The sequence below is a fragment of the Sebastes fasciatus genome, chromosome 22 (genome assembly GCF_043250625.1).
Source record: "Sebastes fasciatus isolate fSebFas1 chromosome 22, fSebFas1.pri, whole genome shotgun sequence".
NCBI classification, from domain to species: domain Eukaryota; kingdom Metazoa; phylum Chordata; class Actinopteri; order Perciformes; family Sebastidae; genus Sebastes; species Sebastes fasciatus.
Window position 1 is genome coordinate 9,444,331 of NC_133816.1, and position 142,591 is coordinate 9,586,921.

The 142,591-nt window shown below is 41.1% G+C and overlaps 10 protein-coding genes across 15 annotated transcripts in view; 7 read left to right on the plus strand and 3 right to left on the minus strand.

Moving 5' to 3' along the window:
* Window positions 1-6,323, plus strand: part of agfg2 (ArfGAP with FG repeats 2) — a 16,085-nt gene extending 9,762 nt beyond the window's left edge. For all 3 annotated transcript variants that reach the window (XM_074623244.1, XM_074623243.1, XM_074623245.1), the window contains 6 exons: window positions 1,572-1,644; window positions 1,759-1,802; window positions 2,019-2,105; window positions 3,384-3,503; window positions 5,095-5,165; window positions 5,327-6,323. In XM_074623244.1, coding sequence (XP_074479345.1) covers window positions 1,572-1,644; window positions 1,759-1,802; window positions 2,019-2,105; window positions 3,384-3,503; window positions 5,095-5,165; window positions 5,327-5,374 — 443 coding nt within the window. In that variant the 3' untranslated portion in view covers window positions 5,375-6,323. The remainder of the gene's footprint in view (window positions 1-1,571; window positions 1,645-1,758; window positions 1,803-2,018; window positions 2,106-3,383; window positions 3,504-5,094; window positions 5,166-5,326) is intronic.
* A 3,034-nt stretch (window positions 6,324-9,357) lies between these two features.
* LOC141760762 (insulin receptor substrate 1-B) lies at window positions 9,358-58,898 on the plus strand. Its single transcript, XM_074623826.1, has 4 exons — window positions 9,358-10,397; window positions 24,930-25,231; window positions 25,813-29,008; window positions 55,077-58,898. The coding sequence occupies exons 1-4, from the start codon at window positions 10,007-10,009 to the stop codon at window positions 55,082-55,084; spliced, it is 3,897 nt and encodes a 1,298-aa protein (XP_074479927.1). The 5' UTR covers window positions 9,358-10,006; the 3' UTR covers window positions 55,085-58,898.
* Window positions 58,899-64,712: 5,814 nt separating this feature from the next.
* LOC141760704 (uncharacterized) lies at window positions 64,713-67,937 on the minus strand. Its single transcript, XM_074623743.1, has 3 exons — window positions 67,756-67,937; window positions 67,540-67,610; window positions 64,713-67,178 (listed from the first exon to the last, which is right to left on the minus strand). Exons 1-3 carry the CDS (start codon window positions 67,782-67,784, stop codon window positions 64,795-64,797), a joined length of 2,484 nt encoding a protein of 827 aa, XP_074479844.1. The 5' UTR covers window positions 67,785-67,937; the 3' UTR covers window positions 64,713-64,794.
* A 292-nt stretch (window positions 67,938-68,229) lies between these two features.
* On the minus strand, window positions 68,230-70,112 carry LOC141760705 (uncharacterized). The gene is made up of 2 exons (XM_074623744.1): window positions 69,543-70,112; window positions 68,230-68,565 (listed from the first exon to the last, which is right to left on the minus strand). The coding sequence occupies exons 1-2, from the start codon at window positions 69,997-69,999 to the stop codon at window positions 68,507-68,509; spliced, it is 516 nt and encodes a 171-aa protein (XP_074479845.1). The 5' UTR covers window positions 70,000-70,112; the 3' UTR covers window positions 68,230-68,506.
* Window positions 70,113-72,045: 1,933 nt separating this feature from the next.
* LOC141760994 (uncharacterized) lies at window positions 72,046-77,884 on the plus strand. Of its 2 annotated transcripts, none has more exons than XM_074624170.1 (2): window positions 72,046-74,269; window positions 76,329-77,884. In XM_074624170.1, exon 2 carries the CDS (start codon window positions 76,421-76,423, stop codon window positions 77,048-77,050), a length of 630 nt encoding a protein of 209 aa, XP_074480271.1. In that variant the 5' UTR covers window positions 72,046-74,269; window positions 76,329-76,420; the 3' UTR covers window positions 77,051-77,884. The 2 variants fall into 2 exon arrangements, with proteins under 2 accessions (XP_074480271.1, XP_074480272.1); XM_074624171.1 differs by having other exon boundaries at window positions 72,046-74,265.
* A 2,888-nt stretch (window positions 77,885-80,772) lies between these two features.
* On the plus strand, window positions 80,773-101,673 carry dvl2 (dishevelled segment polarity protein 2). The gene is made up of 15 exons (XM_074623308.1): window positions 80,773-81,246; window positions 88,505-88,574; window positions 90,687-90,841; window positions 93,920-94,029; window positions 94,243-94,372; window positions 95,791-95,881; window positions 96,031-96,100; window positions 96,223-96,362; window positions 96,863-96,939; window positions 97,032-97,099; window positions 97,186-97,320; window positions 97,662-97,793; window positions 98,135-98,311; window positions 98,590-98,814; window positions 99,949-101,673. Exons 1-15 carry the CDS (start codon window positions 81,086-81,088, stop codon window positions 100,509-100,511), a joined length of 2,304 nt encoding a protein of 767 aa, XP_074479409.1. The 5' UTR covers window positions 80,773-81,085; the 3' UTR covers window positions 100,512-101,673.
* Window positions 101,674-103,355: 1,682 nt separating this feature from the next.
* Window positions 103,356-120,370, plus strand: acadvl (acyl-CoA dehydrogenase very long chain). The gene is made up of 21 exons (XM_074624135.1): window positions 103,356-103,603; window positions 103,836-103,920; window positions 104,028-104,097; window positions 106,589-106,660; window positions 107,152-107,224; window positions 107,305-107,369; window positions 107,459-107,593; window positions 107,706-107,850; window positions 108,666-108,795; window positions 108,913-109,038; window positions 109,614-109,812; window positions 111,866-111,970; window positions 112,365-112,451; window positions 112,802-112,864; window positions 115,451-115,552; window positions 116,373-116,470; window positions 116,895-116,967; window positions 117,294-117,366; window positions 117,534-117,606; window positions 117,801-117,876; window positions 118,857-120,370. The coding sequence occupies exons 2-21, from the start codon at window positions 103,844-103,846 to the stop codon at window positions 118,992-118,994; spliced, it is 1,980 nt and encodes a 659-aa protein (XP_074480236.1). The 5' UTR covers window positions 103,356-103,603; window positions 103,836-103,843; the 3' UTR covers window positions 118,995-120,370.
* A 2,508-nt stretch (window positions 120,371-122,878) lies between these two features.
* On the minus strand, window positions 122,879-127,081 carry LOC141760989 (olfactory receptor 2A25). Of its 2 annotated transcripts, XM_074624136.1 has the most exons (3): window positions 126,963-127,081; window positions 125,810-126,723; window positions 122,879-123,464 (listed from the first exon to the last, which is right to left on the minus strand). In XM_074624136.1, exons 1-3 carry the CDS (start codon window positions 127,005-127,007, stop codon window positions 123,323-123,325), a joined length of 1,101 nt encoding a protein of 366 aa, XP_074480237.1. In that variant the 5' UTR covers window positions 127,008-127,081; the 3' UTR covers window positions 122,879-123,322. The 2 variants fall into 2 exon arrangements, with proteins under 2 accessions (XP_074480237.1, XP_074480238.1); XM_074624137.1 differs by lacking the exon at window positions 126,963-127,081 and having other exon boundaries at window positions 125,810-126,903.
* An 11,330-nt stretch (window positions 127,082-138,411) lies between these two features.
* Window positions 138,412-142,591, plus strand: part of ponzr1 (plac8 onzin related protein 1) — a 9,155-nt gene continuing 4,975 nt past the window's right edge. Inside the window, exon 1 of one of the 2 annotated variants that reach the window (XM_074624183.1) lies at window positions 138,412-138,563. The gene's annotated coding sequence lies outside the window, so the exon portion shown is untranslated. Of the gene's footprint in view, window positions 138,564-140,790; window positions 140,945-142,591 lie in introns of those variants that run through there. The other variant, XM_074624184.1, reaches the window with a different exon arrangement.
* The window catches only part of LOC141760999 (placenta-specific gene 8 protein-like), a 32,879-nt gene continuing 28,871 nt past the window's right edge, over window positions 138,584-142,591 (plus strand). The window contains exon 1 of the mRNA XM_074624180.1: window positions 138,584-139,009. The gene's annotated coding sequence lies outside the window, so the exon portion shown is untranslated. The remainder of the gene's footprint in view (window positions 139,010-142,591) is intronic.

Here is a 142,591-nt window from a genome sequence, read left to right on the forward strand (position 1 = left end):
TGTGAGCGAGCATCCGTCAAAACAGTGAGGCGACACACGTCAGCTAAAACCACAATATCACTCTATATTTCACCTGCTTGGCAGTAATGTTAGCTGACCAGACGAATGTCTCTCTATGAATTAATGCTGATCCTAGTGTTGGCTTTTCCTGCTTCAGCCCCCCGACTGCGGCCGGAGGGCGAGCTGAGCGAGCGAGAACGAGCGCACTGTGTAAGCGAAGGCAAGCAGGCAGGCAGGGGAGCAGAGTACAGCAGAGACTCCGGCCCTGGAGACCAAAGCTACGATCTCCTCCGCGTCCTCCGACCGCGGCCAACACTGTTTAACAGACGGGCTTCACTAGATAGAACTTTGTGGTTTTGGTGCTTCACTGTAGTTTGTGTTGGAGTCTTGAGTCTGAACAGCGTAGCCACACGCGAGCGCGCATGGGACACCGACCAGGATTGATTTATACGTGTAAGAAGTTACAAACAGTCCCTTTGATGTTCATGTTAAGGTTCTGTTACGGGTGGGAATCACCAGAGGCCCCACTTAAGTCACGCTACAATCTTATTACGATTTAAACATAATGCAATATGCATATTGTTATGTGGTTAATAGTTTATGTAATAAAAGATCGATGCTTGACGTCCGTGTATCGATATAATATTGCTGCGCAAAATACCGATTGATACTATACTATGCTGTTTTGATTTTTTACCCCACCCCTAGTTTCTGTTATAAGTTGATTTGTTGGTAATTCCTTATAAAGGCAGAAGCCACTTTATACTTGTACTCCAATACAGGGCCACTCTACATTTATTTGACAGGTTACTTTTGAGATTAAGATTGAAGATACAAAAACACATGATAAGCTTATAAAATACAACACATTGTTAAAGATTAAACCAGTTAAAAAGTTTCCAATATTCTTTTCTGAGTACTTTAAAGCACATTTTGCTGCTAATACTTTTGCTTTAACTCAGTTTGGAAAGGAATTGTACTTGTAATGCAGTGTGTTTTTACATTGTTTCACCGCAGTAAAGGGCCTGAGTACTTCTTCCAGCACTAGGTAATAATAGATAGAGAGGCAGAGGGAGAGTTAGAGTGTGCGTGTGATGCAGATTGTCACGGCCAGCTCAACAAGGTTGCATAACATCCTTACTCCAAATGCCAAGGCTTTCAGCAGCTGAATTATACTCTTTGTGTTTGCTCCAGATCGTTTTAAAGACCTCGTTGATACGTCTTAAAATCAGCTGTATTTGTTTAATATAAATAACCAAGGTGGCGGTTTCTTAATGCATAGGATTCATGTGCGGAGCCCTTCCTACAAGAAGCTCTGTTGTTTTCCGTCTTAATCACAGCCTCCCTCCCGGCTGAGTAAGGAGGTTATTGATTTTCTGCCCCCGCTCGCTTTGATTCATATCAAGCTGAACACAGAGACGCTGTTTTATTCAGGGGGATTTGTAATGCTTTTGTTTCATCTGATGACGCCCATGCAACTGTTTGAACTCAGAGATTTTTACTCACATTTCAAGATAATAGATCTCATTAGAGCCCTGAGGTTGTGGTCTGTGTGAAACGCTTGTTCGCAGCTCCACCTGGTGGTCCTCCGCAGTACAACGCCATCTTCGGCAGCAGGCTCTCGTCCAGCTCCACTCCTGCCAGGTAGAGGAAAAGAAAAACAAGTTTTGTCAAATCTTTTTGTTTAACGTGACAGATTTTTTTAAATCTCCTGCCCTTTTTAAAGGTCATATTCTGATCGTTTTGTTCCTCTTTCAGTTCCCCCGGTGTCGATACAGTCTCCGGCTCCCAAACCTTTGCAAGTAAGTACCGAGCACGGACGGCATTGATCCCTCCTGCTAACCTGCATTGTATTTACAATCAGCTCCTTCACCTTTTAAAGCTGTCCAACACCCCCTGATTAGGATGCAAAGAGCAGTGTTGGTCTGAATAGACAGGAATGCACCCTGTTAACCCCACACTCTGTGAATTATCTCCCCGTCTCCTCTGCCCCCCCCTCCTCTGTCTCTGTGTCTCAGATTTCCCCAACCCATTCAGCTCCAGCTCGGCCTCCCAGCAGCCCGTTGCCCTCTCCCCCAGTAACCCCTTCAGCAACGCATCAGGAGGTGAGACTCATGTTCGGGGGTCCTTTCAGACCTAACTCTGCTGCTCACTCTTTTACATGGGGAAAGGTCACTACACGTGTTCTCTTCAGGGCCTCTAACAATGTTATACGTTCATTTTTATTTTGAAAAGATGATGATGAATATGGTGACTTTGTCGTCAAAGGTTTTAGAGAAAGGGTTTTGTGTTTCTGGGGGTTATTTTGCAGAATGACACAATCCAGATTCTGTATGTAGAAAGTCTTATTATTCTTAAAGCTATCCAGAAAAAAGTGTTAAGATCTCATAGTAAGATTTTGCTTTTTCAACGGTTTGGAGGTTAAAGGGGACATATCATGCTCATTTTCAGGTTCATACTTGTATTTTGGGTTTCTACTAGTACATGTTTATATGCTTTAATGTTCAAACAACACATTATTTTTCTCATACTGTCTGTCTGAATATACCTGTATACACACCTCTATCAGAAACGCTCCGTTTTAGTGCATTTCAACGGAATGGCAATGGAATTGCGTTGCTAGGAAACAGCTTGGGCCCATGTTTACTTCCTGTCAGCTGATGTCATTCACATACACTAAAACAGGAAATAAACTGGGACATATTAAGAATGTTTACGTTTAAAACTGTGAAATTGTCTAAATATTGTAGATTTGTGACATCACAAATGTACAGAAATCCTGACGGCTTGTTTCAAACGCACACTTTCTGAATACGGGCTGTGTGTATTTATCTGTGGATTGAGCGTTTTGATACTTTCACAGTATTTATACAGCACTTAACCCTACTTTATGATATAAAAGACATGAAACGACGATCAAGTTGCATCAGAGAACCATGAAGAACTAACGTTACGTTACTGAGAAACGATAGCAAGGATAATTTTGTTTGTGTACAAAAACTATGCGGTGGTCAACAAAAAACAAATTGCAGTATGCAGGTTGAAAGTTGCAGAAGAGACGCAAATGGGATTACATTTGGTGAAGAGCGCACTATGCCTTGTTTAGGACTCAAGTTTAGGACTTGGGACTTGAGTGCAAAGACTTGAGACACAAAATTTTGATTTATTCACCAATTTATTGATGTATTCAGTTTACATTTGACCAGTCAGATAGCTCATTACTGCTTATGTTGCCTGTCTGTGGGGTTACATATGAAATACAGAAGTTAATAGTGAATCAATTATCTGTGATTATTTGACTGTAAAGCAGCTAACAATCCTTCTCACATGGACCACTGAGCTGTTATCTGATCTCACTGTGTGTGGGTGCATCTCTTCTCCAGGTGACTCCAGTGCGTTTGTCACCTCGCCCACCTCCGTCTTTCCTCCGTCCGCCTCCTTCCCAGCGCCCAACACCCAGAATGCATTTCATCATGAGTCAGCCACCAACCAGGAAGCCAACGGTAAATATTTATTATTTTGTGTGCAGAGGTGGTGTCTTTAGTGAAAGCTCTCTTCTCATCTGCAGAGAAGCTTGTGTCCATTTGGTTTCTTACATGGGTAATAAGAATATGGTGAGGTTTTGTATATTAATCATAGTTATAGCGAATTATAGCATATTATAAAACATTAAACAGACTTCAGCCACACCTAAATCACATGACAAACAAAGCCTTTCCTCCTCAGGGAGACTATTAAGCCCGCTTTCTACAGCTTAGAGTACACTATATGTTTGTAATTTAGACTCTGATGAAGACACAGTGGTGTTGAAACATTAGTCTGTTTGCACAAGTAGAGGCTGCAAAGTAATCAGTGTGCTCCAATCCCTTCTTCTCCTTTGGATGTTTCGTAATTTAGGTTTGTGTCATACATCAACAAACCATCTTTCTTTATATGTTTGCACTGAACGTCATGAAAATTATCCACCGTAGCGACAAGACTGAGAGTCTACAGTCCTGCTGTGAGGCTGTACGTAGGCACAGCTTTGAGCTAAATGCTTAACATGCTGATGTTTAGCAGTTATCATGTTTGGCCTGTTTCGCCATCCACCAGTCACCACACAACCGTAGTTTACATTTCCTAATCTGCATTAAACGCAAAGTACAGCTGAGGCTGATGATGATGATGATGTAACTTTATTGTCCGCTCAAGTCAGAAAACTTTTCTCGCATCTCAGCAGCAGCTCCGTTTGCAACATCAACACAGACAACTGAAGACAGGAAACAAAGATACATTCACCACAACATTACAATCACCGCAGACAACATATTCAAAACCCTTCAACGTACATTTGATCTGCGATTAGGCTCCGTATTTAATTTTAGGATTGACTGGAGTTTCTCAAGGGGTTGAAATACAATCTTTGAGCAGATTTTCATTTAGTGGAGCAGTTTTGACTTCAAAGTGGAGGACGGATACTTGTAAAATGTAGCGTTACAATATTGTAGAACACTAATAATTATAGAAGTAAAGAACAGAAGAAGAATCTGTCCTGAACTCGCCCCAAAAAGACCTGAGGCGGTGGAGAAAATTAATTATTTTTGTCCTTTTGAAGACAGATTCAATCTCTCAAGTCTTTCCAGGATAGCATATGGTCTATTATTACACCCAAGTACTTATATGTACTTATACTGGTGGGAATGTCACTACAGCAGAGGATCAGATCACCAAAATGATCACAATCCATCCTAAAGGGGGGCAGGAATGTATGTATGCACAACATTTCATGGCAATCCTTCCAATAGTTGTTGAGATATTTCAGTCTGGACCAAAGTGGTGGACCTCCCCTCCCTGGAGCCATAAATAGATTAGAATACAATTTGATCTCTGTTGCTACAGTATGCTCGGCTAAATGACAGCCTCTCATGCATATATTTAACATTAAATGAAAATCCCTGCACACATACTGTAGCTGTGGCTGCAGATCAAACACAGAGAAGCTGCGAGGCACCAACCACGCCTCAGATGTTTCATTATTTCAACCAGCAGCAGCTCAGGAATACCAATTCACACACATTCACACCACTGACACACGTCATGTGTGTGTGTTTTCAGGTTTTGCCTCCTTCCCTGCGCCCGACTCTCAGCCCAAAGTCCCCCGGCCGATGTCGGTGAACCCGTTCACGGTGAGTTCACCGCCTCGCAAAAACAAAGTGGGATACTTCATGGGGGGGGATAAAAGAGGGGCTAATTGGTAGTTTTTGCAAGCTCTTCTTTTCTGCAAACAGGAAGTGTAGTAAAAGTCCTCTCTCTGCTCGTTCTCACCCTGCCTCTCTTGTCTTTTCAGGGGAATGTTTACCCCAGTCGAGGGACGTCGCGAAACCCTTTCATCTGAACCCCCCACCCCACTCGCCACCCCATTCATCTCTGGGAACTGAGGGAGAAGTGAACTTGAGGAGTCGCTGCCATTTCAATGCCTCTGGAGTATTCTCACCCTCTGAGGGAGGGTTTCTCTCTCTCTCTCTCTCTCTCTCCCTCCTCTCTGTCTGTGTTTACGTGTTTGTAGAGGAAAAAAAAAGGTGTGAATGTAATTATGAAATTCATGTATGTGTGAGATCGGTCGCCTGCTGTGTTTGTATGTCAAAAAAGGTGTTTGTGTGCCAGTAAGACGCCACCTCAGGGCTCTGTGGGGAGTCACGAGTAAACTCTGATTTTGTTGCAGAACACACACACACATATGACACACACACACATACATGTCGCTGCTGCTGCTGCTTTCATCTCCTGCTTAGAAGTGCAAAAAAAACAACAGCCCAATAGCGTCAGCGTCGTCTCCTGGTTTTTAAAAACACTCAGTCGTCCAAAGGAAGAGCCAGTTGAGACTCTCGATCCCGAGTTTTTCTACAGATGGTCATAACAGCCTTAACAGCCTCCTGATGCATGTGAATTAGCGTCGAAAAGATAAGACGGGCTTCTCTCTCTGTGACGGGTACGTGGAACATGTTTGCATTCGTCACCGTTACATTTTTTTCACGTCATCCTTTTTGAAGGATAATCTTATGTTTTCCACTTCCTAGGCTGCATGCGCTTAGAGGGCTAAAAGGAGATAACTACTGAATGTAAAAGCAATTTCAGAATAACTTTAATGTGTATAAAAAAAAAACGGCATCGCTTCATGTTCCGGACCAAAATGTTTTCTCACTTGTTTTTTTTTAGATTTGTTTTTTTGACATGGAGGCGAAGTTCATTTCTCTTTATTTTGCCAAAAAGAAAAAAGAGAGATTCATGTGTCTTTGTAATGACAAAAGTATTCATGTTCATAAAATCAGTTTGTTGCTTCTTAACGCCGTCTTTTTGTGTGTTTATTTATAATCTAAACAAAAATACAAGCATGAAATGAGACCTCAAATAGAAGCTTATAATTTAAAGGCTGTTGTTGGATTCTTCAAACAGCAGAGGGCGCCTGATATCCACTTTTCTCTGACCTCGTGCACAAGGTTACTTTTGGATGCATATTGCATAACAACATACATACTGCATAAGCATGCGGTGCAAAGATAGAAACCCTTTATAGCTTTCAGGAGGACTATTAATAGAACCTTTTAAAAGATTTATTGTCATTTTAAATTCACATTATATGTGTTATTTGGTGGGGTTTCTTACAGACCAACAGAGAGAGATGGAGGTTTTACTGCTCAGCCAGACAGTCGAAAAAAAAAAACAGATCTAAATCTTTGTACTCAGACAGTCTGAGTGGCAGAAATATGGCGTCTACAAATGCCCCATTTATTCCATTACTGCAGCTTCATCTGCTGTTTATGGTGCATTTAAGAGACAATAACAATAACGACTGTATTCCCACAGGATTTAATGCTTTCTCTGTTAACCTAGATTCAAAAATATGTTTATGCGACCTCCTCCTGCTGCATTTTGATGTCGTAAATGCTTTGATTTAAAAATCTGCAGGGTACTTTAAAAGTTCAGTTGATATATAATACATATGTTATGAATACAGGACAGAAGGGGATTTTTACAATAAATAGAACAGGATGGACTCATGGCAGAGCCAACACTGAAATCTTACTCCACACATACTGGAAAGTGTTGCTGCCTTCACGTGCTGTGGGAAATATGGTTTAGCTGGTTGAGTGAGCCTCAGATAAACTCCCAAGATGCAGTAAAAATGCAATAAATGAGAGAATGCACCCAAGAAACAGTGAAAATAGAAAAAGAGGAAATAAAGAAATTAAGTATATAAAATGAGAAGTATATGAAATTCAAACGCTGCATTATATATGACATTATCTAACAAGATATTAGAGCGTGTACATGACTTGTGAAATATACATGTTAAAAAATAATAAAAATAAATAATGATTCAGTAGTTTCCCTCTGAATGCAATAAGCTATTGAGAGGATTAAAAAAATGATAAAGCTAATTTATTATTGGATATTAAATTGTGCTCACATGGTGCATATTCATAAAAATAAAGCTGCGTTTCACCAGATCACCTCAAATTGAGTGAAAAAAACTATTTGGTGAAAGGTGGTATTTTAGATCTCATGCAAATAATGAAACATCCAGTATAGTCTGCTGTGTATGTGTAATTTAATCTACGTGTTGGGGATATTTTCCAATAGTCTATCAGTCGTAACAATTTTAAAACCATTATAATATACATATGGGTGTCCATGTTATTATTTTAATAAAGTGAACACCCATACACTGTAAAAAGTTACTTACAAATGTGTAAGTAAGAGATGAGTATCTTATTTTAGTGGTGTGAATAAAGCAGACTTCCCCCCCCCTTTTACTAGTACTTTAAGTAGATAGTGAATGTGTTAGACAGTCAATCACATTCACTATATACTTATTTATTCATCTTTGTTCATTCAATAATATTCATCTTTTCATTCAGTAATGTTTATTACATGTGTTTATTTATCATCATTATCTTACTGTTGATTTCTATAGTACTGTAGTTACCTGTCCACTACATAACTGTACATAAATTCATTATTTTTACATAGGCATATTTGTAACTGTGTGTCTGTATGGATTCATTGTATAGTTATTCAAGATTCAAGATTCAAGATTCCTTTATTTGTCATTTTTATGCTCCACATAATAACAAAATTGTGTTTCTTGCATCCGCCACTCAGAAATTCAGTGCAAAACAATTGGTGAAAACTATAAAGTAATTAACTAATAATTAAGAGCACTAATAAATAAGATAAAAATAGCGCTAAAAATAGAATTTCATTATATTATTCCATTATCTATACAATATAATCTATATTATTACATACAAATAATCTGCTAGACAGGCATTATCATTGTATGAGTGGTGTAAAGTCCTGATTTTTTAGTTTTAGTTCAGTTTCTAGGTATGTTTTTATTATGTTTTTTCTGGTTTGCTACAATCTCCTCTTTGTATTAATAAAGTATTCTCTATATATCATTAAATCTGGTTATAGAAAAGGAAAGTTTTTGTATTATTTTGTGTTTCTGCTGCTTAGAAAGCCATTTACATCTGCCCCAATAACAGAATTCAATGCGAAGTTCTGACATTCTATCAGATACAAACTGCACAAAGTTACGTTTATTCTCATAAGAAATGTTGTTATTGTTGTTAGTCTTGTAATATATCATTTTAAAGCTCTCTCTGTGCTCTTTATGTTGGAACTCTCCATAGGCACATAAGATCAATATGAAGTTAGTTATAAGGGCATTTGGAGTGGCATTCAGAAGTTGCCCAATTGCAGCAATTAGAGGTCAAAGGTCAAATTCTCTTGACCTCAGTGTCATGACAATGTGACCGATGGATAGATTATAGTCTAGGATTTACAACGATACATAACTTCATGATATTGTGTGTTGGTTACCCTCTTTTATATTGAATCTATGTGTAAAATAAAAATTGTAATGATTTCTCAGAAGCTCGTTCAGTGAGCGACTAGTGATGCCTCAGTGTTCTACTGAATGATTCAGGAGGTCTTTTGTTCCAGCAGCGGTCCGATTTTTTTAATGAACAGATATATCTTAGATATGGCCTAGATCCATGGTACCTCTCAGCTGTTGATTATGTCTCAAAGGGCTTCTTATGATGATATTTATTTATTGGTGTATTGTGAATACTGTGTTTTTGTTGTTTGTTTGTTGTTGTCTGACTTGGTGGCAATCAAATTTCCCCAAGGGGATCAATAAGCTATCTATCTGCTGCAATGCTGCAATGCTATCATGCATTTCCCAACACTAGGTACATAGAACCTTTAAAAAAATCACTATGAGACTTGGTCCCTCCAAAGTGGCACGACCAACCCCTTGACTATTAGAGAGAACACTGGAATGCACTGAAAAAATGTTGATTGTGGTAGTTTGGGAAGCTCTTGTGTCGGAGCTCTGGCTGTGGTCCGTGAACGCAGCAGTTGTTCCAGAGTACTCGCAGAGCGGTGAGTGACAGTCCTGCTGCTCCGCTAGCGGCACCGCTCCTCTCCACACCGCTCCTCTCCTCTCCTCTGCTCTCCAAACTCTCTACAGCCGAGCAGGGCAGGCTGGAGGGGACACAGACGGGACAGAGAGACACAGAGACTGCAGCAGGACATACTCTGTGCTGTGTGAGGTGCAGTAAATGGGATTAGACAGCGCTTGGAGACACTACTAGTAGTAGTAGTAGTAGTAGTAGTAGTGGGAGCTCCAAGCTGTGCCGCGCTGCACCGCATGTGCTCGTGTGGACAAACTTGCTTTTCGACTCGACAGAGAAAAACAACAAAAAGAAGGAAGAGGAAGAAGAAGGAAAACTAGCTTGAGTTGTCAACAAACCCCTGTTTTCACCACCACCACCAGGACTATCTGCAAAACCCTGTTTTCACCACCACAACCGGGACTATCTGCAACCCTGCCTCCTCCATCTCACATGCCTGTGTTGCTGTGTGAGAGAGGAGAGGAGAGGGAGGATGTTTGACTTATTATCTCTCTAAACTTGTAATACAACTATAAAAGAGTTTGGTGCATATAAAAGGAGATATGTCGGGTGTCATGGAGAGCCAAGCGTGTGAGCTGCAGCAGCTCCAGCAGCTCCAGCTCCAGCAGAGTTGCTGCGAGGACGTGCGTAAAAGCGGCTACCTCCGCAAGCAGAAGTCGATGCACCGGCGCTACTTCGTGCTGCGCGCCGCCTCGGAGCGCGGCCCGGCCCGCCTGGAGTACTACGAGAGCGAGAAGAAGTACCGCGGAAAGGCCCCGGTGCCGAAGAAAGCGGTGGCTCTGGAGACCTGCTTCAACATCAACAAGCGGGCCGACGCAAAGAACAAGCACATGATCGTGCTGTACACGCGGGCAGAGAGCTTCGCCGTCGCCGCGGACAACGAGGCGGACCAGGACGAGTGGTACCAGGCCATGGTGGAGCTGCATTGCAAAAGTAAGTCAAAGAAGAAGATCCTGCACACATGCACGCTCCCAATGCATGCACACTCCCATGCATGCACACTGGGCTTGAGAGGAGAAACGTGGCAATGCCTGCAGAGCTGGGAGTAGCTGCACACTGCAGATCTGGACATGTTTCATTCCAGTGTTTTGGGATAGGGGATGTGGTTAAAATAATAATAACTAGAAAATCAATTTCTGAAGAAATTGCAGTGTGAATGCTGGATGCTGAAGAGCTGACGCTGAGCTGTAATGCAGGCTTAAATGTTGTGAGAAGAAGATGAAGAAGTAGGAGTAGTAGTTGGAAAAGTGGGAATGAGTTTAATTTGTATGAATATCATTGAAAAGTTGAATAATACCAACAGTGTATAAAAGAATATTTGAAGGTGTTTGAATAGCTGATGCTAAACTGCACTGCTGGCTTTATGTATGAAGAAGGATACAGAATCGGAATCAAAAGATTATGAATCAGTAAATAAAAGTTGCAATTGCATGAAAAGCAGATGAAGCATTATAAATAGTTAGTTCCCTGTTAAGAAAGTTACCTCCTTGGGCTTTTATTTTGGAAAAAAATAGGTGAATCCCTAGATTTCCTGTTCTAAGCTGTGGAACATTTTACAGTTTGAATGGAGTTTCTAGGTGAAAGTATGAATGAGCAGTGAAGAGTTGAAAATGCTTGAAAATGTTTCAATTCTGAACATTTCTCCCATTCATTTCAATGGAGAATTTTTGATGAATTATGGTTAATAATTCTGAAAATCTGAAAGTTATGAATGAGAAAAGTAATAGCCATCATGTCCTAATTGAGCTGCACGTTTTGATGTTTGAATGGAGTTTCTATGTTGAAAAATGTGGAACGAGTAGCGATGCGAAAAAAGTGGTCTGACGAAAAATAAAAATAAACTCGGTAGAATGACATATGTTGTGAATGCTTCCAGCATTCACACCAATAATACATTTATTTATATAGCACTTCTCAAAACAGATGCTACAAAGTGCTTCACAAGACAATAAAAGCAGATAAATAAAGTTAAAAGATATGGTAACTGTTAAAACAGAACATCAGACAATAAAAGCAATTTCCCAGTAAAATAACAGAAAGAAACTGGCAGCAGGGTTGCCTTTATGTTACTGTGAAATTAACATTATTATACTGTTATGCTGAAATTTACAGCTTTGTACTGTTAATGAAAAATACTGTTTTTTTTATTAATTTCACAGTATTTTACAGTTAATTTACTGTTTAAAGATACATTATATAGCTGTTTTTCCACCTTTCTTTTACATACTGATTTGTTTTAATGCACTATTTAGGTTGTATTTTTTACATACATTTTAATAAACATATTTTTTTTGCCTAGATGAATAGACTTAGCAGGTTACAGACATAGGAATAGTCACACTAAATACAATTAAAGGCACTTGTTAGGAAAAAGGCTATAATAGACGTGTTGACACTTTTCCCAAAATGTCTGTCTCTAGCTGGCTACAAGCACAGAATGCAAACCATAACAACATGTGAGTGAAGAACAATAAAGCTAATTCACTGATTTTATAATCATGTAGAATGTACAAGCCTCACATGTGCAGATCAGGTCCCAGAATTAAACAAATACTGCATGAAACTGTTACTGATGATACTTTAGACAGTTGATCAGCAGTAAAGTGCTGTTTTTTAAGAATGCATTATAGTTCAGTTAAAAAACAGCCTATGAGCGTACTTTAACAGGTTTTCTTTTGTATTAACAGTAAAGCACTGTTTTTAGCAATAACAGGTTAATACTGTTGAAATCCTGCTGTAAATTAACAGCAATTGTTTACAGTGTAGCTGCACACTGCAGATCTGGACATGTTTCATTCCAGTGTTTTTGGATAGGGGATGTGGTTAAAATAATAATAATAATACATTTATTTATATAGCACTTCTCAAAACAGATGTTACAAAGTGCTTCACAAGACAAGAAAAGCATGGTAGAGTAAAACAAATATGGTATAACTGCTAAAACAGAACATCACAGAACATATCAATAATAATAATAGAGGTGGTAAAATGGTAGGACAAGTTCATAAAACAAATATACAGTATATATACATAAATGCATTAGTTTACATAGTTTGTGTCAAAGGTGCAATCCTTTTGCTTTGTGCATTTAAAAGACTTTAAAACAGGTTCTCCAAATGGCCTCTGAGGGGTGTGTGTGTGTGTGTGTGTGTGTGTGTGTGTGTGTGTGTGTGTGTGTGTGTGTGTGTGTGTGTGTGTGTGTGTGTGTGTGTGTGTGTGTGTGTGTGTGTGTGTGTGTGTGTGTGTGTGTGTGTGTGTGTGTGTGTGTGTGTGTGTGTGTGTGTGTGTGTGTGTGTGTGTGTGTAAACATGCACCTTTTTAAGCTTCAACTGTGGAGCTTATCCTCCCCACCACCACCAGTCCTTATCATACTGGTGTCAGGCTAGATATTTACCCCCAGTTTGTCCTCCAGACTCTTTGGGTTTTCTCTCTCTCTTGTGGGCCTCCTCAGCTGAGTGCAAGCTCAACTCAAACACACCCTGCCCTCCCTCTTGTTTACTTTTCCTGCTCTGCTTTTTTCTGCTGACACTGCAATATTGCATCAGGCATTGATCCCAGAGGAGGAGGAGGAGGAGAAAAGTGTTCCAAAGTTTGCACCTGACAGTCATTCATTAAACATTCACGTTTATTTCCTGATTCACGAGTAATAAAAGCAGCTTATGCTGTCCCATTTAAATATCTCCTGCAGTGGATTTGCTGCAAATGTGTGCAAATAGACCCAACTTCCCTCCCTAAAAAAAAGTCACCCATGTAGATTTTTCTTGTCCGTCAGCCGCTTGTGTCAACACAGCTGTCGGAGCAAAAAAAGTGGTGAGCAGGGCAACTTCAAATCACCTGTTCAAACCCTCCAGACAGGCCACAAGGCACACATGACGCAACCTTTGGCAAAGACACGGGTTCAAGGTGCACTTGACCTCCTGCCACTGTTACATAAAGCAGCTGAGCAGAGAAAACGATATGTTCTGATGTTGTTTGATAATCATGTTTAGTGATTTATAATCACAGGAGAGAAAGTTGTTTCAAGGTGGTTTGATTTAGGAGCTCCGGAAATTTGCATTAAGGGAGAAACTCGGGTACAACCGATGCAAATTTTGTGCTTTAAAGCTGGTGACGCGGATATGAAGGCGACCAGCTGCGTCGCCTCACGTCGCCTCACGTCGCCTTTGTTTTGGCCGACAAGTTGCACTCGAACACGCCGCAAAGACTACAGCCGATGGCCAGTTAGCACGGATGTTCTGCGGTAGTCTGTATTCATTGTTAAAAAAAGGGAAACTGGAAGACCGAGGACGGCGGATATACAAGCCGTTGTTAGGATGTGTACATGAAACAAAGCGGCGTTTGTCGACCATTTTCACACCACTCTTGCTCACCGCTTCGCTTCATTCCAGACGGCCATGTCGTTGTGAAAATATCCGTGTATTTATTTGACTGATCAGATGAGATCGACTTTACTCGTTCGCTTGCTTTCCTCACGTCCGTTTCTCTTCTCGTGCACTAATTTGTTTAAGCTCAACAGCCAATGAGAGTGATTTCTCTCATCGACGGGCGCCACCGCCGATTCAACATGCTGAATCAGCAAAAAAAACTCTGGCAGACTAGAGCCGACGGTGCGGGACACACCGCAAACACTGGGCTCAAACTGTCCGACGGCCAACCCGTGGGTGTGTCAGGGCCTTAACACAACTGTGCGTCTGTGTGTGCACAGCCCACCTTTCCCAAATATTTGACGAGTTGCTGCGAGACTGAGAAGTAAATAGACAGATGTTGAAGCCTTGGGGAATCACCAGAACAACATCTCCAAAGTGTAAGCAAACCTTATCTACAGTTACTAAGTGTTTTGTGCGTAAAGGTCATGATGTAAAGCTCAGCAGGTGAGCGCGCTCGGCCTCTCCAAGGAACCCAGACAACCGGCCTGGCTTGAGCGTCGTCATCTCTCGTCGTCTTTGAAATAACAGGTCTGATGTGCCGCCGCCGCCGCCGCGCTGTGACGATGGATACTCGTCTCCCTCTTTTGTTGCTCCAAGTGTTGGGTTTCTCGTGTTAAATCACCCTCCCTGACAGTGACAAAAGGGCTGTGGCTGAGCTGCTGTGTAAACCAGCACGTTGGCAGGCGTTTCTTGTGGTATGTGCTGCACACAGTTTCTGCACACAGGGAGAGTTTTGTAAGAGAGGTGTGAGGGGGGGTCATTGCTGCCTTAAAACCTGCATGTGCGAAAATAGCTTAAATGCGCACACACACACTGAGCACGGTGAGGATTCCTCCCTGTAATAACCCTCCTCTGGTATGTGCAGCTCATACACAGTTTCAAGTCTTCGGTGTCTGTGTGTTGATTGAGCGTCCGCTACTGTCAGTACAAGTATTTGTCCTCCACTTGTCCCGGCGGGGGAGACGGAAGAATTCACAGCCTGCAGATCGAGAACAGGGCGAAGCTGAGCGGCAAAGAGCCAAGAGATGCTGCACCCTAACGCAGAGGACCACTCCCTCAATCTGATACCTGCTCATATATAAAAGTCGACAGCTGCTACAGGAGGGGAAGTTCTCAGCAGCGCGCCTCAGCTGGATTTGAAATCAAAAGTTTGGAATAATGGGGGTTGCTTTGAGTCTGCACAGCAGCGAGCATGCATACAGTGGAAGCACAATAAATACACGCTGCCATATAGCGCTTTCTTCGGGCCTGGGAAGCTCGCCTAAAGCAGCCCAGGAACCGTCCAATATCACTCAGCCCTCCCCTCGAGCCGGCGGTAATTACACAAACACGAGCCAGCTGCCGTGCAGGGCGATATTAGGATCCCAGTTATTTATTCAGCTGAGTCCAGTAAGACCCTTTCGGGCAGCGAGTACAGTATCAGGCTCGAGGGCGGCTATTTGCTCAACTATTAGGAGTCAGTCGAGTGTGTAAAGGCTTAACCTCGAAAGAACGGGGCGGAGGTGTGCGGCCCACAAGGCGACGTTTGCCAGGAAAAGTGTCCCGTGGCTCAGGCACCACCTCAGGAATTGTTGTTGATCTCAACGAAACAACATGACGGAGACAAACTTTGGACGCGAGAGAGAAACACCCGCACGTGCAGAAAGGCTGCAGAAAAATAAAGGCCAAAGAAGAAGCAGATAAAGTCTCTGATTTAGTGCTGAAACAATCAATTGAGAGAAAATTCATCTTTTAATTTAATCTCTTAATTGCATGATTGTCCATGATTAATCGCAAATTAATCGCACATTTTTTATCTGTTCAAAATGTACCTTAAAGAGAGATTTCTCAAGTATTTAATACTATTCTCAGCATGGGAGTGGGCAAATATGCTTGCTTTATGCAAATGTATGTATATATTTATTATTGGAAATAAATTAACAACACAAAACAATGACAAATATTGTCCAGAAACCCTCACAGGTACTGCATTTAGCATAGAAAATATGCTCAAATCATAACATGGCAAACTGCAGCTCAACAGGCAACAACAGCTGTCAGAGTGTCAGTGTGCTGACTTGACTATGACTTGCCCCAAACTGCATGTGATTATCATAAAGTGGGCATGTCTGTAAAGGGGAGACTCGTGGGTACCCATAGAACCCATTTACATTCACAGATCTGGAGGTCAGAGGTCAAGGGACCCCTTTGAAAATGGCCATGACAGTTTTTCCTCACCAAAATTTTGTGTAAGTTTGGAGGGTTATTTAACCTCCTTCATCATACTAGCGCAATTAGTGGCTTTGAAACGAATTTGCATTATCGCATTATCGCATTTGCATTATTGCATTAACTTTGACAGCCCTAATTGATACATACCACTATCTTGAAGATATGCCTTTATTTTGAAATTCCCACTTTAAGTTTATTCTTTTTATTAAAAAGAATAGATTATTTTTTCATTTAAATGTCTGGTAGAGCTCCGTAATAAAATTGTCAAATCATATTTCAGTTGCTCTTTGTGAGTTAACTGATGTGTTAAATGGGCATATGATATCATCTCATATCGATCGCAGACCCCTGAATTGAATTAAAATTGTATCGTGTGCAGACCAAAGAATCAATATAACGTTATATTGTGATGAAACTAGTGATTTACACCCCTAGTAAATAGTGATTGGCTTTTATTCACAGACAACAGATGAAACAATAATGCAAATAATTGGTTGCACTTCTCTGATTCAAATGAACCCCAACAAGACTGTTCACTCAAAAACATAAAACTTGTATTATGACAAAAACATTTCAACTCAAGGTTGGCTTTTCCTGAGCGACCTCAATGTGTTGATCTCCAATTGAGATGCATGAAATGAAAATGAATAATTGACTATTCGAGGAAAACGATCATCGGATTAAACGATAATGCGGCTAATCTTAAATCGGAGCCTCGACCAATAGCTGTTGACGTCGCTGCAGTACAGTAAATCTCTGTGGAATTTAGTTTTCCGTGTTCAAGGCTCGTAATGATACGGTTATTATTCATGCTACTCCACAAAACCTCAATGTGAGCACTTTTTCCTCCGCTGTAAAAATCTGTTTTCAGTTAGGTCTGGGGATTATCACGATGTAGTTTTTGACACTTTTAAGCACCACAGAACAAACGCAGTTGATGGCAGCGTGTCAGAGTGAGCTACAGATCTCAGCAAAACACACCAACACTCTTGAAAGTAGTGTTTTGGAGTGAACTGTGGAGTGGTTTTATCTGGGAGTGTCGTTTCGTTTGGCCACTCCGACAGATGAGATCTGGAAATCACCACCAGTGGCTCGCCGATTAAACGTTAAGCCACGCTTAAGCACTGCTCATCTCCCTAATTAGGCAGTAATTATTGTCTCGAGGGTCAGCCGCTGGTGGCACACAGCAGAGACTGTGTGCTGACAGAGTCGGAGAGGAGAGAGTCACAGGGGGAAACCATAAAATGTAGAGTTTCGAAAATGATCAGTGGCCTTTTTTCTCATTTAGGCTCAAGAGCGGTGAGCAGCCACAAGTTATTTCCTCTGCATAAATAGTTTGCGCGCACGTTAACACCCTGCAATTTCATTTAACACGACAAGCTACCCGGCCAGGCTTCGGCTTGTTTGTGAAGCAGCAGCTCCTTCACGATCACAGTGAAACATTGTGTGTGAAACAGCCTTGAGCACTCCTCTTCCGTTGTGCATCGGCTCACCGCCGAGGCAGCCCGTCAATTAGGTGCTCCGGTTTGATCGACAGCAAAGCGAGGCCCGAGGCAGCGAGACCCATTTAGTCGATGAGCGTCCATATGTTGAGCAGGATAGAGCCGTGGGGCTTTAAATGCATAGTAACCTTTTATAGTGAGCTGTATTGATTTGCTGTTGGTTGATACGAGCCCATTACCGCCGTCATAGTCGAGGTCAGGAAGTCCATGAGGTGGGATTTATCAGCCTTACAGTGAATGCATTAGAAAGAGACGTGAGTGAAAGCCTCCCTCATTAGCTGGTGTGCTCTTCCTCTGGGAGATATACTATACAAGATACTGCATTAATTGGATGTACTGTTACATCGGTGCCTATATAGGATGAATCCCGCCTTATCTTTGCAGTAGATGTCATCAACATTTTGACTTTAGTTGCTTGGTTGTCTTTCAAAAAAATGCCAAACGTAAAAGCGTACTCATAAATGAAAGGAAGGAAACGTGTGTTTTTTGGAATGAAATCCAGAAGTTGTCGAGTAAATGAGGTGAAGGTGGTTTCAAACATTTGTTTTCTACATTTTAGCACAAAGGAATGTATACAGGGTATTGAAGAGTTGGAGAGTTTCCTATTTCCTTTGGACGCACACACTCTCCAAATGCTTCCATACAGGGCTTAGAGATTGTTATAACTTAAATCGTATGAAGTCTCTACAGCACTAAGAAACAAGCCCGCTTTATTAAAGGAACAGTGTGTAACATTTTAAATTAAATATAATATTTGTAACTATGTTTTCATTAGTGTATAATCAACTGAAACTAAGAATTGCTTTGTTTTCGTTAGCTTAGAATGAACTGTTTATATCTAGGGAGCAGGTCCTCTTCACGGAGTCCGGCATGTTGCTCCGCCATGTTTCTATAGTAGCCCAGAACAGACAAACCAAACACTGTCTCCAGAGAGAGCTTTTCATGTTTTTACGTTACCTGAAGGTCACCGTAGTTCTCCGACACGCTTGTGAAACTGCGGTAACGTGAGCCGTAAAGTGCAAAACTGTGGTACCGCCAGCCGCCGTCTGACTTCCGTTGCTCCTTAAGTAGTGTTATTATGGTACAGATGGCGTCTGAGCGAGGCAAACGGCGTTACCACGGTTTTGCACTTGGCGGCTCCCGTTACCACTGTCTAGAAAAGGGAGGAGTGAGCGGAGGAGTACTCATTTGGTTGCAATCTGCAACCAAACAACTAGATGCCTCCAAATCCTACACACTGCACCTTTAACTGGGCAGATAGTGACTCTATGTATGGCTGCATACTGGTACATGGCTTGTTTCTGCCTCTAAGTATGTGTACAAGTATAGGTGTATCTACACCATGTATCTACAACTGCAACTGTTTAATGTACTTTATAATATGTAGATGTTAAATTCCCAAACTGATACTATATGTTTAAACGTAGGGTTGGGGATCAACCCAGTTCCAAATTTCTCAAAGCCTGAAAATCAATAAGGTCCGAGCTTATCGATATCGAGACTAGCAGGTCCTATAAGGTAACGTTACATCTCGAGAGATGAGTCATGTCACTTAAATCAAATCGCTGCTATGCAAACATACATCGATTGTCTATTAGAAGTTTTTGAATTCAATGAATTACCTGCCAACCGCCGTTAAACTAAACAAAGAAGAATCGAATTGCCTCACGCCCTCGTTCTCTTCATTTCTCATCCGGTCAATTGGTTGCTGTCATAGTTATATACATAATACATTATGTTGAAGAGGCCCCGTGTATTCCTTGCCAAGCATCAACAGTGTTTATTGAAGGCTCGGCAAATATAATTCTGTTGTTCAGAAATCAAACAGTCACAGACTCACAGATAAGCAATAAAAGCACCACCAGTTCTGTTAAGAATTCATTGTCGTCTCGTCTTTCCACCAAATAATAGATCAATGGTGGTATCGATAAAGACTCGGATCGTTAAGCAGTCTCGAAAATGATATCCATATCAATGAACCCCTATTTAAACCTTAATTGAATTCTCTGCACTTTTAATATGTACTTACATCTGGATGTTTTTGTGAAAAAGAAACTTGGAGCGGCCACTCACCCAGAAGACCAGAACGAATTCCTGAACGATTTAATCCCAAAATTCAATTTATCCGCTTCGGAAAATTTGTGCAAGACGGAATTTATTGGAGAGTTTTTCAAAGCCAAATATTAGTTTGGAAGGTAAGGCCCTAAAATGATGCCGGACCGCAACCGTAAGCGTGGTATTGTTCACATTTACAGTTATCTCTTGGGACTCTTTGCCTGTTCTGATCTGATATTACTGAGACATTAGGTTTTCAAGCAAAGTTAAAGATGGCTGCCGGTTTGGTGCGAGCCTCTGAGCTGATTTCGCTTCAGATTACATTCGTGGAGCTTTTTCATGTGTCTTGTCGAGGGACAGCAAACCTTGGATGCGTCACCGATAATTTCATGCACTTATGTGTGTGTGTCTGTGTGTGCTCCTCCGGCTAACACAAACCACATGTGAAAGGAACCTCAGGCAGATGCTGGTGTAGTGGAGGCATTGTGTCCCAGAGTGTGGGCCCAGATAGGGGGATTACAGATGGTAGAGATATGGATGAAGAGATGGGAAGTGGAGGAGTTGAAAAAGAGGAAAACGGGCACATGTGGGAGCAAGAGATTAGACCAACTGTTTTCACTGCTGGGTGGCTCACTCTCTTCTCTCTCTCAGATACATGCCAGGACAAAAAGCACACAGCTGTCTCCTATCTGGTAACCTGGTACGGCGGTGGGGGTGGTATCGGGGGGCACAGAGGCTGAGATAGGGGTAGAAAATGGGGTTTAGCCCTCAGAAGTTTCAGTGCGGTGTTATGGCGCAGCGCAGCATGCTAGGGCAATGAGGTCAGAGACTTGAAACAGAACCTAGCAAGAGCCAGCCGCTTCACTGCCAGAGTAGTTTTCCCTGATTTACAGGCTGCATTAGCAAACTAAGAAGAGGGATTTTATTATGAATCTTGCAATAAATTTCTTTTTTTCCCCTCCGAATATGAATGGTTTTCACAGAAATGCCTTAAATAAAGTTTGTTGCTTGGCTGTAATTTAAAGGTGGAAATGGAAGGCGGGGGAGACACTATACTTATTGTTTTAGTGCCTAAACATAGATTTTAAAACTTAAAGGGACAATGTGAAGGATCTGGCGGTATCTAACAGTGAGGTTGCAGATTACAACTCCTGTGTGCCGAGCGCGTAGGATTGCTACGGTGGCCGACACAAAAATGCGAATTGCCCTCTCTACAGCCAGTACTTGTTAGAGTAGAGTGTGTGTACGTGGGAAGTGAGTGGTGAAGCAAGAGAGAGAGAGAGAGCGGCAGCGAGTAACGTTATCGACTCCGGCCCAAGCAGGAAAAGTAAACAGTGTTTGGTTTGTCCGTTCTGGGCTACTGTAGAAATATGGCGGTGCAACATGGCCGACTCCGTGAAGAGGACCCGCTCCCTATGTAGATATGAATGGCTCATTCTAAGGTAACGAAAACATGCCGATTAAAATAATTAAATGATTGTTATTTTCAGGTGATTATACACTAAAGGAAACATACTTATTAATATTCATTTTTGCCAATAGATCCCCTTTAATGCTACACACTGTTCCTTTAAAATCAACTAGAATCCCACCCAGTGCTTCAATAACAATACCCCCATCCTGTTCCTGCTGTGGGTGACCTGATACGATCCACAGACCCTCAAGACCCCTATGGAAGACCTACTTCTTTAGCATTTGTGTGATAATCATAACAGTAATCAGCCTGTCACTCAGGGGAGGAGCTGTCGATATCCCAGCAGGCATCTGGCAGCCCCGGGGCTAAATATCGCAGCCCTATATCCTCGTTAATCACACACACACACACACACTCCCTTATAGCACCATAGAAAGCAAGGGCGACACAGAGACGCCTCAACGCCAATAACTTATACTAAAAATCCCAGTTTGAGAAAATTAGGTTAGAATATGGCCTCTTTATATACAGTTCTCAAGGGAGGCATCTCGAGCATAGCAAATACATGGCATGAATAGACGGCAGTGTTGGCCACGGCGTAGGTTGCCGTTCTTGAGCCCGCACGTAAACGAATGAAAGTTTCATGTGTGGTCGGCGGCGAAAGCGGAGTAAACAAGTGATGCGTGAATAAACCAGTGTAAGTTGTTTTCAGGTTGCTAAAACGGGAAACAAGATGCTGAAACTTTGAAATAAGTTACAGTTACCTTGCATGAAGTCTTTGACTGGATGCACACCCTCTCTGAAGGTTGCATCAAGGTTGGCTGAATGTTTTCCTGCACGCATTCTGCCTACGCAGATGCTTTATTACCTCCAGGTGTGTTTTGCTTTCATGTGCATCCGCCTTTTAGTCAGTAGATTCATCTCCTGCTAAGGGCCATTATGTGTGCGTGTTTTTGTGAGGGTTCATTATGTCGTATAGGGGTGGCAGAAGTTGACCGGCTTATAACCTCTGGGGGACAATGTACAGCGTTCTCGAAAGCCATCTCCGCTGAGCACCACACTGCCGCGCAGGTCCCCCCAGAGGGACGCCAGGGGCGATCTATAATTCATACGGCTCCGTGTAGGATCAACTCCAGTTTTATGTAACCGTGAGGAAAGGCCTGTGATGTTGGATAGGGGTAAATCAGTCTGCATCCCTGTTGGAGTCTGGGAAAACCTCTTAAAGGCTTTCAGTGCTTTCGAGAGTCGTCGATAAGTGAGTGGCCCTGAGATCAAGGGTGTGTGGATGTGATGTCGAGGGCACAGCTGAGGTTTAAGGCTGCACTGTACTCGAAACAAACAACACACTTGTGCTCTCCTAAAGACGCGTTAAATAGGCTCTTGAAAAGGAAATTCAAGGAATATGCTTCACTGCAGTTTCAAGAAGCTAGTTTAATTTTAGAGTAAATACAGCCTGTGATTAGATTTCTTTTAATCCAAGCCGTACCAAAATAAACTTTTTCCTCATTAAAGGCCATTCTTTCTCCTCTGATATCTCTTTGCAATCTCCTGCAGTCCCTAATTCCCTCGGTCCCTGCTGAAAAAAAATCCCCAAACCATCCCTTCCTGTTGTAAATCTAAATCGAGGAGGGCTTTTTCTTGCACACAGAGAAAAGCAGTGCATGAAACAGCCATGCCTGGCCTTGAGTGAGTCATCTAATGTAGGGGGGGGAGTGCCACCACACACACACACACAGCCACGAAGCCACAGCCTCCACGGCTTTCAACAAAACATCTATTCTAAGTCTCTTTCAAGTTGCCAGCGATCTTCCAATTTTGGGGAAGAAGACACGTCAGACTTCCCCCCTTTTCTTTTACAATTGCAAGTTTTGGGAAGAGGATCTTGGGGGGAAATGTTTGTCATAACGGAAGCTCGGGCAATATGGCGTCCACCGTGCATGCTGAGGCTTCTTGTCTACATATGGTTGTCATTGTAGGATTTGCAGCGGAGGCATGGGAAAGGAAGAACAAACGCATGCAGACGTACAATCATATATTTGTAATTCTGTGGTCGGGGCGCACTGTGATTAGCCGGATTGGGCCAAAAATCATTGCTTAAAGTAGAATACCACACAAACTTTGAGTAAATAGGATCACTCAGTGAGGTGGAAATGAAAAGCGGTGGAGACACTACACTTTGGCATTGTTTTAGTGCTGAAACATGAGCCCTTAAAATGTAGTCTTAAAGGTGCAGTATGTAGAATCTCGCAACATCTAGTGGCAAGGTTGCAACCAACGAAACTTCTCCCGTGTGCCAAGCGTGTAGGAGAGCTTCGGTGGCATAGTGGACTGAGTTTTAAAGCTAGAACGAAGATACTGGCATCATATGAAACTAGAAAACCTCAGGAATCCATTGGTACCAACATAATACTAGCTTGTTGTGAAGAAGGTTAAATAACGCTCCAAACTTCCACTAAATTTTGGCAAGGAAAAATTGTCATGGCCATTTACAAAGGGGTCCGTTTACCTCAAGATATGTGACTTTGTGAAAATATGATCACTCAGTAACTTGTCAAAAAAAATCTTGAATACTCCAGATGTGATCGTCTAATAAGGCAGGTGCTCATTATTGCACAAAGAAAATCCTGTTCCCATGACAGGAACAGGTGAGCCTCCATGTGGAGGTTTGTTTCTTCATTCTTGTCATGACGTTGATTGATTTTCTGTTGTGAATTTGTAGTTGTAGCATGCTCAGGCATACCCAACTTGGCAATTCAACAGAGAGAAAATATGTTACATGGGAAGAAAAGGTCCATGTTTAAGCAACTTTTTAGGTTGGTTCCCTAAAGAACAATAAGCATCCGCCCTAAAACCTGAGTTACGTCATGGTGTTCCTATAATCTTGGGCTTTTTTAGCCAACAGATGTGAGGTCCCTTGCGTCTGCTAGTTAAAGAGCTTAGAGGTAAATCTACGATGTATTCAGAGGTCGTGTCAATACCTGATCACAATGAGTTGCACAGCGTGATAGAATGCTTCAGATCTATGAACAATAAGGTGACTTAAACCACCAAACAGGCTAAATGTTGTAAATCCCAGGCCTTTGTTTGGCCCCGAGGATCAAATCTCACCAAGAGCTTTCTCTCCTGTGTTTCCTCGCCTCAGTAATTCACTACTGTCTGAATACAGAAACACAGAGGGTGAATGGACTGCTTGTACTCCCGCTAAAAGACACTAGATTTTATTAGTTTACAAAGCCAGTTTATTGTCAGTAGAGCTGCTCCAGGAAATGGCTCTTGAGGAGCTTATTGAGTGCTTTGCTCATAGGTTTCTGGCCATCTATTGGCATTGTAGATTCACTTGTTAAGCATTTTCCAAGTTGCTTCACTTACGTTTTTCCACAACGGTTGCTTTTCTTTCATAGTCATCAGTCTTGTGCAGGGCTTCAGTTGTCAACAGTTTCATTTTTCCACACTGGTACGAGTGCTTGTGTGTGTATGTATGTGTGTGTGTGTGTGTGCGGTTGACAAACGAGACCCCAGGTATGGAGCCTGCAGGTACAGCGAGCAGGTCTCACAAGCTCCTGCATGCTCAGATCTGGTTTAAAAATCAGTGAAAAGCTCAATATCAGCAGAGCTTACATAACAAAGGCACCTTGCTTACCACCGCTTACAGGTAAATAGTGGTGGTTTCACCTGGTGTTCCCTTTGTTCACAGATGCATGAAGGTCATGTCAGTGCTTTGTTGCAGCCGGTGTTCCTCATAAATCTTCCCCTATAACACTTTTATTAGTTCTCTGTTTTTCCCCATCCAGTCATATCCTCCTCTTTTTCACTACAACAACCTTTTTAATCTTCTGTCTCTGTTCTGTCCCTGTAGGTAAGAACCCCATTGACAGCGAGGAAGGGGGCGACTACGGGGTGCCCAATCCCGGGCCTGCATTCAAAGAGGTGTGGCAGGTGAAGGTGTGGCCCAAAGGCCTGGGTCAAGCCAAGAATTTGGTGGGCGTCTACCGCCTTTGCCTGACCGACAAGACGGTCAACTTTGTCAAGCTCAACTCTGACGCCGCCGCCGTGGTGCTGCAGCTGATGAATGTCCGGCGCTGCGGTCATTCAGAAAACTTCTTCTTTGTCGAGGTTGGGCGCTCTGCCGTGACGGGCCCAGGCGAGTTCTGGATGCAGGTGAGCCTGTAACCTGCAGAGTCCCCTTTATGTTGAGAGTTGCACCCTCTAATCCCACATATACGTAAAGAACCTATAGTCAGTCAGAGAAACTGTGAAGAAAAATGTCTGAAAAAAGGCTGAAAAATTGAAAAAAGGCTGAAAAATGTCTGAAAAAAGTCAGAAAAAGAGTGAAAAATGTCCAAAAAAAGTCTGAACCTAACGTTATGGTTAAAGTTCATATAACCCTACGTTATGGTCCAATTCATAAAGGTTGTTGCTTATACTTAAGTATTGTTTTGGTGCGTAATGAGGCCTTTAGATTTTAAAACTCAAACCGACTTAACTACACTAAATTGTAGTCAAATGAATCCCAGAAGGCATTCAAATTAAAGAAAAAGAGCAGGCAACCAGTATTTGAGCTCTCATGATTTAAAGATACCAAACGTGGTTTTCCATGAGAATGAGAAATTTAAATGTCCAAAGAATATTCAGTTTAAATTCTTGCAGTGGTTTGATTTGTAACTTCAATTCACAAATAAATTAACCAGAATTATGATTTGAGTTCACTGTTTGAGAGGTTTTTTTGCGTTATGTCTTAGGTGGATGATTCGGTGGTGGCCCAGAACATGCATGAAACCTTGCTCGAGGCCATGAAGGCTCTGAGCGAGGAGTTCCGCCAACGCAGCAAGTCTCAGTCGAACTCCGGTCCCGGAGGAGGTGCTACTGCTTCGAACCCCATCAGTGTTCCGTCACGCCGCCATCACCCGAACCCTCCTCCCAGCCAGGTGGGCTTCACCCGCCGGCCCCGAACGGAGCCCCCTGGAGGAGCTAACGGTGGAGGAGTAGGGGTCAGCAGCGCCAATGCATCTCCCACCCCGCGGCATACCTTTCCGAGGTCTCGCACTGCTAGTGATGGGGGGAAAGGTGAGGATGCGACCACACCGCTCCAAGGGTCGTGCTCCAGCCCCTCCACCAATGGCTCCTGCACCACCACCCCGATCCTCAGGTCAAAGTCAGCCCGTTCAGCCCCCACCAGCGCTGCTAAAACTCCTCTTGGGTTGATGCGTTCCATCTCCACCCCAGCGCCCTCCCCAGCTCCAAGCCTCTCCTCTAGCTCTGGGCATGGCTCTGAGTTTGGAGTCGTGACATCTGCTAGTGCTGGTCCGGGGTCTGGGGCCTACAGTCGTGTCCCCTCCCATCGCGCCTCTGTCTCGGGCTCACCCAGTGACTATGGCTCTTCAGACGAGTATGGCTCTAGTCCTGGGGATCACACTCTCCTCCCGTCCCCGAGCCTCCCCGGAAGCTCTATTGGTAGCACCGGAAGCCAGTCCCTTGGCGATGAGGGAGCCAATTATATCCTGATGGGCCAACGTAGTGGTGGTGGTGGTGGTGGTGGTAGCAACAGTAACCAAGGGAGTTTGACATCCAGCTCCCTGCCAGCACCAGCAGCACCAGCCTGTGGCTCCCAGCCCCAGACCAGGAGGGTGCTGCGCCGCTCCTCCAGCCGTGAATGTGAAGCTGAACGTCGTTTGCTGAGCAAGCGGGCCTCATTACCTCCCATGGCCCTGGAGAGGCTGGCCCCACGTCAGCGCAGAGCTGAGGAGCCAGCAGATGAAGATTCGGCCGATTACGCCATCATGTCCAGGAGCACCAGCCGCGAGTCTTTCGCTTCCACCTCCTCCTCCACACAGAGGGAATCTGTCATGGGTGCTGGGTCAGTTGGGGGAGGAGGAGGAGGGTACATGGATGTGGTGGGTGAGTTCAAAAGTGAAGTGGGTGGAGTAGCAAGTGGCAGTGTAGATATAGGTGTGGACAATGGGTACATGTCCATGCTGCCTGGTGTAACTCAGCCTCCAGAGTCCCTGTCCCAATCGTTGGCCGTCTCTGTCCCAGACTCAGATTCCAAACCCGCTGATGACTACATGGCCATGACCCCTAACAACAGTGTGTCCCCACCGCAGCAGATCCGGCCTCCACCAGCTTCTGATGGCTATATGATAATGTCCCCCAATAGCAGCTGCTCCCCTGACCAGCGTGGAGGTCTCTCTGGAGGGGCTTGGATGGGCAGTGGTAGCGCAGACAGCAGGGCAGGCAGTGACTATATGAACATGTCTCCAATCAGCGCACGTTCTGTAAATGGCAGCCCCCCACCTCCTGAGCACACTGGCCATTTGGAGACCAGTTCTCAACAGCAAGCCCCCAAGATGGTGTATTCTTACTATTCCCTTCCCCGCTCATACAAACATAACCCCTCTGCTGGACACTTTGACGACGGGCCCGGGCGAGGCAGAAGGCCCAATGGGACTTGTAGTAGGGGAATGGGTGGAGGTCGGACTGTGGGAGGGCGTCAGGAGCAAACAGCAGCAGGCAATTCAGTGGTTGGACGCCACCTGTCAATCTCCTCTTCCTCGTACTCCTCCAGCTCAGCCAGCAGCGAGAGCCTCGGGGAGAGCGAGGAGCGAGCTGCCCAGGCAGTGAGCGCCATGGCAGGGGGAGCTCAGTCCAAAGATGGGAGTAAGCTCCAGCAGAGACGGGGCTCTGCTGGGTTGTCCAAGCAGGGTAGCCATAGTAGGAGCAGACCAGTGAGCTTGTTTGTTGATGTATCTAAGGCTAACACCCTTCCTAGGGTCCGTGAGAACCCCCTGCCCCCAGAACCTAAGAGCCCCGGGGAGTATGTAAGCATTGAGTTTAAGGGGGAGAAGAGCAGCCAGGGTGGGGTTAGAGGAGGGTGCGGCAGGGTTCTCAGGCATGGCTTATCACTGCCTCATGGCTCAAGCAGCAAGCATCCTCAACACAGGCCGACTTCTTGCTTAGGGAACTTTATCCCCCTCTCCCGTAGCCCCTCTGCCCCCATCACTCCCCCATCTGCCTCTGAGTATGTCAACATGGACTTGGGCCCTTCTCCGTCCCCCTCACCCCTATCCCTTACTCCAATAGTTTTCCCCTCTTTCCACACCCCTCCCACGCCACCAACTCTTGCTCATGCCCCCAAAACCTGTGATCAGGGTTCTGCTGGCCCTCACGAAGAGGGGGCCAAAGTGGCTGAGGCCCCACTTAGGAAAAGAAGAGAAAGTGTCCCATCAGTGTCCGGACCTGAGTCCCCGACATCCTGCGGAGACTACACGGAGATGGCCTTCAGCTTGAATAGCAACACCGTCCCTAGGTCATCATCCAGTGTCTCCCCCAAAGCCCCTTCCCCCACCAGGACTGATCCCTCTGTTGCAGTGCTATCACGGGGTTTGGACTTCCCTCTAGCCAAACCCGGACCCAACCCAGACCACGGGGCTAAAGTTATCCGTGCCGACCCCCAAGGACGCAGACGGCACTGCTCAGAGACCTTCCTTGCCGCGCCTTCCCTCCCCACCTCTACCTCTACTTCCTCTTCCTCCACCGCCTCCCTCTTTCCAGAACACGCCCAAGCCGTGGCCCGCCGGCTGGGCTTTGAAAGCATGCTGTGGGGGAACGGTGCTGTGACTGATAACGCCGCTCAGTTCGCCCTCCCTGGACAGCAGTCCCTCTCCACGAACACTTCGTCCACAGAGCAAGGCCTTAACTACATAGACTTGGACTTGGCCAACAAAGAGGGCCCCCTTTTGGGCCTGGATGGACCCTCAGGTAGCCAGGCCCCCTCTCGCCTCTTCTCCGTACTGGCTGGAGGTTCTGGGGTCGGGGGAGTGGGTGCAGCAGTCGGCGTCGGCAGCAGCAGCAGCTCAACACTCAACACATACGCCAGCATCGACTTCTACAAATCAGAGGAGCTGCGGACGCATCAGAATGGAAACAAGGAGGGAACAGGTAAGAGTCATTTGTTAGACTGTGTATAGCATCGCGTCTCTTTAGTTTTCTCTGTGATCTCTGTCACTTTCTCTTCCTACTTGGGCTCTGTGACATTATTCAGATGGGAAAGAATACGCTTTCCAGATAATCCATTGGAGCTCGGCCTCCCTTTCCATCTATGTAATCAAACGTCCCCTGGCGCCAGATTAGAATATAGACACCAGTCTGATTTGTACGCCTGTCTGCGTAATCCACAATATGAGATATAGATCCTCTCCTCTGACAAATCATAAATACATTTCCGTCTTGGTGTACCTCTAAAGGCATATGCACACTTTTTTACCATATGTGATTATGTAAGGCCAGACTATCTATTGGAATATCGATATTCTGGAAATGACTATTGATCCCCTTGAGGCTTCCTTACGACAAGCGACAGAATCCTTCTGCTCCAGATGAGGCATTATTTTCCAATGAGCAGAGCTGTTGCAAACAACTCGCCATACTCTTAGCAAAGGAAACCATTCAGACTTACCATTTGAGCATTCTCCTCCAAGTTCAATAAAGTTGAACTTTGGCCCCGTTTTCCGTTGACCTGACAACCCTCCAATGTGACACGAGTGGAGTATAAGCAATGGAGGGGAAAATGATTCTTCCATGAATCGCATTTTACTGTTTCCTGAACCCTACAGCTTTAAAATGATGTTATGCAGGAAAGTATGCAAGCATTCAAGTGGGGTTGCCAGGTTTGCAGATGTGGCTATAAGAATATTGTTTACTATGAGTTCTACATCGCTTAATCCAAGCAGAAAGCTGTGGTTGTTCAGTTTGGCCGACCACAGGGCTTTTTTTCCCCTTAAAATAAATCCACCAGATCTACTTTTTTTTTAGGACGGGAGGTCAATAAGGCCAGAAGATGAATTTTCATTGTATTTAAATTTTCTTTCCTACTGTGTGGGGTAATTCTCTCTAACTGTGGGGGACCACCGCAGCCAAACAATGCCTCAACTAGGTCACCATGAGACGCTTTCCTCATAGAAAAACACTCTCTTTGAGCTACCGTCTGCACTAAATTGCCCCCGTTAAGAGACAGACGCCTGCAGACAGAGAAAAGGAGATTTACATGCATCAGTAAAACACTCCGTAGTCTTACTTAACCCTCCACAGTGGGGCTCTTGTGACGGATGCATCCTGCCAAGCCTTGTTGTTTATGTAGCCACTGCTAGCTTCCACATGATGGTTGTGTCAGATTTAAACCTCATGGGTTTCTGCGGTAAACATCTCATACCCCGGCCCCAGAGTTGGATTTAATGAAGAATTTGAGGCATTAGCGAAAATTCATCACGGGATCTTGCGGTGAGTGAGCTCAACAGTTGGTTTTTTATACTCCGCGTATGGAAATGAATCATCAGTGTGCATCCATACGTCGTCATTGGGAAGTTGAGGCTATGTTGAGGTTGTTGGTTGTACTTTAAATCTTAAAGCTATCAGGCTACCACAGTGGGACCATATGGGCTCTGTGGCTGCGGAGTATGTCAGCGGGGCAGCGTCGGGGGGGAGAATGTTACACATTGGCTGTGAATGTTGAGATGGGGCCAGTGTTTCACTCACTCAGCTCTCAAATGCCTCTGTACAGTGTTCCCCCTCCTTTCATCCCTCCACTCCACTCCCCCCTCTTTCCTCCTCCAATAAATGATCCTTTTGTTCGAGTGTTTTTGCCGCGGCGGGGCTGGCGGGCCTCAGCAGGGCCGAGCCCCAAGACTAGTGGACTCTCCTGAAACACTTCTCTCTCGCAAGCCATAATTTGTGGCCTTTTCTACCTCTTCTTTTCTTACCTTGTTTTCCTTTCTTTTCCGCACACTTACTCATTCTTCTCCAATCTGCGTCCTCATCCGACATCCAGTCTGACAGATTTTTGAAATTCCTTCCCTCCCTTCTGTTCACTGCGCACACTGTTCAACATTTTTTTTTCACCAAAAACGCCTTTCGTCCTCCTTCCCCCTCACATTGTGTTTCACTCCATCCTTGCAGAGACACTTAAAAATAGATTTTTTAGTGTTGCACTTTCCTTTTGCTGCAGAGCAGACAGCAACCAGAGACAAAACCAAAAAAGCGAAAATACAGAGATGGCACATGGCAACCAGTCTAATCTGTTACTACAAACAAAATACAGTTTAGAAACGATTCATTATCTTGTCTGCGTGGATCCTGTGTGTGTTTTTCTAAAGGTTCTGCTCTACTGTAATTACAGGGACGTTTCCCCCCCAACAGGAACCAGCTTGTATAGGAAAAGAGTGTGTGCACGTCTCAGGGCTGCATACTTCTGGCACCGAGGACCAAAGGCTAAATTTGAACATCAGTAGTGGGACATGTGCCAAAAACAACCCTATTTGACGCTGGTTATGTAATATGTGTAAAAATAACCTCATGATGTGGATAACGAGGAAAAGCAGGGCGATCCATTTCAATCCAAATATCGTCTTTTAGGAAATCAAAATAACAAATGTGACGCGTGCGTGCTTCGTCGCCTTGCAGCGAACATTTTAAAGCAGCGTGTCTTTGTGTTGAAAATACGAGCGTCTGTGTTGATGTGTCTGTTTTTCACAAAGTTCAGCCAAAGTGTGACAGACGGTGACTGTGACGGGGGTATTTCACATTGCGTGCTTGTCGGTGTTTCCCATAATAATGTGCGAGTGTCGTCGTGACCTTCATCAGAACGGAGTGAAACATTAAGTTTATGAGGTGGAGAGAGGATTTTTTCGGGACAAAATGTTTATTAGCTTAAAAGCCCCACAATCTCCTCCAGAGAAATCATGTGAGGGAGTTTTATTATCCACGCTTCCAGCTGTCCCTTAACTTTACGTCGTTACCATCTGGAGGAGGATGTGTGTGTGCCAGCTTCAAAATAACCTGTAGCTCTTTTAAAACTCCTTCCCTGTTGGGACACACTACATCGAGGTTTCCAATGGGGAGATTTGGCATTTCTTCATAGTGAAAATGTACCCTTTGGACACATTGTTGTTGTTCACAGAAGCGGGGCTGTTTACATTTGTTTACTGTTGGCTAATTGGGCAAAGGTCACGCATAACTGACCAGATGGATCAGTATCTACAGTGTGCGTGCTCAGTATTTGCAAATGGTGCATCTTTGTTATCATCACATGTCAAGATGTTACACAGATAAATGTCAAATAGATTATTTCTTGCAGCGTATTTTTAGGAAAACTGCCAAACACTGTGAGGAATTTTAGTCCAGGTAGGGATTTGTTTGAGTGTCAACAGCGCTTTATGAAAAGGCCTTTTTGATGTCTGTCGAAATGAGGCAAATAGTAATAGTATGGAGGCAAATATGCAGGAGTGATGGTAAATATTACGCACATACCCAACCTGCAAAGAGAGAAACATTTCCATCAAATCTCCTATCACTGTATATAGTTTATATCGGGATATGTTGTGATATAAGTAGTCTGGAAATTCATTTAAAAAGCTGTAAAACTGAGTTTCTCACACAAAAGCACCACTTTAAATCTTGTGTTTACCAGAGATGTGCTCAAAAGTTTCTTGGAAATAAGTCAAATAGACAAAAAAACGACTAATCGACTAAAGAAATCTTAGCCGACCAAGACCAAAACGACCAGAGCATCCCTTTAACCGATAGAAATGATGCCCAAGGCTTCAAAAAAAGTCATCACTTTTATCCATATAGGGAAAATAAGACCCGATATGTCATAAATCAGAACCATCCTTTAATTATTACGTGTTTTTATATTAAAGTCCACGTTGTCACAAACCACACATTCATTCCTCTGCACAGTTTTCCTTCTGCAGCTGACAGACGTCTCTCTCTGGGTGTGTAATCTGGGGCAACACTAGGTTAGACTAACAACACTAGTAGTGTTATGTAAAACACAACCACGTGGACGGGACATTACACCCGATAGGGTGAGGCTCAGGCCACAGTGTGTAGTGCTTTTTTTTTTAACCTGGTTTGTGCCATGATGTGAAGGAGGCAGACTGAGCTCCAGCATTTCCTCTAATTCAGCATTTATTTATGAAGTGTGACCCCTTTTGAGGTCAAGGGAGACGAAGCTAAGAGACCAACAGTTCAATCCCAGGCTGTTGTATAATCAGATGTATGGATATGAAAAACAGGACGAGATGGGAGGTACCCCCCTGCTTCCTTTGATGATTATATAATCCGTGTTCAAATGGAAATTAGCTCAAATTTCTCCGCATTGCAACTTTCCTTCATTAGCCTCATTACAGCATTACACAACTGATTTGCCCTCGCAGGAAGATGCAGGACGAGCTGCGCAGTTGCATGAGGACAGCAGAGAGGCCTGAATCCATTTCCTTGCCAGTTTGAGTAAACAAAAGCCGTATTCCTGTGTTTATCTAATATTTTCCACACACATTTAGATTCGGAGAACAACACAAAACGGCAGGAGGATCTTTGTTTTTGGAGGGTTTGTTTCTTTTAAAGTCGAGGACGTTTAGGTTGGTTTGGGTGGTCTGTTCAGGGAGTCACCGAACTCACACCGCACATAGCAACAACTCTCCTCTGTTTGGGTTTTTAGGCCGTGTTGAAGGTTGTGTGTGTGTCACACATGTTTATTAGAGGACTCGGAAGGCTGAGACGTTTTTTCCCACTGACTTCAAGCACTGACCATGTGATGAGGTCATCTGCGTGCGCCGCGGCGGCAGCATCAACTCATTACAGGCCCTCGCCCTCTGTCCAATGAGACGAAACCGAGGGCTAGAGGAGTAATCTGAGTTGAACGCTAACACACACACACATACACACAGCTTCGTGACGGATGATCGAGCTGTCGCACACACCGCTACGGGACCGCACATGGAGCAGAGAAATCCTGGCGAACTCAAAAGGGGTTTTCCGCTTTGCTATCAGCTGAATGCAGCGTTTTCCAAACCTGTATGAGCCTATAGACGTCTGTAGCGTCGGTATAGAGGTCAGAGGGCGCCGCAAATCTCTTTGCAGCCACATCTGGCGTCATCATGGAGATCCACCGGAGAGTGTTGCTGTGTGAAAACAATGTGCTAAATATATAACAGGTGCTGTGGAGTGATACAGGTCAAAATTGTAGTTTCTTTTATGCAACCGTTAAATTTGAGTGATTTAAATTTGAGTATTTGCTTCTATTGCATGACTATTTTGAGAGTGCACGGCGCCTATAAAGTGCACAAAAGCCTCTCCTCTAACTTTCATTTTGCATGGGGGTGTATCAGGACACTTTTTGGTGCATTCTGGTCTCGCCGCATGTCAAAGAAACTGAACAAATGGTCGAATTTCGACATGGATGTTCATCTAAAAGGCCATGACTGTTGCTGATCAAGTAGTTGCGTTGGTGTGGGCATGTTACTTCAGGTAGTAGTGAAATGAATGACTGACTTAAGTTAATATGTCAAGGAATTTAGAGACTTATCAGAAATCACCAGAGGCCCCATGATACGATTTTATCCCGATTTTAAACGTTTTGCGATATGATATATTGCAATTTATCACCTTTTTTCAACTGCAAATGATGCAGTTTATCAACATCTGTTTTATCTAATAAGATACAGTTTTCATTCTGTTCATCTCAGAGTTTTCATTCACCTATCTTGAGGTCAGAGGTCAAGGGACCCCTTTGAAAATGGCGCTACTATTCCCCCCTAGATCCCTCTGTATCACTACCCCCGCATCATTGAAGTGAATGAGAAAGGTTGCGTTGATTAATGCGGCCTGAACGCGGCCTGCACCAACTATCAGTTTACATTCAGTAATGGATGACACAACTTCAACCTGTAACACAAAATCAATCGGACGTGTCTTCGGGGGTTATCACTATCCTGACATAAACTGCAGATTTTAAGAAGGACCAGAGTTATATTTAGTTATCACTTCTCTGTTCTGGGAAGTCCAAACAGCACTAAAACATGTAATGTATACTCTTGATAAGTGGGGTCAATGGTGTCATTGGTGTCATTTACAGGAGAAGTAGTAACTCACTTGTGCCTTATGGGGAATGATGTTGGGACTTGCCTTTGCTTGTATGTGTGTGTATTGCCTGAGGTCCACCCTGCCACATCTTCCATTGACTAGGGGAGAAGAGGAAATGGGCCGTTTGGGTTTTGCACAATGAATAGAGACTAAATCTGTAGGATGTGTGTGTCATCATGCAGTCTTGTGCACTTGTTGAACCTTCATCATCTGTAATCAGTATTGAACTGTAACACTGAGCGGTCTAAATCTCTCTGTCTTCCGTCTTTGGATGGAAATTTTCCTCTCTTTGCAGATTGCGTATACGTGCGTGCGTCATATTTAACGTCGCTCCATCATATTTGCCTCCATACTATTACTATTTGCCTCATTTCGACAGACATCAAAAGGCCTTTTCATAGAACGTTGTTGACTCTCAAACACTGAAGCTGGACACGCCGGAAAGCGTGGAGAATGGATGATGGTGATGACATTTCACGGCTTTTTATAGAGCAAAGGGAGGATTCAGAGGGGGGAGAGAGCCGAGGGAGGAGGTGAGGTAAGTCTGAGGTAAAGAGGAGATGATAACTCATGTAGGAATGAATTAAGATGGTATAAGAAAAGCAACATTTTACTGTGGAATTAGGGGGTAAACGCTGAGGTTTGAATGTAGATAGAAAAGAAGATACAAGCAGCGTAAAAGTGAAGATATTCCCAAACCAAATCCATTTTCTGCATACATAATGATAGGTGACTGACAGTTGGAGCACTTCCACAGCCCGTAACACATTTGTGCACAAAGACTATATTTAATATGATCAGGAAAAAATGCCACAACATTTCTTCTGATTGGTCAAAAGTCAAAGTCTTGAGTTTTGGAAAAATGAGGAAAAACACTAACATCCTGTTTATCAAATGTTTTCCATATGAAATATTGTTTTAACACTGAATATGTGTGCACATCTTTGATGTTCAACTTGTTATGACTTCATAGATACCAAATACTTGTTTGTGCTCTTTGTAGTTTCTGAGATACAGCCATTTACTAAAACCCAAATACTAGATATACTATGATACGAAAAACTCACGTTTGACCATTTTTTAAAATTTCTTCAGGAAATTAAAAATGTCAGTTGCCGGCACAAACGGGTTAAACTCTCTTTATTGAATCATCAGTACAAAAGATAGGTAACTGCGTTAAAAAATATAAATTTCTTTGATTTAAAATGTTCAAGTCCCAAGAGTTTACATAAAAAAACAAGTTAACAGTGACTCTCAAAGAGCTTTTGGAGATGAAACATCGAATCACTGAGCTTAAGATACTGTCTTATAGTCGCCACTGAAGATCTTCAAAACATTAATCATCCTAAATCAGTTCACTTTCATATTCGGGGACAGTTTTGGATGAATTCAGCGGAGCGTGGCGCCGTGTTTTGTTCCCAGTCGCAACAACAAGACTGAGCTCAGACTGGCTTCTTCTCCATAGCAACGGTAGTCGTCCCCCAACCCAAACAAAGAAAATACATTGAAATAACTCAAACAAATTATACAGAAGTTTCCTGTTTTGTTTTTTTTATCACTGAAAGAAAAACGTTGAAATGAAAATTTACATTGTGAAATATATCTCCAAAACCGGCAACTTCTTTTGATTTTATCTAATTCTTTCGTTATTGTCGTGAAAAATCATCAAAAAATGGTGTTTGATGCCATGTGCTTGTTGCCTTGGCGATTACCAGTGAAGAAAACTCATGAATTCGTTGCCTCTGACGTCTCCTCCTCTCTTATCACCCGCCTGTTTTTGTTTTCGGCCACTCATCTTCCCAAGACCTTGACCAGGCTTCAGTACCAATCTCCCACCATATGCACATTTTTTTAAAAGCGCACACACACACACACACACACACACTTGGATCTTTCTGCTCGGTGTGTTCTTGCTGATAGTTGAAGCAAAATTATGTGTGACGTTGACCGCATATTCACGAGGTCAGGGCGACGGCAGCAGACCTGAGTGGCTTCATTCTTGAGCTCATCACGTGAAGCCTGAAGAGGGATAGATTAGCTGATAGCACAAGGCGTGTGTGTGTGTGACATGTGTATTTGTGTATAATACCAGTAATTCCACGCAGCCAACGGGGGGGGTCAGATCTTGTTTCCGTTAATGTAACAGACACATGCTCTTCTCAACAGTATCGCTTTACGTACCAGCGCACACACACGCACACGCTTACCTTATCTATTAATGTTTTATCACTAGACGTGTTCAAACAAGTTACAGACAGATGGATGCAACAAAGGGAGCTATTTGACAGTGAGGCATTCAGGAAGTCTTCCTGAAAACTGAAGTTACGGTACTTGGAAGGAGGCAACCACAAGGCTAAAGATAACCCATAGAGCCCAACCGATACTGGGTTTTTGAGGCTGATAATAACAATAACAATATATGGGAGTTTAAGAAGTTAATCTGCTAACTATTTTTGTGGTGGTTATTCCGATTAGTTGTTTGGTCTGTAAAGGTGGCGTCTTCGGATTGCTTGTTTTGTCCTAAACCCAAATATACAATCTGAAACGAGGAAATGTTTGGCACCTTGTATCGTCTGCCGATGTTATTTTTTCACATAAACACATTCCTGATAAGGATCCCTTAGATTTGAATATGAGAGAGTTGTGACCAAGACGTGTACTGAGCATAGGGGGGACTAGATGTCCTGGGAAATATAGGACAGTCCCGAATTAAGAGCAGCTGTCCTGAGTCCAGAATCCTGTCCTGTTTGTCCCCTAAATTAGACTAAACCTGAGTTTTGATGCGTTATAGCATAATAAAACATTAAATACTGATTGTTGTGAAACATAAATGAACGCGAAATGTCACTGGAAAGTACATTAGTATCAATACCAAGTACAAACAACGAAAATATACTTGTGATAATGAAAAATGAGACTCGGATATGTAAAAATGCACCCTTTAAAACTTTCATTAGTATTCCCCTTCTGTATTTTGAATGTTGTAGGACCAAAACTAGACTTGCATTTATAACAAAGATTTGATATATTGAGCAGCATTTTCTGGAGGTGAACTGGAATAAGATATGTTATTGTTATTTCGAAGACATTTTGACTTCACAATAACAGAGCATTTGACAAAATGATAAAATTCCTGTGAGCTATAGACGTATTTCACTCTTCTTTGGCTTTATAAGATGTCTTAATTGGAGTAGTTTGCTATGCGTTTTGGTTTATTTGTTCATGGATTAACTGCTCTTTATCAGCAATAAATCCCTCGCTTACCCTTATGCCTATTTGAGGTTTAAGCGCCTTGCTCAAGGGCTCCTCAACAGGAGCTCAACAGAACCGTGATCCTTTTCCTTTTGTGTGTGTGTGTGTGTGTGTGTGTGTGTGTGTTTCTGGTGAGCTGCCCGGCTGAGCGAATGGTAATTAGATAGTAAAACCTCAGCTAATGACTCAGTACTCTAGTCATGTTTTGACTGACTAGTGCCTTATTTACATGCACACACACGCACACACACACACACAGCGGCAATGGAATGAATTGTATTGGCAGCTTGGTCAGTCAAAGAGGCGCCGCCGGACAGAATAAATGTGAGTGTGTGAGCGCCTGGAGGACTTTAGCCATTGGACTTGTCATTGGATGTGACAGAAAATCACTTGATTACCTGTGCATGTTTGCTTTTCAGTTCAGAGCTCTTTAGTTACATTACAAAGTCTTGATTTATATACATGTAAACACACACATAAGTAGCAAACACACACACACATGTCTCAGGGCTGTGTTGCTCTAAATAAGAAAAGCTCAGACAGGTCATCCAAGCCAATCACCTTTCAGGAAGCAGGGATCAGCCAAAAGCTCCTCAACTAATTGCCAAAGTTACCTTCACTGACCTGGCTCTGGCTCTGACTCTGACTCTGACTCTGACTCTGACTCTGGCCTACCTCGACTACACGCACACACACACACACACACACACACACACACACACACACACACACACACACCTCCTGTCTCTTTTGTCAATACTGTTTTGCTCATTCTGCTTTGAACAAAGCCCCTCTGCCCCGCCGTGCCTCTCTACTCCGCTCTCCAAACCTCTCCTTCCTGTCTTTTCTCTCTCTCTCTCTCGGTGAAATTTTTGTTCGCTCTTTTTTTTTTTATACTTTCACAACAGTCTTTTTCTTTCTTATAATCACTTTCCACAAATTAAGAAGCTTTCAGTTGGGCGTGTCTGAGCCGAGTTTGCGTACAAGGTGTTTTTTCTCCTTGAATGAATGAACTGTAATACACAGATGTGATTTAGTAAGATCACAGGAAAGATAATGTATGTGTGCATTAAGAGAATCACTGCCAAACCGCATTTTTTCACCGCCCAAGTTAAGGTTACCTGATAAAATCCTGAATGCAGCGCTCATTACTGCATTGCATAATTCATGCTGTACATGACAGTTTGAATGCTTGATCTCTTGCCATGTTTTGTAAACTTGTGGCAGTGCTTTTGTGTCACTTTGAAGTAGTTCTCAAAGGAACGTAAAAGACATTTTTTTGGCAAACTTTCATGGAGAAACTGAAAAGATTGATAGTAGGCTCCAGGCGATATGGAGAGAATCAAATACCTCGATATCTGTATTGCGTCAATATTGCAGGGTTGACAAATAGTGCTTTCACTAAATACACAATGAGATTTTTGATAAATAATCATCAGTAATGTGGATATGATGATTAAGTGGGCAAATAATAGAACAGCTGGAACAGTTTGGTTCAGAAAATTACATCACTTTACTGTAATGCAGCCCTTAAACCAGGGAAAGACAACACTTAAGCCACATTACGTTATCCAAAATCCAAGACAATATCTAGTCTGATATCACGATATCAATATGATATCGATATATTGTCCAGCCCTAATATATACCACTCTCATGTCTGTCCATTAAAGAGAAATAATCCCATGCATTAACCCCCCATACGTTTTTACAATTCATCCTGAAGGGGAATATCTTTCTTTAAACAAGTTTGTTTATTTAGTTTTCCATATAACTCCTCCAGTAATCCAACAAGCAAACAAACAATTGTACAAACAAACAAGTAAGGTGCACTTAAGAACATTCACATCAACGCGCTATACCTAATTATACTATGTTTTGACAGAGCTATACATACATCACTAAGTACAAAACTGAAAGGGGAATATTAATGTGCGTACCAAATTTCATTGGAATTCATTCAACATTTCTCGAGATATTCCACTCAAAAATCACAAAGGATTAACGTCTTGGTGTTGCAAGAGGAAAAGTGAGGGGATCACCAAAATTTGTAGGATTCATCCTCTGGTTACCATGGATACATGTGCCAAATGTCATGGCAATCCAGTCAACGGTTGTTAAGATATTTCAGTCTGGATCAAAGCGGCGGACCGACAGGTTACACTGACATGAACTCCCTTCACTGTATCTTCTATATGTGTGTCTATATGTTCATGCCTCTGAGTGTGTGTGTGTGTTAGTCTGGCAGCGTGCCAGCTCCCTGTATGAATGTGATCCTGGTTACAGAGCGCTGATTGTGCGCTGTGGTATGGGATGTATGCGGGGCTCGGAGAGCGTCGGGCGCTGCCTGAAAGAACTGAGCAGTCACCCACCGAACTACTGGGGTTACTGAGGGCAGAGGAGGAGGAAGAGGAGGAGGAAGAGGAGGAGGAAGAGGAGGAGGAGGGAGTGTTTCACACCCACTCCTTCTTATTTGTCTGCTTTCCCCCCCTCCTCCTCCTCCCTCACACCCTCTCCCTGGAAAACTTTTTGCTTTATTTGAGTTTTTTGTGTGCCGTTCTTCTCCCTCCGTGTTTGTTTCCCGGCCTCTTTTCTTCTCCGTCTGTCGCCCATATAAATCTCTCTGCTCCGTCTCAGGTGATTGTCTTGATGTCAACAGCGCCACAGTGTTTCCCCCCACGTCTCCACCATGATCTGTGTGTGTGTGTGTGTGTGTGTGTGTTTCTCATTGGATTCGGGGCCATGGCATCGCTCAGCTGCTACTTCTCTAACTGGGTTTGTCTGTAAAGAGCTTAGCGCCGGTGGGCGTAGGAGAGCACTAAGCTGATTACCGTCTACTAACGAGCCACTTCTCACATGGAGACTGTATATGTGTGTGTGTGTGTGTGTGTGTGTGTGTGTGTGTGTGTGTACTACTCTCGGGGTTTGATATTGTTTGTTTACGCGTCTGCATGCGACTTTCAGTGCATATTTGTGCGGGGTGTGTCGCGTAGCTGTGCCGAGGCCGGATGGATCAGGTGGAGGAGGTTAAGGGGATGAGAGGAGGTCAGAGTTGATCTCGGGGTTAGGCCGCAGTGCTGACGGTGACAACAGGGTGAGACTCCAGCTAAGACTCCTGCAGAGAGGTCAAGTTATTCTCAGCGGAGCGGCCATGAAATCTCTTTTTTTCCCACTGGGGCTTTGCCTGTAAAGCCTTGATCCGACTAGACTGTTTGAATTGTGCCCAATTAAGCCATTTTAGACCAGACGACTGTTGTTTAATAACCATTTGGGAAGACGGTGACACTTTTGCAGTGAAACAAAGGAAGGTCCACTGTATAAATACAGTTACAAAATACCAGGGCTGTACCAGTGGGCTCTGAAAAGTGAAACCAATGCTGATGTGCCTTAGACTTGCATTCTTTCTAATAGCCAGCAGGGGGCGACTCCTCTGGTTGCAAAAATAAGTCTGATTGTATAGAAGTCTATGAGAAAATGAGCCTACTTCTCACTTGATTTATTACCTCAGTAAACATTGTAAACATGAGTTTATGGTCTCAATCGGTAGTTTTTCAAGTCTTCTTCAATACAGCATGATGTTCATTTAGTAAATTATGGTCCCATTTAGAGTCAAATAGACCATAAAGCAGGGGATGCTTTAGGGCGTGGCTGCCTTGTGATTGACAGGTCGCTACCACGGCGTTGTCACAACTGACTACATCCACTTCTTATATACATTCTTTTGGCTGTATGCTAAAGTCAAACTCAAGGCAAATATTGTAACAAAGTGCTGCTTTACTTTATTTGGTTTTGTACTATTATTACTGGTGTTTTTATTTATGCATTATTAGTATATTATCCATGGCCTTTCGCCCAATTACACTACAGCCCAGCGCGCTGCAGAGCAGCCAAACCTCCCACACTAAACTCTCTCAACAGCCTACATGTCAAGTTTCCCCTTTTACCTACAGAACACTTTAGTATGCACTTCTGTTCTTCTTTCACATCTGTTTACTGCTTCAAATTATTCCTTGAGAGTAAACAATACAGCTTGCAGACTTTTTAATTTACTTTTATATCATTTTAATGAGCCACAGGTGATTAAATTTGCCAGTGACAGTTAGTAGGTCGCAGCTCGCAGAGTCGGCTCTTCGGCCTCTTAAAACTTATTCAGAGGACAGTAAAAATGTTATTATGACCAATAGGAATGCTGAGCAATCAGACCAGATTTTGAAACAGCTGACTTTTACTGCAAGTAAAACTAGGAGTAGTTCTCTTTCAGATGTTCATAATTACTAGCCATGATGGTTGAAGGCCAGACGAGTCAAAGGTTGTGAGTTTATGACAGCAATAATCTGGAGTCAACATGCAGTGCCTTTTATTTATTTTTTTAAAGTGTAAAGTAACTTTAGCTAACGGATCCTGCAACATGGGGCTCTGTGGACTTTCTGCAACTTGAGTTTGGAAATTGGGTGTTTCAAATTAGAGACAAAAAAAAGCTGAGGATCATGGAACGATCTTTTAACATCATACAGGTTGCTCAACTCTGACTGCCCAGAGGGGAAACTATAGACTAAACACACACAGCGTACATTTCAGTTACCTAATCCTGACACGCTGACCAGGGTCCACGTTCTCTGCAGCTCTGTTCAATGTGATCAGGAAGCCAGATTGACAACGAATCAAGAATTTCGTTTCAGAAAAAAAACAACTACAGAACATTTTCCAATCTGGACACGTGGACAGAGAGTTTTAGATTAACCCCCGACTGTTCTCCTCTCACACACACACACACACACACACCGAACACTTTCCATAGTTAAGGTCATTGAAATCTTCTATGTGGTAATTGAGAGAAAGAACAAACAGTCCCTCGACCCGCCTTATGTAACTCATCAGTGCGGATCGAATGAAGGAGCCGTGATGTTTGCTCACCGCTGCCATTATTGGCCGGAGAACGGTCGTTAACCTTTAGAGTGCTGCCTCACCTCTACGTCACCTCGGCGTCAGCACCGCTAACCGGGCCTCAGTGGGAGAACTAACAGCTTCCTGTGCCTAACAGGGTTTTCTTTATTAAATTGCCCACATTGCTGTTGGGCACAGGATGTGTATGTAGAGTCAATTACTTGTAAGAACATGGGTTTTTTGACTGGAAATAGTTTTCTTGGGATTAAATTGATTTCTTGCATTAGGAGACAAATCTCTACCTTGTAGTGCAGAACAATTAGCCCATTTAATCAATAGTTAATTTACCAAGAAAAAATGTTGTGTACGCTCATTCAAATATGAGAATTTAAATTGTTAATTAAAGGGTTCATCTGTGTTTTTTTTGTAAATTTTTTTTCTAATGGAAATGCCCACTCAGCCGTTGCAAAAAGCAGTGAAGTTGGTTACCAAAGTAAGTTAATCAAAGCTAATCAATTAGGTTATGAATAATGTGAACCCTAGCACTAGCTGGGTCAAAGTTGCAACCCTAAAGCATAACCTGTTTTATGGTCTATTTGACTCTAAATGGGACCATATTTTACTAAATGAACATCATGCTCACGATTGAGACCATAAACTCATGTTTACAATGTCTACTGAGGTAATAAATCATCTTCTATACAATCAGACTTCTTTTTTTGCAACCAGAGGAATCGCCCCCTTCCACTTCCACATTGGCTTCACTTTTCAGACCCGGAGGTTGCCCCACTGGTTTCTGTAAGGCTAAAAACACCGCCCTCTAAGCCTAGCATCACTTTTACTAGAGACACATGTGGACCGTTTACATATAGTAACAGTTAAACTGCTTAAACTGAGTGCCGGCAGCAGGGATTAACACGGTCAGGTAGTGCGGCTGAACCTGAGGGCGTCCCTGCTTGTGGAGCATGAGTTGTGGTAGGAATGCACAAGACAAATACATGTATTTATGTTTATATTTCTCTACACATGCGTTTGAATGAGCATCGTGTTTTTCAGGCGTGTTTTGCAACTCTGTGTGTTTGCCTGCAGTGTAGACTCATGTATGTGCTGCTGGCTGTATGTTTGTAAGAGCACATCTTAAATGTTTGGTGTTCTGTTTGTGTTGCCCAGACGGAGACCATGTCTAGAATATACAATTATAACCGCCGACACTACACCTCTCCACAGCCGTTAACACAATGTTCTCCTCCGCTGCAGGCGTCACAGCGCCTAACCAGAGCATTAAAAGCCTCGTCTCGGCAGAGGAGAGGAAATGAAATGCGCGCTACTCTCCTGTCTACTTATTAGTCATACGTGGTCAAGAACAAACAAGTAGAAAATAGCAAGCGGAAGGGATGGAGAGGGGTGTTGGGGTGGCACATGCTACATGTGTGCATGCACACTCTGTGTTCACTGTTTATTTCTTTTGCCGTTAATGAAATTGTTTGTATTCATGACCAGTTGTCATCCAGAGGAGCTGAAAGAAACGTGACATGAGTTTGTGTTTGCACGTGTTCCCCAGTCGCACTCGAGTGCGTTTGTAGGTGCGAGCGAGTGTCCGTCATGACCCATGTGTGCGATCGCCGCTTCCGAGCCGAGTGGTGACGGCATAGTCCTTTCCGCTTTGAGCTGCGCTTTTTTGGAGTCTGGCAGAATCTGAATATGAATCATCGCCTCCTGTCCAAAACAACACACACGTGCGTCATCATGCTGCTCACTTTCATTCCGTGTGGACTTCATGTCCACGGGGATCTTACTTGATACACCTGTGTGACAGCGGGAGTACGGTTACAGGGAAAAAATACCGAGTTGCTGCACTTCATGTCTCTTTGCGTGTGTGTTCGTTCGCCTGCTTTGTGTATGTGTGTTTCTTGTCCAGTCATAAGCTCTAGTAATGTGCTTGTGCAGCCATGACCAGCTACCACTGTCACCTCGCTCTACTCCACACACACACACTCATTTCCCAAGCGCTTGCGGTGCATTGACTCCTACATTACGCACACGACCAGCGTGTCTTGTTATTGTGCCATCTGACACTTGCATCCATGTCTCCATTTAGGCCACTTTAACTGCTGTCCTTGTTTCAAGCCGTTTCCATTCATGTCCGACTCTGTCAGAAAACCACCCACACATACTGAGCGGCCCTTAAAGGAGCCTATTTGTAACCAAACTTCAAACTAAATCTCCTAAAATGTCGAGGACAGAGGAGAGATAGAGCTTGGCGAGCAGGCTAAAAACAGGATTGAGATGAGGAGCAGACGGAGAGGACTCTTTAATAAATGTTTTTTTTCCTCCTGTGGAGACAAGGAGAGGGCGAGAAGCGTCGCCAGCGGAGCCTCCAGAAGGTCCGTAGATAAATATTTGCGGTGCCTGTTGGCCAAGTCTGGCTGTCTCACCACAGTCAGCCACACACTGACTTATGCACACACACATCCACATTTACACTCATATGTTGCATGCCTGCAGTCAGTTAGCACATGCATACAGTCACACTCCTGGTTACTGCTTTAATAAAGCAACATGTAGAAAGTTAAAACGAATGGGGCAGCTTCTGTGATGTATGTGTGTGTTTGAGCTGTTGCAGAATGAGGGGGTAGGGGTGTCTCTATTAATAATTACACAATTCATCATCAGACTGGAGCAGAGGCCAGAAGCTGGCACGTGGACACACAGGCACAGGCACTGCGAAACACAGATTGGCATCAGTTTCTAAACACACGGGACAGGATTTCCAAACCAGATTCCCCCACCCCCTTGTCATTTTAATGATCCAAAGGTTCTTTACCTTCTGACTCTGCGAAAAACACTCGCAGAGGGTGAATTTGGTTTAAAGCGAGGACCACATTTATTATTTACAGTCACGTCTTAGCAGAAGAAGGAAGCTTTAAATTAATTTTGTGAAAGAGTTGGATGAAGAAGAACCACAACTGAGCCGATATAAGCATGAAGCAGGTCTGACTGTATCCAGAGTTTTGAATTAGTAATGACCCTGGAACAACAACGGGACCTACAAGACCATTAAAGAGGACCTGTTATTCTTATTTTCAGGTGCATACTTGTATTTTGGGTTTCTACTAGAACATTTTTACATGTTTTAATGTTCAAAAAACGCTTTATTTTTCTCATACCGGCTGTGCTGCAGCACCTCTTTTTGCCCTCCGTCTGAAACGCTCAGCTGCCTTTCTTAGAGATGGTGCAACAGCTTCTTGTGTTTCATTTTGATTCACGTAAGAGAGCTGGAGAGAGCTGGCATTCTGGAAAAAGCCTTACTCAGAACTGAGGAGCCCACCTGCTTATGCTATTACTCTATATATCACTTCACTCAAGACGCCGCCTACGTGTGCGTGTGCGTGTGCGTGTGTGTGTGTGTGTGTGTGTGTGCGTGTTCAGGAGGGCCATCCACATTGGCAGAAAGTGGCAGAACTGGTGGAGCGACACAACAGAGACAGAGAGAAATTGGTGGTCTGAGTCAGCAAACAATGAAAATGTGTGTGTGTGTGTGTGTGTGTGTGTGACAGAGAGTGAATGAGATAACATTCCCCAAACCCCTTTAGTCCTCCTGGCGTTAGCTGTGTGTGTCCTGTCCAGGGACAGGACGTCCCATGTCAGATTTCAGTACAGTAGCCAGTTTCTCTTACACAAGGACACCCACGTTTCCATCGCTATATTTACAGCCACTCAATGAAGTTTCAACTTTTATACAAATCCAATGTGTTTTAAAGTAGTTCGCTCCAAAATGATTATATATCTTTTCACCCTTCAGGTGCATATTTGACTTTTGGACCTACAGTGGAATCATTTGCCTACAAAACACTTAAAGGACATTTTATGTCTTTATTGGCACTTAAAAAACAGTTGCTTTCTTATCTCAGGTAGGTTATGATGGTTGTGATGCAACTTCAGGCCACTAACTCAGTAAATGAATAGAAACTCAGTTCACTGTATGGACATGAAAAGTACGGCTGTGGCTAAGGATTATTTTCATTATCAGTTAATTTGAAGATTATTTTTTTAAAGAGGACCTATTATGCTCATTCTCAGGTGCATACTTGTGTTTTGGGTTTCTACTACAACATGTTAACATGCTTTAATGTTCAAAAAATGCTTTATTTTTCTCATACCAGCTGTGCTGCAGCACCTCTTTTCACTCTCTGTCTAAAACGCTCTGTTTGAGCTCCTGCCCCACCATCCCAAAAAGCTCACTCTCTGATTGGTCAGCAGGCCCACTCTGTTGTGATTGGTCAACCGAGCCAAACTCTTCGGATTTCGCTCCAACTCCGCTCTAACTAGCTTAGTTTGAGGACGTGCAAAACTTGCCGCTAGGCAGGTATTATGCAAATATGTTACTTGGTGACATCACCATGTTACGTAAGATAAGGTGGGAACTCCTTTTGATATCGACTTTGGGCTTTGTAACTTTGCAGACCTTTTTATATGCACAAAAAACTATACAGTTTAACACACTAGAGGAAAGGGGGAAAAGCACAAAAGCATAAGTCTCTCAAATGAAAAAAAAGAAAAGTCACAATTTCCCATAGTCATCAAAAGTCTGTTGTTTTGTCCAGCCAACAGTTCAAAACCCAAAGATATTTAATTTACAATGATATAAAACAGAATATTTGGTGTTTTTGGCAATACATTTTCTGACGTTTGACTAATCGTTTCAGCCCTAATAAAAAGTGTTGTAGTCATACCTGCAGACAGCATGGAGAGTTGAATTTTGCTCAGTTGCACTCTTTAAACCACCCACACACCATTGGGAACATTTAAAAAGCTTCCAGGTGCACACACACACACACACACACACACACACACACACACACACAGGGGCCAATGTAAAGTTCAGCTAACCCGTTCCCAGCTTCTATTTATATTTCTTAAAATTACAAAAAGTCTTCTGCCGTTTACAACCTGTCAACGGGCGAGTATGTGAAGGCGGACGTGCTTTGCCCACCGTTCTGACAGGACAACGAATGCAAACTGGTTCACATTGTGTCCAAGGATGGTCTAAAAATACTCCGATGTGAAGCTGCACGTGGGCAGTGAATGTGGTTCTCCCACAAATGTGCTTATTTCCCCCCGTTTTGCCCCACTCAGCACTGCTGCTCTGTCTCTGTCTGTCTCTTCCTGTCCCCACACATTCCAGCTCCTCTGTGCGCCGCAAACACACCCACTCAGTCGCTGCATAATGAAACCTGCCTGCAGCCTCTTGTCCTTTTTTTTTTACTTGAATCGTTATAAAATCGCGTCAAAAAATATCTGATAAAACACAGAACATTTAATTAGTTAAAGCTTTTAATATGTCATGTAAAAAATGGCCTTTTCACACTCACTTTCTCCACCTCTCTCTTGAGATTTCACAACACTTTGTCCCATGCAACCTTTGCAACAGTACACCCCTGCACACGTCCTCGTATGTATATATACGTTACATACGCACACACACCTTGATAATAGGTTGTTATGTGGCTGTTGTAGTCGCAGCAAGTGTGATTGACAGCAGCAGCCCAGACAGAGTGTGTGTGAAAGTGCAATAAGCACACACAGCACTCGTCTTTCAACGCCACACTACCTGCTCTCCACTGCCAACTGCATAGTGTATAATGTATGGAGCATAAAGGGGAAATGTGCTGCGTTCACTGTTCTCATAATGGGGGGGCGTTTGAAACAATAAAAAGCTTCCTGTCGGATGGTTCATTAGTGCTATTAAGGTACTGTTATCAGCTTAATTGTCTGTAAAAGACAACATTATCAAAGTGGTTGTGTTCACTTCCCAGAAATCATTTGTCAGTGAAGCATGGCGGACAACGCCTCCTCCTTTGATTATCTGTTGATGCTTTCAGCCTTGCCGATGATCGATGGCGATGCTCACCCACCGGCCAGCTCTTCTTGTATTTATTCCAAACAAACTGCTGCTGGTGTTTTTGCGAACACAAAAAAAGAAAGGCCTCCTGTGTCCCAGAAGAAGGAAAGAAATATAAATAGAACATGCCTTTGTTTTTTTTTTTGAATCATGCTTTCCTTAAGAAAAATGATGACAACAACCTAAATCACAACAATTAAAATAATATGTACATATTACAGCAACAGATAGTAATGGCAAATTGAAAAACAAAGTATTCAAAAACAAAGGAAAAAAATAGAAGTGGTGGTAATAATAATAATAATAATGATAATAATAATAATAAAATGGAAAAATATAAATAAATAACTACATAAAAAATGAAAATAAAAATTATAATTAAAAAAAATATATGAATGAAAATGAATGAATGAATAAAAACAGAAATATAGAAATAGAAATAGAACATGTATTCTTGATGTGGGAAGGCCGACTTAGTTGCAATGTTTTCCTGCTGCATTTTTTTTGTTACAACCGTCTTCAGATCTTTCATATTATCATCAGTGGAATTCCTTCAAACTGGTTGGATGTATTCTCTCTGCGTCGGCGTCCTTGACAGCCAAAAGGAGTGAATGTGAAAGCTTTTGCACTCCACCCAAAGTCTGTCGTCTGAGTATCAAACACTCGTTCCCTGCGGACTTTAAAGGGGTTGCAGCTTGCTGTTTTTTGCGGACGGCTGCGGATTCATGCATAATCTTCACTGACTATTTTCTCCATTAAAGCTGCAGTTGGTAACAAATATGTTAAAAAGTTATCTTTATAAAACTGTCACTATATCCTGAGAGTAGTGCATGAGTCAGATATGTGAAAAAATGATGTTCTTCTGTGTCCTCCTAGTGCTCCTAATGGCATTTGCAAGATTTCGTGTTTAAAGGAGAACAACCAATCAGAGCCGAGGAGTCTCTAAAGCAGCTGTCTATCACTGCTCGCAAAACTTGAGAACTCCAATCAAACATTGTTTATTTTTGGCAGCTATTTTAGCCGAAAATGCTTATTAGTTTAGTCCCATTTTAGTCATTTTTATCCTTCATAATTTTAGTCCAGTTTTAGTCACCGAAAAGTCATTTGATTTTAGTCAAAATGTTTTCTCTCTTCATTTTGTCAACAATTTTTTTTATTTAATCTTAGTCCTGTTTAGTCATCAGATTATATTGAACATTTCTCTCATTTTAGTCAAATTTATTTCACATAAAATTTTATCTTATCATTATCTGATAAAAAAAACAGGTTGAATGATTAAGAATGTAGCTTTGCAGTTAGTTTGAATCCTCCTGACTGCGCTCATCAGTATGAGAGCCAATCCGCACCACCCAACACGTAAAAATATGCGTTATTCAAACACCTGAACCCGACCCGACCAGCAAACCGCCAACTTTATGCATTATAGAAGCACAACTGTCAGGATTGAGGTGTGAGACAAGAAGGACAGAGACAAACTGAGCGCCGCCGCCGCCGCAGTGCAATGTGTGTGTGTTTGAGAAAGAGAGAGAGAGTGATAGAGAAAGCGGAAGAGAAGGTAGAAGGTGTAAAAAAAAAAAGAGAGATTTTGTTAAAGGTTTTATGTTTTTAAACTACCTTTTAGTCTTGTCTTTTTTTGCCAACGATATTGCATGTTTGATATCTGATGTTAATGACGTCGGTGCCGTCTTGTCATTGTCTGATCTTAGTCATGGAAAAAAGTCGCTGACGTAACTTATTTTGTCACGAAACTAATGAAATTATCACTGCGATCAAACTGTCAAACTAGGCAATGCTGAGTTGCAGCTGCCTAGTCTGTAAAATATAGTCATAAAAGCCGTTATAATTTCCCACAGCCCAAGGTGACAACCTTGGTCGACCCAAGGTTGTCACCTTGGGCTGTCACCTTGCTCAGTGACTTTGTTTTGAGCTGGTCCGACCAGTGGAAGAGTGCGAAGTGGGTGCTGATTTGCGTGCAAACTACAGAACAACCTCTATATGGTCCTGCATGAGGATTGAAACGAAAGTATTTCGCAATTTCACAGTGTAAACGCGACTATTTGGAGCATGATGAGTGTTGCGCATGGACTACAGAGGAATGAATGGGTTCGGCTGCACTGGTTGTTTTTACATGTTACTATGGATGTTCTGGTACTTTTGTTTCACCGTGAAGCTGCAACCCCGTTGTAACTGTTCTTAATACAAACAGAGTACAGCCGCCGCCCTGCATGTAGAAGCAATTTTCTTTACAACCTCCTTTGAAGCCCACAGGAGGCGAGCGTTTGATACTCACAGATAGATTTTTGGGTGGAGTAATCGTCATTCACACAGGTGCCAGATTCATGACTAACTAAACAAGCACTGTGAAATCACACACATGCACTGTGGTCACGCTGAGAACATTATCTCTTCATAACTGACAGACTTTCTGGCGTCATTGAGAGAAATGAAACGAGGTGACACGGGAGCTTCAGTCTGCCGGCGTTCGTTCAGCGGATCTGCAGCTGTCTCCACGTACCTCTTACCCGCTGCATGATTTAATGGAATCACATATAATAACAGTGCTGGAGGATTGCTGGCACCAGAAAATGCTGCCACTGTGGAAAAGCAGCTTGAGAGTGGGATTTTTACGTCCTTATAATGATGTAATACCTTCATTATTTCCTGGAGAAAGTTCCTTGCATCCCTCAACATGTAGAGATCAAAGGTCAGAGCTGGAAGGTTTCTTGCACAACAACATCTCTGCAGGTTGCTCACATGGCGCTTAAACCTGGTGGTTGAGGAGAAATCTCTTAAACCACACATTTCAGCCTGGATGCAAAGCGCAGATTGATGCTTCCGAGCAAGGAGTAGCACATTTCCCGGCTCGGGGAAATGAGGTGAAAAGATGAGATCTAGCAATAAACACCGTGGGGATTTCCAGTTTCCCATGTGAAGTCTGTAGAGCCACGCAGGTCGGTTGAGTATATTGCTGTTCCCATTTATTGTAACCGTATGTTGAGGTCTAATAAATCTAACATAGGTTTCTCCCTTTTAAAATAAAATATGATTTAACTCCGAGTGACCGTTGGACTCTGTGACTCACATCACGTTGCTTAGCTCCGTGTCTTGTGGGGAGCCGGGGCGGCACGAAAATGACAGACTGACACACTCGATTTACAACCGGAGAACAGGGTGGCTTTCAATTTTAGACTGGCCTCGATTGAGACATCACATAGACCCAGACTCTCCTAATTACACACACACACACAGGCAGCTAGAGAACAGTTATTGGCTAGACGCAGACTTGCGGAGGCAGATAGCCTCGTCTAACCTCTTGATTTAAAACAGTCTGGCAGAGAAAGGGGGAAGAGAAAGCACACACAGTCCTCACTGCGCTCGTTATTACGTCGATTTGATGGAGAAACGAGGCAATGAGATCGATGGACAAACCACCAAGGGAGGGTCAGACTCGTGGAAGGGAAAATAAGAAAGCAATATTTGATTAGAGCGGACAATATCCTGCATGTAAGAGGGCGCATGTGCATTAGGATGAGGCATTGGAGAGTTGTTTCCCTGTATAATTTACAGTGTCTGTTTGGGGAAAGGTCATCATTAAGTGAATGTCACCCGCATAATTATAGCATCTTCCTCTGTGTCTCTTTATGTGTGTGGTTTTCATGTGTGTGTGTGTGTCTGTGGCGGCGCACCAGTGCGCGTCCAGCCCGTCTCCTCCGCTACCCTCTGGTTGGCTGTGTTGCTGTTTTCGAGCTGGTCGACTGAACGAAGGAGGGAGCTGCTCCCGCTCGGCTTTAGGCCGTCACGGCTTGGCCGGCTGGCGGGAACCGTCTGTGCTGCTGAGGGGGGCTAAATATAGCTCTCTGCACCAGGAAGAGAGAGCGAGAGAGAGATAGAGGGAGGGGCATAAATATAGAGAACCCTCATGCAATTAGAGAGTCAAAGCGCTGCTGGGAAATTTTAGGGAAAAGAGGCACAGGGAACTCTCTCTCTCTCTCTCTCTTGCTCTCTCTCCCTCTCTCTCTGCCTGTTCTCTTTACTAGCTTTGTGCATTTGTTATTTTGGCTGACGGCAGCCTGAGTGCCTTTGGTGTGAGTCATCACATCTGACAGAAAGTAACCCAGTTTAAAGGGCATCGACTAATCTTTATAGTCCTGCGTTCGTTGCAAACTCTAAAAGAACTCCACTATTTAGCATTTTTGCACTCACTCTTTTACAAAAACATTTTAAAATGCATGAAAAGACCTTTACTTGTGTGACCGAATGCACTAATCAAACAATGCTGTAATCAGAGCAATAGCATAACATTGGTTTAAAGGGCCGTGCACGCCGCGTGCTATCTTGCAGGTTAATTGCATGTCACACTGGGTAAAAATGGGTCAGATAAAAAGTGTGTCGCGCTATCAGCTTTGACTTTGCACAGGGTCGGGTCAGCCAGTGTGTTCTGCATAATTTCATTACGTATTCTGATTGGTCGGTGGGGTCGTAGCAACATGGAATCATAAATTCTCGCCGTGACTCGGCCTGGAGACATGATGGCATCCTGCACGACAGTCCAATCATGGCCTGTCTTCCTTCATAGGTGATTGGGGTGGAGGTGTCAACATCAACAATCCGTCTTGGGCTTTTGGCATGTTCACAGTTGTGTGTGGGAGTAGTGCACTGAGCTCTTGTAGGTTAACAGCACTGAAGGTGTCGTAGATGTTGTCAAACTCGTGCAAGTGTTTTGTCCTCCAATATGATGTCAAACTACATGATATAAAATGAGCAATTGTTTTTTTTCTGATCAACAGTTTTATTGTGCATTTTAAGACATGATACAAAATAGACATTTGACACAGACACCCTAAGTTTTCCTTTTGTTCATAGGCTGTAAATTCTACTATCTTCACAGTCAACCAATCGTTGAGGTGATTTTTCATGCAGAAATGGCAGAAAATAATGTTTGTAGCCTCTCACATACGGATATTTACCGCTTTTCTGTTTTATATCATTTTAAACTGAATATCTTTGGATTTTGGACTGACAGAACAAGACATTTTTAGACATCGCCTTGGACTTTGTGGGCCTGGGATGAACATTTTTCTTCTAATTTATTTATTATCGTAGTAATATTATGTAGTTTGATACGTCGGTGGATGTTTCTCACAATGCAATCTAGGACCAATATTTTGATTTGACGACCAAAGATTCCACAGTGTTTCTCTAACGATTGTGAACTTTCTTTGCCCAAAATTGCACAGTTGATGTCGGCTTTAATGGCTGGGTAAAATAGCTGATGCAGGCCCCTCTGATTCCAGCACTGGAAAGGTGTTCAGACACCATTAAAAGCACGCTGATCCCTTAAATCAGCTGTCGGTGGTCGTGTCTCACAGTGCCACCATTAGAACCAGATTGATCGCCAAAGATTTCACTAGGTTTCTCTCACAATTGTCAACTTTCGCCTGGGACAGCCCCAAATCACACCGTGCACAAGGGCCGTAAAACAAGCAGATGGCTGTTTGACGCCATGTGGTTCGTCTGCTGTCTCTACTCCGAAGCAGAATTACCATTATGTCTGCATTCCCGCTAATCCTATCAACTGTGCAAACAAGGCCGGGAAAGAACTGGTGAGACTCAACCTTTTAGAATTATTACAGTTGTGACATTTTACTGCCGATGCACACCTGTGCTCACACGTCCGATTTGATGTGATGAGCTGAAATTGCCAGAAAAACCTGACCATGATTCCTGGATCTGTTTGCCCTCGCTGTGCCTGCAGCAATAGGTGTCCTCGCTTTCTCATTCTTCCCCGCTGTTCCCTTTATCGCTTTCTTCCCGTCTCAGTCTTTTTCCAGCTTATGTGGCTTCATTGTTTCTTCCTGTTGTTCCTTTTAGGGTCACCGTGTTCCCTTGCCGATAAGCAGACACTGATAACTTACACTAGATATTATAATTAACCTGATAAGCAAGAGACGCTGTATATACATGTCATAATATTTATTTCTTCTTCATATCTGGGTTATTGTTTATTCTGCATCTAACCAAACAATTTCCTCTTTTTTTTTCTTCCAGAGTGCTGATGTCAGTGTGTCGTCGTTTGGGAAACAATCTGGTGCCACTCGGAGAGCTTCAGTGCTGCGCCTGTTCCTTTTGTGACGACCAATCACATCGAGAGAGCAGCCGGATGGGACACGCCCCCGAAGCACTTTGACAGACGGATGGAAAACTTTATTTTTTTTCCCCTCGCTTTCATCTTGTTGGTTGTGGAAACCAACGGGGATATGTGCCAAATGACATTCTTGAAAAAGCTATTTGCTGCTCTCATTCCTTGAGTGAAAGCCAATCAGAGAAGGGTGCAAAAAAAACAATGGAGATTGGTGTTTTAGTTTTATTTTTTTCCAAGAGAAAAATTCGAATCATTAAGAGTATAATGGTGGCTATTTAGTGTATAAAAAAGATAATGAATAGAATTATATATCTGCTCAAAAAGTGCCTCATTTTCAGATTGTAGCCATTTTACAAAGAACTTCAACTTAGCCTCGACTAACTGAAGCTTTGGGTTTTTGGGGTTTTTTTTGTGCTTGAGTTGATGTAGTTACAAAAAAAATGCAGCAGAAGATATAAATAAAGGGTGGGTAGCACCGGTGTGAGCTTTTGCTGCGTTCATGTCATATGGGATGATTCCGGTGTTTACAACTTGCAAGCAACATGATTACAGAGTCGGTCATGTGAGGGTTAAGAATAGTATGCATGGTCAATATAACACTATATACGTAAAATTAACCCCTTACTGAGCTGAGAGTTTAATGCTACGTTCCATTTACATCGGAAGTCGGAGCTGGGAATGACGACACGCCTGAGTTGACCGCGTTCAAGTTCAACAAGTCAGAAAACTTAATGGGGTTTGCTCCAGCCAGGTTAGCCATTGTTAGCCATTGTTAGCAATACCAGTTGATACCCAGCCAACATGGTTATGTGGGCCCCACATGGGTTATGCTGGGGGTACCTGGGTACCAAGTGGGTATTGGCCCAAAATGGGCATCTTATCTGGGGCCCACTTGGGTCAACTAATGTGGGTTCTAGGTGGGTCACTAATGGGAAATTACTGTATGGGCAGCACAAATGTGGCCCAGTTGAGTCAACTAAATAGGTCCCACATGGGCTCCCCCAAGTGGGCTACCCATGTAGGTCCTATGTGGGTCACTAATTGGAAATTAGAGACACCTAGTGTACTCCTGCATTAAACCCACAAGGGTAACTGGAATGGGGCCAACATGGAAACTGTGGACAAACCCACTTACAACCCATATTTCAGCCCATGGAGTCTCCATGGAGTCCCCACATAGAACTTAGGACTAAGATGGGTCTTGGGTATGTTGCCCAGTTGGGGCCCACATAACACCCATTGTAATCCTGCATGGAATCCATGTGGGCAATTGACATTGGGCCATTATGGAACCCGCGGACAATCCCATATAGGGCCCATTTTTCAGCCCATTTAATACCCACACGGGCCCCACATACAAATGTTGGCTGGGTAACAACGCATTATGTTGGTATTTTGCGCATATAAACACCGTAGCAACATGTCCGAAGATAGAAGTTGGACAATAATATGTGTACGACTTATTTAACGAGACACAAATAAGACAGAAGGGCTAATAAACAGTATGTCACTACAGCTTTTTTTTACAGACATCTTGGATTTTGAGGTTGCTAAGTTTCCGAGTCACAAATCCAAATTCAGGGGGGTGTTCAAGTTGGAAAATTACGACTTCCCGGTTCAAATGAACACAGTGTAACATTCAAGTCTGAAACTGGAAATCACAATAAATATCTGATATGACATGAATGCAGCATTTTCACTAACATAAATAACGCTAATGGTACTAGCCAATCTGCTGGCCTTCCTGTCTACTGTGAGAAATATTAGCCTGTGTTAGCATTCAGCTCATTATAACTTGTGCTGCTTTTATTCTGTCTTTTTTCTCTTTCTGTTTAACAAAGCCATACACCTAAAGTATTAAAAAAACATACACAGGCTTGAAAGAAAAAGGCACTTGTAGCAGGGGGATAGAGTAGCTAAAGCCAGCTATAGGTCAGATTAACATATTAGCATCGTCATGCCAGGACGTAAATTCCGCGTCCTGCTGACCACAGCTCAGGGTGAGACCCCTGATACAGAGCCAAGCAATCCCATTAGTGCTATTAGCTCCAGACACTTGTGTCTCATTTAATCCACTCCGTCTCAGGATGCTAAATAACATTAGGTACGTTACAGCTGAGGATAGAGACCCTATCAATAGCCATGCTAATGCTAGCTTTGTAGCGGTCAGCACACTGCTTTTAGCACCAGAAAGGGGGTCAGATCTTCAATTCTGTCAGTACGAAATAATAAAAATGAAATTTGTTCTCAGTTATTTTATACATTAAAGGTACCAAACATTTTACACTTTTAAATTTTTAAACTGAATTGAAAGTGTTTCTGCCTCCCTCCTTCCTTTCCGTCTCTATGCTTAGCTCTTCCTTTAATCTCCGCTATGCATCAGCACTGAAGTGCCTGTCTGTCCTTTTTATCTGTCTGCCCCCGTCTTAGCAGCTAGCACTAATAGGGCTGTCCTAGCAGAATATATTATGTCTATTTTTGTGTCTATTTTTGTCTCTTTTTGGCTGTACAGTTCTCATGAAATAACGTGTTTATGTTTGTTCGGTGTGACACAATGAGCTGTCAGATGACGTGACCTGACAGCCGTGGCGCTAATCGGAGGAGTTTTGGACTGTTTCTCTTTGCCGGGAATGGAGGACTTAATTGTCACAGTGCCAAAACATCAACACCAACACCAACACCAACAACAAAAAGACTAAGCACCTCAAGAAGCAACCTTCAGCTCTCTCAAGCCTGGACGTATTGCTTTTGTTTTAAACATGTAACCGTTTGTGTTCCCTCCCGTTGTTTTCTTTTTGCAGCAGGGAGGAAGAACCGTGACATATCTGGCCTCGCCGTCTTGCTTATGTGACACTTGGAGATAAAGGTCATTGCGAGGACTTGCATACGCTTTAACCTTGAATTTGCCAAGACTTTGACCGGGAGGATTAAAAAGAAAACGCATGAAGAGAAAGAAAAAAGGCCACCCACGGAAAAAACATTGTGCATCTATGTAGCTCCAAATTGTACTCATGTGTTTGTCTGCCAGTCTTGGGGAAGTTCATGAACTCGCTCACTGTGGTCACATGACTCTCTGAGGCCTGGAGCATAACAATGCAGCTTTATTATGAGCAGATTGGGATCTGTGGTTTGAATTGCCTCTAATAGCGGTTACTAATGCAGAAAAACAATTGGACTTCAAACCAGATTCAGCACATAAATCCAAGACTTCGCAGGCAAACTCATGATGAAATGTTTCTAATGTCTTTTGGAGATGTTCTCGTATTGAAACTCAGCAGTTTTCAGCCAAATGGTGTAGTTTAGAAAGAAAGCGCACAAACAGACATTATCATCCTGCCATTTAGAGGGAGCTCTGAGCATCTCATGGACTTTTGAATGAACGTTTTTTTTTTTTACTCGCTGCAGAAATCTTGTTTTTCCTTTGGCTGCCCGTGGCGAACTCAATGGCCACAGCCACGTATCATGACTAAAGTTCCTTTGGGAGAGCTCAGACGAACAGGGTTAAAGAGTATAAGTGGCTATATGATTTGCGTTGGTTGGCGAGATGTTCATAAAAATGTGCAGGAAATGTGCTGCTGCTGTTCTAAATTGTTTTCCTCCTGTTTCCCCCCAGAGGGATGGTACTGAATGGGAATATTGTGAGATTTGCCATTGATGTAGACAGTTCTGTTGCTTTAGAGAAAAAAAAAAAAACTGACTAAAAGGAGAAAAAAAAGTCAAAACAACAAAAGGACTTGTGGTTTCTTTTGTTTCTGTTTCCTTTCGAGTGATGTAATGGGGATGATTGTTAAGGCTTAAGACAGGAAAACAACAGTGCTACTGATTTAAAGGGGGGGAAAAGAAGAAGAGCGGAAGACGCTACAATTTACGGGCTGAGGCCAAGTGTGAACATCTGCACAAAATGCCACAGACGCTGGCGGGCTCATGCCCCTCGCACACTGACTCGCCACTGTCTTTTAACTCACACAGACCGCAGCAGATGTCACACTGTAATGTGGAAAAGAAAACAGCTCGATTGTTATCCACTGCGTTACTCACATCTACCACTCCCATTGATAAGATCGTTTGCACTCAAGGTTGGCGGGCTGCCAGCGGAGTTAATCACTCTTCTTACTGGTAATTTGACCAACCTGGTGTTTGCTGGGTGAGCCCCCTCTCACTCAGCACTCAGTTTAATTAAATAAGCTGTTTTTAGGCATGATAAATCAGTTTCTTTCTCTTCTTGTTAACATGTATGGGATCTTGTGTCGTCCACAGATGGCCAAGTAAATGAACCCACACAGAGGCACCGTAGGAATTAATAGAAATGAGAACACACACGCAGATCAGCACCTGCAGATCCTCTCACTTCCCTTACTGAGTGTCAATAAGGTCAGAGAGCTTGGTAGCACCTGCATGAGTAAAGAAATAGCCCCCACACACCCACACCTGAAGGGTTAGCGAAACCTACACTCTTTACGTTCCCGTATATCTTAAACAAAGTGAGTCCTGAGGGGATTTCTCGCCCTACTTCAGTATTAGTAGCGAGAATGTTCCTCATGATTCTCATGAAAGTCAGTTTTCTGAATGAATGAAAGAGTCTTTTCCTTGTGATGCAATGGACCAGTTAATTCCTTGGTTGACGTGAGAAGTCAAGATAAACTCAATTCTCATCCCCAGTGATATAAGGAGAGAATGGAGGAGCAGAGGCGGGCGCAGCTGCCATCTGGTTGTCGTGGCGACAGGCAGCGACAATGCCTGCCTCGGTTTGGCTGTGGTGGCAACATCTCCGGTCAAGATGAGGCAGTGAAAGAGAGAGAGGAGGAGTAGGAGGAGGAGGAGGAGGGGATACTGGATGGGGGCCAAGGCGAGAGGACACAGAGTTCAGTTCCAGAGAGAGAGAGGTGCGCTGGATGGAGGCCAACAGGTGAACCTGTTGTGTCTGAGCGGGCGGGTGTATCATCTCCTCATTGTGAGTGTGTGAAACTGTATCTTTGTAAACACACCTACATGCACCCATTGGCACAGCGCAGCAGAAATGAACTCAATAACCTCACTGCAGGAATACTTGTACAGCCTCATAAAAATCCTTCTTGCCTCTAAAAATCCTTCAAATGAAACGATCTGAGAAGTAAAAATCACCCGCTCGAAACTTCCACACTAAAGGTTGTACACATTTCTCCCAGGACGTTGTTAAGCCGAGATGGTAGGCCACTCAGATCCTGATGCATCATCTTTGTTAGTAGATAACGACCATAGCAGTAGTCACACTTAAATTTATAGCATTTGTTGTGTGAAATAGTCTCTTTTTACTGAACAGTGTTTTATTTCAGTGTATAAATGAAAATAACTGGGGTGGTGAGGGGAGACTGAAGGAGGCGTTATCAGCTGTAATGGTACGTGTCCGCAGGGATGACCTCACTTTCCAGCATTTGACACTTGATGGGCTGCTACTACGCACCTTATTGGACAAACCCTTTCCTCCGTGGGCTGCTGCTCCCAGCTTTCAAACCGGAAACCCACATGGCAGCTTCTTTGGAAACTTTTTTCACGTACATTACAAAAATAATTCACCGAAAAGTGTTTCTGAAAACATTTCATGCGAGAAATAATCCATGCAGTTGCTGGATCCGTCTTCATTTTAGATCGACAATGATTAGTTTAAAAGTTTTTCCAGAGGCCGCGAGTCGCGTCAGACTCCCCTGATTTGCATAAAGTAGCCTAGATCTCAACTTTATGCAAATGTGGAGCCCCTAACGTGATGGTCCGTCTCTCGAAAACGATGGCTTTTCGCTGCGGCGTGCAAGCACTGTGATGTGCGCTGAACCCAGCAGCGAGCGCAGCGCAAACGGTGTGAAAGGCCCATAACCGCCGCATGATAACAGTGCAGAGTGGCTATGTAAAGAAAGACTTAATTCTCTGCTCAGGTAGACATTACTCCTCTATATCTTTACATAGCAAATAGTTGTTTGCTGCTATATTAATGCTCTGAATATCATATAGAGCACCTTTAATGTTTTCTTTAAACACTGCTCTTGACTTAGAAAAAACCTGCAACACCGTCCCCACAACGTGTCAAAATAAAAGCACAGTGTTAAACTAGTACAACTTGATTAATCGTGTACAATACAAAAGATTATATAGACTGCATAGATAACACTTGTTGTCATGACGTAATTTATTTTCAAGAGAGATCCTTTAACACGACTGCTGAGCCCAGTGAAAACGCATCTCAAGCCTGTGAAAAGATCTAGTATAACGGAGTGATATATAAATCTGCGGTCAGACGTACGTCTCAAGCCTCTTTGATGGGCCTGAGAGTGCTTCATTTTATGGTGTTTACATCATCGGTCCGCGGGCCTTATGGCCTCATGTACATGTCCGCGCCGCTACATGGCTGGCAAACAATACAGGAAGTCTTCCTGCCTTTATGACTTCCTCCACGGCGCAGACCACAGGAAAGTCGCTGGATGTAGGACACGGAAATGGCTCTTGCTCCCAAAGCACATGTGGGAATGTTAATGTAGGCGCTATTCCATGCTGCTAAATTGCTTCCTTCCCATCATTCATACTTATTCGAGGTTGGGCGTGATTTAAGATTACAGAAAGTGTACGTTTTTCTCACCATTTTCCCCCTTCAAGTTGCCATTATAAACAACATAGTACAGGTGTTTGAGCTTAAGTAAACCTACTGTATGTTGATTGAGCCAATAAAGCTCTGGATTATAGTCAGTACTCTGCAAACTGCCTGTGCTAATCCTCCCAACTTTCCCTCTTCCCCCCCTCCGCAGTCCATACATATAGCTTTTAGGGCAAAGTTAATCACTGCAGACTCAATAAAAGTTAGTTTACGCACACAGTCACGGTCAAACCGAGTGGGTCCATCCGCTGGCATGGCATGTGAGGTAATCTGAGCCACAAATACCACAGCAGATGCGACCATTTTCTAATGTATTTCCAGTTCCCTTTTCCTCACCGCCCCCTCTTTCACATAGTGTACTTAGCCAAACAAAAAGCCTTTCTCTGTCTTCCCCTCCCTCCCTTTTCCTCCCCCCCGACATCCCTCCAACTGACGCTCACCCTCTCTCGCCTCATAATGTTTGCCGTGATTATAGATGTCTCTCTATTACAGGCTGCATGTGAAATTAGCTCACCCCATATAGCTGCAGGCTGAGAAAAAGGGAGGTTTAAAGTGTAAAAAAAGTGCCACATGGAGTGAGTGAGTGAGTGAGTGAGTGAGGGAGGGAGGGAAAACGAGAAGGGGAGGTGAGGAGGGCGTTTGGGGGGGAGTGGTGGGACTGTGAGGCCTCTGTGCTTTTTTTTCCTTGAAAGCTCCCTGAAAACCGCAGACACATGGTACAGAATTCCCCTCACAGTAGGAGAAAGAGGGGGCGGGGGGCCGGCTTTGCAAGAGAACACCACACTGTCTGTGATAAACACACACACACACACACACACACACACAGGGAATATTATAACACACACACTTGGAAAGGAAGGGAACCAGACGCACTCGGCTACACAAAAGGCAGCACAGAAAGAAGGAGGAACTTTGAGGACGCCTTGACGCGCCAAAACATCATATCACCTTAATACCTCTATGGGAAAGTGGACGGCCTCACTTTCCACGGGTATTGGTATGGTGGTGGTGGTGGTGGGGGGGAGGTGTTAATCCAATGTACAATGTGTTTAAGTTTGACTGACAGATCCCTCGAACCCTCCCACCCTCTCCTCTCTCTGTTTGGGGCCCCTTTGAGCTCGAGGACGAGCGTAGAACTGGTATTTAGGTGGTGGTAGCTGACTGGGGAAAAAAGGTGAAGGGTCAGGTGGTGTGAATGGACCTGTTGGGGTCTGTGATGTGAGCTTAGTGTGGACCCAGTGCCCTTGAAACCGAACGCTCGGTTTGGCTGATTGGCGAGGAAGCAAAAACAGCAATTTCGCTCTTCATTGTAAGCTCTTTTTTTTTTTAAAGCGTCGAAAGACCTGCAATTTATCTTATCCTCTTTAAATTCCTTGTGCTTCAAAGTAGCCTAAAAAGCATGAGAACTACATCATAGAAGTACTTGAGGTCACACGTGGGGCAATAAAATAGACGAGTAGCGCCATCTACTGGAATATATGGCGTCTGTTCTTGCTGTAAATACAGATCAGGCCACTGTAGGTGTAATCCATTTGCCTCTAACAATATAGATAAGAGTATAGCATAACATAATGACATGCATATTCTTGTGAGAAAACTAACAAATTCCATTATGATGAGTCTGTTTTTCCTTTATGGCTGAAATCAATAGGAACAAAGCACACAATTACTTGTTTTCTTCATTATAAATGGCTTGGCAAAGTCACCAAAAGACCTTCAAACAAAAGGGGAAAATCAGGTTTTTCCATCCCATAGCGTGTTAACCCAGAGACCAGCATGCTCAAACCCTCCTTGTAAGCTGGAAAAGAGGAGGTGGAAAATCTGTGTCAGCACACTGAATAGCCGCTGCCTGCCTGGGAACGAGGACACAAGGAATGGGAATACAATCACTTTATAAAAAGCCTCAAGTATATGACCTTCTTCTGCTTTCCGTCTTCATACTCGACTTTACATTATGCAAATGCCAAATGAAGCAAAAGTTATGCTCGGAAATTTGACCTCTATAGATGTTTACGCTCATCGTAAGGTTTCTCCCTCCCACGAGAGGAAGAGGTCAGAGTTAGCAGTCATGATTTACGGAACATTGTATTTTCAAATAATTCCCAGCATTTGCTCATCATGCCAGATGAGTGTTTTTTTACCACAATGAATGAAACAATGGGAAAATCTGAGGCAATCGCTGGGAAAATAGGGGAGAGCGGGGTCGGTTGCGACACTTTTGTATCAACACTAAATAACCTTATATTACTCACAGGCTACTTGAACAGTAATGGAAATAATTTGATCCCTGAAGAGATGCAGGTGTCTGCTAACAATTTATCAAGTTTTTTTAGAGCCAAACCCAAACGTAAAAGGCACAATTTCCCCAAATTTAGGTTTCCCCAAATTCTTGTTCTGGGCTAAAAAAATATCATTTAAATTGAAAAAGAATTACGTAAATTCAGAAAAGCCTTTGTCTTATTTGTGTCTGCTTTTTGTTGATTTGATTTAAGATTGTGAATTGCATAGGCATAGTTGCTTTCTAATTTACTAAAAAAGCATTGTCCCTACCGTCCCAACCGACCCCACTCTCCCCTATTTGAAAAGCCAATTAATTTAGTCCGAGGTGTCTTCGGATGTCTTGTGTTGTCCAACAAACAGTCCAAACCTCAAAAGATATTAAGTTTTCTATCATATAAAATTAATAAAAGCAGAATATTTTCACATTCAAGAAGCAGGCCCCAGTCGCTATAGTTTCCCTTTAATCGTCTCCTTATCGAATAATTGACTAATTGTTTGAGCTCTAATAAACCAGCAGAGACTCCAGGAAGTTACCAGTCCCAAAATGTCAAACTATTCCTGTTTATTAACACAATGTTTTTGAGACACATTTGAATAATTATGAAATTTGTTACCAAACACTAAGAACACACAAAATCAAAAGTACTTTTCAAACTTTTATTGGGATTGTTCCAACAACGTGTCAATTCACACAACTTTCTCTCATGTCTCAGTGTGGGACAGTTTCATTGACTTGAAGGAGACGTTGATATTCGTAGATATTCCAGCTCTGAGGAATCCTCGCTAAGACTCTCTGTGGTATCGGTTGACAAAACATCAAACATATTAAAAGCCCCACTTCCACTTCCTTCATTATCCAGGAATAAATCGGATGTTTTCATGCCACTGTCTTCACTTCTAACACTAAACTTGCTTTCCTCAACATCTTCTGCCTCATCAGGACCTCTGCTTGTGTTGTCTCTACTAAGCACAGCATCCTTTATGGTCCAATGACCGGCCTCTTCTTTTAGCTCGGTTGTAGCTGCAGTGTTATCGGTGGGTGTGATTGAGGTCTGGGTCGTAGCTGTGACGCCACTGAACGAGGCACTTCCAAGTATGTCGGCGTACGTGACGGTTATGACCCTGGCAGGCCGCTTAGACAGCCTGACGATGGGTGCATTTACGTAGGTGGGAGTGGATGCATTGAGCTTCTCGCCGTTTCCTCTCACGCGTTTGCCTCTCACTGTGCTGCTGGTGGAACGGTTGAACAGGCTTGCCTTTCTTTCAACAGGTTTGGTTTCCTTGGGCGTTCTTGGCTCAGATTTTGGGCGGGATTCAAGTTTCTCTGCTGATCTGACATAAGATGTGTTTTGTTTGTGTGTTTTGTTGTCATTATGAGCATTTACAATTCCGGTTTGAATAGGCAGAAATCCTGGGAACGAGTAGATTTTGCGTCTCTTTTGGTATTCATCAGGTGTAAAGCTGGTGACCGATTCAGTCTGTAAAAGTGGTTTAAGGTCTTCGCTGCTTTGCTCATTTTGGCTGCTTCTTGGTTGCCAGGTCTGTGAGCTTCTAACTTTAAAACCTTCAAAACCCTGTTTGACTGTGGCAGACTTATCTGGCTCACTAGCTAAAGTTTTAGCTCCCTCGAGTGGTCGAGTGCTAAATCCTTTGAGACCATATATCCTTCTGTGGATTCTCAACTGTCTGAGATCTGGGCTCCGGTCCACCACACTGGCATCGCTGGCAAATCCTGATGTGAAATCCTGATGTGTGCCAGGAGATGGAGTGGGTGTCCTCTCAGGTTTTGCTCCTCTCTGACCAAAGCTGTACTTTGGTGACAAAGAAGGGTACATATTTGTGATTTTATAGCCCTTTCCTTTGTCGAAGCTGTATCCTCTAGCATTGGTCCTTTCATTGGAGGAGAGAATAGGCGTCCGTGTAGGATTTTCAAATCCTCTGAAGCCATAGATGCTTTTTACGTCTCGTCCAGGTGTGTGAGCATGCATTGATCCTCTTGTGTTTGTATTAACGGAGCCACTTACTACAGATTTACTGCTGCCAGTAGCCCGGAAATCTGCATGAGGTGTAGGGACAAAACTTCCCATGGTGGCGTCTTTCCCTAGAGCAGGATATACTGAGATTTGAGTGGTGTGTTTAGTATTAACGCCTGTCTGAGCGCCATACTGGGCCACATTAGCATTATGATACAGTGGATTGGCATTATCAGAGAGATGTTGTACTGCCTCGATTGGGTCTTTTCTTTGTAATTGTTTAACATTTGAAGAAAACCTGCTGTAATGTCCTGAATCAGAGGCCCTTTGCTTATGTGCTGTTGTGGGTCCACTACCATGAACTGTCTCGTGTCCACCGAGAGACGTCTGGGGGTCCTTGAACAGATACGACTGGACCTTTTTGTGTCTCGGTGTGTCGCCGCTACTCACCGAATGCCACCCCTGAGAGAAATCCGTCAGTTTTTCTGGGCTGGGGATGCTTTTAATAACAGAGGCGTCTAAGCCGTTCCTGATTGATGGTGCATGAGGGGCAGTTTGACTCGCGAAGCCGAAATATTTGTTTGATTGAATCCCACTAGATGTACTCCGCGCCCCGGCTGCAGCGAGCTCATTTGTGTCTTTATAGCTTCTGTAAAGCCCTCTTGAAGTTGGCAGTGGAGTGCTCCAATATCTATCAGTCTGGGATGAAAAAAGAGAAGGAACTTTTTCATTCATGTAGGATTTCTGAGCATCTTCAGAGCTCTGATGAGAGAGACCGGCAGCTTTATTGAGAGATGACTTTCTAATGATCACTGAGTTATAAGAGAGAGGGCGGTAGCTGCTGCTGCTGCCGGCCGGCCTCACTCCTGCTCGATACTGTCTGTTATCTGGGCTGTTTTGATTGTAACTATAGCTGCCTTCTGTAAACCATACAGGGTTTGATCGGCGGTCAATGATTGACGAGGCTCCTCTGTAATTCCCGCTGGTCTCAATTTCACCATTAGTTCCAGTTTGGAGTCCAGTTTCGGTTGATGGAAGACCAGTAAAGAGGGGACGGTGTTGACTGTGTGGAGGGTACAGTCGTCTCAGGACATTGTGTCTCACTCCATAGTCCACTTGGGTTGTTATGGGACTGGCTGAAGGTGGAAAAAGAATGAGCAAGTTATTCTTTCTAATGCTGTTATACAGGCAAATCATTTGTTAAATGCATACCCTAATTTTAGTGAAATATAAAATGAAATTACCATGACTCAACATCAAATACATTTCCAAATTTGTTTACATTAACTGCTATAAATCTCTCTATAAAAATCTCTATAAAATAAAGTCCTTATCTCTCTACATTTTTGTTAGATTGCCAAGTGAAAGCTCCATCAGCCAACACATGCCTCATGACATTTTTTTATTAGAGAGCATTTAAGATGAGCCTTAGTTCACCGAAACTGCAGACGCTGCAGTTTTGTCCTGGCAGTATACCAGCCTGTTTGTGCTGCTCACCTCTTGCAGCATCTGAACACATGATGAACGACATGACAGCTGCACAGACCGGCACAAAGACAAACAAGAGTCTGCAAGAAAAGAAGAAAAAAACACCCCGCGGGAGTATTGTTGTAATTTATGGTCATCGTAATGCTGTCAATCAGAAATAATCACCAATCCTTTTTCAAATTTTTATGATGACATGTTCACAAAGCTTGTAAGATGTATATTTACCTTGAGTAAAGAACAGGATTTCCTATCATGATGGACAGCGTTCTCCCAGGGTTTGTCAAAAAAAGACCTTAAATTAAGTCGTAGTTGTCAATCCATGTGTTTTACTTGTCAAACAAGTGAGTCATTGAGGTGCTGCTGCTGGTTGTGACACTGATTGGATGCAATGCTGTTCACCTGGCCTCAAGTAACTCACTCCCAGGAGCTGTCTGTGAAGGTTAGCTCCCATTTTGGCCCATTTCATGTATAATACTTTATAATTTCTTTAATTTCCTTTCCCCAGTTTTATGTAGTTAGCTTTAATTTTCTTTGAACACAAGGATACTTTTGCCCCCTTCCATGAATTTTACTTTGATAAGTCTGCTTAGGCCTGGAGACTTGATGTAATGTGTTATTTTAACTGTATTTTTGCACACACATAGGCCAAAGCTAGGCCATTGTTTACATTTTTTTAAATAATGCACACACTGAAAAAAGTGAGTTGAAACCAGTGCTCATTTATTTTTCCTTAAATATGTAACAATATTTCAAAATAAAATACATTAATAAAAAGAATAAATATCATATACATTAGTGCATTAATAGGCCTACAAAGGGGCCACTTTTCCTCATTTGAGTGCTACATAGTGGTCATCACGTCATCATCATCATCGTCGTCATCATCATCATCACAAGTCTATGTTGCAACGGAGAACCATTGAGAATAAATACAGTATCACATTATCCAGGGTATTTGACATTTCAGACAGATGTCTTAAAACATGTAGCAGGACATCATGGCGAAGTTCCTCAGGTCTTCATTGGTCATATAATCTGTAAAAAGGAAAACAAGACACATTAGAAAACAAAGTATTAATCCACTATTTTCAAAATAACGGTGTCTGTTAAGTATCCAAAATAATTGCCAACACTTAACAGTTAAAATTACACATAATAGCTAGTTGTACTCTGCTCTAGACTATTTCAGGACTACTTCTGTGAACAAAAATCAACAAAAAAAGTATACATTATTGATGACTTTATGAAAAGCTAAACCTGAAACTAAAACCCTAAATGTATTCAGTCAACTTTATAGCCTTAAATTACCAACAAAAGCATATATAAATAGCCTACTGTTACCAGTGGTGGAATGTAACTAAGTACATTTACTCAAGGACTGTACTTAAGTACAATTTTGATACAATTAATATCAATTTTATGCTACTTTATACTTCTACCCCACTACATTTCAGAGGGAAATATTGCACTTGTTTTACTCCATTATATTTATTTAACTGCTACAGTTACTAGTTACTTTGATTTTACAAACAAAACATATGATAAACTTATGAAATGTGAGTTTTTAGTTATGCTGCTGATGAAACCTCCTCAGGTTAGAGTTGTGCAAAACATTATTTTTGATCACTTTGCACACAATAACAATGTGTGTATAAATCATTATCTTGTGTGCATACGATTTAAAAAATACAGATTATATGCCTATATCATAATTAATCATCTGAAGGGGCTATTTTGCATAGGTAGTACTTTCACTTTTGATAGTACATTTTGCTGGTAATATTTAGGCTATATACTTTTACTCTAGTAGAATTTCAAATGCAGGACTTTTATTTGTTCTTACACTGTGGTACTGTCACTTTAAGGATCTGAGTTGTTTATTTCTTCCACTACTGACTACTGTTGCCACCAAACCCCATTCACAAACTGTTCATTTCAACAACTACCTTTGTCTCTTTCGTATTATTTAGCCTACTTAGCCAATTACGAATCACAATCCTCATTTTACTTACTTTCTCCAACTCTCGGCTGTTCGCTCTTCCCACTTATCAACCGGCAAACTTTCCTCCAGGACCGCCGGACCCTCCCACCTCTGGACGCCGGGGAGAAGTCGCTCTCCTCGGCTGGAGTCACAGGAATCTCCCGGGTGGTGTCACACAGAACGTCTTCCTCTGGGTCCTCCTCCTCTTCTTGGTCGAGGACTCCTGAAGTTATGAGCCGCTCCAGGATGCTCTCATCCACCCTGAGCTCGGCTCTCACCTTCTCCTCTCCGGAGATGGAGGTGGTGTGTCGGCACAGCGGGCAGATGATGAGTCTGTCGCCCTCCAGACGGAGCTCCTCGGCGGGTCCCCGAGAGAGAGCCCGGAGGCAGCTCTCACAGAAGCTGTGTTTACACTGGAGCTGCCGGGGACACCGACGACCTGCGTTGTAGGTCCTGTAACAAATGCCACACTCTTGCTCTGAGTACATCCTGATGCTGTCTGATCCTGCTGATGTTTATCAGTGAGTAACCAGTGAGGTCTGAATGAATCAGAGGGTGAGCTGTCCAGATTTATAACCCAGGGTGTGAGGAAGTTTGTGGGAGGAGGAGAGACTGTAGTGGATCTGAGCCAAACAAATGAGTCATCAAGCTCCAAATACTATGATGCCACGAAACTTAAAGTACATACACACACTTCCTCATGTTTATCTTGGACATGGGACAAAAAAGCCTGTAGGCTTTCAGACAGACTCACAAGTCACACAATGAGTAACCCTGATCGTTTATAGGGCAGAATAACAGCTGCAAGCTGATGCAAGACATATCCTATTGATTAGAATCACTTTATTATGTGAGGGTGGGGAAATTATTGTTTTATTTCGGAGATCCTTATTAGGCTCAAAAGCTATATATAAAGGTCAGTAAATAATAAATGTGAAAGAAAAAAGTGTCTTAAAGGGACTATTTGTAACTTTCAGAAATGCTAGTTAACAGCGACACCTTTGGCCATTAAGTCAATGAAAGTCAGCATTGGGCTTGTGCTCGCTCTAAATAGACATGAATGAGCATCGCTCAGAACAGTGAGGCGACACACGTCAGCTAAAACCACAATATCACTCTATATTTCACCTGCTTGGCAGTAATGTTAGCTGACCAGACGAAGGTCTCTCCATGAATCACTGCTGATCCTAGTGTTGGCTTTTCCTGCTTCAGCCTCCCGACCGAAGAGAAACGTTATCATCTCCGACCGGGCCGGAGGAAACAGGGAAGACACCGGCACCCGGTCGGAGTCGATAACGTTACACGCTGCGGAGCCCCGTCACTTCACAAGACACGGGAAACCTCTGTTGGTCTGGAGGAGCTGCAGCAGTTATTTCTGCACAAACGTCCACTGTACATTCGTATGCGAGCGCGCGTGGGATACAGCCCTGGTAGATTTATACCTGTAAAAAGTTACAAACAGTCCCTTTAAGATATAAGTAACCCTGATTGTATACAGGGCAGAATCCCAGGTGATGCAAGACATTGCAGCATATTCTATTGATTATAATCACGATATGTGAGGGTGGAAAATTGATTGTTTTATTTCAGAGATCCTTATTAGGTTCAAAAGCTATATATAAAGTTCAGAAAATAATAAATGTTAAAGAAAAAAGTTTCTTAAGATCCCCCCTACTACTTGAATTTGTTTCAGAAGTGCTACCCTCCTTGACCTCACTGACGCTCCAGGGTGTTTGTATATAGGGCAGAATCACAGGTGCAAGCTGATGCAAGACATATTCTATTGATTATAATCATTATATGTAAAGGGTGGAAATTGATTGTTTTATTTCAGAAATCCTTATTAGGCTCAAAAGCATTATATAAAGTTCAGTAAATAATAAATGTTAAAGAAAAAAGTGCCCTACTTGAATTTGTTTCAGAAGCGCTACCCTCCTTGAACTCAGTGACGCTCCAGGGTGTGTTGTGTGTGTGATGTGACGTCACCTCTTCCCCATGGTAATCCCCAAACAACCCTCCTCCTCCTCCTCCTCCTCCTCCTCCTATCAGTTGTTCCAGCATGAACTCCTTTCATGGTGATTTCCGGGGGAATCTCGGGCCAACAATCACAAGCTCTCTCCTAGTGAGTGTGTATGTGTGAGAGTGTGCAGTCCTTTGTTACTGTTTTATTGGCTTTCCCGCTTTTTGCCAGCACTGAACTTACTGTAAAGGTGCTTTTTTTACCTTAATGACAGTAAAAGAAAGCCTTTCCCAAAAACTTTGAATATTCAAAGGGCAATTGTCTCTTTGGTTACAAAAAAAAAAACTTTAAGAAACTATTAACTCGACTCTTAAGCAAGACCATCTGTGATTTAAAAAAAAAAAAAAAGTATAGTTATTCAGGATATTTGTTTTCTCTGAGTGCTCTGAAGTTCAAATCGGTGTGATGAAGGTGATCTTTGGTGGGGTACACAAAGGTTAAAAAAAGGGGGATTCCAAGACACTCTTCTAGCAAAAAATAAAACGCCTTTATTCAAAAGAATATTTCATGATGTAATGCTAAAAACAATGCTGGTACATGTTCAGATTGAGCTGAGTAACAACCCACGCGTACACTCAGCCTTCTTCAGGGTGTAACCCTTCAACGCCAACGCGTGGGTTGTTAATCAGCTCAATCTGAACATGTACCAACATTGTTTTTAGCATTTCAGCAGAAATAGACATTTGGATTTTGCCAGAAGAGTGCCTTGGACTTCCCCTTTTTAGATTTCTGACTTTATTGTGTGTGTCTCATAGGGTGAGACACACACAAACAATATAGCGCAACATGTCACCTTCAGCTTTTCAGTTTCAATTTTAGAGTACTAAGGCAGGATAAAATCCAAATATAGATTTTGATATGGATCATCAATTTTAAGGGCTTTAATGACCTTAATGGTATAACTGTTGTAATTGTTCCCTAAAGCGATTCCAATGGAAGTGATCGGGGACCAAATTCAGTCACCGTTTCAGGAAAAAATGCATTTTAAAGTTAATCTGAAGACAATATTATACAGTATTCTACTATACAGTCTGAGTTAGACCATTCAAGTGGGTATCTTCAAAGGTTTTGGTCTTTTAGTATAAAATGAATTCTTTGTGCTAGGGCTGCAACTAACGATTATTTTCATTGTTGATTAATCTGTCAATTATTTTCTCGATTAATCGATTAGTTGTTTGGTTTATAAAATGTCAAAAAATGGTGAAAAATGTCGATCAGTGTGTTTTCAAAAGCCCAAGATGACGTCCTAAAATGTCTTGTTTTGTCCACAACTCAAAGATAGTCAGTTTACTGTCATAGAGGAGTAAAGAAACCAGAAAATATTCACATTTAAGAAGCTGGAATCATGGCTGGCTCATTCTAAAGTAACGAAAACACAGCGATTCTTATTTTCAGCTGGTTATACACTAAAGAAAACATACTTATTAATATTATATTCCATTTCTGGCAATAGATCCCCCTAAATGCTACACACTGCTCCTTTAAGGAAAAGGGGAATTCTCTCAACCAAAGGGAAACTTAAAGCTAGGGTTGGTAATCTTCAAAAACATTTTTTGTTATATTTGTTGAAATTCTCATTACATCCTGACATCAATCAATAAATCAAATGCTCTGACAAAAAATAAATACAAAAATCTGGTATCCCTGGCTTTCGCAAGACTGTAAACTTGTGGACTGCAAATCACTGTTGTGGTGAAAACTCCCAAATGTTTGCTCTCAGTGACATTTTTTTTTTATTTAAACAATTGAAAAATATATGTGTTGTTAAGTCTGGTGGTTGTAAAAGTTTCCCAACCCATATGAACATTGAATTGTCATTTCACCCTGTGTCTGGTCTCTTTATAGTGCCTTTGCTGACGGCTTAAAGATCTGTCTCAAAGTTTTCATCTGACCACACAGTATCAGGCTTAGGAGTAAAGTAACCACAGAGAAACACAAGCTTCTGTTTACCAGAAGTATCCCAGTAATCATTTGAAATCTCGTAGTGAAAGTCCACTTTATAACTATGTTTTGATCACAGAGTTTAGTGGCACTGTAAATAGCAGAGTGGGCGTTAAACACGTCCTGTACAGGACGAGCTGGTTTTAGATACAACAGATACCGTACGTCAGGTTATGACTCAATTTATCCGTCAATAATTCACCTGTTTACACTATCGACCTACTCTGTTCTGTCCCTGCAACCTTATTTACCCTCACTATTTTTTCTGTACTAGAATGTGAGATGATTTTCATTTTTTTTTTTTATGGTATCAAAACAACTGAATTAAATTTAGAAACTTGTAAGGATGTTAATAATTACACCCTAAATCAACACTGCTATTTAAAAAAAAAACTCCTACATGCTGACTGTGTGGAAGCATAATAACATAATATGCAGGTAGAGTTGAGTAAGTAGACTCTGAATCTGTCATTTTCTGTCTTGTGTGTCCTGGTTACTTTCACATCACCAAGGGTTTAATTACTGCTGAGGGAAACCACAGAGATGCCTCATGGGGGACCAGACAGAGAGACGAGGACGAGTAAAATCAAGGAGAAAAGAGGAGGGTTGCCAGTAAGCCGAGCTTCAGCCACGTATCTGCAGGATGTTAAGGTAGAAACTTGAGTGGTTAATGTGCACAAAGAGGGAAGGAGGAAGACACTCTGCCGGGATGAGATCTGTACCAACATGAGAGGAAGAGGAGTGAGTGGTGAGACGTGGGCGTCACAGTGTGCTCTGATCAAAGGGGTGTATGGTGGGTAAGTGGCTCCTTTATCTGCTTGTGAGGTGTGAAGATGGATCGGTGCCAGTTTCGCTCAATATAATCTCACTGAGCCCTTTGGCCTCGATACAAGAGGGCTCATCTCCCTTTCACAACTCGTTTCTCATTATATTGTGTTTTTTTGGAGCAAAGCAAAATTCTTATTGTTGGTGTAAATTATATGTTTTTGATGAATGTGTAGTAGACTTATGAAAGAAAAAGGTTTCAGGCTATGTGTTGCCATGGATCAATTCAAAGGAGACCCCATCTGCTAAGCAACAATCCCCCCATGAGTGAACTTGAGTTGCCTGGTAGTCGTCCCATGTGAGCAACAAACAAAAGCAAATCTAATGCTTTGTTCCATAAAAGAGCCAGCAGCAAGTGAGCGTAGCTTAGCATAAGGATTAGAAATGGGGAAACAACAAAAATTGAAAAACAAGAGCTTTAGATGTGCTTAAAGGTGAATTTGTTACCTTTGGACAGAGCCAGGCTAGCTTTCCCCCCTGTTTCCAGTCTTTATGCTAAGCTAAGCCAACTGTCTGTAGCCTTATATTGATCGGAGTTGTATCGATCTTCTCATATAACTCTTGGCAAGAAAGCGAATAAGCATATTCCCCAAAATATCAAAATATTCCTTCAACATTTTACATTATTTGACTCAAATACATTTTTATGATGGCAAAATCTTACCAGGCTCAGCAGATTACATTTAATCAATGTGCCTTGGGCTCATTTCAAATGTTAAAGGTTCACTCCAACAACTCAATATTGTACTTCCATGAAGTCGGCAGACTTACAAGAAACAAATTTAAAAATGAACGGTCAAACATCGAAGCAGCAGAAGCCGAGATATTCTTACTGTTAGTCTCAGGTATAGGTCAAGCAACTCGATCTCATGGGATATAAATATCACATCACAAGGACATTCCACATGTCATGAGAACGCATTTCAGCATTTTTGCATGTCATTTGCACGCCTCTTTTGCGTGTCGTTTTTACGCCACGCAAACAAAACCACGGTATCAGCCGCACAAAACCACTTAGTTAGCTTTAGGAAAAACAGCATGGTTGGCTTTAAAATTAGTATGTAAACTAAGTCAAATATGCACAGGAACAACGTAACAGAAGTACGGTCACCAACGAACTTCAAAATAACTCAACAACACTTTGGAACACAAACACCAGTTTGCTGGTTCAAAGTCGTGTGTCTGTTGGACCCAATCACCCACCATAAGCAGTCATTCTCACTTTCTATTTTACTAGCTCTGAGCGTAGCGTATTCACGCGGGTACGTTAACATTGCAGTCAATACAATCTACATGGTGTACAAATGACTCGCGAATACCGTGTCATTCGTACGCATTTATTGCGACCGGCCATTTAGTGATGTCAAGCTACCAAAACATTGGATCCTACATTTCCCATGATGCAACAACTCAATAGTGTGTTTTATTAGACATTTTCTTTGCCTAGTAAATGCTCACATCTTTCAAACTCCATGCCGTCAGTTTGTAACACAAGGATACTTCTAAGAATTCCCCTAAATCTAAGCCGAGATAAATTACATCATCGGGGGTTTTTGCTCCGAGCCGCCGAAGATAAAACTGTTTTCACAGACTCTCTAAAGTCAGTAAAATCAGTGGAGTGGCCCTTTAAATGACTGAAATTAAACAAATCTGAGTGGAGAAAAGTGTACGTGCACACACACACACGTAGAAAACATCATTACAGTGACTTATTACTTCCCTTCTAACCTCTTCTGTTGCTTTGCTAGTTTGTTAATTTCCCAACTTCCTGGACCTGCTGAGTGTGCAGGCCAGCACACACTACATGGACTCAGGGTGATTGTGAGTAGGTGAGGGGGGGTAATAGTTAGACGGTGGATGGCTGAGTGTTTAAATGGATGAATGCTATGACTCATGGGCTGTGGAATCTGTTCATAAAACTTAGAAGAAACAAAGCAGCATCCCAGGGAGAGCAGATCCTGGCATTTTAAAAGCCACATAAGCCTCTAGGGGATTCTCTTAGTCTTAGTTCAAGTTCTTTTCTCTTTACAGATTTTACAGTCTTCTATTAAAGATTCATCCACGAGTTGCATCTTGCCATCACTGAAAGCCAAATCCACTCACCCTCCCTCCCTGCCACCACCATGCCAGGGGATGTAGTCCCAGCTGCTGCAGCACCCAGCCTCAGCACCGTCTCTGGGGAGCCCACGGATGTGGAGTGTCCCATCTGCTACCAGGAGTACAACCAGTACAACAAATGCCCCCGGATGCTGGAGTGTCACCATGTTTTCTGCACCGAGTGCCTCCAGAGGATCCAGCTCTGCCCATGCGAGCCCCCGGACCCACGCAGCCCACCAGCCATCCCCTGCCCGCTCTGCCGCCACCTCACCCCTCTGGAGACCGGGGATGCCCTCTCATTGCCCTGCAACTCCCGCATCCTGGCGAAGCTGCCCCCCGTGACCTTCCGCCTGCCCGTGAGCATGGCAACACGCCTGGCCACCGTCACCCAGAGAGTGGTGCTCTCTCTAGAGGGCGACAGCAGAGACACCCGCCTCATCATCCTGCCCACCGTGAGCCTGCGGGTGCAACAGATGCACCCGGACAGGTCGTACGGCGCGGCGCCGGGCCTGGTGGGCGAAGAGGAGGTCTTACAGCAGAGCAAGAAGAATCTGTACTGTGTGCAGCTGCTGGCTGTCACCTTCTGGGTGGTGTTTGTGATCACCTGCGTGGTCGGGGTGGTGTTTGGGCCACACTTCTTCAACAGGAAACTTTAAAAAGAAACAGAATTTGTCTCCTTTTTAAAGCAGTTATAGTTGTTGATATGAAAGCACTGTAAAAAAATAGGATGGCACATGACATTTTTTGAGAATATAAAACACAAATTGTTTTTCAATTATATTTTTCTGAAGATATTTTGACCACCAAGGTCACTATTCACCCTGTAGTTATGGGACCAACTCACTTTTATTCATATAATGCCACCACTTCTACCAATCCTCGCTCACTGTACTGCATATTTGTTGCTCTTGCTTTCATTAATGATAGACTGATGAAGAGTTCCCTCTAGTGGTTTACTTGGAAATGTGTGAACTGAGATCACAACTGTATATAAAATGATTAAATGTGCTGTCTTTTCTAAGGCTTCATAAAGTTTTCTATCTGTGCCTGTTTAATAATGTTATTTATTTACAGCTGATGAATGTCCTGCCAATGCATAAATAGAATAAAGCTACTTTACATAACACATGTACAATGTGTGTCAGGTGTTTTTAATTTAGAAAATCACCAAGAATTGACATGGGTAAATAATAGTGTGTGCATTTGTTTCATCATTTGTGGATTGAATTCTCTCTTTTGCCCCTTTGTGGTGTAAAAGTACAGCAAACAGATTCTGTTATACCAAAGATTCAACCGTATGTGATACAGAAAGTCTGCTATGGGGCACCTCTGCAAAGTTTTTGGCTACACGGTTGGTAATCTATCCTTGTAGTTAAGTAGAATCTAAGGGACTAATACTTTTACCTGTCTACTCTATTGTACTTTTTACTTTATTGCATTTATCTGAAAGCTGTAGTTTTAAAATGTTTTAATGCTTTAAACGAAGTATGATTCATTGTCAGAGTTTAAACACCTGTTACACCAATCACATATAACAACAATATTAACAACATTAATACTTCTCAAAGGTTATAACATCAATAATAACATAGTTTGACATAAAAAATATAGTACTTTATTTTACTTCTAATAGATAACATTTGAAAAGCAGGGCAAGATGCAGTTTTATCATTCATATTTTTCTCATAATTCTTTAATTTTTCCACCTCAGCATTATATCCGGCTCAAGGTTCAGTCTATTAATCTATACAATCATGGAAAAATAAATACCCTTTAAATAAAAACATAACAAAAGGGGTGTAACAGAAGCATTTAAACAACAGTATGAAAACTAGGTGGTCTATAAATGTGTATAGTTGTGGATGTACTGTTGATTATTCATGTATGAAATCCTACAAACATAGATATATATCTTCCAATACTTATTTCCAGTGGTGGAGAGTATAATACATTACTCAAGTACTGTATTTAAGTACAATTTTGAGGTATTTGTACTGTATTTGAGTATTTACATTTTATGCTACTTTATTCTTATATGATACTACATTTTGGAGGCAAATAGTGTACTTTTTACTCACTTTTATTTTTAAGCATTAGTAACAAGTTATTAATATAAAATATAAAATCACCTAATAAATTATGATATATTATTATAAATTAATCTACCCAGCAGTATATAAAGTAAACATTAAAGTGGTGTACAGATTAATGCATCAATAATTATTATCCAGTGTGATATATATATATATGATTGTGAAATAAATGACCCATTCTGCATAATGAGTACTTTTATTTTTGTTCTTTTTTTTTGGAAAATTCTTTTTATTCCTTTTTTTCCAAACATAGCATAACAAACATAAAAAAAACATAACCATAATGCCATAATACAAAAAAAAAATAATCTTACATTTAACATTTAATATGTACATACATAAATACACACATACACATCTCCTCCCGCTCCCACACAGAGACAGGTCCAGCCTTCTTCCCACCCCTAGAGGTAAAGTTACAGAAAAAATTTAACAACAATATTTTTTTTAATAATTTAATAAGTTAGTTAGGATTAAAAGTAATTAGTACTACAGTATTACAGTTCATGGTGGTAAAATATAAACCTTAAAATAAATAAATAAATACATGTAAAAAAAAGAAAACAGCACATAGAAAGTAATAATTAATAATTAAGTAAATACCCTAGAAAGGTTAAGAAAATTCTGTATGAGTGATCTATGGATCCCATATCCTATAGAACATCTGTGGGCTACATAGGTTATTTTTTCCAAGGGAGCACATGAATTTACCTCATTAATCCACTGAGTAATATTAGGGGGATTCTCATGATTCCATTTAGATGTGATACATCTATTGGCAGCCGTGAATGCCAGGTTAACAAAACCCCTTATCCTCTGGGAGGGAAGATTCAGATTATTAGTATTGACTTATTTATTTTTGTTCATGAAGTATATTTTGAATGCAGGAGTTTTACTTGTAATAGAGTATTTTTATACTGTAGTATATAGTAAGTACATAATAATAATAAAAATGTTGGAGGGTTGTAATAGAGTAGTTTTATACTGTAGTTTATAGTAAGTACATAATAATAAAAATGTTGGAGTGTTGTAATACAGTATCTTTATACTATAATAAGTACATAATAATAATAAAAATGTTGGAGGGTTGTAATAGAGTATTTTTATACTGTAGTTTATAGTAAGTACATAATAATAAAAATGTTGGAGTATTTTTATACTGTAGTTTATAGTAAGTACATAATAATAAAAATGTTGGAGTGTTGTAATACAGTATCTTTATACTATAATAAGTACATAATAAAAATGTTGGAGGGTTGTAATAGAGTATTTTTATACTGTAGTTTATAGTAAGTACATAATAATAAAAATGTTGGAGTGTTGTAATACAGTATCTTTATACTATAATAAGTACATAATAATAATAAAAATGTTGGAGGGTTGTAATAGAGTATTTTTATACTGTAGTTTATAGTAAGTACATAATAATAAAAATGTTGGAGTATTTTTATACTGTAGTTTATAGTAAGTTCATAATAATATAAATGTTGGAGTGTTGTAATAGAGTATCTTTATACTATAATAAGTACATAATAAAAATGTTGGAGGGTTGTAATAGAGTATTTTTATACTGTAGTTTATAGTAAGTACATAATAATATAAATGTTGGAGTGTTGTAATACAGTATCTTTATACTATAATAAGTACATAATAATAATAAAAATGTTGGAGGGTTGTAATAGAGTATTTTTATACTGTAGTTTATAGTAAGTACATAATAATAAAAATGTTGGAGTGTTGTAATACAGTATCTTTATACTATAATAAGTACATAATAAAAATGTTGGAGGGTTGTAATAGAGTATTTTTATACTGTAGTTTATAGTAAGTACATAATAATAAAAATGTTGGAGTGTTGTAATAGAGTATCTTTATACTATAATAAGTACATAATAATAATAAAAATGTTGGAGGGTTGTAATAGAGTATTTTTATACTGTAGTTTATAGTAAGTACATAATAATAAAAATGTTGGAGTAGTTTTATACTGTAGTTTATAGTAAGTTCATAATAATATAAATGTTGGAGTGTTGTAATAGAGTATCTTTATACTATAATAAGTACATAATAATAATATAAATGTTGGAGTGTTGTAATAGAGTATCTTTATACTATAATAAGTACATCATAATAATATAAATGTTGGGGGGTGGAGGCAGAGTGGTTGGGACAGTACGTAATAAAAAGGGGGGTACGTGATGACGTCACACGCCGCGTTGGCCCTTGAAAAGTGGTGAAAAGTTTTCAGACCCCCTCCTCTGCTCTCCTCCTCTGAATGTTTTTGTTGGGGGAAAAGTTTGTTGGTAGTTAGCTAACTAACTAACTAACTAAAGTAGGTCCATCGTGTTTTCTCCCCCTCGGTAACAATGCGGGGGACTTTTCCTCAGTTTTAACGTCGGAGTCGGACCGCGGAGCTTCTTCTTCTAGTGAGCAGAGTTAAAACAACGTCCTCTTTCTGGCTGCTCGGACTGGAAAACCTCAGTGGCCATCATCGTTTCACCTCTGCTGCTGCTGCTGCTCAGTTAGCCACCTAGCAGCTACCCAACAGAGTTACCTCGCCTTCACAGTGTGTTAACTTGTGGTAACTAAACCGCAGAGATGTCGGAAACCAAAATAATCTACCACATCGACGAAGAGGAGACTCCGTATTTGGTGAAGATCCCCATCGCTGCCGAGAATATCACTCTGCTGGATTTTAAACAGGTCTTGAACAAGCCAAACTACAAATTCTTCTTCAAGTCTATGGACCAGGACTTCGGGTGAGCTGCTGGGATTTGTCTTCTCCCTTTTAGCAGAGAAGAGCTTTGTGGTTTTGCATGATAAATTAGGAGTGATAAAAGTTGTGAACAGAGGAAAGTTAAGTGTTGTAACTGTTGGAAAACAATCCTCTAATGTGCATTTACATTTCCAGAGTGGAGGAGCATTTAAGCACATAAGTAAACACTATAAATGCTTTGTTGACTCAAAACAAATCTTTAATGAAATGCATGCGTGTCCACAAGCCATGCAATCCTATATCTTGTGACCGGCTGTCGTGTATTTGTCACATAACTTATGGTGGAGAGGGATAATAAACCAGACAGCACATCACTAATCAGAAAAAAAAAGTTATAATGATTAGTGATGAATAACTAAGTCAAGTCAAATTTATTTCTATAGCACATTTAAAACAATATGAGCTGATCAAAGTGCTTTACAGACATAGTGCAGAATAAAAACAGGTCAACAGAGCAGACAACAAAATCACACACATCCACAGAAAAAAAGCCATGAGTAAAAGACTGTTATAATGAGCATTATAAAATTGAATTAAATCAATAGTTCTATAAATGCTAAGGGTATGTAGGCTGGGACATATGAAGCCAACAAGGCAGCACATCCCTAATCAGAAAAAAAAGTTATCATGACTAAGATAAGACAAGATAAGATAAGATAGAACTTTATTAATCCCAAAGGAAATTCTTGTGCCAGAGATTGCTCAAAAATACAACAAAATTACATTAACTTCAAGTGTATAAAATAAAAAAAGTACTATTTCTATCACCAGTGCCTAATAGAATAACAATTATGTAAGATGCATTTAGTAAAATGAGTAAATAAGGTAAAAAGGTAAGGTAAGCTGACAAACAGAAAAATAAATAATATTGCACACAATGAACAGTGATATTGCACATGAGAGTGTAAAAAGTAGTATTTCACATGATATTGGTATTATATTTGTACTCAGTGTCCGGTGTTTTCAGCTGTCCTTCCTGCAGAAGTGTGAGGAGTTATGACTACTGATGAATAACCATCTATAAATGCTAAGGGTATGTAGGCTGGGACATATGAAGCCAACCAGGCTGCACATCCCTAATCAGAAAAAAAGGTTATCATGACTAGTGATGAATAACTAAGTCATGTGAAGTGAAGTCAAATTTATTTCTATAGCACATTTAAAACAACATGAGCTGACCAAAGTGCTTTACAGACATAGGCAGAATATTAGATGTATATAATATATAGAATACAAGATATTCTTCTTCAAGTCTATGCACCTCTGGTGAGCTGCTGGGATTTCTTTTTTTCCTTCCCCCTTTAGCAGAGAAGAGCTTTGTGGTTTTTGCATGTTAAATTAGGAGTGCTAAAAGCTGCTAAAAGTTGTGAACACAGTTAACTTAAGAGTAAAGATACTTAGGTTAACGTTAAGTGTTGTAACTGTTGGAAACCAATCCTCTAATGTGCCTTTTAATTCCTTAAATTCCAGAGTGGAGGAGCATTTACATCCCATAAGTAAACACTATAAAATGCTTTGTTGCTTCAAAACAAATCTTTAATGCAATGCAATGCATGTCAAAAAAGCCATGCAATCCTATATCTTGTGACCGGCTGTCGTGTATTTCTCACATAACTTATGGTGGAGAGGGATAATAAACTTGAATGAAGCAGGCAGCACATCTCTAATCAGAAAAAGAAGTTCTCATGACTAGTGATGTTCTATAAATGCTAATTGTATGTAGGCTGAGGCATTTCTCAGGAAACATCATCATTACAATGGGAGGCATTCCCTTTCCCTGCTGCTTTTCTTTACCCTAATCCTCATCCCTCCCTCCCTCCTGCAGTCCATCATCTTGTGAAATCCTTCGCCTTTTCTTTCTCTCGGGACTGAAGCCAGGGTTTTGTCTCCCCTCTTTTTAACACTTTGGCCTGCCAGCCATCCTTTCATTCCCTGGCTTCCTCTCTCCCCTTTTCTCCCACTCCTACCAGAAAGAGCTGTCTCCTCTCCTCCTATCAATTAATCTTTTTTTTTTTTTTTTCAGTGTGCATTTTCCTGCAGAGGAATGCATGTTTGTGGTTTATTCACCCAGCGAGACCCTTAGGGCTTCTGTTAAATGCATTGTAGTTCTTGGATGAGTATTAAGGCTGGGCTATTTGCCTCTTTTCCTCTTTTTGGATGGCACCATCAGAGCCTGTGCCAAGGAAGCTGCAATATCAGCTCAAAGATGAAATGGGGATGAGATGGCTTTTCATTAAGGCCTTGACAGAGCTGGCAGGCTAAAAGCTAACCCCTCAGATGCAGATCATTTGAATGAATAATAGCAGCAACACCAGGATACTGACTTGAGATGCTCCTTTGAGGAAAATCTGCCCTTGTTTTGGTGTCTGGTTGTTGAAATGATTAGATGAGTAATCAGTCAGTAACGTTACGTCCACAGAAATGTGTTCATCGGCAGTTTGATCACTTCAGTTATTTAGCTAGTAAAAAATGCTGTTTTCCCGAATGAGGCAAGCTGCTTGCTTTTTTATTATTTTACATCATTGTACATGACGCTTGGTCACACTTACATCTGCAACGATTAATCGATTAGTTGTTCTTAAATGTGATTATTTTCTGGTTTCTTTACTCCTCTAAGACAGTAAACTGAATATCTTTGAGTTGTGGACAAAACAAGACATTTGAGGATGTCATCTTGGGCTTTGGGAAACACTGATTTTCTGATATTTTATAAACCTTGATTAATCGACTGTGAAAATAATCGTTAGTTGCAGCCCTACACTATGTAAGCATTTAGACTCGTGTTTGGCTTCTGGAAAATCAGTTATTCACCATTTCATAACAAAAGTAGACAATAAATAATTAAAACAAATCATTTGTAGCCCCAAAGAGGACATCACTGTAGCCTATATTTAGTATTAAAGTAAACTTTAACCAAACCTCGTGTGTAAATTAATTTGAGTTTATTTCCTTGATGAACCATTTGGTCAAACAAAAGTCAGAAAATTGTGAAAATTGTACAATTGAAGTTCCCAGAGCCCAAAGTGACATCTTCAGCTGTCTTGTTTTGTTCAACCAACAATCCAAAACTCAAATATATTAATTTTACAATGATATAAAACAGTGAAAAGCAACAATTCCTCACATTTGAGAAACTGGAATCAGGGATTTTTTTTTTTTTTTTTTGCTTTAAAAACAACAACAACTTAAGCCATTAATTGATTATCATAATAATTGTTTGACTAATTGATTAATGGACAAGTCATTTAGCTAATATTGTTTCCATGGATAGCCATCATTTATCACATTTATATCAATGATGGTAGGCTAAATATTAGATACGCCTTTCAGTATAATGCAATGTAGTTCGACAACACCACAAACTACAGCCTCCAAATGATCGTACAGTTGAATCAACACCTTTTTAAAACTATTTCAATAAAAAACTGCACATTATAACCATCATGAAGGTAGGATTTACTGCAGGACTGTTGTATTAGAGTGTATTAGTTTTAGCTAAAAACTGTAGTGTCTGTAGAGCCTTTCTTTTTGCACTCTATTGGTAAATATTTAAACTGGACTACCACAATCAGCAGTGTAATTTCCAAGTTACTTGTCAAATTAAGAGCCTGTTCCTGTGTGACTGGACTCGACATGTTTAGACCCTGTGTGCTTGTAAGTGAGCACACAATGTTGGTGTTTTTCCAATGGCAAAAAAAAATCTCCAAAGAGCCACCCACGCCAAACTCTCCGCTCAAAGAGAGTATGGAAGAAAATATTCCCACTTCTCAATTTAAATTGCTCAGCCCTGGCATCACACACGCTCATTTGAATATCTCCAACTGAGTTCAGATGAAAAAATTTCAAACATAGCTCAGAGTCAGCTGTCCAATCAAAGCAGCAGGGACGTTTTTTTTTTTCCCCCCCTCGCCGACCCAGGAGAGGAGTGTGTGTGTAATAGTGTGTGTTTTCATTTGCCCTGGTACGAGGCCAGCTGTCGACCGGAGCTGTGTGTGTGGCAGTGGGGGAGATCCATGGATCTGAGCAGGCCAGGGCCGGCGCTGGGAACCTGGGGCTGGACGGAGGCCATTTGCTGGGTGTCTGGGGAAAGGGGAGAAAGAGCCGGGTGGTGTTCACTCAAGTTATTAGATATTCTTCTGTGTACGTCTGCTGGTGAGGGGGATCAGGGAGTTGTATAAGTAAGATTAATTGCAAGAAAGCCGATGCCGTGTTGGGTGTGAGGAATTTGATGGTAGCAAAGGGACTGGACAAAAAGGAAGTGGGGGTGAAAAGCTTGTATTAAATCCATCAGGACACTGCATATTTCAGGCTTGTTTGTGCATTATCCGAGGCATTTCAGAGTGTGTGTGTGAAATGACTCTCGACTGTGGCCACTTGTTTGTTTGGAGGGCCGAGGAATGAAGACAATTACGCTCTCAGGAGAAGAATGTCGCATCTGTTCATCTAGCTTCCTCGCAGTGCGAGGGGTTAAATAAATCAGATGGAGGAAAGAACTTGTTAGTTAACATTCGGTAGCCACACACGCAGCTCTCGAAAGTCTTCCTTTTACAGTTCCCCACAACAATCTGGCCGTATGTTCACACTCACCCACAAAACCAGCTCTCAACAGCTGCTTACGAAAGCCCCAGTGGAGCCTGACCAAGTCTCGCACACTGGCAGACGAAGCTTGGGGTAAAAGGAAAACTTTTGGAGCAGTCAAGTGTCCTCTCTTTAGCACTTGTGCCCTGCCCCTGTCCCAGTAAACTACGGTAATAACATGGTGGCAGGCTGCTGGGGGCGGGGAGGGGGGGAAATTACACAGCTGAAGCCGAATGTTTGCGTTTCTGACATGGCATGACAACATGGAGGAAGACGACGGAGGAGCCAGACGGATGTGTTGCCTTTAAGGAGCTTCGCTGGGCTCTCGCTGCTGGCTGTTACGGAGAGGTTATTGTTGTTATGTGTATTGGGATTTGCATGTTTAGTTGACCGGGTTGTGTAATTTGTCAAGGAGGCACAAAAGCAGAAAGTGTGTGTTTTAGCTCATTGCTGTGACAGAAAGAAATTCCATAGTCCGTCTGTCACTGGCCGAAGGAAGCAAATTAAGGTTGTTTGTTCTTTTTCTTTGATATCTGCTGTGCTAATTCATAGCGTCATGGTTTGAGTGGTGTTTTGGTAAAACGATTAGTCCAGAGTATAATCCCAGGGATATAATTGTACATTCATTACAAGTGGATTTAGTTTTTATGATGCAAATTGGAGCTGAATGAGTGACTGGTTGCTTTAAATGGTCAGTTAAACCACTGTGAACACTGCAAAGTCACGTTAAGATAAGATGAACTAAATTAATCTTACAGGGAATTTTAAGTCATGATGGATAAAATACTTTTAAGACAAAACAAGTAAATACAAAACAAGATATAGATGGAATAGGCTTGTCCCGAATACCATTTTTTTAGGCTTCGAATCTTTGGTGAGAAATATTTAAAGGTATTTGAAGCTTCACAGAGCAGCACGACGCGACACATGTTCTTCTGTCTGTCTGTCTCCATCTCCCCCGTATCGGTGCCGCTGCTGCACTACTGTACACACACGCATCTCTACACACAACAAACAGCGATATCCGTCTGAGAATCGCTTATAATAATTAATAATATTGTGGGATTATTCCTTGTTTCATGGGCTATTTTGGGATTTATACATTATTATTACATACTTTATATATTAAAAATAACAAAACAATAAAATACAAAGCATTTGAATAGTGATTTTGGAGGTTGAATACCATGGCAACAGTTGAAGCTTCAAAGCATTCGTGTCAGCCCTACAGTATAATGTGGTAAAACGTGTCCAACAGCTGAAAAGCTGGCAGTATGTGAGGGTGACATCATGATATACAATGAGACCTATGGGTGGGGGAAAATTCGACACAGTGCAGTATCGTGATATTTTGCGTGGCAATATTGAAATGATACACAGACGTCAAGTATCAATCTTTTTTTATATAAACTATTAACAATCCCGGCTGCTATTCTGTCTTTCAGAGGTTGTAGCGGGCTCAGTCTGAAAGCTACTGGTATCATATGAAACTAGAAACTTTAACTTTGCAGTTAAAAAAAAAGGTAATAAATTGCAATATATCTTATCGCAATACTCAGCATCAGTACTCAGTACTTTGGTAGCAACCATTTTATTAACAATTGTATTGGGTCATTGTTGGCAAATCAATGAGCAGGTCTGCTTTATGGCAACATTGGATTATATATGAGTTTTGCATCATATGTGATGAAGTACTTTGATTTGTCAGGTGTTTAATTCACTGGATTAACCAAAACAGACATATTATTTGATCTATGAATAGTTTCTCAATTGATTTTCTAGAACATGTATATACTATATCATGGTGTATACTGAATGTATAGTATCGTGATATAAAGTTACGTTTACTGTGATGGAGGATTTTGTCCGTTCCCTCCACGCCTGGCTGGCAGGGTGGATTCAGTTACACGCTTTTTATGTCATGTATACAAATAGAGATGTCCCAAGCCGATCGTAAAGATTGGTATGGAGGCTGATTCAGATTTAGTAGTTGTTATTTAGATGGGTCCGATAAATATTTGATAAACATTTAGGTAAATATAAGTATCGGATTGGACTCCAAATCATCAGATACTGCGTATTAAAGGGTCAGGGTCAGGGGTAAAAACCTCATCTGGACATCCCTGTATAAAATCAAATATGTTACATACCATATCTTTTAATAAAAAAACATTTTACTACTTTCTTGTGAAACAATATTTAATTGTCAAGTGAATTTACAGCTGCCGTGTTGATGTGGTATACGCTACTACAGGATTGCTCAACTCCAGCCACTTGAGTCAGTCTGCGTTAGCTGCAGACTGATCCATAAAACACCTGGTGCTAACACACATGTAAAAGAAATATGGCAAGCGAACAAGAGCAGCTTGTCAAAACATATTTTAGTCATATTTTAGAATTAAGCCCGGCATTTGATTTAGTTCAGCCGCGTTGTTGTCATAGCCTAATATATTTTATGTAATGTGTCGGTAATGTAAACCGTTTAATTCCCCTGCAGTTTCACTTTTTCTTTTTCTTCTTTATGCCTGGACTAAAACCTCGGTGTTGTGTTCAGCCCTTCATTCCTCCCACCGTCCAGACACCGCGGCACACGCTGCCATAATGTTATGAACGAAGAACAATTCATGCCTCCTGAAGCTCACTGTGTCTCTCTGTTTTTTCAGGGTGGTGAAGGAAGAGATTTCCGATGACAGTGCCAAGTTGCCATGCTTCAACGGCAGAGTGGTTTCATGGGTAAGATACAGTAAACCTGTTGCATATATACTGTAAATGGGAGCGGGGGTTATCCAGATTTCATTCACCATTGCTCTAAATCCGTAAAATGACCTCATTTCAATAATTTCCCACTGAGGCTTCTGTGAAAATGTCAAGACCTGTTTTTTATCTCAAAAGTCGGCCAACATCAGCAGCCAGAGGCCGTTTCCACAAACCGCATTTCCTTTTCCTGTGCACTCCCGCAGACCCTCCATCGGGCTAATGATCTTGTCTAACGAGCAACAATAAAATTAAGAAATTAATTTCCAAATTGGAGCCATTAAACGTTGCAGAGTTGTATATCATATCGCAGCATCGGAGACTCTTTTTCTGGTTTAGGCCTGTGCTTTTGGTGAGTAAATATCTTGGCAAAAAAACCTCCTGGAAAGAGTTGGAAAGCTGAACCAGACTCGCTGTCCAGCCAGGTTCAACAGGAGGAAACACACTCGCAACATCTATGAGAAAAAAACTCTTCACGGAGCTTCAGCCGCAGTCTGAGTCACTATAGCCAACAGCATGTACTAATAGTTTTGCTAGACTATAAAAATGTTCACCTTTGCTTCCATTAAAGTTGTTGTCTAGTCCCCTTTTTAGTTTAATTGATTCCAGTACAACAACAGCAACACGATTTTTACTATGCTTTAAAGGTCGAGTCCATTATTTTTTTTTTATTTATATGGTCTTTACATCATTCTGTAGCTTCCCAGTGGTGTTCCTTATATATTAAAATCCGAACTTTTGGTCAAAGTAGGTATGTTTAAGCGTCAAACTGCTATTTTCTGAAGCCCTTCTATAAACTTTGTCCCACGTGACCTGACGCAGGTTTCTGAATGATGACGCTGCTACATGTACAGTATGTATACATCCTCGTATCAGTATATAGTCAGTGTATTAACGGTACATACAGCAGCTTAGATGGCGGTCTGCATGCTCCCAGTTTGGAGAAGCAGACAAGAATACCGGCATGGAAGCTAAGCAATGTACTGCTGTGTCGGATCTGAAAGTCGCACAATAACACAAACACATTTTTTTGCAGGCAATCAGCCATGACAATTTTGACAGTTTTTATACTTGGTATGACTCTTTAAAGACGTGAGTCAGGACTATATGGTTGGAGAAGCTGTTTAAGCTATTTGAAAGTCACCAAGTCTGCACATTCATGACGTAATCCAACACATCTGCACCTCATCGTGTTAATCGATCCTCAAGCTTGTGAGCTACAAGCAGCGTAGCTTGTTAGCAGTTACAGTACAGTGAGTTGCCAGGTACACTTTCCATACTTTCTTCCAGGAGAAGGCCCGGTTGTTGTACCCCCACCCTGCGAGTCACATTTAAATAGAGACAAAACATTCGGGGACCGAGCCCAGATAAGCAGGTTTGAGGCCGAAGCATCTGTTAAGTGCATAAGAAGGAGGGAAGGCATTAAAAGAGAGGAGGGGGGGGGGGGACAAAGCTCGGAGACCAGAGGGACTGATATGTGATCTGCAGGCCGAGACGGATGGAGGGATCCCAGAAGACGAGTGTTTCATAGTCACATAGCCATTAGTGGGGAGGGGAGAGCAGGGAGGGACTCGGCCTGTACAGGCTGATGGATTCCATTTGGTTGAGTTATTTTGACGGGGAATGCAAAGCTTGTCCGTCTGAACTCACTGAACGTCCATTGAACAATGTGTGCGCAGGCCTTAACTACATCTCATTCCCTTCCTGTGTGTGTTTTTATGGTTCGGGGTAATTGGATGCTGTATGGCATTCATCCTAATTGTTGATATGTGTGTGTGTGTGTGTGTGCGCTCGTAGGCACTTTTGTTGTATAATGAACACAGACAGGTTAAGTGTAGGATAGCGTTTCAGTATGCCCATGAGACGTCCATCTGAAAGGACTACAGTGTTTGTGTGTCAAAGTAATTGACATCTTACCTGTTTTTCCTCCCTCCACCTCCTTCCTCTCCTCTCAGTTTTCTCACCCTTTCTCTCTCTCAGGTTGTACCATTTTGTTTTGTGCCAATTTCCGTCCACTCCACATCCACTCTCTCTCTACCCTTTTCACCTTGGATTTCTTTTTTTTTAAATCTTTTTTTCTCTTTTTTCCAGTTGGTATCTTCAGACACTCCGACAGCAGAGCCTCCAGTGGCGGTGGTCCCCCCTGTGGAAACGACTACCCAGCCTTCGCCCCCTCCTCCGCCCCTCCCACCCCCACCTGCAGAGAGGACCGGGGGCATCGGGGACTCCAGACCGCCCTCCTTCCAGTAAGCAAAGCAACACCATTTGAAACATTTATTGCACCGTGTATTTACCTAAAAGAGGCCATCATCACAAAGCCAAAAAAACATTTACTCCTGTACTTTAACATAGACTGGAGCTTCCTCCCATAGCTGTAATGTAGATACTGTAACTTTTCCTGAATATCTCATACACTCCCAGTATCAAGTTACTACAAGAATACTACAGCTCATTTGAACCTGAGCTTAGCTGGGGCCGCCCTTGTTATTAACATGACCAGTACTGGGAGAAGCTTTTCAGTACATTAAACATACACAGAGACTTGAGTTTAATATGTTCTTACACATAGTTTGAATGTGATATTGGCTTCTTAGATCTTAAGTGTCCAAGGTTTAAGCGAGCTTTAGTTTAGAATAGGGATGTCACGATACCAGAACTTTAGTAGTCCATAATATCAGTGAAATTCCACGATAGGTAGCGTATAGTAGGCTTAACAGAGCTTTTGCATTGAAATGATGCAAATGAGAGCGTTGAGACTGTAGACTGTATAACCAAAACAATAAGCTGAAAGACTCTAAAAACTCTTTGTTGAGCTAAAGGTGACTGCAGAGTTGGGTGATAAATATTTGTTGGTTTGTGACTACAAACATTACACACGGTCACTTTATCCATTGTTAATATAATAATAGTGATTATAGCAGCTTTAAAGAGAGTGAAACCACAAGGCAGTTTAGTCACAGACATTTTCTGAATGAAATAAAGATCCTCTTTTCTTCGTCCTTTAGCATCCATGTTATCCTACTAAAATGTGAGGGAACCATAACTGTAATTTGAATAGGGGCCTGTAGTGTCCAAAACAAACTAAGCATTTGCAATTTGAATAGCTTCTTATAATCGCTCTTAGTTCCTCGAGGATTGTGTTGTTTGGAGCTCTTTTAAGTTTGGTTTAGGGGTCAAATAGAGTTCACACCCGTCACTATAACCTCCCATCATGCAGCGCTCTCAATCATTTCTTATGTTTGGACGTCGTCCTGTCTGTCTCCCGTGGCTGCAGGAGGGTCGCCGGATGGTTCTTGAATCCAAATTCAAATTAAACAAATTCCCTTATAACTTCACTGAATGTGTGGTCTGCAGCCGGTGGAGTATTAACCACGCTAGTTGTTTCTTTCCATGCTGTATTTTGGAACTGGATCAACACCATTGCTCATACTGGAAAATTAAATGTAATTCAAATTGTAGGGTCTCTTTTTTTTCTTTTTCATTTTGCTTTCATCATGAACCACAAGGCGTTCTCCGTCCTTCTATGTAATCAGCATATTTGTCGGTGTGCGCATGCTACTCAGGTCTGCTGCCCCACGTAGGCTCACTAGGCCATTAGCTTGTTGCTACATGCACGCTGGCCTGCTACCAGCTGTGGATGTGATGCCGTGTTCACGTAGTTTATGGCTTCTTCTCGCTCCTTTCTCTAGATGGTTTTCGTGACACGTGACCACGACAAAAGTGGCTTTGCCATTAATTAGAGCTGGACCGATATATCTGCTGATACTAGCTTATTACAAGTTTAATATATCCATTTAGAAAGGGTTTTACCATTACATAGTTTGTCCATGAGTTGATTTTTACACTATTAAATGTTCTGCTTAGTATCTTGATAACAATTCTTTGACAAATGAAAATTAAGGGATCCATACCATACCTCAAAAATCCAGTATCAGTCAGGCTATATCGTTAACCTGTGTACTTTTTTTATATTTATAGTTCACTGACTGTTGTCTGTAAACTGAAGGGAACATTAAGGCTCTACTCTACTCCATTCATCAGTGGATGTCTGCACAGGAACAGAACAGACTGTAAACACTGTCGAATCTGACTTTTATGTTCCTCTTAACAACAAACAAGAGATAAGAAAGATAAGAGAGACTTTATTGTCATCCATCAGTGTGCAGCGCTGTACAGCACAGCGTGTGCCTGGTCTCCGGTACAAAACAAAAGAATGAACGAATGAACAGAAGGTGCAGACAACGAGACGCAAAAACAGGTACAGAACAAGATACAAGACGAGATGCAAACGTGTAGTGCAATAATGGAAAAAGGACATTAAATCACACACAACTACAGAAATGTCAAGGTCGACACAGTGAAGTCCAATAGACTAGTCCAGGTAACTAGGCTACATACTACCAACAAACTAGTTGCCAAGTCAAACAAAAGCATTTTCTAAGTGTGTAAGATATGCAGTAAGTGTAGGTGCCATTGAAAACAGAGTGTTCATTTCATGCGCTGCTTCCCTTCTTGTCCTTAGGTGACTTCATGTTCGGTCGCCATATGAAACCGTGCTTATACATGATGGGCAAAATACTGATACTGATACTGATAATCTTGTCGGTGAAGATTTAAGTGCAGCTTAAAGTTTCAGTTTCACACAGTTCCTGGATATGATTTGATCTGATCTCATAATACCAGATCTTATTCTCTTATGTCAAGAACTATATGGAACTGGATCATATTGTCATAAAGTGTACTGTATACTCTTAGCATTTTATTCAATTTATTTATTGTGTATTTTATCTTGTGTGTTTTCATTGAGATAGGTGTGTAAGTGTGTGCGTGCTCCTCTGCATATACTTTTTAATTAACCCTCTGTGGATGAATAACGTTCTTTGAATTGAATTAACCCTGCCTGCTAAATTCATTAGTTTACGGTTCGCAAAAGGTAAAACAAAAAATTGTTCAACCTATTCCAAGACTGTTGAGCTGATTCTTAATAATCAATTAATAATAATTACGAGTCATATTTTCAAATTCTGGCATCACTGAATAATTTGAATGCTTTAAAAGTCCACCAGAAGTTTAATATGGAATCAAAAAGATGATATCTGCTGCATGGATTTTGATCCTATTCTTCTAAACGTCCATCACGAGTCTGACAATGTTATAGGCACGCAATGCTAAATCTTTGAAGTACTCTTTTTAAGTCATAAAACATGTTTATTGGTTGAATATTGTGGATACCACATCTGGAGAAACAGATGTCACTTTGATAAAATGATTACATTAAGTTCTGTCGTGCTCTATTTCTTACTGTTCTTCTTCTTCTTTTATAGCCCCAATGCGACCGGCAGCGTGGAGACCTTGGACGACCAGACTGAAACAGAGTCTGTAGTTTCCTTCAGGAGGGAGCGACCTCGGCACAGAGAGGGCATGGAGCCACACGGTGAGAAACAGCAGATCACAGCGGCGATGAAAAAAAATGCTCTTTTACGATGCCATCAAGATGTGGCGCGCACCCAACATCCAAACAATGAATATGTGATATAATCAAGGAATGCCAGGAAGCGAGGAATGTTTGTATGTAAACGTTGACTTGAGCAAACATGAAAATTCATTGTGAATATCTCCCCTCTTTTTTTCTTCTGTGGTGTCCCAGGGCCTCGTATGAACGGCCAGAGTCGACTGGAGCGCCACCTGGCAGGATACGAGAGCTCCAGCACGGTGATGAGCAGCGAGCTGGAAACCACCAGCTTCTGCGACTCTGAGGACGACGACACCATGAGCAGGTGGGAGGTCGATGAGGGAGAGGGGGGTTAACTGAGAAAGACGAGAAAGAGGAGATGGTTTACTAAGGAATTCAGACACCTACATTTTATATATATATACCACAATAGTAAGATTTCATAGATGTAATGGGAAATATTTGTGTATAAAATTAAAAAGATTGATTTAACATTGCAACAGTTGAGAGTAGTTAATGTTACAGTCTGCTATTGCCACTCCTTCTCTTAACTTTATAGTAATATAATCTTTTGTTTTTCTATTATTTGCACTTTAAAAATGGTGTCTTCTCCATGCATCCATACCCCAACTCCAAAACTAGTCAATTAGGTCCTGATCACACAGAGCGCATTTTGCAGGTAGAAAACCTGCAAAATGCTACCTAATAGCTAATAGTACAGTTTAAATGAATGAAAACATCTTACCTAAAATCTCAAGTACGGCACTGATTTACCTCCTGCTGTTTTCTGTTCACATCATGTAGCTCTGAGTATCCAGCAAAAGTCACCACAATGAGAAAAAACGCTAATGACGTTGTGCGCTTTTCTGCTCTGATTTGAATTATTTTTCAACCCCGAGACGTTCAGGGCACTCCTGTAAAAACGTGAGGCGCTCAGCAATGCAAAAGCAGCATGTAAAATGATTCACTCTCATTGAAAACAATTAGAAAAAGCCGCCCTGGGCTGCTAAAACATGCTCTGTCTGAACGGGGCCGTATCAGGGCTTCAGACTAACTTTCCCAACTTTCTCAGTTGGTTGAATCAGCACATGATTTGGTCGCAGCAGCCTGGTATGTTAATCAACGACACAGGCTCAATTGGTCTCATCCTGCCTGCATGTTCATGATCAGAGGCGTATGAACCTCTCGATGTCTCTCCTTCCCCACCAGCCTCCCCCTCCCTCTCCTCATTTTGCTTTTTAAAATCATCCGCTATAGACCGCTTCATTTATGGAACACGGTAACAGCTATATGGATTGTTTTGTAAAGTTCAACGCCGCTACGTACACACGCATCACACACCAGTTTTTATATTAAAAGATGATGCTGATTGGATTAAAATCTCTCCATCGGCGTGTTCCTGCCTTGTTGTTGGATTATTTTTCCTTATTCTATTCTTTTTATTGTTGTTTTTGTTCTATACTTTTTGGATTGGGAGTAGATATGGATTGAGATGGATGTTTTGATTTGTCTGGGTTGCTGTAGTCTCTTTTGACATTTGTATCTCTTGAAATGTAGAGAACAAATACAGGATGAAATGTGACCTATCCACTGATAAACAAGAGCTTAGCTTCCCCATTATCTTCTTGGGTTTCAGACACAAAAAGTAACACCAAAGGGGAGACAGAAGCAACCCTATTAAAGCTTTGTGGCGGCATGTTTCTCTTCTGACCTTTCACCTTTCTTTGACTCTTGAACTTATAGGTTCAGCAGTGCGACAGAGCAGAGCACCGCCTCTAGGCTTCTTAAACGACACCGCAGACGCAGGAAACAGCGCCCCCCACGTTTGGAGAGGGTATGTAGATATCTTGTCTGCATCACATTTTCTCACGTTTTTTTTCTTTTCTCCTACTGCTCATGCTGAGTTATTGAAATGATTTGCTCAGAGAAAGTATTTTTGTTTGTAAGCACATCTCATGGTCATTTTGTGATTTCCATCTCCAGGCCTCCTCCTTCAGCAGTGTGACAGACTCCACAATGTCCTTGAACATCATCACCGTCACTCTCAACATGGGTCTGTACACTCTTCATTGTATTCTTGTCTTAGACTTGCAAGTCCAATACTGCACTGCACTTTTTTTTTGGACAAATGTGTGTGTGTGGTGTTAACACTATTCTGATTTCTCAACAATACAGAGAAGTACAATTTCTTGGGCATCAGCATTGTGGGCCAGAGCAACGAGAGGGGCGATGGCGGCATCTACATCGGCTCCATCATGAAGGGAGGAGCTGTGGCTGCGGACGGACGCATCGAACCCGGTGACATGCTGCTGCAGGTGAGGAAGAATAAAGGGTTAATCCTTAATCAAAGGGAGTGTTTGTATATGAATGTTTTACTGAATACTGGTGTATAGACCTGCAACAATTAATTAATAAGTTGTCAACTATTAAATTTATCGGCAACTATTTTGGCAATTGATTAATCGGTTTGAGTAGTGACTTATTTTTCTTTAAAAAAAATGACTCAAACCGATCAATCGATTATCAAAATAGCTGCGTATTATAATATAAGAGTTTCAGCTGTACTTATCTGTCAGTGGCGATTAATTTAATAGTTAACAACTAATCAATTAATCGTTGCAGCTCTAGTCCCACCCACAATCTGAAACCGAGAAGAGAAAAAACATGAGTAGATGCTGACAAAATTTACTTCAACAATTAATCGATTATCAAAGTAGCTGCGTATTATTTTTCTGTCGATCGACTAATCATTTCAGCTGTATTTATCCGTCAGTCAAACTAAAATCTTTTTTCTTATTCTTCAAAACCCTCCAAGGTGAATGACATCAACTTTGAGAACATGAGTAACGACGATGCGGTGCGGGTACTGAGGGAGATTGTGCACAAGCCAGGGTGAGTTTTTCTCATTTTATATAAAAGCAGACAAGTTTAATCTGTACATAAGTGGTCAGCAATGATTATAATGACGTTTTGGTGTTTGCCAGGCCGATCATCCTGACAGTGGCTAAGTGCTGGGACCCTTCTCCTCAGGGCTACTTCACTCTGCCTCGCAGTAAGTACCAGACTGCCTTTTCTTGTTGTGTTTGGTGGTTCAGTGATGCCAGGCTCAGTTTCCTAATCTCTTCTCCACCTGTGTAGATGAACCGATCCGACCCATTGACCCAGCGGCGTGGGTGAGCCACTCTGTGGCGATGACCGGTGCCTACCCCGCCTTCCCAGGCAGCTCCTCCCTCAGCACCATCACCTCTTCTTCCTCCGTCACCGAGACCGAACGTGAGAGCCTCTCCTCTTTATTCTCAGTTTCTTTCATATCCTCTCACAAAATCCTCCACTTTTAAACCCAGTTTCTTTGTCAGTGTAAAGTATCTTTTTCCTGTTACCGTCTCTTCTGTCTGTCTCTCCTGACGACATGAGCTAAGAATCATCTTTCACATCTGTCTTTCTGCCTTTTGTCGCTGTTGTTATGTGATGTGATAAATGATGTCTGCTGCCTTTGTAGTCACACTCCAGGTCTTCTTGTTTTGACCCACATTTCACCTCTCGGTAATCTTTCTTTGCATGTCTACACTTCTTCCTCTTCAGCTTCCCTAAAATGCTCTTCTGTCTCTCTCCAGGTTTCGATGACTTCAACTTATCACTGCACTCTGACATGGCGTCGGTGGCCAAGGCCATGGCCTCACCAGAGTCGGGTCTGGAGGTCAGGGACCGCATGTGGCTTAAAATCACCATCCCCAACGCTTTCCTCGGTGAGACTAAACAGTGGAGACAAAGTACATTAGTTACATGAGCTTTCTGTGGCTCACAGGACTTTACAGGGCGGCCGTTATGTTCTCTGAATTAAAACCGTGTGACTTGTAGGAGGGAAAACCTCTAAAGTGCATCTGTTAAATTGAAATGGCCTGCAACTGAATCCCAAGGAGTGACTTAAATATGTAGTTATATTTGTTATTATATGTTATTACATTTTGTATTTATAGATAGAGTATACATTTATTTTATAAAGTATCCTGGGAATATTTGTCACAAATATTTCCTCTGGGATGAATTGAGTTCTACCTCATCTTACATCTCATGCATTCTCCTCCAGGTTCAGACGTAGTGGAGTGGCTCTTCCACCACATCGAGGGATTCCAGGACCGCCGTGAAGCCAGGAAGTACGCCAGCAACCTGCTGAAGGCCGGCTTCATCCGACACACCGTCAACAAGATCACCTTCTCCGAACAGTGTTACTACGTTTTCGGAGATCTAAGCGACTGTGAGAACTGTGAGTAACTGACTGACTGACTGACTGACTTGCACCAGCCTGCATGAATTGTTACGCTTAATCTTATTTGCACACATGCCTTTTTGTGGACACAGTGGGGGTTGCAATCATGTGACATTTCAGTTATGGAAGGATTTCTTTAATGTGCTGCCATCCCAGAAAGCATTTCATAACTTAAAAACAACAACAAACTGTCCACGCGCTGCAGCAGGTATTACGGGCTTAGTTGCCGTGACATTTGAAGCTTTGACTCCTTCCGTTGTTCATCTCCCACCCAGACATGGCCAACCTGTCCCTGAATGACAACGATGGCTCCAGCGGGGCCTCAGACCAGGACACCTTGGCCCCGCTGCCTCTCCCCGGGGCCTCCCCGTGGCCCATGATGCACACCTTCCCCTACCAGCCCTACCCGACACACGCCTTCTCCAGCCAGCCGCCTCCGTACCACGAGCTCACCAGCTACAGCTACGCCCCCGGCAGCACCGGCAGCCAGCACAGCGAAGGTGAGCACAGACACACAATCTGAAAAATTGCAGTATTAATGCTGTATTGCTAAAGAAGAAGAATTGTTTATTTGTTTATTACTGTATGGTGAAACAGCTGCGAGCAAGGGACTGTTGAGACAAGTTTCAGAATCAGAAATACTTTATTGATCCCTGAGCAGAAATTGGGACGTTACAGTTGCTCTTTTATAAAAACATAAAGAAATGTAAGTAGAGTATGTAACATGTAAATCATGTACATAATGCTACAATACATAGCACAATATATGTAGAGAATATAAATAAGAAATTAGAAATATAGGAACAAAAACACATAAGACATATAACCACAGTGTAAATAAGTAAATACAAAATGCTGAGAAGTGAGATCTATTAAGTGTTTTAAATATAAATGTAAGAATAGTACAAATAAGAAATTCAATATGTTCAGTTTACTCGTCAGGAGGAGTACTACTCAACCTGTGAAAACAGTTTATATGTCTTGTGTGGCTCTGGATGATGGCATCAGGGCTATTAATAGAATACACGATTGAGACATTATTGCATTATGGGAATTGTAGGATCCATTGTTTTGGGACACATGTTATGAATAAAAATGAATACAGATGTCTTGACCTTTTGTTGGTTCAATTTTCACTGTTAAGAAAAGAAAATCTGTCTCTTGTGAGTCGTCCAACTTTATGGAAGTGCAACAGAGAGACAAAGTCATGAGGCCATGTCCTGGCCAGCCTCTTCACCAGCTTCTGTATCTCAATCGTTTAGATCGTTTTTCAAATAACAACCGTATCTAGACATTTGAAGCGAGAGCCACTCGACATACTGTTGAGAGAGGCTCTGTTCCAGCTTGGATTTGTATTTAATTGTGTTGTTAAAAATGTAATCCCCCTTTAGGGAGGCTCAGACATCTGAAATTTGAGAGTCAACTGCCAAAACTGTATGTTTGTGGAAAGGATAATGGATTGTATTTGGTCTCGTGTTAAAGGGAATGCTGTTCAGCATTTATCTTTTAAGTAAATGCATGTTTTACAAAACGTTTTGTACAAATGCGACTGTGTAGAAGAAAGGGGAGACGGTCTTAAAGCTCCACTGCTCAAACCTGTTTACATCTAACAGCATTTTCCTCTCTGCCCCCAGGGAGCCGGAGCAGCGGATCGACGAGAAGCGAGGGCGAGCGACGCCGCAGCACTAAAGGTCCGGGCAGCACCGTGGGCGGAGGGGAGAAATCCCCCTCCGGCGGGGGCGGAGAAGGCGGCGGTGGTGCCGACTCGCGCTCCGGCAGCGGCAGTGAATCGGAATACTCCACCCGCAGCAGCCTGAGGCGCGGCCACGGTTCGGCCGCCCCCAGCGAGCACAGCCACGCCTCCTCCCAGCGCTCGCATCACCACCGCATTCCCGGACCGCCCCACATGTCTCCCTACCCGCCGGGCATCCTGCCGTACAACCCCATGATGGTGATGATGGTACCCCAGCACCCACACCCGGCCATGGCGGCTCACTCTCTCCCTCACGCGCAGCAGATGGCCGCGGCGGCGATGCACCCGGCTCTAGGACCGCCACCTTCCTCCGTTCCGGGGGGGCCTCCCGGCGCCCCGCCAACCCGTGACCTGGGCGCCGTGCCCCCAGAGCTGACTGCGTCGCGCCAGTCGTTCCACCTGGCCATGGGGAACCCCAGCGAGTTCTTCGTGGATGTCATGTAGTCGTTCTGTCTTGGTGTTGAGTGACCATTCATGTGAAGTTAGTGTACGGTTCCCACTTGTTTTGACGAGGATCTGGTGATAGCTTTTTGAGCTCACAAGGGCCGATTGGATTGAGGGCACTTGTTACAAATTTGGTGAGAACAGGGTTTTAACATTGACAAAGAAAATAAGATAAAACAAAAACACAGTTAATGTGGGATATGAATCTGACTATAAGTCTTCAAAGTCTAGTTTCTCTTCCTCTGAAATCCACTACATAAATCCAGAAAAAACACTTCTACTTTCTTATCTCAGTAGTGAGCTTGTTTTTCCTGCAAAAAAAAACACTCTCAGAAGATTTTGATTCCCAATCAGAGCTGCTCAGCAGCACTCTGATTTTTGCAATCCAAATCAAAAACCCAAATAATATTTTAGCAGGGGGGAAGCACCTTCCCAAACCTGCTATTGAATGTCAGAGCTGTCCATCCAGGAAGCGCACAGACCACAGTTTAACACTAGAGGGTGCCAGGTACACTGTGTACTTGAAAAGGATACAATCCTGTATACATATCTGGATCAACATGCCATATTTGTTGGCAGCACAGGAGTATATATCGAGTGCCTTACTCTTTGCATTTTTTTTAGAGACATTTTCACACTCCAGGTACATAAAATAACTTGTTCCAGCATTGTTTGACAATGAACTCCTCTGTATATATCTACTACTCCTTATGTAAATGCAACGATACAGAACAGCAATGTGAAACGAAAAACCGGTCCAAAAAATGTCAGGTGAACTTGTGTTTTAGTGATCACTGTCTAGGCCTAGTCGTCAAATAACTCCGAGGAGTTGTCGGTGTGGGACTGTAACGGTACTAATAGGTGAAAAAGACGAGATGCTGAAAGCGGTACTTTTTGATTACATGCAGTGTATATCTTAAGTAACTGTGATCCAAATGCCCCCATGCTTATTTTTATGTTACTGACTCGCATTATTCACCCATTTCATTTTTTTGTATGAGTGACTATATAAAATCATGTATAACCGAACTATTAAGGTGCTAAATGAAGATTCAACATTTCAAAAAAAAAAAAAAAGAAATGACATTGACGGTGTCACATTGTTTGATTTCATATCGCCACCTTTGTTTGTGTACTTGAGAATAAATTTGATACTTACATACTGGCCAGACTTCATTATTTTAAGAGGGGATTGAAATTCATAAGTGACATCTGGTCGATGTTTGGTGGAACGGATGTAATTGAGAAACAACCAAATAGTCCTATTATTGACTCTGTATTAAGTAAAAGTAGCAATGCGACAAAATGTCTCATTACAAGCAAAGGTTTTGCATTCAACAACTAAATAAAAAGACAGGTATGTTAGACTAGCACACACGGTGCACATACTTTGATATCTGGATTTTGGTTAGTATGATATTGTGTACATTTTCTTTCTGTGATCCACAAGGCTGCAGTTAAAGAGGACCTATTGTGCTTATTTTCAGGTGCATACTTGTATTTTGTGTTTATAGTAGAACATGTTTACATGCTTTAATGTTCAAGAATTTATTTTATTTTTCTCATACCGGTTGTGCTGCAGCACCACTTTTCACCCTCTGTCTGAAACGCTCTGCTCTGATTGGTCAGCTGGCCCACACGGTTGTGATTTGTCAACCGAACCCAAACTCTTCAGACTCAGCTCCTGCTCCGCTCTAACTAGCTTTGTTTGAGGGCGCGCCAAACTAGCTGCTAGGCAGGTGTTATGCAAATATGTGATTTGATGACATCACCATGTTACAGAACAGAAAGCGGGATTTCAAGCAAGGCGTTTCAGGCAGTTTTTCTGTAGGGGAGAGTAACTCCCTTTGGCGTGGACTTATCCTGTTTCTGTGTATACAGTATTGTAGCTTACAGCAAACAGTTGTGACAATTGTATTTACAGTTTAGAGAATGTCAAGACTGTTTAAAAAAAACGAGCCAAAAACTATAAATGAACAATCTATAATAAATATGTCATGAAAGCACCAATAGTAATTTCCAGATGTATCAGTTATACTGTCATTGTGGAGGCACCAGTGGTGAAAGCATTTTTTCTCATGAACTGTATGCATGTATTTCAATTTAATGCTAATTTATATTTCTACTCCTACTTTTCAGAGGATGTTGCACTTTTTACTGTTCTACATTTATCAACAGCTATAGTTAGTTGTAACTTTTAATGTCAAAATTTTACATGCAAAACATGATCAGTTTATGAAATATGTTACATTATGCAACTTAAACTAGACAACAGTATATGAAACAGTTAAAATTAGGTCCACATCACTAACATTAAAGTACTGCTTGCATGTTATTGCATCAACGATAACTGACACACTGCGTTTTTTTTTATGGTACAGTGTTGCTACTTTTACTGAATATACTGAGTCTGTAATGTCAATGTTTGGTTTTCTCTGAGGATGGCTGAGAAAGGCTGTTTTAGGCTATATCTATGACACAAACATGCTAAAAGCTTGATTGCAAAAAAAAGTTTTTTTTTTTTTTTTTACTATATTCATATATTTTAATGTTGTTCCAATTTTTGTATATATATATATATATATATATATATATATATATATATATTAGATATTTTTTTAAATGTAGTTTCTGCTGCTTAGATAACACTTCCTACTGTAAACCTACATATCCCATGAAGCACCGCGAGCAGACATTTCCCAGCGAGCCGTGCTCCGAAGGGTTCGTGTCTAGAAGGTAACCCGCGAGTTGGGGGAAACTCTCGCGAGATGGTTAAGGTTATGCATTGATCTTGAATAGTTAAGGTTAGGCACTCATCTCGAATACTTAAGGTTAGGCACGCATCTCGAATACTTAAGGTTAGGCACGCATCTCGAATACTTAAGGTTTAGGCATTGACCTCGAATAGTTAAGGTTAGGTAAGGTAAAGACAGCGAGTCTCGCGAGAGTTCTTGGAGACTTCAGCTCGGATTTCGCAATTTGCGGGTTGCCTTTTAGACACCTCCTGCTCCGAAAAGGAAAACTGTGTCATTTGAAGGAACAGTCGGCTACTGGACGGACGCAGAGGACGTGTCCTAATATAACTTGTATCGGTGTGTACTATAAATGTATGTTCATTTTAGATAGAAAGAATACAACTATTTGAATTGGGGTTTTCCTGCTTTTTAGTCAAAGATTAGCCAAGTTACAAAACAAATCGTTACGTAGCTGCTAGGTTGCTAAATTAGCCGCCGTTGCTACGTAACCGTGAGCTAACCTGCCTGGTTACCGTCTAGTTTGCTAAGTGTGTTATTTAGTTAAATACGGTGTTATTTCTTCCTTTAGAACAAAAGATGCTGCTTCGTAAGGTGAGCCAGTCTTCCGCACTGTGCGGCTCCATTCTCCGGATTCCTCCCGTGTTGTTATCTGGGTACGTAACTAACAATCAAAGCTATTGATTAAACCTGTCGTCTCTTTACGTAGATGACGTAATAACCATTAAGTCACCTTTCATTTCTTGTCTTGTCTGCACTACAGAGGTCAGCGTCATGCCGGAGCTGTCATTGCTGTGCAAAACACCCGTCTCTATGCAAGCCAAGCAGCAGAGGTAAACGTTACAATAACATTAGCCTGCATTATAATAGATATTTTACTTCCACTTTGTCAGATATGTTTGTTGCATGCTGGGGTTTTATGATATCTTAGTTTAATGTCCTTGTTTTGGCCTATAATGCAGTAGGCTGATATAACGTTGGCTGGCACCACCTCACACTGGAAGTGGGGGAAAGTTCACTGGTCACATGACTCAGTCATAAAGGTGACACCATGAATGTGGGTGACACTGCTGTTGTCCAGACCATCAGGGTTCAGGCCATGTTGTGCTTCTCACTGCTGCATATATTATCAGAAAATATGTAACACATCATTGGTCTAGAGTTATTTAGTCTTTACAAGCATAAATGTTCAACTCATGTGGGTGTGGTAACAGATGTTCTGTACCTGTATGCAGGGTGTAAAATTAAGTTTTTTCCTTACGTGCCACTGTGGCAGGTCACTGAACATTTCTACTGGCCACACAATTTTTTTGTCTGCCACCACTGAAATCTATGTTGAACACTTTAGGTTTTTAAACACTAGGGCTGTGTATTGGCAAGAATCTGGCGATACAATACGTATCACGATACAGGGGTTACGATTCAATATATTGCGAAACTGTAAGCAAGGCAATATATTGCGCTTTTTAAAAAAATCTGATTTTAGGAAAACTGTCATAGTATAAAGAACACACTGCCATATGTATCATCTGAGTAAAACATTTTTTTTTTCTTTTTTATGCAATCAGAATATTAGGATCTGTATGGAAGTTTTTATTGGACTTTATTAGTTGTAACCCACAGAAGACATTCCACAAATGTGTACCATGATCTGCAGATATTTCACTATCCACAAACATGTATTTTTGTATTGGTGTTGTGTAAAGTCACATTCACAAAAATACAGGGCGATTTGCAAATACACATAACTCACTCTGTAAATACGTATTTTAAGGTTTACATGTAAAGTGATATCTACACATTTGTGCATCTATTTCTACACGTGGAATGATATTTGTGTATTTGCAGATTGCTTCCTGTGGATTTATGGGCCACATGACATTTGTAACTTACGTATTTACAGAGTGGTACACAGCTGGTATTTTTTGCTTATTTTTTCCGGTGATGTCATATTCCTAGAAATAAAGCTTTTTTTATGTGAAGCTTAGCAGCTTGGTTGGTATATACAGTATGAGCCAAAATCAAATTTCATTCTCGTTCCGTTATTTGGCAGCAGAAATAGCAAGAATTTCGGCTCTAGGGTTATATGAGCGTTTAGCGGTACAATAACCGTCTTAGAAGGTATCACGGTTTTACGTCATCACGGTATACAGTATTACACTGTTATTATTATAAGTATTAGTAGTCAGGCTGCTCCTGTCTGTATCGTTAACTCACACACACACTTATGTCAGTTTTTTTCAATACTGTAGATAAGCAAACGTACGCGGTGCGATAACTGCCAACTTACAACCCAATTTGCCTCTCATTCAAATCTTACTATGACTGAAATGATGCTGAATTATTTCAGTCAAAGTAATGAATCGTTTCTCAATGGGCTCCATTTCTATATGGAGCAGTAACGGGTAGAGCTCAGAGATCGATTTGTAGCTTTGATATGAGCTTAAATGCTTTTTTTCCTGGGCGCACACAGGCTGTATTGAGTAAGGAATATATTGTGATACTCATCCACTCACTCAGGTATATTATATTTGACTTACTTTCATAAACACAGTGATATTACAGGTTCACTCTGAGGTACCCGTTTATTATCTGTACAATAAAATGCAATACAGCAGCCCTGTAATAATTCCTATCATTACCCTATCATTCTCTATTTGAATAGTATGTACTGTGTATGCACAGTACTCCTGCTGCTTGGTGACTCAGCTGACTGATGTGCCCTTGGCATCAACTTTCACCCATTTAGAGCTAGAGATCAGTCCTCGGGGCATCTTACCAAGCTGATGCAAACTGGAAAAACTTTCTTTGGCTCACAGCGCTGGATTCTGATCACTGAATGTATTAACAACGCCAAACAGCATGCTGTCATTCTATGTATTAGAATCACATAATTTGAGATGAGATTTTGTCCCAGCCGTGTTGCCATTTTTAGCAATATGTTTTTGCACTCAATTTTATTTAAACTTTAGTGTCTTGCAGATACAGTTTACGCCTTTTTAACAATGTAGTTTTATGTGTTTTCTGTCACATATTTGCCTCACTTATTATACTGGTACAGTGGGTCACATTTTCGGTCACAACAGCCGTCCGAAACGGTGACGCCATTGTGTTTCTGGCTCTCTGCGGTTACACATTTCGGTGTAACACCGGCCTACAAATCGTATTCTACAGACTTAAGAAAAAATCTTTTTGTGTTTTGAAAAAAAAAAAAAAATACACTATGATTCATTTGAATGTATTTTTCAATGAAAGTGAGAATAATGTTGTTCAGCCCTAGCTCATCCTTTCCTCTCGTCAATCTGCTTTGCTCTTTCTCTTCAGGCGGTGCTGGAGAAGACGGCAGCAGTCGGCAGTGAAGCTGCCACTAAAGTGGATAAGAAGACAGTTGCTGCAGTATGTTAATTCTATATTACTGTTATTATGTAATTATTATATTTGAGATCATGTTATTATTATTCTTCTATGTTTTATAAAATGGCTTTTAAACATCAACTGTATCAATCTAGTTAACACACCTTAAGAATTAAAGGTACCTTGTGGAGTTTTAGCCCTCTTGTAGCGCTGTGAAGCAGTTTTGTTTATGAATGGGACCATGTTTAGTTTACATGCTTGTGGATGTCACGTCAAATCCACGACGGCAAAATTAGTAATCGGTTATTATTACCGTGCCACAAAATGCAGCAAGGCACCAACAAATGCAGGAAAGACTGCGGGCTAGAGAATATCGCTAATGTTTGCATCCGACACCTTTGTTAAACATCCAAGATAAACAACAGTTACATAACAACAGTTACTAAAAAAATCTACATCTAAAAATATCTTTAACTAAACATTTGTCTGTCTGTGTTTGCTTTACAAGCTTTACTATGTTTGACTTACCACAGGAATCCAAATCATTTGCTGTCAACATATTCAAAGGGCAGATCGCCACCGCCCAGGTGTTTCCCTACCCCTCAGGTAAATTGGAGGAGATTATGTTCATATCTGTCAAAATCAAAAGAGTTGTAGTAGTGAAGTAACTCTTGTGTGTGCCGCAGTCATGAATGAGGAGCAGGAGCAGTTTCTGCGAGAGCTCGTGGGGCCTGTCGGCAAATTTTTCGAGGTAATTTCAAATCTCTTTTGAGCTCTTGGATTAATCCCTCATAGCTCGCGCCTCCTCATCCTCCATGTGTTCTGCTTCCTGTTGGGCAGGAGGTGAATGATGCCGCCAAGAACGACGCGTTGGAGAAGGTTGAAGATCACACCATGCAGGGCCTGAAGGAGATGGGTGCCTTTGGCCTGCAGGTGCCAGCTGACCTGGGCGGCCTCGGCCTCTCAAACACACAGGTACTCCTGCTTGATTACATTCATGTATATTTAATAGTAAACATTGCATAGTGGATAATTGTGTCAAACAGGCGAGTGCAATGAGTCTAACGTGATGACGTCCATCTTACAGTACGCCCGGCTGGTTGAGATCGTTGGCACTTATGACCTCGGCGTTGGCATCACTCTGGGTGCCCACCAGTCCATTGGCTTCAAAGGCATTCTGCTTTTTGGGAATCCAGCCCAGAAGGAGAAGTACCTGCCTAAGCTTGCCACAGGTAAGAAGACTAGACTACACATGTACTCCTCCTGCACCTTTTTGTTTCATATTCATGTAGAAAACACATTTTCAATGTATTGAGTATAGGGCTGTCAATGGTTTAAAATGTTGAATTTAATCGCACATTCTTTTTATCTGTTCAAAATGTACCTTAAAGGGAGATTTGTCAAGTATTTAATACTCTTATCAACATGGGAGTGGGCAAATATGCTTGCTTTATGAAAATGTATGTATATATGTATTATTGGAAATCAATTAACAACACAAAACAATGACAAATATTGTCCAGAAACCCTCACAGGTACTGCATTTAGCATTAAAAATATGCTCAAATCATAACATTTCAAACTGCAGCCCAACAGGCAACAACAGCTGTCAGTGTGTCAGTGTGCTGACTTGACTATGACTTGACCCAAAACTGCATGTGATTATCATAAAGTGGGCATGTCTGTAAAGGAGAGACTTGTGGTTACCCATAGAACCCATTTTCATTCACATATCTTGAGGTCAGAGGTCAAAGGACCCCTTTGAAAATGGACAGTTTTTCCTCGCCAAAATGTAGTTTAAGTTTGGAGCGTTATTTAACCTCATTAGGAAGCTAGTATGACATGGTTGGTACCATGGATTCCATCTTCACTCTAGCTTTAAAACTGAGCCCGCTACAACCAAAAAATTGCAAGTTTCATTTCTGCGTTAAAGAAATTAGTGGCGCTAAAACACACTTTGACAGCTCTAATTGAGAAGGAACATAATCTGATGAAGGCAGAATGTAGAGCTGCTGAATCATTTCTGTTGTCTGTGTTTGTCCTCCAGGTGAGTATGTAGCCGCCTTCTGCCTAACCGAACCAGCCAGTGGTTCAGATGCCGCCTCCATCAAGACCACAGCTGTTCAGTCCGCCTGTGGACAGTACTTCACCGTCAGTGGAAGCAAGATCTGGATCAGGTGAGGACACAGTCATCAGAATTCTTCCTTTCTTTCACCACAAGGAGGCGGCATTGTGCAATTTGTCCAGTAACACAATGTAATGGCTCAAAGCTGATTTCCTTTTTCTCTTGTCAGCAATGGAGGTCTGGCTGAGATCTTCACAGTGTTCGCCAAGACGGCCGTGAAAGATCCCAAGACTGGGGAGATGAAGGACAAGATCTCAGCCTTCATCGTGGAGAAGAGCTTTGGAGGAGTGACACAGTGAGTGAGAACACCTTTTCTTTACATTATTGACAGTTTATCACTAAACACCGTGACACGATTTAATGTTTTTTATGTTAAAGGGATAGTTTGGGTGTTTTGATGTGGGGTTGTATGAAGTACTTATCTATAGTCAGTGTATTACCTACAGTAGATGACGGTCGGCACGCCCCCAGTTTGGAGAAGCAGACAGGAGCCACCGCACGGAAGCAAAGCAATGTACTGCTGTGGATGGGGCCAGCAGCAAAACATATTATAGCCACTTAAAAGAAAGGCCCACCTAAAAAAGTCAATATCCGTTTAAATGTACGCTATATTTAGAATATTTTCATGGCTTTACATTGCCGTCAGACATCCCTTTCAGACGGGGAACTGAAGCTGTTGTATCCATATATGCTCTCATCAAATCCACCAACACTGACTATGGATAAGTACCTCATACAACCCCACTTCAAAACACCCAAACTATCCCTTTTAGAGGTTGGAATATGTTTTTTCTCTCTTTCCGGTCACATGAAATCTCTTTTTTTAATTTTTTATTTCCCCTTTACAATCACCCATCCTCTTAATCCCAGTGGCCCTCCAGAGAAGAAAATGGGCATCAAGGCGTCCAACACAGCCGAGGTTTATTTCGACAATGTCCGCGTGCCGGCTGACTGCTTGCTGGGCGAGGTGGGCGAAGGTTTCAAGGTGGCCATGAACATCCTGAATAACGGGCGCTTCGGCATGGCGGCCGCCCTCTCCGGCACCATGAAGGGAGTCATCAACAAAGCTGTGAGTACCTTTAGCACCATAAATGTAGACGGGAAGGGAAGTGGTGTTACTGTAGAGGACGAGCTATAGCTTCAACTTACAGCTTTATGTCTCTATATGTGTTGTCGTGTTTCCCCTCTGCTGCAATGCTTTTACTTTTGTATTGTCGATGTCACACCTGCACTTGCTTTTGTATTTCGTTTGTTGTGGGTTTGTGGGAAATACCCCTTCTTGTAGTTCACTATGGCCTGTTTCTGCTATGCAACTTCCTGCTGTGGTTACAGACGCTGAAGAGTCAAACGTGCTCTGGTCACGTCTGTTGTTTTTCTCAAACATTCATAGTGTTTTTGACTGACTGTGTAACCAAACACATACTTTGGAATGAGGTTTTTCTGAAAAGTACGTAAAGGAGTACTCTCCTAAATGTGTTCATTTTGAACTCTTAGTATTCAACTTGTTGTTCTGATAGTGTTACAAAAGCAGTAGTTTAATGTAGGACACAGCAGGGATGGTTTAACTGCCTCATGCTGAGAAACATGGATAGTTTGATAGTTGCATCATCAGAAAAAAATATCAAGCAGTTTATTTTATTTTTTTTGATGGACACTGCAAACATCTGGCCCAAACTTTAATTGTTGTTGACTGCTGTTACATTTTTAAGATTTCAACAGGAGTGACAAAATTAGTAATCAGCTATCATTAACGTGTTAATGTGACTAAAAATGCAAACTCAGAAAACAATCCTCTCTTTGCTGTGCAAGTACAGAAAGTACATTTGTATTGATACCTTTCCCAGAGCTGTACAGTAGGCTTCTAATTGCTTCTCTTTTCCGACCAACAGTGTGAAAACATAAAAAGATTCCATTTACAATCATGTAAAACAGCAGCGTCAAACATACGGCCCGAGGGCCAGAACTGGATGATTTTGCAAAGTGTGAAAATTGCAGAGAAGTCATTAATTCCAATTTTTCAATAAAATGCACCTCTATTCCTATTTGTCCACTGGGGCTGGTGTTGTCCTAATAAGAGTAGCAGGCCCTACTCTGGATACGCTATTATAGATCCCACGTAATAAGGTACAGGCATGTGACACACGTCCAGCGTAGGTGGATGTGTGTCACATGCCTGTACCTTATTACGTTCATGCAGGAGCTGACGAAGGAAAATGACGTTGTCAAAAAGGAGAAAAGTGGACACAGAGTGTCGAGTTTAACCTACTTCCTATTTCTTCACAGAGGTAAATAGGAAGCCAGTGTGCTTGGTGGGTATCAGACTCATCATGGTGAAATATGTTTTGCAAGGACAACTGAGAACAGAGAAGATAAATTAATTGTTGGCAGGTTTGAGGAAACAACAGTCAGTTTTTAGTCGCAGCAGAGAGATCAGCGAGACACCTCGGGCTGTTCCTCATCTGTTTTGTAAATGGATTGCTCATTAAACCATTGTACTTCTTTACACTAAAAGAAAGGGGAAAATGTGTTATTTATAGGTTATTTTCCAATGGTAAAAAACAAATAATCAACTAAAGAAATCTGAGTTGACCAAAACAACCAGTTAGTCGACTAATCGACTAAGAGCCCTACTTATCTTTTATATAGCAGTGTTCATACCACATGTTTATGCCACATGTTCATACCACATGTTTATGCCACATGTTTATGCCACATGTTTATACCACATGTTTATGCCACATGTTTATGCCACATGTTTATGCCACATGTTTATGCCACATGTTTATACCACATGTTTATAAGTTACTTTCACTTCAGTTGTTTATATTCAGACCTTGTGGCATGTTCTTCGCAACCAACTGTGTGGTCACGCTGAGCTCCTTCCTCAGTGCCACCAGTTTTGCAGCTCGCCACAAGATTGATGCTCGCCGGCAGCCGAACCAAACTTCCTCTTTATGCACAAAAACGAAACGTCATCAACATTTTTCACCCCCAAAATAGGCTGCTAAAAGTCTTGAAAGTATGAGGAAGCGTCTGTCTTTTTTTAATGCTGTTACAACACACAGCCTGTGGCTACAAATCAAGGTGCGATAGTGACCGTCGTTTTCCTCTTTTTTCATCAGGTGGACCATGCAGCCAACAGAACCCAGTTTGGGAGCAAGATCCACACCTACGGAGCCATCCAGGAGAAGATCGCTCGCATGACCATGCTGCAATACGTCACTGAGGTCCGAGGACATAACAGTGAATTTTTCTACATCAAAGTGTGATTCACTTTCTACACAAGCTGTCTGATGCCGATTCTTATAAAAGCGGCGTTGAACTGAATACTGCCAGTATCTAGCAACATCAAGTATAGTTATTTCCTGTTTAACGGCAGCACAATACACACACTATTGACTTACTTCTCTTAATTATTGTGCCATCTTACTGGTTTATATGTAGCGCAAAGCCTACAAAACAAACTTAATTTACCGAGCAAAGATGTTTTGAGCACAAATTCTCAACGTATTAAACCACTTTTACACTTTGTGTTATTGTGTACTGGTGCTGAACAACTTCAACCTGAACAAGATGTCATAAACTCATGCTGACATTACTTCTTTTGTGTCGTTTTTGCAGTCTATGGCCTACATGATCAGCGGCAACATGGACAGCGGAGCGTCTGAATTCCAGATAGAAGCTGCCATCAGCAAGATCTTTGCCTCTGTAAGATTTTAATCAACACTTTCATTGGTTAAACATGCATACCAGAGGAGCTAATATTTCCCATAATGCCTGGCTGACATGATTGCATAATTGCCTCTTACAACAGCTTTTAGAAAAGTATGCAATCTTTTGTTTCCACTTTTGTGTATATTGTTATTAATTACTTCTTCTGGGGAAGGCAACACCTCTTTCCAAATATTTCTGATGTTCCTCTTTCTGTGGAAGACTGAAGACTCGGGGTGGTATATAGAGGAGTCAGACGTCTCTAGGCTTGTTTGCTGAATTAAGATGATTTTTTGATTGTGTATTTCTCAATAGCCTCCGTGTGTTTGTTGTTTTAATTGTGACAGGAAGCAGCTTGGAACGTGACTGACGAATGCATTCAAGTGATGGGCGGCATGGGTTACATGAAGGTGAGTGCTCAGACCACTTCCTGTTACATACAAACCCCGGGGACCAATGAGAAGCTGCATGGGACATTTTAGAGCCTGTTGAAAACAGTACTTACAGTTTCAAAAGGCAAACACACACACACAACAGGTTAATAAAACAAGTAGTTCACAATGTAGTAGTAGAAATGTTAAATTTGTTTTTGGTGAGAAGCTATAAGCAGGGATGAAAGAGTACCCTGCAACATTTTAGCCCTTTTTCCACAACCTAGGAACTTTTTAGGAAACTTGACCTGAGTTTTGACTGGTGGGACAAAGGTCAAAATAGTCTGCACCATACGTCCTACCCCCAGAAAGTACCTCCTTTGTATAGAGAAGAGCCAGGAACTTTTCCAGAAGGGAACTAATAAACTTGACTTGGGCCTCAATAGTTCCTGGACTTTACTCCCTGTCACCAAAAAATCCCTCTCTGTGTATAGAATAGCCCATTTTCACTGCAGGAATGTTTCCAAGAACCATTTTAGAAACTTAGTAACTTAACTTGTGTTTTGACCACAAGAACTAGGGTCTAAATAGTTCCTTGGCCATAGTTGCTGGACCCAAACTATTAAGGCATAGGTTGTGGTGCTTACACTGTTCACTGGTCAAACGCAAACATGAAGCTGGCTACAACTTGTACAGCTTTCATTCACACAATCAGCCAGCGTTGTAAGTTTTAGTGGTTAAGGAGCAACAATTGAGAGCGAACAAGTAAACAAGAGAAACAAAACGTAACTTTGTTATATACTAAAGTATAAATAAATTACACTATGCAGATGACTTGGTGTTTTCAGTCTTCTGTTCCTCCTTTTCTACATTGAGGAGCATACTGCTCCACCTTTGAAACATCCATCCAAACAGTTGTTTATTAATCTGTTACGCCGAATTCACACCAGGCACCGGCGGAGTGCGGCTCATCGCAATAATTACATTTTTCTGCGGGTGGGACGTATGTTCCCCTTTTTTGAGGTGTAATATAGGTCAACATATCACAGTAGTCCCATGATGTGTTTACTGCTCTGGTGTGAATTTGGCGATATCAGCCAATTTGACCTAGTCTTCATGGCAATGTGCAAAATGGACTTTTAGTTTCCAGTTCATTTCTGAGGTCTTAGTTCCTTTTTTTTAATAGATAATACCAGGAACTGTTTTTGAACTCATCATATGTTCTTAACAGATCATTTCTACATTAGCTCTGCAACAGTAGCTCAGTAGAAACATTTATTTATTTATTTATTTTTATCAGCTCATCAGCAATGATGAAATTAGAGCAGCAATAAGAGGTCTCTAAGCTTCAAACAACCACTACACATTTATTTGTGTAGCTGAGGCAGAAGTCACGTACACTTTCCCAGTGTGGTCTTGTTAGCTGTTGCATGCCAGAGCTCACGCTCTGAAAAACACAGATACCACAATTATGGTTTCTTCAAGAATAGACGGTACAATGTAGCTGAAGATGTGGGGGCGAAGTGAAGTTGTATAACAATAATGCTGCTTTGAAAAAAATAGCGAACCAGGTGATGCAATAGGCCGCCTCTCTAGCAGCCGAGCTGCTTTGCCAGCCTCTCAATACAGTGGAAAGTTCACATTTTAAACCGCTAACTGCAGAGGTGGCAATCTTGGTACAAATTGTACTCGAGCACTGACACAGGATGGACAAAATAACCTGTACGATTCAAAGCAATTTAGTTTAATAGTACAATCTACAATCTCATAAATTCCTACAGAGTTGACTAAAAGTCTCGACAGAATTTGAACATTTTAGCTTCACAAATACACTTATTATATGTGTTTCAGTACCCTTTGTGTTTCTATTTTTTTTATAATATTCTTATTGGAAAGCATGTAGATATAACGCAGCAACAGCTCACATAATGATCCATTTCCTTTATTTGTCCCTTTTACCCCTCAAACAAAACAAAACAAAACAGGGAGGACGACGCCCCACGTCCTTCACAATAAAATCCTTTTTAATAATAAAAAAACCCCCAAATAAATACACCCCTTCGTGTTTCTACAACTTGTGAAATTAGTTGTTGGGTATGAGCTGTCTAAATGGAAGAGGGGGGAAATCCTCCATCACCAGACTGTGATTAGTTCTGCTCACGGTGCACATTTTGACTCACGGTTTCATTCTACCAAGGAAGTCAAGTCAGAAGTGGCGCTCTGTACATTTCCATTAGTGTGTACACCGTCCAGTCCCTAAAAATATGAACCGTAACATGCACATGCAGAATTCAGAAACACAGAAATGAATATACACGGTATCTGTTCCTGTTTGCAGATTGTTCTCACTACCTAATTTTAACTTGTGCTAGACATCAAAATGTCTTGTATGTGTAAGATATGATAAATAACAGCCTCGTGTTGGGTGCAATATGCAAATACAAACGTGAGGCATCATCAAAGATTTCACGATCAAAGTTCAATTCCGTGCATTCGTAGTAGTAAATGATGGGTCATATGTGATTGTTGCAGCTTAATTCTGGGTAGGATTTAGTTGAAAAAGAAAATAGCCAATACTCAGAGTACAAGTTGAAGGTTGTCATCTTTCTGTGTCCGTTTCCGCAGGACTCTGGAGTGGAGAGAGTGATGAGGGATCTGAGAATTTTCCGAATCTTCGAGGGCACCAACGACATCCTGAGGCTCTTCGTGGCCCTCAACGGCTTCCAGGTAAAAATTAAACCTCTTTGTTGTATAATTTTGTTCTCAGACTTGGCTGACTCGGTGATCTGATAATGTCTGTGTGGAAAAGTACAGATGTTCTGTAGAGAGGAAGTGATTTCTGCTTGCTTCTTGTCATGTAGTCTTGTAGCTTTACCAATGGGTGATCATGAAGCAACTTCCTTATACTTATTTTACACAAAGGATCGGGGTTACGCCTGTGTTTCTAAACACTCAGTGCCCTGTTGATCTCTTTGTCTTTTCAGAGGAATACTTCACCCACAATATCACCATTTGTGTATCAATTACTCACCGCATGTGTTACCTTGAATTCTTGAAGAAAACTGTTTTTAACGCACGCCTCCAGGTGAACGAAGAAGCATCCTAAAACAGAGAAAAGTCTTGATGTTTCTGGGAATACCCAGAGTTGTTCTGGTACATCAGATATTTATGAGTACAATAAGCCACACTCAAAGTAAAAGAAAACATCTTTTGGTAGAAGAATTCAGCAGCCAAAACCTCAGGTAATCTGCTTCATCACGACTGTTTAGGTTTTATCAGATTGGACGGTTACCAAACAACCACCAACTGTCATCACAATCTCATTAAAATGTTGTGCTGAATCCTGATTGGTGCAGTCTCAGTAATCACACTTTAAACTGGTGAGAAGAGCACAGAGAAGAAAAGAAATGGAGAAATCTCTCATGTGAAATGACTCAAACTGTTGGCAGAGAACAGTGTGTTCATGTGTGTTTCCTAGTCATCCCTTGTAGTAAGAACCTGATTAAGAAAAGCAGTAGTGATTGATAAATCATGCGTGTCCCCGCAGAATGCCGGTAACCAGTTGAAGAGCTTACAGAAGGCCCTGAAGAACCCCATCGGCAACGCCGGGATGCTCGCAGGAGAACTCACCAAGAGAGCCAAAAGGTTGAATCTCTCACTCACTTCACACTCTTGTCTGTCTTCTCATGCCTGGGGGACAGGAAGTGCTAAACTGCTGTAGTTGATGGTGGGCGGGGGACTTCCCGGGCAATACCTGCACAACACATGATGCAATATATTGATTTTAAGTGTTTCAATTCCATCCTTCATTACGTCACTTTGCAGTTGCAGCTGACGCCCGAGCAGAAACGGCTAATTCGTTAGCGCATCAGCTGATAGGAGTTATCCTGTCTATTAATACAAATGTCACATCTCCAGGAATTAAATGTACTTTTTTTTTTTTTTATCTATTTCCTCCTTAAACTTTCACTGTGAAGTGAAAGTACTGTTGCAGAACAGTTCCAGTGTATTTGTGCTTCCTCAGCGATGTTTCATATAACACTGTCTTCTTCTGTTGTGTTTTTTTTAGGAAGGCAGGTTTGAGCACAGGTCTGACACTGCAGGGAACTGTACATCCTGAGCTGGCACAGAGCGGTGAACTGGTGCGTTAAACCTTTCTTCTGTGTAATACATTTTACATTGTAGGGTGGCATATGGGATTTTTCTGCTTTGTTGCCTTTTAAAGCTGAAGTAGGCGAGATTGGAGCAAATATGATTAGAAAAAGTTCTTTTTATAAAATGCTCGCTATATCGTGAAAGTAGTACATGAAACAGGTAACCTGAAAAAAGGAGGAGCAGAAGTCTAGTTTTCTCTCAGAACACTTGAATTACAATATGCTGAAAGGTTATTATGGATTTTTTTGCCCAATGATGCCAAAAATATACTGCCTACTGCCACTTTAATTATTGATTCACATTTGATTTCTAGACCACTAAAGCCATCGAACAGTTCGGAGCGGTCGTCGAGGAGCTGCTGATCAAACACGGCAAGAAGATCATTGGTAAGTGTGTGTGTGTGTGTGTGTGTGTGTGTGTGTGTGTGTGTGTGTGAAAAAACCCTGTGGGTGTAAGAAAAAAAAAACTGGTGCAAGAGGTAGTCATTTCAGACGGTGGGAATGCTTCTTGGAGAAAAACAAATCTTATTCTTTAACTTGATTTATTGTTTCAGATGAACAGTTTGTCCTGAAGATAGTCGCAGACGGCGCCATCGACCTCTACGCCATGGTGGTGGTCCTCTCCAGGTACGCAGACAAGACAATAGACAATAACAATTTCTGTCTCTCTCTCATATCTCTTTTTCTCTGTCCCCATTTCACCCCCTCTCTCGCTTCACTCTCCCACCCACCTTCTCTCTGGTCTACTTTTATTCCACCTAGAAACTCCTACGCAGCCTAAAGAGACCTTTTGTGTGTTTTTTTTTTCCCCCTCTCTGCAGAGCTTCACGCTCTCTGAGTCAGGGCAGCGCCTCAGCTCAGCACGAGAAGATGCTGTGTGAGACCTGGTGTGTGGAGGTAAGATCCTACAGTCAAAGCCAGAAACGCTGACAAAAATGTCTGTTTGATGAGCTCATAATTTAAGATAAATTGAGTATTTTACTGTAAATGTAAAACAAAAAAGCATAAAGCCTCATAATAAGCTTATATCCTAAAGCTCTATTAATATTAATATAATGTAATGCTACTCTAAATCATTCTATTTTCACAGAGGGGACGATTCAGATAGAAAATTCACAATAATGTGGATAATATTGCCAGACATATTCCCTTAATTTTTCACTGAAGCACATCAGTAACAGTTCAGGCGGAGAGTGGTACTGCATGCGGCGAGGGGTTTCCAAGGCTCCAGTTGCCTGCCTAGAGTAGAGAGAGCACTGTAAACACACACACACACTGCGTGGGAACTCCTAGGAAGTAGCTTACTGCTCTTATTAAAACACTGTCATTCTTAGAGTACCAGTACTAATAAAATGGGGTATAGTACCGTTTTTAACAGCAGGGCATTGCGATACCTTTCTAGTATCGGTATACCGTGCAACACTAAGGTGCAGCTTCAGTCAGTGTGCAGCTGTCACTTTCCCAAAAAGTCAAGTTTGAACGAATTCGAACTAACATATAATTCATTATTTATTAATTAAAACACAACCCGTGTAGCGTAATCCTAAACTAGGTTGTAGAATTGACATCCTGTTCATTTGCGGTGCCTCTGTTGCCTCACCTGGATGACAAGCTAATGCATTTTACAAAGTCAGCAAACCGTCAGCTTATCCAGCCAGTCTTGATTACAAAATACTTCCACACTTAACTTCTCGAAATGGTTTGGTGTCATGAACATCCATTAGTTTACCAGATTCAACGTTTGTTTTTTTGGATGATTTTATTCCACACTGTCAATGTTTGTCTCAAGTTTTTTGAAATGCAGCAGCTAAATTTTATTCATCAATTTTTGGAGATGAAGCGATTTACCTTGATTTAACGCTCCCTTCGTCCCTCAGGCGTACGACAGGATCATGAAAGACGTCAAGTCTCTGCGCTCCAGTCAGTCCAGACAGCTCTTCAAGAACATGCGGGCCATCTCTGCTGCCGTGGTGGAGACCGGAGGAGTGGTGGCTCCTCACCCTCTGGGTTTCTAAACGCACCACGCCACCAGTATCTTCACGTCCGTTTTTTAGTTTTTTAGTTTCACTCTTCTGCATCTCTCACCAGGTACAGGGTCATGTAAGCCAAGTCCTCTCACACTTAAACAACATTTATTATCATCACAATTGCTCCATCACACATCGGTACCCACGTATCTTCTTTGTTGCACTCGGGGCTGAATGATTCACGGTTTTTACACAGGAATCCGAAACTTTTTGTTCCGTCGCACGGTGTTATCGCGATGACAATCAATTTGGGTGTCTTTGTTAAACTGTTTTTCTGTCACGGGTCAAAGTCTCACTCAAGGACGCAGTAGGAGCCGGGGATCGAACCGCCAACCCCGCTCTACCCACTGAGCTACAGCGCCCCGTATTTATTTAATTCAGACTCAAGACCTCTAGAATATGGTCTGGAGGTCTCAATTTGAGCTGGATTTTTAATCTATATGACATAAGAATTTATCAAAATGAATCAATAGGACAGAAAAATCTATATTTCCACAAATGATTCAGCCCTGATGCGCATGTACTGTAAAGCAGCTGCTGACTGAATGTCCTCCGATGTGTGCGTGGAGCTTTTAAATGCGGCATTTACTTTGTATCTCAGCCTTCATAACTATCTGGTTGAATGATCTCATCATTTAATCTGGTGAAACATTAGGTTGTGGTGTTATTTTTGATGGGGAAAAAGAAATACGTCGATGCATCTTTGAGGTAAAGAGGCCAGTTCGGAGGTTTGAACTAATCTGTTTTTAGTGGGTTTTAATTTATACACAAAGGTGAATGCTTTCCTCTTGGATTTATACACTTATATATATACCACGTGATCAAAATGTATATACAGTAATGGTGTGGTGTTTATGTTCTTTAATGCCTTTCTGCATGTTACTCAGTGCTCATCACAGAAACATTAATGTCAGGAGAAAAATGCCTTAGAAACCGGTTGGCTGGTGCTGTTGGAAGTTCCTGTTGTGACGTTAGTTAAACAGATTTTTTTTTTTTTTTTAAAGCGCAGGTTCATTCTTTACTAGTGGCCGTCCAAAGTGCAAGTTTATTTTCTCAGCTAAAGGTAGCAGGCATCATTAACTGTAATATAGAAAATGAACTGTCGGTCTGTATACCTGGTACCTTGTACAGTAAATGCATTTGGTGGTGTTTTAATCTGCTGTGTCAAAGCATGCATAGGGCTTAAATTAGGTCTGCACACTCGCCTCTCTATAACTCTTGACGAACAATACTGCTTTTAACTTCGTAATCTTTTGTCTGAACACGACGTGATCACATGCCAGTCGGTGTTTAAGCAGATCTTTTGAGCTTTTTGGTTTAACACACGTTTCTATTGGATTAAATAAATAAACTATCTATTCATCTGTCGGTGTATTTATCTGTCTTGGCTTGCACTGGTGAGAGCGACGAATCAGTTTAATTTATTTCTGCTGACATTTTTCTGTCATTAACCACACCTTTTTTTAGGCCTGTATAGAGTCTCAATACAACTGTTCTGTAAAGTCCAGATTCTCTTAATATTCAGTCACCATATCTATGAAAGTAGCCTTTAACAAGCCAAACTACTCTGACTTTTTTTTCTGGTTTCTTCTTGTATAATCTCATGTAACTTGTAAAAAAAAAAAAAACCCCAATTAAATATTGAAGCTCAGCAAAAAAAAAAAATCCCATCGAAGCATTTTCACTCCCCTTTCCGCCAAACTTCACTTCCTGTTTCTGTTGTATTCATAACAACCTGCAACAGTGCTTTCACTTCCGCGGCTCTCTTCCAGAGTATTAACACTTACAGGAAAGTCAGTGAGAGCTTTGCCACCAGAAAGCTGCTAGTGCTTATGTGCCGCTTTTGAAAAAACACTGACTTGACAAGTGTTGCTGCCGTGGGTGCGAGACCGAAAGATGAGCCAGCGCCTCACGAGCCCTGTGGTTAAAATGTTGAGAATTTCCCCACATGTTTTCCTCCGTCTGACTAAAAACTAACTGACAAGCTTAGCGGCAACTATGCAACAGGTCGACCAAACCGACAGTCTCGCTTTGCCTACAAACACTTCCCACTGATTATATCATTTATTTAGTGGTTAAATGGAAGTTTAAAGCAAGAGCCAGCATTGCTTTGAGAAAGTTATTATTACTATCATTTTAGGAATAGTTTTTGCATTTTGGGAAATATGTTTAGTCATGTAAATGCCGATAGTTAGCTAGATGAGAAGATGGATAACGCTATCATTCTCATGGGGTTTCCGTTAACCATCCGTTAAAGCATCCGTCAAAACAGTGAGGCGACACACGTCAGCTAAAACCACAATATCACTCTATATTTCACCTGCTTGGCAGTAATGTTAGCTGACCAGACGAAGGTCTCTCCATGAATCAATGCTGATCCTAGTGTTGGCTTTTCCTGCTTCAGCCTCCCGACCGCGGCCGGAGGGAGACACCGGCACCCGGTCAGAGACGATAGAGTAACTTGCTGCAGAGCCCCGTCACTTCACAAGACACGGGAAACCTCTGTTGGTCTGGAGGAGCTGAAGCAGTTATTTCTGCACCAAAGTCCACTGTACATTCACTAGATATTCTCAAAGCTAAACTAACTCTTCTGCAGTGTAGTGTGCGCGCATGAACGTGAGGTGGAGCGAGCTGTGAGTGAAGGCAGGCAGGCAGGCAGAGGAGCAGAGACTCCGGCCCTGGAGACCAAAGCTATGGTCTCACCCGCGTCCTCCGACCGCGGCCAACACTGTTTTGCAAGACGGGCTTCACTAGATAGAACTTTGCGGTTTTGGTGCTTCCCTGTAGTTTGTGTTGGAGTCGGAGTCTGAGTCTGAACAGCGTAGCCACACGCGAGCGCGCATGGGACACCGACCCGCAGTGATTTACTGTATACGTTTAAGAAGTTACAAACAGTCCCTTTAAATAAGTTTCCTGCTTTTTAAACGAGCTGTTTCCTGCTTCTTTAAAAGGGAAAACTCTCCACCTTCTATGTGGATGTCCAATCAGTGTTGTTGGTAAATGTAGTCCATTGAAGCAATAAATTCCTGTTCTTATCCTACTGTATTGACCCAGAGAGCTGAGTTCTCCTGCTTGCGGAGCCGTGCTGGCAGTGCCTACATGTACCAGGATGCATTGTGTGCGAGCTTCTGGCACCTGGAGGGTTCCCGCTGGCCATATCCTCTTGCACGGCTAATGCAGCCCTGCATTTCTTTGGTCGTATACTCTGGCTTGAATAAGTCAGCCAAAACAAGTTCAAATGTGTCCTCGTCCATGACATCCTCTGCACTCATATTTTGGGACGCCGTTTTTGCATTTGGAAACGTAACTAGTTTGCAATACAAGTAAATGGAACAAGGACATTTTTTTTTAGCGGCATCTAGAGTATGTGTGTCCCCTGGCTACCCAGGGACGGAGACTAGAAATCTAAGCTGAAATACCAGCCTGTAGTTCTTCCTTTCCTCCGACTACGTCCCTATCACACGCCAAATGACAGCATTTGATGCAGGAAGAACAACAGTAGCAGCAAACTCAGCTTTCTTGGTCAATATAGCACGCACTGAGGAATTATTGCTCCAATGGACTACGTTTACCATCAACACTGATTGGACGTCCACATAAAAGGTGGCAACTTTTTCCCTTTAAGCTAAGCTTAGCTTGGTTTTGATCCGATACCAAGTAATACCAGGGCAGGTATCGCTGATATTGATAGCCGAGGCATTATGTTTTCGGGTTGTCCTTCCGTCCGTACGTCCCATTCTCATGAACATAATACCTCAGGAACGCCTGGAGGGAATTTCTTCAGATTTGGCACAAACGCCCTCTTGGACTCAAGGATGAACTGATACGAATTTGGTGGACAAAGATCAAGATCACTGTGACCTCACAAAATACGTTTTTTGGAATAAATTATTTAATATTTAATATCCACAAGGTTAAGAACACATGGGAACAACATTCACCAGACGATGTGTTTATCCTCTATCCCAGTCATTTGAATCCCAAATGCTGGGCTGTTTGTGGCCTTGAGGTCAGAGACTTGTGACCTGAAGACTTGAGGTTTAAATCCCTGGACCATCCAGGAAAAATGTACAACAAGAGAACTGTCCACTTCTTCTTCCACCGTACTCCAGCTCCAATGTGAATCTGCATGTGTGCTCTCCTGACAAAAAGGTCACAAATAGAGCGACGTGCTGATGTTGGCGTGACCATGATGCACATCCAGAGGGAAGACACCTTATAGGATCATTATGTTCCAGGCGGTTCCTTTAGTTCCCTTTAAGACTTGAGCTGTTATCCAAATATTCTGTGTAAATATTGACCTGCTTTTCCCCGCATCAGTCATTGTCCGTATCGCCTTGACATGATTCTGAGTCATGTGAGGAACGCCTGACTGACATTGGCCGTGTTTCCTCCTCCTCCTCTGGGACTTGCGAGACCTGCAGGGAGATGATCGTCTGCGCTGTCAGCGTTCGCTCCCTGAGGGGGATAAAAAGAGAGGAAAAAGAACCTGAAATAACACTTTAGGTTCAGCGGGGATTGTGGTGGAATGTCTTAACACGCTCAAATTTCCAAAACACTCACAAGGGAATTATTTTACTGTGGTTTCATCCTTAAATCAGGCAACAAATGTCAATCTAATTAGTCATATTGTAGCAATAGTCATAGTGATATCGATCCATATGCACCAACAAGTTTCACACGTTTCTTTCAATCAGGTGACCTTATCTTGCTATTAATCCCCCTCCTTCAAAGATCACTTTTAGATTTCCCATGTTTTTGCTGTTGCATTCAGCACTTATATTTTACATAATGTGGTTACATCTTTCTGGTTATCAAATGTTTATTATTTTTAGTAAAGGACAGGCCAATTAAGTTTAAAACAGAATCAGAATGATGATACGAGGCTACCCTTGTAGTTAAGATTAAAACAAATAAACAAAAGCAGTGGTAATAAAAACAGTAAAACTCATAGCAGAAACATAGAAAAACACAGTAAAATCAGCAAAAAAATAAAAAATATATTGAAAACAAATTAAAAAATATAGAAACGAAAAATAAAAAATATAGAAACAGAAATAAAAAAATATAGAAACAAAGAAATAAAAATATAGAAAAAAATATATATATAGAAACAAAAAATAAAAACATAGAAACAAAATAAAAATTAGAAACAAAAACTTAAAATATAGAAACAAAAATATAGAAACCAGAAAATAAAAATACAGAAACAAAACAAACAACTCAAGTTTATGGATCTCAAGCTCTAAGGGAGACCTACTTAAGTATCTGGACAAAAATTTCATAATGTATTTTTTAAATCTTAGATTTGAGAAATGTTTTAGTTCATAAAAAACAATAATAGGCCTACTGTAGAAACAAATTAAACATCTAAAGTATGTACAGCACGGTACTGTGTTTCCTGTGTAGTCTAATATTGTCCTTTAGTTTCATATTTTGGGAAATAGCCCACGCTTATTTGCTTTGTTTTGTAACACTCTTATGTCTGTACGTTAAATATGAAGCTACAGTCAGGAGCCGGAGAGAGTATTTCCCAAAATATGGAACTATATTCCTGTATAATAAGTGTGATCAGCATAGCATTTAACTATCTAATTTCAGACAGGAAAGTGTCTGTTTCTCTATAAACGAATGTGTAGGTGTGTTTGGATTGTGGATAACAGACATGCAGGTTTATCAAACAGTAAATTGAATATAGTGAGCACAAGAACAAAGTACTATCATGTGGTTTACTGCTTATTGTTATTAGGGGTGGAAATTTCAGATATTTTTCTCCACTGGTATAATTTTCTTTCCATATATGCAAATGTCCACATACATGAATCTGTAAAGAAACATGTTTTGACATGAATCCCACTATGATTCCACTTTCTGGTGTTTTATTCATCACTTATAAGCCAGATAACTCATTTTGGGTTGCCAGGTTGTGAAAAATCACTCTGGTTGATGACACTTAGCCTGAGAAAAGGGTCATCTTTAACAGACTTGATGACTAATTAGAAAAGTGAGAGCATTTAATGACTCATCAGCCCGATTTTTTTCACAGCCTTGCAACACAAAACTTGCTCTCATCATTCTATAGACGCTGTATAAAGGTTGCATAATAAATGAGAAATGGCACCATGATTTCTGCATGGATTTAAAGTAAAAACTAATTAAAAACTGGATGCATCTATTGCAGGGGTCAGCAACCTGCGGCTCCAGAGCCACATGGGGCTCTTCAGCTCCTCTCCAGTGGCTCCCTGTGGATTCTTTTTTTTTTTTTTAATTAGTGGAAATGAATAACTGTTTTTTGTTTACATTTTCATTTTTATTTATCATTGTTGTAGGTCTAATGAACGACGGTACGACGAAGTATTAGGACCACTTTGAGGAAAAAAAAATAATCTTAGATTTCGAGAATAAATTCAAAATATTGTGAGAATAAAGTCGTAATATTATTAGAATAAATGTATTAGTTTACAAGAAAAAAATCGTAATATTATGAAAATAAGGTCACAAGTTTAAGAGAAAAAAAAGTCGTAATATTATATTACATTTTTTTTTCTTTTTCTTTCTATATTTTTCTTTTTCTTTCTATATTTTAAGTTTTTGTTTCTAATTTTTTATTTTTTGTTTCTATATTTTAATTTTTTATTTCTATATTTTTCTATTTCTGTTTCTATATTTTTTATTTCTATATTTTTTTTCGATATATATATATATATATTTTTTTTGTTGCTGCTTTTACTGTGTCTTTCTATGTTTCTGCTATTAGTGTTACTGTTTTTATTACCACCGCTTTTATTTATTTTGGAACATACCTTGTGATGTGTTGTTGCGTGTGTGGCCAGTTGTTGTGCACAGTCCATCCGAGGACGCTCTTCAGGTACCGGGAGCAGCAGGGGAACCTGTAACTCAGCTGCTCCATCAGCTCCTCTGTACGCAAACCGTAAACCACCGGAGCAACGCACTGAGCCAAGCTGAAGAACGCGAAGATCACCACGGCTGCCATCTCTTTAGTGTCCGGCTGGATGAGCGACTGGTTGCTAAGCATCGAGAGCATGAAGTTCACAAAGTTAGGCAGCAGGTAAACCGCCAGCTGGGTACCGTGGAGCAGGATGGTCCTACAGCCGGCTCGGTTGCGCCGGTTCACCACCCCTAACCTCCGTCCTTCCACCAGGATCCTCACGTAGCTGTACAGTATCACCAAGGTGCACACACCGATGAACAACACCTTCTGCAGCTCGCCTTTCTTCAGCTGCTCCCCTCCACACATCCCGTTATACTCCTCTTGAGGGAGGAGGAGGCTTAGCGCAATCACCAAAGCAACCAGCCAGGTGAGCGCACCTAGCAACCAAGCCCAGCGCCCAGATGTGGAGGCGGCCGTGGTGTAGCGCATCGGGTGGCACACGGCGCAGTATCGGTCCAGCGCCATGACCGTGAGCGTCAGCAGGATGTTGGACGCGCTGCTGATCAACACGGTGATCATGGCGAGGCACGCGGACCTGGTCAGCGGCCGCGCGTCCAGGTGGTAGAGCTGGTGGTAGTAGAAGACGCTGCGCATGCCCAGGTGAACCAGGGCGGACGCCAGCAGGTGGAAGACGAGCACGAAGCGGGCGTGACTGCGGAGCTGCTCCACGCGGACTATGGTCCAGTTGATGACGAGGTTGAAGAAGAGGAGCACCGAGAAGGACACGGTGGAGACGTAGAAGCGCACGCAGGTGTAGTCTCTCACCTCGGTCGTCGTGTTGTTGTTGGCTGACATTATTCCTCAGCTGCTGGGTCTAGTTGGTGGTGATGAGGAGGATGATGATGATGGTGATGATGATGATAGCAGTGGAGTTGATCGGAAAGAAAGTTTGTCCGCCGCATGATCCTCTCTCACTGCTGTCACACTGAAGACTGACTCAATACCATCAACCTCTCTCTCTGTCTCTCTCTCTCTCTCTCTCTCACTCTCTCTCTCTCACAGACAGACACGCACACAAAGTAATTTGGATGTCTGATGTTACTGTACATATATGCTGCCACCTTCTGCTGCGATCAGGAACAGCTGCTGATCCATGCAGGTGCTGTTGCTGCTCTCTGGGTTTCATGTACTTCAATAGAAAGAACTGAGAATCAAGAGCTCACACTGTAAACCCAGATTTGTATTTGAATTAAACTTTTAAGTGGTCATTACTTATTCTTTTATGTTTCATAAGAAACGGTGTCATTACTAAATCAAATCAGTTGTTTGCACTAATCAGCTGAAGTTTGCAGTGCAATTATCATGTTAAGCAGAGATAACTTAGTATGTTACGTTTTAAGCAGAGATAACTTAGTATGTGAGGTGTTAAGCAGAGATAACTTAGTATGTTACGTTTTAAGCAGAGATAACTTAGTATGTTACGTTTTAAGCAGGGATAACTTAGTATGTTACGTTTTAAGCAGGGATAACTTAGTATGTTACGTTTTAAGCAGAGATAACTTAGTATGTTACGTTTTAAGCAGGGATAACTTAGTATGTTACGTTTTAAGCAGAGATAACTTAGTATGTTACGTTTTAAGCAGGGATAACTTAGTATGTTACGTTTTAAGCAGAGATAACTTAGTATGTTACGTTTTAAGCAGGGATAACTTAGTATGTTACGTTTTAAGCAGGGATAACTTAGTATGTTACGTTTTAAGCAGGGATAACTTAGTATGTTACGTTTTAAGCAGGGATAGCTTAGTATGTTACGTTTTAAGCAGAGATAACTTAGTATGTTACGTTTTAAGCAGAGATAACTTAGTATGTGAGGTGTTAAGCAGAGATAACTTAGTATGTTACGTTTTAAGCAGAGATAACTTAGTATGTTACGTTTTAAGCAGGGATAACTTAGTATGTTACGTTTTAAGCAGAGATAACTTAGTATGTTACGTTTTAAGCAGAGATAACTTAGTATGTGAGGTGTTAAGCAGAGATAACTTAGTATGTTACGTTTTAAGCAGAGATAACTTAGTATGTGAGGTGTTAAGCAGAGATAACTTAGTATGTTACGTTTTAAGCAGAGATAACTTAGTATGTTAGGTTTTAAGCAGAGATAACTTAGTATGTTACGTTTTAAGCAGAGATAACTTAGTATGTTACGTTTTAAGCAGAGATAACTTAGTATGTTACGTTTTAAGCAGGGATAACTTAGTATGTTACGTTTTAAGCAGGGATAGCTTAGTATGTTACGTTTTAAGCAGAGATAACTTAGTATGTTACGTTTTAAGCAGAGATAACTTAGTATGTGAGGTGTTAAGCAGAGATAACTTAGTATGTTACGTTTTAAGCAGAGATAACTTAGTATGTTACGTTTTAAGCAGGGATAACTTAGTATGTTACGTTTTAAGCAGGGATAACTTAGTATGTTACGTTTTAAGCAGGGATAGCTTAGTATGTTACGTGTTAAGCAGAGATAACTTAGTATGTTACGTTTTAAGCAGAGATAACTTAGTATGTTACGTTTTAAGCAGAGATAACTTAGTATGTGAGGTGTTAAGCAGAGATAACTTAGTATGTTACGTTTTAAGCAGAGATAACTTAGTATGTTACGTTTTAAGCAGGGATAACTTAGTATGTTACGTTTTAAGCAGAGATAACTTAGTATGTTACGTTTTAAGCAGAGATAACTTAGTATGTTACGTTTTAAGCAGAGATAACTTAGTATGTGAGGTGTTAAGCAGAGATAACTTAGTATGTTACGTTTTAAGCAGAGATAACTTAGTATGTGAGGTGTTAAGCAGAGATAACTTAGTATGTTACGTTTTAAGCAGAGATAACTTAGTATGTTACGTTTTAAGCAGAGATAACTTAGTATGTTACGTTTTAAGCAGAGATAACTTAGTATGTTACGTTTTAAGCAGGGATAACTTAGTATGTTACGTTTTAAGCAGAGATAACTTAGTATGTTACGTTTTAAGCAGAGATAACTTAGTATGTGAGGTGTTAAGCAGAGATAACTTAGTATGTTACGTTTTAAGCAGAGATAACTTAGTATGTGAGGTGTTAAGCAGAGATAACTTAGTATGTTACGTTTTAAGCAGAGATAACTTAGTATGTTAGGTTTTAAGCAGAGATAACTTAGTATGTTACGTTTTAAGCAGAGATAACTTAGTATGTTACGTTTTAAGCAGAGATAACTTAGTATGTTACGTTTTAAACAGAGATAACTTAGTATGTTACGTTTTAAGCAGAGATAACTTAGTATGTTACGTTTTAAGCAGGGATAACTTAGTATGTTACGTTTTAAACAGAGATAACTTAGTATGTTACGTTTTAAGCAGGGATAACTTAGTATGTTACGTTTTAAGCAGAGATAACTTAGTATGTTACGTTTTAAGCAGAGATAACTTAGTATGTTACGTTTTAAGCAGGGATAACTTAGTATGTTACGTTTTAAGCAGAGATAACTTAGTATGTTACGTTTTAAGCAGGGATAGCTTAGTATGTTACGTTTTAAGCAGAGATAACTTAGTATGTTACGTTTTAAGCAGGGATAGCTTAGTATGTTACGTTTTAAGCAGAGATAACTTAGTATGTTACGTTTTAAGCAGGGATAGCTTAGTATGTTACGTTTTAAGCAGAGATAACTTAGTATGTTACGTTTTAAGCAGGGATAGCTTAGTATGTTACGTTTTAAGCAGAGATAACTTAGTATGTTACGTTTTAAGCAGGGATAACTTAGTATGTTACGTTTTAAGCAGAGATAACTTAGTATGTTACGTTTTAAGCAGAGATAACTTAGTATGTTACGTTTTAAGCAGGGATAACTTAGTATGTTACGTTTTAAACAGAGATAACTTAGTATGTTACGTTTTAAGCAGGGATAACTTAGTATGTTACGTTTTAAGCAGAGATAACTTAGTATGTTACGTTTTAAGCAGAGATAACTTAGTATGTTACGTTTTAAGCAGGGATAACTTAGTATGTTACGTTTTAAGCAGAGATAACTTAGTATGTTACGTTTTAAGCAGGGATAGCTTAGTATGTTACGTTTTAAGCAGAGATAACTTAGTATGTTACGTTTTAAGCAGGGATAGCTTAGTATGTTACGTTTTAAGCAGAGATAACTTAGTATGTTACGTTTTAAGCAGGGATAGCTTAGTATGTTACGTTTTAAGCAGAGATAACTTAGTATGTTACGTTTTAAGCAGAGATAACTTAGTATGTTACGTTTTAAGCAGAGATAACTTAGTATGTTACGTTTTAAGCAGGGATAACTTAGTATGTTACGTTTTAAGCAGAGATAACTTAGTATGTTACGTTTTAAGCAGAGATAACTTAGTATGTTACGTTTTAAGCAGGGATAACTTAGTATGTTACGTTTTAAGCAGAGATAACTTAGTATGTTACGTTTTAAGCAGAGATAACTTAGTATGTGAGGTGTTAAGCAGAGATAACTTAGTATGTTACGTTTTAAGCAGAGATAACTTAGTATGTTACGTTTTAAGCAGAGATAACTTAGTATGTTACGTTTTAAGCAGAGATAACTTAGTATGTTACGTTTTAAGCAGAGATAACTTAGTATGTTACGTTTTAAGCAGGGATAACTTAGTATGTTACGTTTTAAGCAGAGATAACTTAGTATGTTACGTTTTAAGCAGGGATAACTTAGTATGTGAGGTGTTAAGCAGAGATAACTTAGTATGTTACGTTTTAAGCAGAGATAACTTAGTATGTGAGGTGTTAAGCAGAGATAACTTAGTATGTTACGTTTTAAGCAGAGATAACTTAGTATGTTACGTTTTAAGCAGAGATAACTTAGTATGTTACGTTTTAAGCAGAGATAACTTAGTATGTTACGTTTTAAGCAGAGATAACTTAGTATGTTACGTTTTAAGCAGGGATAACTTAGTATGTTACGTTTTAAGCAGAGATAACTTAGTATGTTACGTTTTAAGCAGGGATAACTTAGTATGTGAGGTGTTAAGCAGAGATAACTTAGTATGTTACGTTTTAAGCAGAGATAACTTAGTATGTGAGGTGTTAAGCAGAGATAACTTAGTATGTTACGTTTTAAGCAGAGATAACTTAGTATGTGAGGTGTTAAGCAGAGATAACTTAGTATGTTACGTTTTAAGCAGAGATAACTTAGTATGTTACGTTTTAAGCAGGGATAACTTAGTATGTTACGTTTTAAGCAGCGATAACTTAGTATGTTACGTTTTAAGCAGGGATAACTTAGTATGTTACGTTTTAAGCAGGGATAACTTAGTATGTTACGTTTTAAGCAGGGATAACTTAGTATGTTACGTTTTAAGCAGGGATAACTTAGTATGTTACGTTTTAAGCAGAGATAACTTAGTATGTTACGTTTTAAGCAGGGATAACTTAGTATGTTACGTTTTAAGCAGAGATAACTTAGTATGTTACGTTTTAAGCAGGGATAACTTAGTATGTTACGTTTTAAGCAGAGATAACTTAGTATGTTACGTTTTAAGCAGGGATAACTTAGTATGTTACGTTTTAAGCAGGGATAACTTAGTATGTTACGTTTTAAGCAGAGATAACTTAGTATGTTACGTTTTAAGCAGAGATAACTTAGTATGTTACGTTTTAAGCAGGGATAACTTAGTATGTTACGTTTTAAGCAGAGATAACTTAGTATGTTACGTTTTAAGCAGGGATAGCTTAGTATGTTACGTTTTAAGCAGAGATAACTTAGTATGTTACGTTTTAAGCAGGGATAGCTTAGTATGTTACGTTTTAAGCAGAGATAACTTAGTATGTTACGTTTTAAGCAGGGATAGCTTAGTATGTTACGTTTTAAGCAGAGATAACTTAGTATGTTACGTTTTAAGCAGAGATAACTTAGTATGTTACGTTTTAAGCAGAGATAACTTAGTATGTTACGTTTTAAGCAGGGATAACTTAGTATGTTACGTTTTAAGCAGAGATAACTTAGTATGTGAGGTGTTAAGCAGAGATAACTTAGTATGTTACGTTTTAAGCAGAGATAACTTAGTATGTTACGTTTTAAGCAGAGATAACTTAGTATGTTACGTTTTAAGCAGAGATAACTTAGTATGTTACGTTTTAAGCAGAGATAACTTAGTATGTTACGTTTTAAGCAGGGATAACTTAGTATGTTACGTTTTAAGCAGAGATAACTTAGTATGTTACGTTTTAAGCAGGGATAACTTAGTATGTGAGGTGTTAAGCAGAGATAACTTAGTATGTTACGTTTTAAGCAGAGATAACTTAGTATGTGAGGTGTTAAGCAGAGATAACTTAGTATGTTACGTTTTAAGCAGAGATAACTTAGTATGTTACGTTTTAAGCAGAGATAACTTAGTATGTTACGTTTTAAGCAGAGATAACTTAGTATGTTACGTTTTAAGCAGAGATAACTTAGTATGTTACGTTTTAAGCAGGGATAACTTAGTATGTTACGTTTTAAGCAGAGATAACTTAGTATGTTACGTTTTAAGCAGGGATAACTTAGTATGTGAGGTGTTAAGCAGAGATAACTTAGTATGTTACGTTTTAAGCAGAGATAACTTAGTATGTGAGGTGTTAAGCAGAGATAACTTAGTATGTTACGTTTTAAGCAGAGATAACTTAGTATGTGAGGTGTTAAGCAGAGATAACTTAGTATGTTACGTTTTAAGCAGAGATAACTTAGTATGTTACGTTTTAAGCAGGGATAACTTAGTATGTTACGTTTTAAGCAGCGATAACTTAGTATGTTACGTTTTAAGCAGGGATAACTTAGTATGTTACGTTTTAAGCAGGGATAACTTAGTATGTTACGTTTTAAGCAGGGATAACTTAGTATGTTACGTTTTAAGCAGGGATAACTTAGTATGTTACGTTTTAAGCAGAGATAACTTAGTATGTTACGTTTTAAGCAGGGATAACTTAGTATGTTACGTTTTAAGCAGAGATAACTTAGTATGTTACGTTTTAAGCAGGGATAACTTAGTATGTTACGTTTTAAGCAGAGATAACTTAGTATGTTACGTTTTAAGCAGGGATAACTTAGTATGTTACGTTTTAAGCAGGGATAACTTAGTATGTTACGTTTTAAGCAGAGATAACTTAGTATGTTACGTTTTAAGCAGGGATAACTTAGTATGTTACGTTTTAAGCAGAGATAACTTAGTATGTTACGTTTTAAGCAGAGATAACTTAGTATGTGAGGTGTTAAGCAGAGATAACTTAGTATGTTACGTTTTAAGCAGAGATAACTTAGTATGTTACGTTTTAAGCAGAGATAACTTAGTATGTTACGTTTTAAGCAGAGATAACTTAGTATGTTACGTTTTAAGCAGGGATAACTTAGTATGTTACGTTTTAAGCAGAGATAACTTAGTATGTTACGTTTTAAGCAGAGATAACTTAGTATGTGAGGTGTTAAGCAGAGATAACTTAGTATGTTACGTTTTAAGCAGAGATAACTTAGTATGTTACGTTTTAAGCAGAGATAACTTAGTATGTGAGGTGTTAAGCAGAGATAACTTAGTATGTTACGTTTTAAGCAGAGATAACTTAGTATGTTACGTTTTAAGCAGGGATAACTTAGTATGTTACGTTTTAAGCAGCGATAACTTAGTATGTTACGTTTTAAGCAGCGATAACTTAGTATGTTACGTTTTAAGCAGAGATAACTTAGTATGTTACGTTTTAAGCAGAGATAACTTAGTATGTTACGTTTTAAGCAGAGATAACTTAGTATGTTACGTTTTAAGCAGGGATAACTTAGTATGTTACGTTTTAAGCAGAGATAACTTAGTATGTTACGTTTTAAGCAGAGATAACTTAGTATGTGAGGTGTTAAGCAGAGATAACTTAGTATGTTACGTTTTAAGCAGAGATAACTTAGTATGTGAGGTGTTAAGCAGAGATAACTTAGTATGTTACGTTTTAAGCAGAGATAACTTAGTATGTGAGGTGTTAAGCAGAGATAACTTAGTATGTTACGTTTTAAGCAGAGATAACTTAGTATGTTACGTTTTAAGCAGAGATAACTTAGTATGTTACGTTTTAAGCAGGGATAACTTAGTATGTTACGTTTTAAGCAGAGATAACTTAGTATGTTACGTTTTAAGCAGAGATAACTTAGTATGTGAGGTGTTAAGCAGAGATAACTTAGTATGTTACGTTTTAAGCAGGGATAACTTAGTATGTTACGTTTTAAGCAGGGATAACTTAGTATGTTACGTTTTAAGCAGAGATAACTTAGTATGTTACGTTTTAAGCAGGGATAACTTAGTATGTTACGTTTTAAGCAGGGATAACTTAGTATGTTACGTTTTAAGCAGAGATAACTTAGTATGTTACGTTTTAAGCAGGGATAACTTAGTATGTTACGTTTTAAGCAGCGATAACTTAGTATGTTACGTTTTAAGCAGAGATAACTTAGTATGTTACGTTTTAAGCAGCGATAACTTAGTATGTTACGTTTTAAGCAGCGATAACTTAGTATGTTACGTTTTAAGCAGAGATAACTTTGTATGTTACGTTTTAAGCAGGGATAGCTTAGTATGTTACGTTTTAAGCAGAGATAACTTAGTATGTTACGTTTTAAGCAGAGATAGCTTAGTATGTTACGTTTTAAGCAGAGATAACTTAGTATGTTACGTTTTAAGCAGGGATAACTTAGTATGTTACGTTTTAAGCAGAGATAACTTAGTATGTTACGTTTTAAGCAGCGATAACTTAGTATGTTACGTTTTAAGCAGAGATAACTTAGTATGTTACGTTTTAAGCAGCGATAACTTAGTATGTTACGTTTTAAGCAGAGATAACTTAGTATGTTCAGGTTGAGCCTGAAGGTGCGTCTTCCCTGCATCTCAGTCCAGCCTCTTTGAAGGTCATCATTGAGGGAGAAGTTGTGATGGACAACATTAAAGACCTTCCTAAAGCGATGTGCCTTCTGTTTGGACTTTCATATGCACTGCATCTCAACTACCCCAAGTCTATGAAGTTCACATTCCAGTTCATCCAACAGGTACTTCTCACATTGGGCCACAGTGAACTAAAACCAAGGTTACAAACCTTGAAGAACCAGCTTGCAATGTAAAGAAATGCTATGTTGGTCTCAAAGGAGGCCACACACACACACGCACACACACGCACACATACATACATACACACACAAAATCCATAAGGTGTTCCCATATAAAAAACATTTTAGCTGTGCCTTTTTTTGTCTAGCTGTATCTGTTTGAGTACAAATGTTTACATTCTGTTTTGTGTCTATTGTTATGAGGATGATTGTTCTGCTTGTATATAATGTTTAGGTCTTAGCTAGCGGGTCATTGTTGTGAAATCTCCCCTCTCTCCTCCCCCCGTACCATTACCCGTTACCTTGTACATTATATAGTTAACAAAGTTAACTCATTTTATCCATTGAAGTTGGAGTTTTAGAGGCTTTTATACAGTTTTAATGCCTGTTTATATGTATGCAGTCATTCACATGGATAAAGCAGATATTGTTAATGCTGTGTTCATATTTCAAACAAGTTTAGTTGTTAATAAAATACATTGGCAAATTTAAATGTATTTCATTTCTTCCCTTCAATGCAATTTATTGAAACAATAAAATCTAAAAAATCACAATAGTATAATTAATTAAATTAGAAGAAAAGACATGAGTTGTATTAACAAATTACTTGAAGTAGCAATGACTAAAGAATTTTTGGTCATATGTTACATATGTTTATGTTTATTTAACTTAAAATCATAATTTCATATAACTTAAGTTTTTGAGTAAAGACTACTAATGTTAGCCTAATTATGTCTACTCGTGCAATTAAGGTTCTAAGTTGATTCAACTCAACCTGTTCAGTTTGACATTATGCTAAAACTTAACTTGTTTAGTGCATCCCGTTTCCACGCAAATTTCTAGTAAACTCAACTTATTTGGGTTAAGAGTGCAGGTTGTAAAGCTATATGATTAGTTGAGATCTCAGTAGAGCTGCAACGATTAATCGTTCAGTTGTCAACTATTAAAGGGACTGTTTGTAAGAATCAGAAGTGCTTGTTAACAGCGACACCTGTGACCGTTAAGTCAACGAAAGTCAGCGTTGGGCTCTAGAGAAGCAGAGTACAGCAGAGACTCCGGCCCTGGAGACCAAAGCTACGATCTCCCCCGCGTACTACGACCGCGTCCAACACTGTTTTGCAAGACGGGCTTCACTAGATATAGCGGTTTTGGTGCTTCCGTGTAGTTTGTGTTGGAGTCTGATGGTACGTGTCCACAGGGAGGCTGAACAGCGTAGCCACAAGCAAGTGTGGCCAGTTTCCCATGCGCGCATATACGAGCGCACATGGGAAACCGACCCGGTAGATTTATACGTGTAAAAAGTTACAAACAGTCCCTTTAAATTAATCGCCAACTAATAACGGTAATTGGTTTCAATCAAATTCTCTGATTCCAGCTACTTAGATGTGAATATTTTTCTGTTTTTCTTTACTCCTCTTTGACAGAATATCTTTGAGTTGTGGACAAAACAAGACATTTTGAGGACGTCATCTTGGGCTTTGGGGAAACACTGATACATTTTTCACCATTTTCTGACATTTTATAGACCAAACAACTCATCGATTAATCAAGAAAATAATCATTATAGTTATTCTAACTAATATTCGTTAGTTGCAGACTTCAGGACTCCATCTACCAATATAAATTGTAAAGGTGTCACTTGTCCTGCTCCAAAGCTACCAGTAGAAGGAGACATCAGACTGTCTGTGCACACATGACTCTGTCCTAATCAGGCTAACTAATCAAAATCACCTGTGTGGGGTTTCCCATGGGTGTGAGCAGGGGCTTTTTATCAGAAGTCAGGCACTGACTCAGGGCCCTCCCTGTCTGACCCCCAATGGACACCATGCAGGGCCTGGTTTGGTAATGTACTCATGACCTTCACTTTTTAATCTGTCCAACATTTTATTAGTTTCTGATGTGTAAATATGACCACAGCCTCACGGGATCACCAGCGTGCCACCAATTTCAGTCATTTGCCTCTCCACAATCCACAGACCTGCAGGTGGTGTTATTCTGCTGCCCTCAGGTGTCCTCAGCTTCATATTTGTTTAAATCATTAATCAGTTTATTTGAAAGGATATTATGCAAAAAAATGGAAATCGCATAGCCATAAGCGGGACTTGCAGAGGCAGAATTAAATCTGTAATTGGTGTGTTTCCTCCTGTTATAATATTGTATAAATCCACCTATCATAATAGTGAATTATATAATGATCCAATCCAATCCACCAATGCATAATGAGTGTTGTAGCTTCATATACTGAGCTCCATTAGTTATGGAGATTTTCGAGTTCCTTGTCTGTTTATTCGAAAGATGACGCACCCAGTCTGCAGTGAGAACACCCTGGCACTTGCATACTGCATCCTCTTTTTGTTTATACATCGTGTTATCTAATATTTCAGTCCCTTAACCTCGAACCAACAGAGACCCATTCAATGTCTCTGTTGTTCACACAGGACACAGGAAACATGTTTTGGCAAAAGCTTTGGCCTTTTTCCACAGCAGTAAAAATATATAACAGTAAAAAGACTGATTACAGTATACACTACAGTACCATATCTAAGGTACACATATGTAATCAAAGTACAGTCAATTATGTTATTGTATTTTTAAACTGTTTTGGAATGTTTTTCCTCTCCAACAAATGTGTCACCACCAAAACCTAGTAATATATTCAGTTTTAACAGTTTTCTTCATCTCCTTGTATTTTTATATCCGGTATATTTTTTTGTACTTTGTACTTTGCACTACTAACTTTTTTACTGCCTTTTTACTAATATGTTTTGCACTATGGAACTGTGATGCTGGAAACTTGAAGTTTCTATCTATCTATCTATCTATCTATCTATCTATCTATCTATCTATCTATCTATCTAATACACTATAATAAAAAGTCTTATATTAACCTGTTAAGATTGTGTTTCCATCCCTCCTCTAAATAATATATATTTTTTAAGTTTTTCACAACTAAATCAATTCAAATTTTAACATTTTAACATTTTAACAAATTTCTAAGTCCAATTTATAAAATTCATCAAAATCTAAATGCAATCTTTCTTTATAAAATGCCTGCAGGTGGTGCTATTATGCTGCCCTCAGCTTCATATTTGTTTATGTCATTTATCATTTTATTTGAAAGGATATTGTAAGGCATTGGTAAACATAATATAATACATATTTTATGTCTGTATCTTGCACTAAATGGACAGTTGGGTGTGCACTTACATTTCCTACTATAGCTGGCTTTATTTGGTCAGTATAGCCTGTAAAGTTTGATCAATCGTTGTTTTCCTCATGCAAATTGTTAGTTTTGCATATTAGTTTAGTTTTGCTTTAACGTGTCAAATACAAACTTGTGCTAGTTTGTTCAACAGAGATCTTTGAGTCATTTTATACTGCATGTGTGAGTGTGTGTGGGGGAGTAAAGGGGGCAGTCTTTGCTGAGAAACAGAAAGTGATGAAGCAGTTACATCCTGCAGGGCATGTGGTTTCCTTCACACACTTATCGCATGGTGAAAGGACCACATTTTCCATTGACTTTTTCATTTGCTCAGCTCACGGAACAAGATAAAAGGTAAGAAAAAATTTGTATTTTAGCTTAAATATGACAATTAACAGTCTTTGGCTGATGCTGAGCCTGCAGTGAGCTTATAATAATGTAATATTAGGTATCATTTATTTCAGCCAGCAACATTGGTTTGTTTTAATGTAACTAAAGGTTCACTTAGATTCACTTGCTAGTTGCATTGACAAAAACTAAAATAAATACTCGCTTGCATGACAAAATGAACCATTAATGTCATTACATTACAACCATTACTCTCCATTCCTTTAGAAAAAGAAGAATAAAAGAAAACTGTAACGTTACCTATAAAAATTGCCTTTATCAGTGCAGTGAAGGCTAAACAAAAATGTTTTATACTTTTACACTGATTCATTTGATTTTATTTGACTGCTATAACTTAATAAGGACAGCTTTATAGCTAAGTGGCAGATTGAATGTTCGGGGTTCAGGTTGAGGTGACTTTATTTGTATACGTAGATTTGTTTTACAGCCAGGAAGTATTGGATTGCACCCGTATTGACAGTAAAGTAGAGACAAAAGACACACACCAAAAACATGACAAAGAGTACTCAAAGGCCTGCTGGGATCAGGAGCCAGCAAAGAGAAGGCCACAGGGCCAGTGTATCTTTTGGTCATTTGATTTTCCTTTCACAAATAGATATTAAAAGACAAAAAAATAAGTGTTTATTTGATTTTCATTTTAAAATACAAAAAAAAAATTGAAATACAAGACGTTTTTCTTTCTCATGGTCAAAAAGGGATGAACTAAACAAAAAAAAGGGGTTGATTTTCATTTTCTATTTCTAAAAACAAAAATAAAATCACTAGAAGACATATTCTGCGACCGGAAGTTGACATTTACAAAGTAAGAGCGCGTTAGAATCGTAAACTCTAGGGCTGTGTATTGGCAAGAATCTGGAGATAAGATACATATCACGATAAGAGGGTTACGATGCAGTATATTGCGATATAGTGCGATACTGTAATGTGCAAATGTTGCTACTTATTTAAATGAACAATTGCAGCTGGAACAAAGCTGTCTCTGTGGTGCTTTGTTGTAGACCTTGGGACCAGATGGGAAAAGCTGCAGGTCACCAGAGAGAGGATGATGAGAGTCATTGTGTGAGATGTAGCTGGTAGTGATGGGAAGTCCGTCTCTTTTTAGAGAGCCAGATCATTTGGCTCAGCTCACCAAGAAGAGCCGGCTCTTTCGGCTCTCAAACGGCTCTTCGTTTTACCACTTCTGCCTTTTATAAATCAGCCAAATTCAGCGAGGTTTTGACCTATGATTAGTATTTGTGCACATATATCACTTAAATTATTCAATATAATTATACTAAACCTTATAATTTCCAGAATACCATAATTTTACATGCTGCTTCGTTTCCAACTGTCACTCATCTTGTCTGCTATTCGTGCACCGCACTCCTCTCTCTTTCTCTCCTCCTTTCCCTCTTGCTCTGTACCTGTAGACCGTCATGGTACGTGTCCACAGGGGCATTTTTTATCGCGAGGTGACGCGACGCTTCCCAACATTAGACGCTTGGGGGGCTGTCCCTAGAAACAAGGCACTCGGCTCCTGATTGGACGAACGTTTTCCCTCCGTTGGCTGCTGCTCAAACCGGAACCAGTATGGAGGCTCGTTTGAAAACTATCTTCTCTTATTTCACGTAAATAGTTCACTGAAATGTGTTTCTGAAAACATTTGAGGCGAGAAATAATCCATGCAGTTGATGAATCTGTCTTTATTTTGGCTCGACAACGTTTAGTTTAAAAGATTATCGGGAGTTTCGAGAGGCGTCGTGTCGGACGCCCGTGATTTGCATAAAGTAGCCAGGACTTCAACTTTATGCAAATGAGGAGCGGGCTTCCTGCACGCCTAGTCTCGAAACGCGACGCCACGCTACCAGAATGCATTGCGCGGCTGCTTGCATAGACAATGAATGGGGAGCGTGGAAAGCACGGAACCTGTGGACACGTACCATCAGCGCGCCGCGCACCCCCGCCCCTCCCTGCTTGATGGTATTATCCTTGTCTGTCATCACCTGATTGGTCGCACGGACGTCATTAACACAACATTCAGTCACAGTCAGTGTATGGAGTGCCCGTGGCGCGGAGATGATCATCCTATCATTCTGCCTTGAATTAATTAAAGAAAAAAAAAAGAAAAAAAACGTCTCTCAGACAGGAGCCGGCTCTTATCGTTCACTTAAAAGAGCCGGCTCTTTGAACCGGCTCGTTCGTGACTGACACATCACTCGTAAACTCAGCTGCGACCCACCAAGGTCACATCAATCTGCATTACACTAAAGACAGGAGTTCTTTTGTTAGACATTTTAAAAAACTGAAGACTGTGTGCAGTCGGTCAGAAAAGAAGTTGTATTTTAAAGGTTGGTATTTGAAACTTTCAAGCTCGTGCTGCGTTTGACCGAGCGTGCCAAAAAATGACGGTTAGGCTAAGATAATGCTAACGTGGTGCTAGCTGGTGTTATCACCCACTACCAGCGATGGTAGTGGGTGAAAACAGCATGCATTTAAGTGTAACATGTTTTTTGTACGAAAAAAGTCACAATTAAATTGTGTTTGGAGTTCAATGTTATTAAACAGTATTCCTACTTCGATATTGATTATGGTATTAACGCTTAACGCTACTATACGGTATTTTAAGGTATTGGCTTAAACACACTGGATGGCCAAAAGTATGACGTCATATCATTAGGGGTGGGGAATATGGATAAAATCCTCTATCTAGGGCAGGGGTCAGCAACCTTTACTATCAAAAGAGACCTTTTAGGCAGAAAAAAATCTAAAAAATTGCCTGGAGCCGCAAAACATTTGAGTATTGTGATGAAGGTAACACAGTTTATAGTTTAAGTATATAGTATATAAGTCTAATGCAGTGAGGGCCAAAGAGCAAATGTACTGCGGAGTATTAGGGCCACGTTGAGGGGAAAAAACATCTGAGATTTCCAGAATAAAGTCGTAATAATACGAGAATAAAGTAGTAACTTATCGAGAAAAAAAGTCAGAAGTTTACGAGAAAAAAAAGTATTATGATAATAAAGTCATAATATTATAAAGTAGTCATTTTACGTGTTATTTTCTTTTTTCTCTTAAAGTTTACAAGAATACAAGTATACAAGTATACAAGAAATAAAGACAAGATTCATAAAGACAGCTTTAACAGTTTCAGTGTTGTGCAGTTCAATCCATCCATTAAACAGTGCTGTGTGGAGCAGGATGAGCTATTTTCTTAGCCAACTTGTATTGAATCAGAAATCTTGTTACGTAAAGAATTTGTTATTAACTGTAAAAAAAATATTATATTAGCCAATTCAGAAGTAGATAAGATGCTAAAAGGTCTGCAAAGCCAGGTTTTTCTTACCCTTTTATGATGGCTCTTATAGGTGTGTGAAACTGGCACCAATGTCAGTTTGACATCAAACAAAAAATCCTTTTGGTTTGGCCACCATTGCGTATTTACATATTCTTTAAATATATGTTTTTACAACAGCTCCACCTACAACTACAGCACCTCCAACAACCGTAACCACGACTGCCTCAACTACGTCTTTTTTTCTCGTTAAATTCTGACTTTATTCTTGTAATATCTGACTAATCCAGTAAACCAAACATACCAAGTCACATCAGCACCTTGAGGTAGAAATACGGTTGATTTTCCTGTTTGTTTGAAAGGTTTAGTTTGCGGTTGACCTCAGGGGTGTCAAATAGAGAGCGGAAAGTATGTCTCACCCAGCATGCACTGCTAGAAATACAATGCACAAGTTGCCAGTCAATCACAATGATAGCTTTGATGCCAGCACATTCACATCCACTCTGTATAATGTTTTTTTCTTCTTCAATCAGATTGCTCAAAAAGATGTAGTCATGGACACATCGGTATAGCTAGTTGTGTGTGAACAACACTCGGTCTTTCTTGTAGCTTACACTAACACAGATATACATGTTTCAGTAGCAACACTTTGGACGGTATAGCTTCAAACCTCCTGTGACCATCCTGACTTAACCAATCATAG

Excerpts from the sequence above, each read along its gene's own strand:
- LOC141760704 (XM_074623743.1), bottom strand. The coding sequence starts at position 67,784 with ATGATAGGAAATCCTGTTCTTTACTCAAG. Across the intron at positions 67,611-67,755 it reads AATCCTGTTCTTTACTCAAG|ACTCTTGTTTGTCTTTGTGC; the intron begins GTAAATATACAT and ends CTTTTCTTGCAG. Across the intron at positions 67,179-67,539 it reads GTGTTCAGATGCTGCAAGAG|CCAGTCCCATAACAACCCAA; the intron begins GTGAGCAGCACA and ends TTCCACCTTCAG.
- acadvl (XM_074624135.1), top strand. The coding sequence starts at position 103,844 with ATGCTGCTTCGTAAGGTGAGCCAGTCTTCCGCACTGTGCGGCTCCATT. Across the intron at positions 107,225-107,304 it reads GGTGTTTCCCTACCCCTCAG|TCATGAATGAGGAGCAGGAG; the intron begins GTAAATTGGAGG and ends TGTGTGCCGCAG. Across the intron at positions 112,452-112,801 it reads TCAGCAAGATCTTTGCCTCT|GAAGCAGCTTGGAACGTGAC; the intron begins GTAAGATTTTAA and ends TAATTGTGACAG.
- dvl2 (XM_074623308.1), top strand. The coding sequence starts at position 81,086 with ATGTCGGAAACCAAAATAATCTACCACATCGACGAAGAGGAGACTCCG. Across the intron at positions 90,842-93,919 it reads TCCAGACCGCCCTCCTTCCA|CCCCAATGCGACCGGCAGCG; the intron begins GTAAGCAAAGCA and ends CTTCTTTTATAG. Across the intron at positions 97,100-97,185 it reads CTACTTCACTCTGCCTCGCA|ATGAACCGATCCGACCCATT; the intron begins GTAAGTACCAGA and ends CCACCTGTGTAG.
- LOC141760762 (XM_074623826.1), top strand. The coding sequence starts at position 10,007 with ATGTCGGGTGTCATGGAGAGCCAAGCGTGTGAGCTGCAGCAGCTCCAG. Across the intron at positions 10,398-24,929 it reads GGTGGAGCTGCATTGCAAAA|GTAAGAACCCCATTGACAGC; the intron begins GTAAGTCAAAGA and ends CTGTCCCTGTAG. Across the intron at positions 25,232-25,812 it reads CAGGCGAGTTCTGGATGCAG|GTGGATGATTCGGTGGTGGC; the intron begins GTGAGCCTGTAA and ends GTTATGTCTTAG.
- LOC141760705 (XM_074623744.1), bottom strand. The coding sequence starts at position 69,999 with ATGTACTCAGAGCAAGAGTGTGGCATTTGTTACAGGACCTACAACGCA. Across the intron at positions 68,566-69,542 it reads ACAGCCGAGAGTTGGAGAAA|ATTATATGACCAATGAAGAC; the intron begins GTAAGTAAAATG and ends TCCTTTTTACAG.
- LOC141760989 (XM_074624136.1), bottom strand. The coding sequence starts at position 127,007 with ATGTACAGTAACATCAGACATCCAAATTACTTTGTGTGCGTGTCT. Across the intron at positions 126,724-126,962 it reads ATTACTTTGTGTGCGTGTCT|GTGAGAGACTACACCTGCGT; the intron begins GTCTGTGAGAGA and ends ACGACGACCGAG. Across the intron at positions 123,465-125,809 it reads ACGCAACAACACATCACAAG|GGAGCGAACGCTGACAGCGC; the intron begins GTATGTTCCAAA and ends TATCCCCCTCAG.
- LOC141760994 (XM_074624170.1), top strand. The coding sequence starts at position 76,421 with ATGCCAGGGGATGTAGTCCCAGCTGCTGCAGCACCCAGCCTCAGCACC.